This window comes from Astatotilapia calliptera, chromosome 5, assembly GCF_964374335.1.
Source record: "Astatotilapia calliptera chromosome 5, fAstCal68.1, whole genome shotgun sequence".
Lineage (NCBI taxonomy): Eukaryota > Metazoa > Chordata > Actinopteri > Cichliformes > Cichlidae > Astatotilapia > Astatotilapia calliptera.
Genome location: NC_137426.1, coordinates 5,882,648 through 6,026,826, shown reverse-complemented (window position 1 = coordinate 6,026,826; position 144,179 = coordinate 5,882,648). Strand labels below are relative to the sequence as shown.

General features: G+C 39.6%; 6 protein-coding genes across 9 annotated transcripts; 3 read left to right on the top strand and 3 right to left on the bottom strand.

Annotated features, from left to right (window-relative positions):
• The first annotated feature begins 49,902 nt into the window (after window positions 1-49,902).
• LOC113006445 (uncharacterized) lies at window positions 49,903-52,300 on the top strand. 2 transcript variants are annotated; one of them, XM_080301607.1, is made up of 4 exons: window positions 49,903-50,738; window positions 51,019-51,301; window positions 51,467-51,774; window positions 51,880-52,300. In XM_080301607.1, the coding sequence occupies exons 1-4, from the start codon at window positions 50,509-50,511 to the stop codon at window positions 52,133-52,135; spliced, it is 1,077 nt and encodes a 358-aa protein (XP_080157733.1). In that variant the 5' UTR covers window positions 49,903-50,508; the 3' UTR covers window positions 52,136-52,300. The 2 variants fall into 2 exon arrangements, with proteins under 2 accessions (XP_080157733.1, XP_080157732.1); XM_080301606.1 differs by having other exon boundaries at window positions 51,467-52,300.
• A 12,562-nt stretch (window positions 52,301-64,862) lies between these two features.
• Window positions 64,863-79,415, bottom strand: znfx1 (zinc finger, NFX1-type containing 1). Of its 2 annotated transcripts, XM_026166880.2 has the most exons (19): window positions 79,196-79,415; window positions 78,279-78,365; window positions 77,345-78,174; window positions 76,676-76,910; window positions 76,153-76,505; window positions 75,800-75,979; window positions 75,557-75,663; window positions 74,487-74,725; window positions 74,235-74,366; window positions 73,828-73,976; window positions 73,426-73,569; window positions 73,215-73,332; window positions 72,624-72,856; window positions 71,515-71,654; window positions 70,841-70,973; window positions 70,109-70,276; window positions 68,375-68,485; window positions 68,124-68,219; window positions 64,863-67,924 (listed from the first exon to the last, which is right to left on the bottom strand). In XM_026166880.2, the coding sequence occupies exons 2-19, from the start codon at window positions 78,322-78,324 to the stop codon at window positions 65,471-65,473; spliced, it is 5,868 nt and encodes a 1,955-aa protein (XP_026022665.2). In that variant the 5' UTR covers window positions 78,325-78,365; window positions 79,196-79,415; the 3' UTR covers window positions 64,863-65,470. The 2 variants fall into 2 exon arrangements, with proteins under 2 accessions (XP_026022665.2, XP_080157728.1); XM_080301602.1 differs by lacking the exon at window positions 68,375-68,485.
• Window positions 79,416-79,999: 584 nt separating this feature from the next.
• On the top strand, window positions 80,000-90,822 carry tbc1d20 (TBC1 domain family, member 20). The gene is made up of 8 exons (XM_026166883.2): window positions 80,000-80,445; window positions 80,568-80,753; window positions 80,866-80,946; window positions 85,495-85,681; window positions 85,849-85,950; window positions 87,696-87,837; window positions 88,343-88,521; window positions 88,680-90,822. The coding sequence occupies exons 1-8, from the start codon at window positions 80,394-80,396 to the stop codon at window positions 88,942-88,944; spliced, it is 1,194 nt and encodes a 397-aa protein (XP_026022668.1). The 5' UTR covers window positions 80,000-80,393; the 3' UTR covers window positions 88,945-90,822.
• LOC113018919 (uncharacterized) lies at window positions 82,995-85,396 on the bottom strand. 2 transcript variants are annotated; one of them, XM_080301605.1, is made up of 4 exons: window positions 84,557-85,396; window positions 83,994-84,276; window positions 83,521-83,828; window positions 82,995-83,415 (listed from the first exon to the last, which is right to left on the bottom strand). In XM_080301605.1, the coding sequence occupies exons 1-4, from the start codon at window positions 84,784-84,786 to the stop codon at window positions 83,160-83,162; spliced, it is 1,077 nt and encodes a 358-aa protein (XP_080157731.1). In that variant the 5' UTR covers window positions 84,787-85,396; the 3' UTR covers window positions 82,995-83,159. The 2 variants fall into 2 exon arrangements, with proteins under 2 accessions (XP_080157731.1, XP_080157730.1); XM_080301604.1 differs by having other exon boundaries at window positions 82,995-83,828.
• Window positions 90,823-91,388: 566 nt separating the features above from the next.
• Window positions 91,389-99,112, bottom strand: rbck1 (RanBP-type and C3HC4-type zinc finger containing 1). Its single transcript, XM_026166881.2, has 12 exons — window positions 98,445-99,112; window positions 97,927-98,071; window positions 97,507-97,603; window positions 95,690-95,888; window positions 95,412-95,554; window positions 95,131-95,304; window positions 94,495-94,655; window positions 93,650-93,746; window positions 93,279-93,458; window positions 93,090-93,188; window positions 92,244-92,387; window positions 91,389-92,144 (listed from the first exon to the last, which is right to left on the bottom strand). The coding sequence occupies exons 1-12, from the start codon at window positions 98,482-98,484 to the stop codon at window positions 92,064-92,066; spliced, it is 1,560 nt and encodes a 519-aa protein (XP_026022666.2). The 5' UTR covers window positions 98,485-99,112; the 3' UTR covers window positions 91,389-92,063.
• A 223-nt stretch (window positions 99,113-99,335) lies between these two features.
• Window positions 99,336-142,109, top strand: necab3 (N-terminal EF-hand calcium binding protein 3). The gene is made up of 13 exons (XM_026166878.2): window positions 99,336-99,627; window positions 104,055-104,079; window positions 114,676-114,784; window positions 116,423-116,448; window positions 117,846-117,943; window positions 120,585-120,721; window positions 123,820-123,941; window positions 128,152-128,231; window positions 133,790-133,843; window positions 135,781-135,893; window positions 136,267-136,344; window positions 136,898-136,989; window positions 141,025-142,109. Exons 1-13 carry the CDS (start codon window positions 99,505-99,507, stop codon window positions 141,051-141,053), a joined length of 1,086 nt encoding a protein of 361 aa, XP_026022663.1. The 5' UTR covers window positions 99,336-99,504; the 3' UTR covers window positions 141,054-142,109.
• Window positions 142,110-144,179: the final 2,070 nt, after the last annotated feature.

Genomic DNA, 144,179 nt, shown 5'->3' with positions numbered 1-144,179 from the left:
GACACTGAAGAAAGGACGCCGGAGGACTTAAATACACAGAAGGGTAATGATGAAAGTGGAAACACATACACAGCTGACACACATGAACATGACACCACAGGGAAAGCAAAACTAAACACACTGAATATGGAAACATGAGACTGTCAAAATAAAACAGGAAACATAATGAGACGAAGACTGTGACAACAGGAGGTTGACAATATGACATGGAAAATGCAGACATGAAACAGACTGGGGAGACAGGATGATACACAAGGAGAGGAACAGGAAACAGACAAAGGGAAATGTGGCACAGACATAACTGAAAATCAGGCATAGAGCACAAGAGATTTACACAGGAAACAGAAAACGACACATAAACAAGGGAGCATGGATGAAACTTTAACTAAACAAAACCTAACTAAGACATACTAACTAATAACACTAGAACTTACTATTACATCATAAGAAATTAGACAAACAAAAAAAAACTCAAAATGTTGGGTCACAGACCCAGCGCCCTGACACACTGTGGTATGAACTTTTGCATTTTGTGTGACTTGAAATATACGTTAAAGTAAAATGTATGTGTTGTTTATGCTTGGTTTCATGTATATATATATATACCTTCTATGAACTACCGTACGCAATGTGTACAGCACCAAAATCCAATGCAATCCAGAGAAACAGATCAGAAAAAAATCCTTTCGACTGTGAAGTTCCTTTTTTTTTTTTTGTCGGAACCATATCAAAGCAGTTGATTCAACTTTCTAATGAATTGTCAAGCCTACAGGCTGTTGTACTTACTTTAGAATAGAAGTGTGTTCTTTTGTTTTACCCTATAGCACTATACAGTATACAGTATGATTAATCTGTTTCTGGGAGAGTTTCTGAAAAACAACATTAAAGAAAATGCTAACATCACCTATGTCAGGTTTGCCATGTATACTCCACTGGGTCTGAGAATCCCTCTTACGGTTTGGTTTGCAAGATCAAAGGTCCTGCTCTCCACTCCACTTGGAATTCACAGTCACACTGTGTGAGCAGCATTGACTGAACACTTGCAACAAGAAGCAGATTTCTATGTTTAGTCCTGTCTCATTCTGTTATCCAAAAAAATAAAGTATTTTATCCTGTTTGCATCCAGAGAGCATGCATGCTAAATGCATATTACCACTTTGTATACTTCACCTGCATTACTGCAGAGACAAGTGGAATCTTGATTAATTTGGATTTGGGTTTTTATGAAAGAAAAACTGACTGACTGGAGCTCTGACAGTCCACACAACAAGGAGAATATGAAATCTACCACAGTCTTTAATCAAATACCAGCTTTCATTTCAAAAAGCAATAACCATTTTAGGGGTGAAAAAAATCACAGCTCTGCTTCAGTAATTATTATTTTAAAAAGATAATTCACTGAATAACTTTAAAATCAAAAGTCTTAACATGATCCGTTTAATTTAATGTCCAGAAGAAACTGTCACAGCCAGTGTTATTGTTTTGATATAGTATATATTTCATTCTAAATCATCAATGTTTCATGACTATCAAGTAATTTATCAGTTGTGCTTGCTTGATTCTCTAATAAAGCCTGCCGCTAAATTTTAGTTATTCCAATTCACTGTCTATTTTGTGTGCTCAACTGAGTGGAACAGTGGGGAAAATAGTCTGTTTAAATGCATATAGACAGATTTCCTTCAATTCTTTCAATTTCTGAATGTCATTCAGTGTTTCATAACAGACAGCAGAACTATATCACGCCATCATCTGCTAAACACTTCTCCATCCCTTTAAGCTTTAGGCCAACAGGTTATACAGGAAGTGGACAGTGTGAAAGATACCACACTGTACAAAAAAAAGCCTTAATAAAGACCTACCCTCAACCTTCCCTGCAAGCACTTACTCTATTTTCCCCCTACATTCTTTCATCTTCTCTTCAGCAACTCCCCCATCTTCACTTCACATTATGCCAACACCACTGGGGCTGTAATTCCATATGATTTCCCAGAATGTATAATCCCCTTCTTCCTAGGTGACATTCTGGAGCAGCAAGCCAAGAGTGCCAAAAGGAAAAAGAAGCTGTAATCCAATACAGTTTCATGAAAACCTCTGATCTGACACTTCATAATCACAAGGGGCTCTTGTTATCATTGTAACAAGGTGCCACAACAGAGTCGCCTGTTCCCTAGTAACTTTCTTCCCCAATGCCTAGTTGGCCTTTATCAGAGCTTATGAGGTCTATAGAGTAGCTGATGCTGTTTACCCTCACATCCACTGTAAAAGTGCAAAGGTCAGAAGATCCCCAGAGCCAAGTTCCTCTTATCACATGCCCCCTAGAGAAGACGAACTGGAAATAGGACCAAGATGTAAAGTAGTCCCTACTAGCACAATGAGAGATTATACTTTGAGAATGCTGCAATTCTGTCATATCCCACATTCTCTAATCAGCTGAAATCCTGTAAACATAAGCTTTGGGGCTTTGCCTTTTATGCTGTTTTTGGCACAGTTTAAGCTATAGTATTATTCATTGTAATGGAGGGAAACAGAATATCAACCAAAAATCCAGGGAAAAAAACACATTTCATAAACCTTTAAATTAATATGCATTTCACTGAGTGATGCAAGTATTTGATCCTCAAGCAAAACGTAACTTTGGACCTGGTGAAGAAACCCTGGCTGGCAAGCACAGTAGTAATGTTTCTTGTAGGCAGCCACCAGGTTGGCCACCACACATCTCAGGACAGGTTTTGGCTGACTCCACTTTATACTCTTCTTTAGATTTGGCTGCTGCTTGGCAAACTGGGGCTTGAGCTCCCACCTTAGATTTTCTATTGGATTAAGGTCTGGAGATGGGCCATTCCAGGACTTTAATATCCTTTTTTTTTAGCCACTCCCTTCTTGCCTTGGATCTGCTTTATGTTTTGGGCCATTTTCATGATGGAAAACACATGACTCATCTTCAATGTTCTCAAGTTGTTCTGTAGTCTTCCTCCAAACACAGCACCATGAGTTGACACCAAGTAGCTCAAATTTGGTTTTTCAGCAGAGTACAATGTTTTCTCCCAAGCCTTCTCTGAATAAGATATTTAGATGTTCACCGGCAAAAGATTGTAAATGTGCCTTCTTGAGCAGAGGGACCTTACAGGTGCCGAAAGATTTCAATCCACTACCAGTGGTGTTCTTGGTGACTGCAGACTCAACTGCCTTCAGATCATTAACAAGCTCCTCCAACGTAGTTTGGACTGATCCACCACCTTTCTCACGATCTTGCATGGAACTCCAGACCGAGGACAATTGATGCATGTTCAGTTCAGTTCAATTCAATTTAGCTCAATTCTCACAGCAAGGCACTTTATATTGTAAGATAAAGACAACAGAGAAAACTCAAGCAGATGATTGATCTGTCATTTCAGGATAATCACAACAACAATTTTTAACCTCTCATCAAGCTTCTTGGTCATGGTCTTGTGCAGGACTACCATCTTGTCCCTGACATCCTTTTAGAGCTTTTTGATCTTGCCGATGGTTGCAGAGACGTTGAAATAGCAGAAATTTATTCTGTGGTTACGTATGCTTTATACACATAAATTGAGATTAGGAGTATCTGTCATTGACTGACTGATTACATTACTGATTACTGTAATCTTTTAATTTCTTTGTAAGTGAGCAAAATTAGGAATTCAGCAGGGGATCAAACAATTATTTCCCCCATTGTAACAATATTTTTGAGGGCTCTGCTGGATAATGATAAAAATCACAATAGTAACTAATACAAGAAATGTTGATATTCACTGTGTGCATGTAAATATGGAGATTGCATGGGCTTTTTACATTATCCAGCTGCCTAACAGTAAAGTAATTTACACCGGTTGTTTTAAAAGCTGGAAAAAAAAATAGCCCCATGCACTCTTTTTCACAAGCAGATAAATGGTATTAGTTTCTGTTCTTTTGTTTGCATTTTGTCTTAACAAAAGTTCACAACCTTGGAAGACAAGAGTAAACAAAACAACATAACTGTCATCAAAGCCCTTTTCATAATCCTCTGTGCTCACACTGGGGACTTTATTGGAGCAGTGTCTTGCAACATCTGGCACCAGCTTAACCTTCCCCCTCAGCACCCACAAGCCCAGGGGCACACAGCATTTCATACACGCACACACATACATACACAGGCATACCTCTAGGGTGCGATGCACACTGACTACAAAGTGATTTTACACTGTGACTTTGTGCTGTGCCATGTAGTGTGTGTGCCTGTACATCTGCTGATGGTACTCTGTCTGTGTAGTGATGCCAGTAGTCACACAACAGGCCGTCAAAGGCAGTGCTGTGTGCAGGCCTGATAGTCCAGCAGCATCACATCCCTAACGTTCTCCTGTTCACTTCAGTCCAGGAAGCAGAACACAGCCGCTGCTGCACCAGTGCCCACTGGCAGCAGCTCCTGAGAGATCACATAGCCAGGAGTTCAAGGGTGAAAAAATGGCTAACGCTTCAGTTGAACATCCTTTGTCAACATTTCCTTTCGACACTCTGCCACTGTGACCGCTGGCAATGGTAACTGCAATATTTATTTTGTATTTCCTTTCCACTTTTTCCAGATGACTTTTTCTATGTGTCAAGCCATATAGACTGAGACACTTCTGCTTGCTTGCTTGTTGTGTTTCAAAGTTTTATGTTGTACTTTTTCATCCAGTTTGTGCCACCATCAAATTTCTGCACCTGAACATTCCCAGTGACAAGTGTGTGGGAGAAGTCCACCAAAAATCGAAAGGCCGCCCTAAAAAATGCCTTGGGCAGTGAAAAAAATACATCTAAAAATCCCAGAGTCCCTTCGCTGACCTTCTATTCATTCTTAGAAACAGCAGAAATTGAGGACAATAACTGTAAGAGAAAGGGTTACATTTGAACATAATATTCCAGAAAACATTAATATTCCACCGGGGTCTGCATTGCTTTTTGTGCAATGTTTTAAATAGCTATAATTCCCGTGCACAGTGCAGACCAGCAGCGGAGGGTGAGGACTGACATAATTGGTTGTTTTATGCAGCTCACCCTCTGCTCCTTCTCACTGCTGGCACATCTATTTCATCTTGTGGTGCTTTTAAATAATCAATACACCCCACAGTCTGATGCATTTAATATACCTTAAATAGTAAATGACACACGGGACGTGTTTAAGAGTTTGGACATGTGGGGGAACAGGGGAAAGGAAACATTAGCTCACTTTGAAGGCTCTGAACACACAAAGGCCAATTAGAATCATTTGGTTGAACAATTAAAAATTTCTGCTAAGGGGCAGATACTGAAATTCTGAGATGATAATAAGAAAGAAAGAAAAACACTGAATGATAATCAGTGAAGCATCCCATTTCAGTGCTATGAGATTTGTTCTTATTTTCAAAGATACTGGCATTCAAAATGCACACCGAAGCGGTAACCAGGTGAATCGCCACCTTAGGCTGCTGCTTACATATCTTGTGAAGTAATCATCAGGTCTCAGCGGGATATTTTGCTCCCCTTGAACCCCTGTGCATTACACACAACACCAGTAGCTTTGCCATGTTAGGGAAATGGAAAAACTGCTCAAGAAAGACATTTAAGTTTTCTGTTGCTTTATAGCTTGTGAAAAATGAAACTAAAATAACATAAATGGGAAAAAAAGACTATCAATTATGATGATTTGTGAATGTGAGATGAGAAAGAATACATGTTTTGTCACTTTAAAATCTGTTTCATCTGCATCCTATAAAATGTCCTCAAACTACCTTTGGCTTTACCTTTGTGAAAGCTTTTGTGTAAAAAGCCCCACATTCTTTCAGTCTTTCGTTTCTGCGAGACTATTCTAAATGCATAAGATATTCATTAAGGTTATGAATTTCTCAGAATGATAGGTACCTTCCACGTTACGTCTTTTTTCACTGTCTTAAAAGAGAGAGAAAATCTATGTTATTTTATTAATAGTGTATTTGCAATTTCCTTTAAAAGTAAAAGCCTGTAGATTTCCCCCCGTTAGGCAATTGTTTCAATACTTCATGTTGACTGGTGGGTGTAGAGTAATGTGTCCTACATTGAGTAATGTCACACCCAAACTACATTCAAACACACTTCTGTTCCCAGTTATTTTTCAAACTGTGGCTTAAACAGCTTTCATCTGTCCCAACCTGATGAAGTTTAATCGCCCCAACTTGAGCACAGCATGACAGAGTCAACGGATACAAATGTCTCAGTTTAGTATGGCCACTGTTACTCATTGGGAGATTTCTTCCATACAAATTAACCTTACAAAGCTTCATTTGACTCTTATCTCTCTCTCTCTCTCTCTCTCTATCAATCTGTGTCTGTGTCAGTTTGTTCTCCTGCTTGGTAATACATTATCTAGAGGACCAACTGAAGATTCGTATGCAGCAAACAGCTGATATTAGCCTTTTGCTTAAGATCTCCAGATGGATGAACAATGTTTCCCAGACCACTGCTGATAAATAAAGAGGTGATCTTTGACAATGTGAGTGACAATTGGAGATGGTGGGAAGGCAGAACTCCCTTTGAACAGGAAGCAATATCTCACAGAGATATCGCTTCGCTCAGGGAGGAGCTGCAATCTGCTGTGACATGTTTGGCGGGGGGACGGAGTGCATAGAGAAACTAAGGAAGAGAGCAGTCAAACGTTAATGGTATGCAGTAGTGGCATAAAAACACATGAGGCAAGACTAGAGGGGAGTGGAGATGAAAAGCTCAGTGCAACGTGGGAAGTCTCCCAGCAGCCTGTATAAGCAAAACTGTAACAGGGATCATTCAGGGTCACCTGCTCCACAAGCACATCTTAGCTCGGATGACTAACATGACACAAGTTCTCTGTCTATTTTTTATTATTATTTTTGTTTGGGGTTTTTTCTCCTCTAGCTGTGTTTTTCTGCCTTTGTTTCTCTCCCCTGTGCCTCTTGGCCACAAACCACACATCTGCAACAGATAAACTTTTTCCCTCAGTCAGACTGACCCATGCTAGTACCCTTGAATACAGTGAACTTATGATTCAATCAAACAAAAGAGCAAACGGAGGCTGACAAAACTCTGCACAACAGCCTGCCAACTGGCTCCGGGAGGGTGGATGGATTGGTGGTGGTGGAGAGAGCAGGGTTGAGTGTGGAGAGCAGGAGCAGTTTGGGGATTCCCTTGCCTCTGTCAGAGTGCTGCAAAGCCATCCATCAAGTCTGTTTTTATGGGACTAAAGAGCTAAACCACAAGCCTGTGGGGAGGATATTAAGGGCCTGACAATGTGAGCCGAGGCAATTGATCTATTTAAAACAGCAGTGGCAAAGCACTGGTGCGGTACAAGATTTGTGGCGTTTTCATTTACTTCTACGTTTTTCAGCTCTTGATTAGATCAGGATAGCCTGTGGGTAAACATTGTCAGTAGATGCTATTTTCTCCCTCTAAGGGCCAAAATGTGAAGTCGTACAAGGATGTCTGTCTCTAATAGCTATCCAAACTGGCAATCTTGTTTGTCTGTCTTTTTCAGCATTTCAGCCCCTATTAGAGCATGGTAACTCACACAAAGGTTGTGAATATTTAAAATACTGCCAGTCTCATGAATTAGGTTTATTTAACTGTTATGCTCAACGTTGATATCTCGGGGCTTATTTCAGTAACACTCTTTCACTAAGTTTAGATTGTTTTCTTTATTAATGTTTAAGTATGTATATTCATGCTTTCGATGTTTAACCTCGAGGGTTTTATCCTTGAAACTGTGAAAGCAGATAATCAGATGTTTGTAAGATATTTCTTCATAAAAGAGCAGTCTTTTTTTCTGCATTTCATTACTTATTATGTGTGTGTAATGGCAGTTACAGCTGAATACTGGTCATATTAAATATACACAAAATAAACAGTTTGGACTGCTATGCTATATGCAATATATATTATATTTATCACACATTTGCTATAGTGTTGCAGTGTATCAATTAAAACAACAAAACACACATTTATGGTACGCAAAAGCATTTTCGGGAAATTTCCTGTTATGGAGCAGTTAAATGTGTTGAATGTAACCGCTCTACCAAAATAGAATTAAAAAGGTTTCACAGCCTCCTCGCAACAAATGAAAAGTAAACAAAAAATGAATAATATTTAGGCTGCAGGCCAGTCCTGAAAAAAGACGGCTATTACTGAATACCTAGTGTTCTTATTCTGGAAACATACAGTATGGACCAACTGGGCAAAACCATCCATTTCAACAATTTGGCTGTTTCTTAATGAAATAGATGATGAAAATGTGAAATCACCACAGGAAAGGTAGATCTCTCAGCTACCTATCACTTGGGGCTGAAATAAAACTACTCTGAGGACACGTAATGTTCAGTATAGCCAGTCCATCCCATGTCAATTAAACCTCAGAGTGAGCACTTAATCCTACCACTAATGACTTGAAGCAATGCTGCAATACCAAGTTGTACATATGAGATTACCAGCAGCCTCTGGGAAGTACCATTTATCAACTGAAAGTCCACTGGGTATCGTCAGTTGATGGCAATAGCCCCTCCAGGTCCATAAGCCAGCTGAGCAATGGGTATACTGTGTTTCTTTTTTTATCCTTTATTTATCATATTTCTGCTGTCTTTCTTTTTATTAATACAGTAAATATCTTTATAGGCTTCCTCATCATTTTCACAACAAAATCGTGTGGACTGCTAGACTCCTGACTTAGACAATGAAATTAAATATGAGGTAAACAGCACTGGTCAGAAACAAGAAGGCCTTAATTGAGTATGAATACAAACGTTTGCCTCTTTTTTAATTTTCCCAGCAAGTATTGGCCATGTACCCTCTGTTCTGGCTCCCAGATTCTGAAATCGCAACATAGTCATGAACAATGACAGTTTTTGTTTCTGACAATAGTCTTGGAAAGGCGATGTGTGGTACAGGCTGCAAATTACCTTCCATATGAATGACTAGCCTTTTTTTTTTAGAAACCTGGTATGAGTCTTTAGCTTCAGGTATTACAAACTGCAAAGTTATGGTACCAGAAGTAGTCAGGGAACCTATAAAAATATATATGACTTATATATTCTTTGAGATCACACCGTTAAGAATCGATAGGCCAAATTTTGCTTTAAGCAAATGAGTCATTATTCAAGAGATTATAGAGAATTTTAATTGTCACCACTTTCTTTACAATCCTTGTAATGTACATGCTGCACTACAATTTCAAGTTTGACAGGGTGAGCAGCAGTACCTGAGGGAGTAGGGGCTTAGTGCCAGATCAGTTAAAAAAGACTGTCGGGTTTCAATCTCCACCAAGAAGTGAGAAGCGAGGTATGGCTAAAAAAAGTTTGTTTACCGGTGAATCATCATTCAGAAAATGCTGTTGTTAGAATGGTTGAATGGTTTATATTACATGATCTGACTACCTTTAATGATTCCAGAGGCCAATATTTCCTCAGTGATGGCGCCAACATGCTAATCTGTTTGGAAAAGTGCAGAAGCAAAGGATTTCTGGCATGGCTCTGTAGACTTCATGTTCTTTCACTTGGCAGCAATGTGCTCTTCACTGATAACTTTTTAATCAGACCATTTTCTTTTAAAAGTTTAGTAGCTTGCTGGAAGGAGACATACTGTATACCTACAGTGCACTTCTCTGAATCCACATTCCTATGTTGTAGGCTAAACTCTATCATCAAACGCGGAAATTAATGGGCCATATTTAATCATAAATTCTAGGGTTTTTTTCTTTTTTTCATTTGGACAAGAGACCAGCCTCAAAGAAGTCACAAGTGTCACTTCAAACGCTTCTTCTTCTTCTTGATTTTCCTCTGCTGTTTTGCTGTTTCGAGTTAAAAGTGTGTGGTTCAATCTACAGCTCTGTAATCTTCTATCCAACCCTCCATCTCCCCTTCCCACCCCTGGCTCAGTCTGGTTAATGAAGGACTTTTTTGTTGTTCACTCAGAAGATGACAAAAAATCAAAGATTTATCATAAAAAAGGATACACTTCAAGGCATAACCCTGTTCAAGGATTTGGACCTGATTTAGCTGGAAGCTACCATACAGGTAGGAATAATGAGGTACTTTTGCCATGTGATTAAATTGTTATACATTAGCAGCTTCTGATATATATTTTTTTACTTCTTAGATAATGAGTAGGAAATATCTTACCAATCCTGGATACCTTGGGGCAGATACATAAACTGTATAGATTTAGGGTCAAATGAACATTAAAAAGCTAACCTCTAAAAATTTTTAATAGGGCTGTGTGTGTGTGCAGGGAAAAGATAGTGACATAAAATGCAAGATCTGTAAGACCTGTTCTGCTTTATATAACTTTTTGTAACTCTTCACTTTTTTTCACCATATCAGGCCTTATGCATTAAAATTGAGGTATTTTTATTAATAATCATAATTTTGCATTAAGCACTCCTGCACAAAAACACACTGTTCCTATTAAATTTTATGTTTATTTTGTGTTTATCTGTTAAAATATTTCAAGCATTTATGAGTACACATCAATTATGAATCCAGCCCCTGGTATTTCATCAGGGGGTCTAGACAGGTGTTTCAAATCTACCTTTTGAGCCGGATGATTACCAGTATGACATTAAAGACTTTTTATACAAAATGAATTGAGCAGACAAGAAGAGTGCTGCTTCCTTGATTTTTTTTTCTTTTTGCAAAGGAGGTGTCACCTTGAACACAAATGTGGTCTGATGTACAACAGAAGAAAAATGATTGTTAACATGTAGCAATTCATACCTTACAGGTGTGAAACTTGTACCTCTAGTTATGCAGTGAAGTTGTCAAGATCTTAGCCCATGGCAACACTTTGGTAAGAAAATGTTAAAAAATTCTAGTTGGAAAGTTTCTCCTGATTTTTAGTTTGAAATGAAGGCAGACTTTCTCTGCCCCCTAATAAGGCTGAATGCATACTACTTTTAAAGCATCTTTAGTTCATTTAATATTTGCCCCCCAAAGTAAAAAGTTACAGGCATATCACTCTACAGCATAGTGTTGCCCTGAGGCAACAAACCACATTTTCAAGCCTTACACTGGCCCTTCAAAAAAAACCAACACTTTTTTTTTTCAAATAATGCTACCACACACACCTCTTTCCAATAAAATGATGAGTTGAAGATGGTGTGACTTTCATTTTTGGGGGGGAGGACCCCTTTCTGCAAGCTGCACTATATGAGAGACATCTCCATTAAGAGGCAAGATAAAGATCACTATTTTACATGTTTATAGTGAAATAAATGTATATTAAAAAATATTTGTATGTGCATGAATATGTTAAGAAGCATATTTGATTGTTTGTTCTACTTATTTATTTATTTATACAGTAAAACTGTTAATTTTCTTTCGTTGCCTCAAGGCAACACTGCGCAGTTAGCCCAATTTTTTTCAGGCAATATAATGCATTTGCATATGTGTGTAGAGATGTGTTTGTGTGCATTACTTTACAATCTACTCATAATTACAGGACATGGATGTAAATACCTTTTATGAAAGGAAACCAAGGGAATGTGCACTTTCTGTCCTCAGAAAGTGAGGACAGTGAGCTTTCAGGGAGTGACATTGAAGTAGAGTAGTGGATCCCTGAATGGGGTTTGCGGGACACTTAGGAGCTCAGGGGTCAGTTGGTAAAGTAACTGTGTCTGTGTGTGTGTTTGTGCCCACATAGCAAGCAGGTCTGGCCAGGATCTGGTATCAAGTTGGCACTGCTGGCTGACTTCTGGCATGATAAGACGCATGTCATCCAGATATGGGCCAGGCCTGGCATACATGGCACTGTCCATGTGATGGCATGCCATATCTGGCTTGATTGTGGCTTGGTTTATGTGGCCCAGGCCTACAGAAAACAGGTCTGGCCCAGATCTAGCATCAAGCTGGCACTTCTGACAGAGGTAATCCACACATGGGCCAGCACAGGACCACCAGTGTGTCTAAAACTGGCCTTGTGCTGGCCCATGTGTGGGCCACCTCTGGCAAACCAGGTCTGGGCCACCATTCTTTGCGGTCATTCTTTGCGGTATGTGGGCCATGTGTAAGCACATTGTGTGGGCCTGATCCGGGCCATACCAATTTTGCTGTGTGTGTGTGTGGTCGTGTATTACTTATTGTTGTAGGGACACAAATTTGTTTACACACTCACATTGTGAGGTCTCGCCTACTTTATGGGGACAAATTGCAAGGTAAATCATTCAATTTTAGGGTGAATGCTTAAGTCAGGGTTAGGATAAGGTTCAGGCAGGGACTTGTGACGGGTAGAGTCAGGATAATAAGGACAATAAGTTTTATCGTTCTGTGAAATATTTCCATTGTTTATTTGTTGTGTATTTATTTGTTCATCCTTGTTGTACTAATACAACTTATTATAGAAAAAACTTGGCATGTTACTACCATTGTCGCACAGTGTTACCTTGAAGCAATAAACCAATATCTGTTTGGGGGGGGGCAGGGTGTCAAATTTTATGATTGATATATTATTAGGGACCATAAAGCTCCTCCAAAATATGGAGAAATATTTTTTTCCCCAAAAATTTAAAAGCCATGCAGTAGAGGGATATTGCTCAGACGAATGTAATGCGAAGTGTTTTGTTGCTGGCGCATTTGTTGTTTTGCCTCTTTGTTTTTTTCTGCTTACTTCAGTATCCAGTAGCAAAGCAGGAAAACATGTTCTAACCATTTAAACAGATAGATACACAGTTTTCCTCCACACACAGTGTGAGAGCAGATGGCAGATGGATTTTTTTGCCCCACTGATTAGTAGTTGTGCATCTCAGGGGGGACTTTAATTTTCACTGACCAACATTGCAACTGCCCGCTGAAAAGCACTATCTAAGCTAGCTCAGTCATTCTCCTCCCTGACAAGCAATGCAGTCTAACTGAGTATTATGGCATTGTTAAAGTCCATAAATGTACTTGTGAGATTATGGAGCTGCCATTGTAAAGATGTAAATAAATGACTATCTATTCCCGCACAGCCTTCGTAAACTCCTATGAGACTTGTGTTGTTTTCTGTCTTCATAGAGAAGACTCACTTAAAGAAGTGTGTCTTTTTTAGTGTAATCCTGTGGCTTTCATGTTATGAAATGGTATGTGTATTGTGGCTAGTGGAAATTGCTAAAGTAGATTATTGAAACGCTGCTGCTCAGATAGCGATCCACCCAGGATCTGCCTCTTACTGATCCCCAGGCTGTTATTAAGAAATATAAAATTGTCCATAATTTACATATTAACGCATCCTGAAACACACAGAGCCATTTAAAGGCCCTCAGGAGGAGTTTGCCTGGAGTTTATACTTTCATGAATCTTTCTGAAGGGTTTTAACCGGCTCTGCCTGGTTGGATGTGCCAGATAGCTGCAACAGCTGCAGTGTAGCAACTTGAATAAGGAATGTTTAATTTTTTTCAAGGGATACAGTAATAATTACAATATGTTTTGGGGAATAAGGCTATTATTCAGGAATTAAGATAGAGTTGTGCAGACAAATTTGGGGTTAAAATTTATGTTGGTGCCTGGTGTGATTTTTCTCATTGGTAAATGTTTCTTCTAACCTCATATTTTTGCTACAGTAATTGCCAAATTTATATATATGAAACGGTTCTTAATAATATATAATCATAATTATTATTACTATTATATAATAATTTTAACATCATTATTTTAATATGTTACATATATAAAATTAAACGTAACCAATTAATCAGCTAGACCACCACATTTATGCCACAGCTGTCCTACTGGTAATTACCTAAATCATTTTTTATGTTTCTTTGATGGTTACTCAACAAGCAGATATAAGCTTGTTAATCAAACGTATATATTTTTAATGCTAAACATAATTATTGTTGTTTTCCATGAATTTTCAAATTTCCCTTTTTTTAAGTAGTTATTTAATTAAAATGCCAAATTACAGTCATTTACTTACTTTCTGACTAATCGTAGAATTTTTTAATACCAACACCCCAAGATGTGCAGATAAAATGCATAGAGCAATCAAAGACTGTTATAAAAATCTTGAAAGATCCCCAATAAATAATAAGCCTCACTGCAGTTAGTCTATGTCAAAACAGTGCAATGAAATGTCAACAAGTCAGCACTTACTGCTCCACCATGACTCAATTTCTCACCTCATTATTCAATGTTAAAATTAAGTGCAGAGACCAAAGTCATTAGTCTGCTCATCATCTAGAGGGGAGGAGGCAGACAACCCCTGTTGCAAGCCTATACTGTTATTCAATCCCTTATCCCTTCCTTTAAGCAGGACAGTGCTCTGATTAAGCAGCACCTCTCAAAAATGCTTTTGCTATCCCTGTCTCTTAATGTATGACATTTATAAAGAACGTGGCAGTCTTTTATGCTGCAAACCTCTCAAGAAGTCTTCAAAGAGATATGTCTTTTTTTTACAAGTAGTCAGTTTCAAAACGACACCCGGGAATGGTTTTTAAAAACATTACTGCTGAAATGAATTGACGAATGCATTTTTTTTGTCCTCCTGAAGGGGGGTGAATCACCCTTTATCAAAAGGAGAATAAGTTCATTGTTGGTTTAGTATACATGCTGCTGAGGAAAAGGGAGCTGGATGTGTACTTGCAGTTGACAGTACAATGTTGTCCTGATATACAGCATTTAATACAATTTTTTTAAAATCCTAAAAAAATTTTTAAAAAAGCAAATTACTTAGTGCTCACCCATAATTTTTTGGCGGAAAAAACACAAAATAAAAAGTTAATCTAAATATATAAATTGGTGATTTAAATATATAACGCGAAATATATATATATAAAAATTTCGCATTATATTTTTAAATCACCAACATATGAATTGGTGATTTAAATCACCAATTCATATGTTGCGGTGACTCCCAAGCAAGGCGAGTGGCTCCAGCAGATCCCGGGAACAACATTGGAGATCTCTGTCCAGAAGAGCGCAGTCCTGGGAACAGCTAAGATACTGCGCAGGACCCTCAAGCTCCCAGGCCTCTGGTAGAGGACCCGAGCTTGAAGGATAAACCGCCCGCAGGGGCGTGCTGGGTGTTTTTATATATATATATATATATATGAATATATATATATATATATATATATATATATATATATATATATATATATATATATATGAATATATATATATATTCATATATATATATGAATATATATATATATATATATATATATATATATATATATATATATATATATATATATATATATATTCATTTATTTAGTATGGCTCCTAAATTGCAAAGCAAAGGGCAAGAGATAATAAAGAATTTCTACTGGCTCCACCGAAAGGTCTTACTATTCATCCAGTGGGAAATTGGATTGGTATGTACTCGTATGTTGGCCTTGGCAAGATTGCACAAATTTCACATTAACCAGATGCTGAAATGCCAGCTTCAATCACTTTGACCAGTTGCAGGAATGCCTGCACAGATCCAGCTGCTCACGCTGCTGCACCATACCGGTAAATAGTAACATGGTTACTAACAAATCATATCACTGTAAAGGTCTAACTCCTCTATAGGTGTTTCTAATTGTATGAAAGACAGTGCATCAAAAAATTCCAATTGGTTTCCATTGCGAAATTCAAGGATCTTACATATTCACTGTTTATTTCTTAAAATGAAATAGGTCCATATAGTTTTCCTACTCAATTCTACAGGTATTGTTAGCTAAACGCAAATGTTTATTACATCCTCACAGGGTAGAGGGTGAAAAAGCATCTTCATCAGAATGCCATTCTCATTAAGCTGTACTTCTTTCAGGGACACTCAGCCCTGCTCCTCTACAAACATATCAGTTAGTTCTATAAACGGAAATAGTGAATAAACAAAGTCTGTAATAAATTTTACATTTTACACTGAGTTTGTCAGAAATGTCTGCAATAGTTTCTTAGCCTTCATTTCCTAAAAGCTTTCTAATATAAGACAAGATCTTTGTATTGATACAATGCCGAACTGAAACTAGCATATCAGTATCTTCTTAAAAGAGAAATAGTTTACATCTTAATGCCATATGCTCTTTAAAAGGTTCATATTCACCTCTCCCTGAACACATCCACCATCTACCTGCTTCCTAAATCCTGAAAAGAGATTAAAAACAGGACAAGCATGATGATCTTTGCTGCTAAGCTCCCAGTGTTGGCTGTAACATCTAGCCAGGAAGCTAGCATTGTGCTAAAACTTACACATTGATATGCAGACAATAATTATTATAATTATTAACAACACTTGTGATTTAAAAGTCAAACTTTTAATGTTTGTCAATGTGAAATAAGCCAACACATTTTAAAATGGCATTTTGTATTCATATTTGTTGCATGCTGTGATGGAGATTTCTGCTTACAAATGGCAGTGATGGCCCAAAACACATTAGAATACATTCTTATTGTTTAGTTTTTACATAAACAAGATATGAGCCAGTGTTCCATTTACACAGCAAGATTTCTGAGTGGCTTAATGAAACCAAACAGACATGAAAAGAATCCTAAACTATGTTTGAGTTAGCAGACTTCTCGCCTGTGAAGCAAAGGGAAGAGTTAAAAATAGTGCCTAGGACAGTTTACCCCACTGTCATCAAAATGCCAAATAATGAAAATACAGTAGGTGTAAAGCAACACTTAACTTAATGGCACAATTCTGATGCCCTAATTGTGAAAGTAATATCTTAAAAGCTTCAGAAGTTTCTTATTGAAAATCAATATGTGTCTCTTCCAACAATCTCCTTATCTGGACTATTTGCTGGAGTATTTTCAGTACCCAATAAGGACATACTGCTTCCATGAAGCACTGTGTGTCCACGGAGCTACTTTTTTTTTTTAACATTTTATGAATATAATTTTTTATGTCCTTTGTGATGTTTCACAGTGCTAATCATAAAATCAACAGTCTCTAGATAACCGACCTAAAGCATACTCATACTTGAGTGCAAAAAATGCAAAATTACACGTCATACAACTCATATACACTAAGACATATGCGGTGTTTCCTAACTCAACCTTCCACTGGTTTACTGAGAGAAGACACAAAGACTTGAAGAAAAAGCCTAATATAATATACATGGTGTAATTTGTTTTAACTCCTTTAAGTTAACCACCATTTTCTCTCACATCCCAAAATTAATTAACATTTTTAGATATTTTAAGAGCATTAACAGTTTATTACAAATATTCCAAAAGTAAATATGATTAATAATGAATAAGTAGTATCATACTACTTTAATAATATATAAAAATAATATATAAAAATACATCTATAACTTCTTTGTGTAGCATATTTTTTGTTTGTTTGTTTGTTTGTTTGTTTTTAAGCCTGTCCTGTTTGGCAGCTGTTTCACATTTGCTTTCCCAAGACAAGCTCTGTAAATTCTTTATAGGTTCGTGTAGCATGTTTGGACTGGCTAGAAAGAACCTCCCAGCATGTTTGGGAAAAGTGCATTTATAAACATGAGTAACATGTGTTCAGTTTTACCATTAATGTGTCTGAAATGCTGCTCAAGACTCCTGGGCTTTTATATTTTTCATGTTATAATGTGTGAAATGTTTTCAGATCTAGACTGTAGGCAGGCCAGTTTAACACTCAGACTCTTCTACTATAAAACAATACTGTGGTTTAACATTTTCTAAACCTGTATACATCTTGCCCCAAAAAACTGTATATACTCTTACGAATTGATGGTGCCTTTACATATTCGCAAGCTGCCAATTCCATAAGCAGCCATCATAAATGCAGGTTTTTTGAAATTTTTGAACTGAGCACTGATTGAGTATATATTGAGTACACCAGATTGTTCCTTTCTAAAAACAGCTTAAAGGACATCTGCTTAGAAAGACATTTGGGTAATGTTCATGCAATATGTTGCTTTATTTGATATGCTTCCTTTATTTGTTATATTGTTCATTTGATATGCTTTTACATTCTCATGTGAAGCACTTTGTAATAGCTTCTTGTCTTAAAAAGTGCTATATAAATAAATTTTACTTTACTCACTTACTATCCTTTAGTCCAGAGGACATAATATCCATGTTTTCTCAAAAGAATTTAAAATCTTAATTTGTCTGATTACAGAATGGTTTTTCACTTTGTCTCAGTAGAGTTTAAATTCATTTGGTTCACTGAAGGTGACAGTAATTCTGCATCACATTCACGTATGGCTTCTTCACGATAGATCTTTAACCTGAATTTCTGGATGACATGGTCAACTTGTTCAAAGACACTGATTTCTGGAAGTGTCCCTGAGCAATGACAGCTTCATTCAGGTATTCCATATTGATTTTTAGCTTCGCCCCTTGTACAGAGAGATTTTAAAATGAAAATATGAAATACTGAAAAGCTGTGTGCCATTGTTTGTGTGTTTACAGATAAGGATGCATGTTAAAACAACTATGCATCCTTATCTGTTATTTTTGATGGAGTATGAACATGATGTGCACGGTGGTCGTTTTCATTTTTGTTGTCTTATTACATAATTGTAGTCTTGTACACTCCAGCTGTTTTTTTCACCAGCATATTTTTCCCAAAGTATTTTTCCAAATGTCTCTGCACTACAGCGCAAAAACACAACCTCTAAACTTCTCAAAGATACTTTAAAGGGAAAGAGGTATTATTATAAATAACATCCACATAACTCAAATTGCTTTCATAGAAAACAAGAATACACAACAAAGGTAGAACAATCTCTCCACTTGACAGACAGTTAGTAGAGTAGTATGGATGGTCGTGTCAATACAACTGCCTCTTTGTTTTATAGCCATAACATTTCACCATTTATCCTGGATTCTCAGGTTATTGATCACAGACTCTGTATTACATGAATTCTATTTTCGACCTTGACCATGATGCAGAGTAAAGCGCTAGTATTCATTAAATATTTTTTAAAACTCAAGAAAGTCCTACCCATGGGGTTTTTTGTAATATATAGCAGAGAGCCTTCATTGTTACAATTATGTTATGTCTAACATTTGGTTAAAGACATTACTTTTAACAGTATACTGAATATTTTGATCAATTCACTGCTCACTATTTGCAACATAGATTTCATTTAAGATTTAACATAACAACAACAAAAATAGCAACAATAGTAGTAAGAATGATGGTAAAGAAGATTATATAATAATAATCTGTGATCACTTTAATCTGAGCCTTACTCTTTATGCATAATAAATGTTATTTCTGCAAGACCTTGTGATCCAGTAAATCACATTATTACACATAAATCTGACACAATGATTGTGGGGCTTTTAGAAATGGCAGCTGCCCACTGTTTTCCCAATGTTTGAAGTTAATTCAGTCTCTATATCAGTTCTAAACACATTTATAAACATTTTCACATACTTTGTGCCTTCTTCATAGCAACATTATGCAACTATTCTACCTTAAAATTACAGCTTCAAAATCTATTTGATGGAACACTGACTTGTAATAGGGAAAGTGGGGCTCCTTTCCATTCCCACCATCAGATGAAACAATCCTTACTTGTGGATAATATAAAATAATATTTTCAGAGCGAAACATTTATATGACTGCCTATAAAACCGATTCGTGCATATTCCTACTGTGCAGGCTTTTCAAAGATCTTCTAGCCCTCTCTAGCCCTAATATTTTTCCACCATCATCTATGATTCACTGAAGTAAAAAAGAAACCTCTCTCTCTCCTTCTGTCTCTTCTACAGAAAGGTAAATGCACAAAAACCCACCGAACAATCGCTGTATCATTTTTACAGTAAAGAAATATTCCCATTCTCAGATTCCTTATTTCCCTCATTTCTTTCCTGTATCCCTGTTGTAAACACATTGTTATAAAAATCAGTAGCTGGCACTGTAGTACAGTTGCCGATTCAGCAAAAACACACAGCCATTCACCAATAAATCATAACACACAAGACACATTACAGCAACAGCTGAGGCCTACACCTGATGAAAAATGCGCCACTGGAAATACAGGGCCATTATATATACTGCGGTGTATGTGCATACATGCATACCATTAACATCTGCCAGTCTGCCATCTTTAAAAACCAAACAACCAGCAGTTGGAGGCAAACAGATTTCCCCTACATCTGCACGCATCATTGTAATGCCACGCAATGTCGGGCAGCCAGATGGTAGCGAGCTGCAGTTGAACAGAAGAGATCAGGTTTTGAACTGTAGTTCCTTCTTGTCTCGCTCAGAATGGTAACATAGAAGCTCATGGGAAAACGCACAGGCAATAAGGCTAGGCGGGCTTCTCGTGAGGTGAGGAGCAGACCACCTGTGCCAGTGGGGTGAACAGACACAGCGAGAGAGTGTGTGGGTGTGTGTGTGTGTGTGTGTGTGGGCGGGTGCCTTATATGTGTGTTCGCTATGGAAAAGAGAGACAGTGGTGATGAATGAGAAGATCTTACAGTATGCATGAATATAGCCAACAAAATAGGATTTTGTCTGTTTGATTTTTGCTTATTTGTTTTGCTTTTATTTATGCAGAGAACGGCAACAAAGTAATGGGGAATTAAAATAAATTTTTACACTTTGGATGTGCAGCATGTTTTGGGGCATCTCATACGGGTAACACACAAGGGATATCTACTACATTAAGAAATTCTGAATAAATTCCTTGAACAGCAAACTATTTGATGTCGAGTCCAAAGGGCCCTCATGGTTCAGAGACCATGGAGGTTTATAATGTTGTCAAGTGTGCAGGAGGTGTGCCCCTCCTTCATTTTTCGAGTAAGTAAAAAGTAATTTGGCACTACACACACAGGCACACACTCAAACATATCCACATAGAGAATGCTTCATTAAACTGCATCCATCCTCCCAAATGTGCCTCAATAAACCCAGAAGATAGGAATACAGACAGAGATGAAGACCAATGCATTTTTGCAGTAGTGCAGCTTATCTCAGAGATAAGATGGAGACCCTTAAGGGAGATGAGAACAGAGACTGTGAGATGGAGGGAGAGAACTTGAGAGAAGACTCAGTTCAACAGAAAGTGACGGGACAGATGCTGAAAGCGAAAGAAATAGAGACAAGTATGCAAACAGAAATAAATACATTCAGTCTAAATATATAATGAACAGAGACAGAAAGATAGGTATATACATATATACATATATACACTGGACTTCACTGGCTTCAGGTCAGTTTCTTTCTGTGTCTTTGTTCGTTTATTTGGTGGTTATAAATGGGCAGATTAGGGATGTGCTCTGCAAATGTAAATCAGCTGGTGGGGAGATCAAACACTTTTATTTGATTTTGCCCTTCGGTCCTCACACACTTTCTTCCTATCAGAATAAAAATTGCTACAGCTCTCACTCAGTAAACCCTGAGAGAATAAGAAGTAGAGTTCTTGCTGGAGCATCAGCTTAACTTTCTCCCTCTCATCCACAGCAAGACTGTGACCTCAGATTTAAAAGAATACATATTGAGAATGCGCGGGATAAAATCCCTTGTATATTCTTCACTTTTTTTCACTAAAATTATTTTTCAACACAGCTATATTGGAGTATTTGGAGATGTTGAATGTGGAATGGGATGCGTGGCAGAAAGAGTCGATTCTAATTAAGGTTTAATTTTGAGGCAATGATGTGTGTATTTTCATGCTATTCTTGTTAACAGACTTCATCCCTTTGAATCTTCATTAGGGTATGCTGGCATTAGTTAATAACCTCTTGAAACAAAGAAGCAGGTAAAGACTTTGTGTCAAATGTTGTGCTATGGATGGGGCAGACCATATGATGATGACCTCCATATGAACAAAAGAAATGTGAAACAGTTATAATTTGTTTTACAGATATTTGGTCATAAACATATTCTGGCTAATGTACAAAAACAGCTCCCTTTGCTTCAAGGGGTTGTTAAACCCTGACATGCCCCAAAGGTAGCTAGTGTCTCTTGCTGTAATTGACCCAGTCACCTTTTACTTGTCAAGTGAATGTGGTAGCCACTACACCACCAAAGCACTACAAAGGAACACCTTATTATAAATTAGCTCAAAAGTTCCTTAGCAAATTATTGTGGTGTTATCTGTTTAAGTATATCCGGTTTTATGGTGAAAAGGTGTTGGGTACCGGAAGTGACAAATAAAGGTCGAAGTTGTTTGCTCTACAAGGTGTCGTCTCTTTCCCTACCGAAAACCACGACATGGTGTCAGAAGTGGGATGGATGTAAGTGCCTTATCATCGGGGAGTGACAGCAAGCGACTTTGGGAGTGATAAAGAGTTTTCTCGAGACGAAAGATGTCGGACGAAGAAGCGGGAGCTAGCGCAACAGTTACGCGGCCTCGCACGCCACCGCCCCACCAGCGAGCTAACGGCGGCTACAATGCTAACGCCAACCTACCCCCGAATGCCACTTTCACCATCCAGCCCCCCGAGCTGTTCGATTTCTCGAAGCCACAGCATTGGGAAAAATGGATAAGGAGGTTTGAAAGATTTCGACTCGCAAGCAACCTACACCTTAGCTCCGAGGCTAACCAGGTGAACACTCTCATCTACTGCATGGGGGATGAAGCAGATGATATCCTCCGAGGACAAGCGTTATCTGACATACAGAGACAGCAGTATCAAGCAGTAAGAGACACTTTGGAGATGTACTTTGTTCCCAGAAAAAACATTATCTACGAGAGAGCCCGCTTTAATCAGAGAACACAGCAAGCTAATGAAACTGTAGACTCGTTTGTCACTGCACTTTACGCTTTAGCGGAAAACTGCAGTTATGGTGTGCTGCACGATGAGTTAATAAGAGATCGCCTCGTCGTGGGTCTGAAGGACATCAGCCTAGCGGAGAGACTTCAAATGGACAAAGATTTGACGTTAGAGAAAGCGGTTAACCAAGCCAGGCAGTCGGAAGCCATCAAGAAGCAGCAGTCGGACATCAGAGGGGAAAATAAAATGGAAATAGACGCTGTGTCAGCTAAGCACAAGGAACAAAGGCATTCAACGTTCAAACCCCGTGGAGATCGCAAATACACATCAAAGGACAAAACATCTAATGGGAGATCATGCTACAGGTGTGGGAAAACCCCTGCACATGGTAAAGATCAATGCCGAGCGAAAGATGTATTTTGTCACTCATGTGGTAAAAGAGGTCATTTCAGTAAAGTGTGTAAATCTGTTAAATCTGTGCATGTGATAGAAGCCGAAGAAAGCGATGTTACACCCGTGTTTCTTGGTTCTGTAGACGTAGGCTCAGATCCTTGGTATGCAGATCTCACTATCAGAAACCACAAGGTCAGATTTAAGATAGACACAGGAGCTGACGTATCTGTTATCCCTGCCCAGACGTTTTACAGCATAAACCAGAACGAGACAGGGTTATGCAAACCAGATAGACCGTTGTTTGGTCCGAGTGGTTCCCCACTTGACGTGTTGGGTATGAGCAGAGAAACACTTTGCAAAGGTGAACAGGGAATACAGGAAAATGTGTACATTATCAAAGATTTGCACGTAGCACTGTTAAGCAGGCCGGCGAGTGTCAAGCTGAGCCTAGTGTGTAGAGCCGACAGTATTGACATGAATGTGCTGCACGAAAACTACCCGAAACTGTGTCAGGGTTTAGGCTTAATGCAACAACCTTATTCAATTAAGTTGAAGCCTGAGGCTGTGCCTTTTTCCCTGGCCACACCGAGACGGGTCCCCATTCCACTGTTAGGAAAAGTGAAACAGGAACTAGAAAGAATGGAGTCCATGGGAGTAATCAGCAGAGTAGAAGAACCAACGGAGTGGTGCGCAGGAATGGTCCCGGTGCCAGCAAAAAACGACTCAGTACGTATTTGTGTTGACCTCACCCACCTCAACGAAGCAGTGTGCAGAGAAAAGTACATCCTGCCTTCGGTTGAACAGACTCTAGGTTCTCTGGCGGGAGCTAAAGTCTTCAGCAAGTTGGACGCAAACAGAGGCTTCTGGCAGGTTCCATTGTCACCAGAGTCAGCACACTACACGACATTCATTACACCCTTTGGGCGCTTCTACTTCAACAGACTTCCTTTTGGAATAGCGTCTGCCCCAGAACATTTTCAGCGTAGAATGTCAGTAATCCTTAATGGGCTGCCAGGCGTGGTCTGTCACATGGATGATAGTCTCATTTGGGGACAGGATCAGCAGGAGCACAATGCCAGACTGCACACAGTGCTCAGTAAACTTCAAGAGGCCGGCGTCACACTAAACATGCAGAAATGTGAGCTGAGCAAACAGGAAGTGAAGTTTCTTGGACACATCTTGTCTGCGGAAGGAGTGCAGCCTGACCCAGACAAAATTAGAGCAATCTCAGCAGAGGTGGGACCAAGTCATTGTTTTGCAAGTCTCAAGTAAGTCTCAAGTCTTTATCCTCAAGTCTCAAGTCAAGTCTCAAGTAATGTCAGGTAAGTCAGAGTCGAGTCTCAAGTCACTGATGTAAAAGTCCGAGTCAAGTCACAAGTCTGAAATTTTGAATTTCAAGTCCTTTCGAGTCTTTAAAAAAAAAACGAAAAAATAATGTTGCAGTTATGCTAAATGTAAATATTAGACCATGTAATTTTTAAATCTGTGTTTTTCTCAACACATGACAAAATAGTGAACTTAGAAAATATACACAAATTGTGAAATTGCACCTCTTTAAAATGCAGCTCAATTAAACCTAGCTCCAAGAATAATTTTCACCGACATTTCTGAGATAAGCTGCATGTTATTCTTGGATGCGGTTGTAGGACCGGCTTTAAAATCGCATGACAAAAATATCACACACATTAAAAAAAAACTGCATCACCAACGTAGCCTGGAAAACATTTGCTAGTTAGATGAAGTCAGCTATCTCATATTTATATGCATATTTATAAGCATACGGTTCTTGGAGTGAGTGCATACACTCATGAAGTTTAGTAACTTCCGGTCACTGCAACAAGCCCAGGTACAGTTTACCGCCGGATGGGTACAGGACCTTGAAACGCACCGTGTAGAACGAAAGACCATCGTACGTATCATAAGTTTACCAGTCTCACAAATCGTCGTCATAAATACACATTCATTAACCGTTTATTAATAGGACCTTTGAGCTCAACGGTAATTAATTAGTAGTGGAAATAATTTCTGGTACGCATTACAGAAATGTAGCAGTGACAATAATACTGTATGCTGTAATCGTACTGGGCAATTAGTGATACAAAAAACCTGTTTTATCCTGTGAATAAAAGTATATGTTTTTGTCAATGTACCATAATAACAGAAGCGAAACACAATATTGTGTCAGGACAATTCACTATTTATGCACAATAAACAAAGGAGCATAGCGCGACAATTTCTGTTCAGCGCCAGACTTGCTTGTAACCTATATCACTAATTATGTTATGAAAATGACGTATTAACAACAACAGCAGACTGACCTTTGTGGAAATGCTTGGAGCAGACTAACCTGTGAGCTGGAGTGTTCTGGGACGTTATATTTGATCTTTGAATGGCTGCAATCCAGGCCATCCGTCGCCTGTTTGTCACTTCGGAAACATGGCTTGAACAATTTCTCTTAAACGTCGTAATCCGATAACAACCGATCTCTTTACCCGTCGGCTTCCCGTGGCTGTCATGCGACCGGCTATTGCAGTTAATAATACAACAGCTTCTTGACATTTTTGTGTTTCTTTTTATCTCTGTGTAACTGATTTTAATTGAAAGCCTGCGTGCGCTAGTACTTCTTGCCACGAGTTCCCAGAATCCTTTGCGGTTCTACCCGTGAATGACGTCACATTTTCAATCTCTATATAATATGCGTGTTAAATTTTATATTTGGGGTAAAATATCAAGTCTTTTCAAGTAAACCGGTTCAAGTCCAATTCAAGTCCCAAGTCATTGGTGTAAAAGTCCAAGTCAAGTCACAAGTCTTAGAACATTTTTTCAAGTCAAGTCTAAAGTCATAAAATTAATGACTCGAGTCTGACTCGAGTCCAAGTCATGTGACTCGAGTCCACACCTCTGAATCTCAGAAATGAAAGAGCCATCAAACGTCAGTGAAATGCGCAGCTTTCTTGGGATGGTAAACCAATTAGGCAAATTTATCCCAGGACTTGCTGAAAAAGATAAGCCCCTGAGAGACCTGCTCTCGAAGAAAAATCAGTGGGTTTGGAGCTGCGCACAGCAAAAAGCATTCAAGCAGCTGAAAGGCGATCTGACGTCAACTCCCATTCTTGCACTCTATGACCCAAACAAAGAGTTAAAACTGTCTGCAGATGCTTCCTCCTATGGACTGGGAGCAGTCCTATTTCAAAAAGAGGGAGAGCAATGGAGACCTGTTGCATATGCGTCTCGTTCTTTAACGGAAACAGAACAGAGGTATGCACAGGTGGAGAAGGAGGCGCTTGGATTAACATGGGGGTGTGAAAGAGTCAAAGATTTCCTCATCGGGAGACACTTCTCCTTAGAGACTGACCACAAGCCACTCATCAGCCTGTTAGGCCAGCAAGCCCTAACCGAGCTTCCACCCAGGATCCAACGATTCCGCCTAAGGCTTATGAGGTACAGCTACACCATCTCACACACTCCTGGTAAAGCACTCCTCACAGCAGATGCACTGTCACGTGCACCCATTAACCAAGACCCTGATTCAAAAGCTACAGCCGAATTTCTGGAAGACACAAATATTTATGTGGATGAAATTGTCAAATGCATGCCTGCTACCTCGACATACATCACACAGGTAAAAGAACAGTTAAAAACCGACAGCATATGTTCAGAGGTCATGACTTTTTGTCAGAGCTGCTGGCCAGAATATAGCCATCTCATAGGCCCAATTAAAGCATATTGGCCACACAGAGAGACCTTAACTGTACATGACAATCTGCTACTGAAAGGCACCAGACTAGTAATCCCCACTGCTATGCGCCACTCTGTCCTAAGTGCCCTACATGAGGGGCACCAGGGAATGTCTAGATGCAGAGAGAGAGCCAGAGAGGCAGTGTGGTGGCCTGGTCTGAGTGGGCAAATAAATGAACTTGTGAAAAACTGCACCATTTGCATCAAAGAGCGTACTAACCCAGTACAACCTTTAATGCCAAGCCAACTCCCGGAGAGGCCATGGCAAAAAGTTGGTGCAGACCTTTTTACACTCAATGACAGCAACTATGTGCTTTTGGTGGACTACTACTCGAAATTCGTGGAAATAGCCAAACTTACCCCCACCAGATCGGAAGATGTTATAGTACACCTAAAATCTGTCTTTTCCAGACATGGAATTCCAGAGCTTTTCTACACTGACAACGGACCTCAGTTTTCAGGACAACAGTTCAAAGACTTTGCAGCAACCTATGGGTTCAGACATGTAACAAGCAGTCCTAGATTTGCACAGAGCAATGGCGAGGCTGAGCGTCATGTCCAAACTATGAAAAACCTGCTAAAGAAGGCAAAAGACCCATATCTTGCACTTCTAGCTTACAGAGCAACACCATTGGCTAACGGATATAGCCCGGCGCAACTACTGATGGGACGGAGACTGCGCACGCCAGTTCCCCAGCTTCCTTCCCTACTCAATCCCAGCCTGCCCAATAAGAATACAGTGTTGGCAAAAGCGAGAGAGAGAAGGGCGAGGGACAGTGATGCGTACAACAGGAGACATCGGGCGACTGAACTTCCTCCACTCGCACCGGGGCAACCAGTGTGGATTACAGACACTAGGCGTGAAGGGACTGTCATCTCCTCTCACTCCACACCCCGCTCTTATATGGTTGAGACTCCTTCAGGAGCCATCAGGAGAAATAGACGTCACCTCCAGCCATTGCCAGAGTCCACACCAAAGTTACAGACCCCATCTACCCCCGTCAGTCCCAGAGAAAATACCCTGCCAGCTCCCAACCTATCGACGTCTACAACTCTTACTCCCAAGACAGAAGTCCCAGGTCTTGTCAGAACTAGAGCTGGCAGAGTTGTCGTAAAACCACAAAGATTGAACTTGTGAGATTAAATAAAGCAAAGCTTCTCGAGTTAAAAATAGAGTAGCTATGTTTCTGCAATAGGTTCTAAGAAGTAACGAAAGTACAGTTTCCCTTACGCAGGAAATGTTTCAATAAGTTGTTGTTTTCTGAGAAAGGAGGATGTGGTGTTATCTGTTTAAGTATATCCGGTTTTATGGTGAAAAGGTGTTGGGTACCGGAAGTGACAAATAAAGGTCGAAGTTGTTTGCTCTACAAGGTGTCGTCTCTTTCCCTACCGAAAACCACGACAATTATCAATTCTTCTAGCAGTTGTTGCTACATTTTACTGGTGGGATATACAGCTTGACTGGGACTCATCATCAGATAACCTTGATGTCCATACAAAACTCTGCATGAACCCAAAGCTTCGGTCACAGAGGTTTAAAGACCTGAACTATGTGCATTACCTGGCTGGTTACTGAGGAGTTGCTGGAGGTTGCTGTCTGTTGCCAGGTGAAATTGGTTCCAAATCGGATGCTGTACCAAAAACAAACTTGTCTGCTAACATTCACCATCTACTCACCGACCCATAGTGTAACTTGAAAGTAAGACACAAACCATAAAGAGAGAACTTTGCCTTCAAAGAAAATCGTTGCCAACACAACTGATTTTACTGTTGTAACTATTGTGTCTCCAAAGATACAACTTTTACTTTGAAAGTGGATGGTTTCCATTTCTGGTTTGTATTATACTTTTCACAATTTCACTAAGATTCGACAAGCAGTTGGAAAGTTTTTTTCAGATAAGCCAGCATCTCGCTAGTAGGTTGTCACTGACCATGACAACCTGCAAGCAAATAAGATGGTAGCAATGAGCTGAAGCACCGTATACCTCTTTGCAATCTATTCCACCTACTGAGTACCTCCACCAACCACCAACCAGTCAGACAACAAATATCTTTTCCCTAATGACTGGTAGTTGCCAGGGCTCACTGACTGGTCTCTTGGCCTGTGTAGCTCAGACCTAAGAAATGTTTATAGAATCAGAAAATTATTTCATCTAAAAGGAGCAAAAATGGGCACAAAATCATTTCTCAACATATTGCATTGCAAAGTATGCAGTAGTTGCCAGGGTATTGTGACGTAGACCAAAATAGGCTTATTGTTTGTACAATGAACATGTATTGGTTCTCTGCAGAAAAGCAGAATTCTTATTCGACACTACAAGGCTGGAATCTGAATGTGACTATGGATACATTTGAATTTGGATCAGTAATATTGCAATGGTCAGTGGGAATCTGGGGCATACATGCTAAAAAATGCATGCTGTGGGCCATTTCAAATCACAGCATCCATTATATGGCAGATGCTGTGTTACATTTTGTTCAGATCGTCATGCTCTGCTGCTCTAACAGAGACCTGAAGCTGTTCGTTTGAGTAAAAAGATATTGTTAACACTAACGACTTAATGCCTTAAGTAGACAACTGGTCAATGATTTACTTCAACTTATGGAGAGTGTTGATCTTAGTATTGTGAGTGTCAAAAGGACAGATGCAAACGACTAATTGTTTTTGATCTGACAACCTGTTAAAACAAAGTAATTGTGTGGATGTCACCCAGCTACCTACACACCTACATACATTTGTATTTATCTAGTTGAGCTACACCATAGATAGATAGATAGATAGATAGATAGATAGATAGATAGATCAAGTCTACAGGGGGTCATGCCATTAAGAGCATAAAACCCCTTTGAGTAAATAAAAAATAAGATAACAAGGAGTTTTATCTATGTGCACGTGTTTTTGTGTTCCTGAGTAAGGTAGTAATGTTCAGATTTACTCTGTAATGCTCCAGCGTAAAAACCATCTGGGACCCATCACCCGAAGACACTGCAGCTATGACATTTCAAGGACTTTTAATTCAGTAACACCCTAAAGAGTACATGCACTAGAAGGAAAAGATGATGCAAATCACACTGGTGACTTGCGGTTACAATCTTTGTATATGTAAAAGGCACTTTGAAAGTCTCCGATACGCTGGGGGTATCTGACAATGCAATTAACAGTCAGAAAACCTGACAATGCTGTAGCATCCAGTGAATTTTATTTTCAGTAGATTACAGGACTGCTCAACCAGGCACCTCAAACCTGTGAGGCTATACTGTCAGTCTGCCTGTGTAATGAATAAAAGATGTTTCACTCCCAGACAGCCACATTTTTTTATCACTGAAAAAAATGCTCAACACTTACACAGACTATGATGGGTTAGCTGGCACCAAGTGAAGAATTAGTGCCGAATATTTGTGTACCACGTATTAGAAATGTAAATGAAATAGTATATGTGCCATGCATTTCTGGTAGTTTTAGTTATTTAGTTCATATGGGTAACATATACGGTTTTTGTAATTATCTGTATGTATATATATATATATATATTTATAACGTAAAAACAAACTGATTAAAAAAAGTTTTTTGTGGGGCTTTTGGGGTTTTGTTTTGTTTTTGTGTGTATAGGGAAAGTCATGTGCCTCATAGGTTTGAGCTAGTAACCAATTTGTATTACCCTGCCATTGACTGTTATTCATTTACTGCATAAATGAAGAAAAAAAAAGTCTGAAACTGTGTGGACGGTGTGTCTCTGCATGAAGCCAAAGGTTCCAGGCTAACTTTTAATTCCATTCCACCCATTGCAACTTCAAAGAGGAACAAACTTCAGTCAAAGTGGTGCAACTTTGTCTGACACTGAATAATAATACAGATATCTGGGCATCCAGAACCCTTAAAATGTCCCAGAATCCCAATAAATTTCCATAAAACAAGTCAAAAACGAGTGACCTGTATAGGAATTTCTTTTAATCACATTATTTTATTGTATAATGCCTTGGTGCCACTGGATTTTAACAAGTCTCACACTCATACATTAAGACAAATGGTTGGGGTCTAGTAAGGAAGTTGGGGGAAGCAGACAACTCCACAGGAAGTCTTTTGTCTCTTTGAGAACTCTGGGAGGTAGCAAGGGAGTGTGAACCTGTTAGGTGATGGCTGTGTGCGGACTCGCCAGAACCATCAGCAGACACTGGGACGTGCTGGCTGGGTCCTCCCGGACCCTCCAGTGGAGACGGGTGGCTGAACGGGCCCCTCGGACCCTCCAGCGGAGACGGGTGGCTGAACGGGCCCCTCGGACCCTCCAGCGGAGACGGGTGGCTGAACGGGCCCCTCGGACCCTCCAGCGGAGACGGGAGGCTGAACGGGCCCCTCGGACCCTCCAGCGGAGACGGGAGGCTGAACGGGCCCCTCGGATCCTCCAGCAGGAAGAGACGGCTGAAGCGGTGCCTCGGACCCTCCAGCGGAGACAGGTGGCTGAACGGGCCCCTCGGACCCTCCAGCGGAGACAGGTGGCTGAACGGGCCCCTCGGACCCTCCAGCGGAGACAGGTGGCTGAACGGGCCCCTCGGACCCTCCGGAACCAGTTTGCAGAACAGATGAAGTGGGTGTGATGTCAGAATGTCTAGAGTCAGAATGCTCAACAGTTCTGTTGTGGCGGCGGCCAGAACGCCGTTTCCTTCGGGATGAGGAAACAGGAACCGGTGGAGAAAGAGACCTCCTCCTCATCCTCTGACCACATAGCTGCCAGAAAAAAGGTAGGTGAACGAGAACCCAGCTGGTGTGGGGAGGGAGAGGAAGTCCGTGGCAATGTTGAGACAGAAGGAGAGTGTGTGTTGTCCTGGGGTAACGGTGGGGAAGATGTAGAGAGTGAGAGAGCAAGCTCACCAGCCTTGACTTGCTCTCTCCAGGCAGTAATGGTGTCGTCCAACTTAGTGTCCTTAGCAAACTGAAACAGCTGAGGGTTATGGCGAATGATGGCATCCATTGCATTCAGCCCAACTGCCATAGTCCGTAGATCCCGTGACTGGACAATGCGGTCGAGCAGACTCACCATCCGCCTCATCTCGCTGTTGAAGCCCGAGGAAAAGGAGTCTGCAGGGTCCATGTTCCGGTCGCGATCTTCTGTTAGGTGATGGCTGTGTGCGGACAGGGATAGGACCCAAGATGCAGACTCCAAAGACAAACTTAAACCAAAACAGCTTTAATGCTGAACGCAAACATAACATAACTGCAAAAAAAACTCAAATAAACTAACACCGGTGGACTGGCAAAAACACACAGCAAATAAACGGTAGATCGCAACACGGACACAGAGAAACACAGGGCTTAAATACACAGAAGGAGCAATCAGGGAATGAATAACAGGAGGGAAACACAGCTGGAGCAAATCAGAACTGACGAGACAAAAGGAAGCGTAAACTGAACACACTGAGATAAAACAGAGACCTTCAAAGTAAAACAGGAAACACATAACACAGACTCACATGCAGGCACTACAGAGGGAACAGAGACGTGGGACCAGGGCAGACACAAACACTGACTGAACACGGGGATATAGGAACTAAGGATACACAGAGACGCGAACTAGACAAGGGGAGACAGGTGATAGGGGAGACAGAGCAACTAAAGAAGACAGAGACATAAACCATAAGACAGAACTCAAAGAAACCAAAGACTAAAAAGTATAAATAATATAATAAACTCAAATACCCTGGGTCAATGACCCAGGCATCCTAACAGAACCTTAAGGTGTGAAACAGCTGTGTACTGCCTTTTGTTCCTGGAGAAGGTATTTAACTGAGAGCCATGCTAGGGTTAGGCTTTGTCCTACCGGCTGTTGAAGCAAAGGAAATGGAGGAGTCACGGAGCCGTGTGTTTCAGCCACCACCGAGACCATCAACTTTGAGGGGACTCCTACAGATGGGTGAGTTGTAGCTAACTTTGTATACAGTCATGGAGAGTTTTTGTCTGGCCGGGAAAAGGGGGGGGGGAACGCCTGCGGACCCGGAGTTCGAGTCTCCGGAGGGAAAAATCCTGGCGGTTTGAAGCCCCAGGCTTGTGTTGGGTACGGTCCATCACAAGGACATTGGCTCGAGCGCGCTGTTGGGGAGAAGCCGGCCCAGACCTGTGTTCGGTCCAAGTACGTCACAGGGACAGTGGTTCGGGTACACTGTCGGAGTCCATTTCTGCGTACTACAGTGCGCAGAGTGGCGGTGTTCGTTCCTTGGTCTGTAGAAGGCAAGGACCTCACGGGGCACGCCTCGTGTAGTAAAATGGGATATAGATCCAGTAAGGCAGTCAGCTGGATTAGCGGCTCGAGAGGCGGCTGCGGCCAGAGACGAAACTCAGTGCGTGACTGTATGGTAAGAACTGAGTAAATGTGTGGTGTGTAAGATTGCAGAGAATGGTTGTGTGGGAAAAGTTGATGTGTGTGTAAAAACAGTGAAAAATGGGGTTCAACATGTTGAAAATGGGGAACAAAAACAAGGACAAAAAATAAATAAATAAAAAGAGAGGAGTGTAGAAATGTGTGTAAAAGTTGTTTCCAACTAGAGGGAGAGGGTGGTACTGCAGGCCACCAGCTCCCCTAGGGTGGACACACAAAAATTTCTTTTTTAGCAGACTTGTTGATGAAAATACGCAAAAAAAGGAAAAAAAAATGGGAAGAGGGTTTGGTGTTTTTCAATGTAGAACAACTACAATCTTTCTGGGTTTTTAAAAAAGGGGAATTCAAAACCAGAGAGAGGAGATGTGTTGTTTTAAGCAGTGAGAAGAATGATCAAAATGTCTCAGTGTGTCACTTGCAGGTGAAGAGCAGACCTGGATCAATTTTCCACGTGCAGCAGTCAGAAGAAAATTATAGGTTAACATCATTAGAAACACTCAAGCCAAGTTTTGGCTGAATTGTTTTACAACTTAACTTCCATGTGTTTGTCACCCTGAGAACACAAGCTCCAAGAATCTCCCTGAAGACAAGAAATGCAGTTCCAGAACAACGAGATGGATCTCAAGAGCTCACAGCAGTATCCTGAGCAGTGAAGAAAAGGTCCAGCAGCAGCAGCTGTGCAAGACCGCGGCAGCAAGGAGAAAAATCATCATGACTGGATGGATGGATGTGGATTTCCAACAAGCTGCAACTTCACTGTATGTGAATGGACTGTGAAAAGACTGCCTGAGTTGGACATTTGCAACTTTTGGAGCAAAATGGCAAGATGAGACAGTGGAAAACACAGGACAAAGCTGAAAGACAACTGACTCTCACTGGACTGCTGCAAGGGGGGGAGATGAGATGAGACCACAGTGGAAGGAGCAGGGGAGAACATGGAGGAAGGCTTTTTTAGTATGGGAATGAAATTTGGGTTTAGGAAACTGGGAAGAAAAAACAACTGCCTTGCGTGGAGAATTGAAAAGTGTCTGGAGCACCGCAAAGAGGAGAGGTACACAAAAATTACACAGAAAAATGCATTAATCCTACTAACACAAACATGCAATGAAGCTCATGAAGACCAAATAGTATTTTAAGCATGCATTTCTGTTACCATCATCTTGTCCGGTTCACTTAGTAGGTTAAGAAGTGATACATAGACTAGTGAACTAGTATTATTTTGGGCAAAAATGATTGAATCATTGCAGGGATGAACAGAATGCTGCAGGAGGGTCAGATGAGTGGAGACTAATAGATTATTGAGTTTCTTGTTTCTGATGTGTGGGGGAGGTCTTAACATGACACACATCTGGTTACATGGAAAAAACGCATCATCTAATAGAATATTGCTGTTGTGTGAGGTGTGACTGGTGGATGAATGTTTGTGAGATTTACTTGGCTGATGCATTTTCTTTTGGTACCACTTTGAACCTGCCAATTTTTGATCTATCATTCTAACAGAGTATGCTTTGACGACTCCTAAAAAGAGGCCTTCATATTTTTTTTGATTTTTAACAGTGCACTGAGATTTTTTGTTTGGCAATTTTCTCTTTTTCAAGCAGGCCTGCAAGATCAGAATCGAAAGCGCTACACAACATGTTGATCAATCACAAGTGAGTTTCTCCAAAATTAAAATGGGCTCAGGAGAAAGCCACTTATTTGGGACAATCAGAAAACAAGTCCCTGCCAAAAAGGATTCAGCGAGGTAATCCAGTCTAAAAAAAATTTCTTTTTTGAAATGGCGTCATTGCTGGCAGTAGAAACTTATTGCGTCACGAGAGGTTCTACTGTCAGCAAATAAAAAATGGGGGACTGACTGGCTGACCAAAGCTTGACTGACGGCACCTCCACCCAGAGTGACAAAAGGGTGGATGTATGTATGTATGTATGTATGTATGTTTCTTTTTACATGAGCAGAAAGGTGACAGCAACAGGTTGCATGGGCTTTTGGGCCGTGCTGACTTAACCTTTTAATTGCCACTTTCTGTGTCTTTGTGAATTTACCAGGGGTGTGTTATTCATGACCTTGTATTGTTTACAATGCAAATGTCACTGTGAGAAAGTGTGCATACAGATGCGCTGCGCTAACATCTACATCACTTTTTCCACAGCAGAAGGTTAATCGTGGGATCTAATCACATGATTTACAGCAGGACACACCACTGGCTAATTTTTTTTCTTACGACAGGGCCTGGAGTGAAACTACTCCAGGGGAGAAGCCCTGGGAATTTTTAAGAGACAATGCACAACTTTATTGCGCATGTCTATTTGTGCTAAGCTGACATGGGGCAAAAGAGGGTTTTCCGGGGAAGCTTTTATTTTTAAATTGCAGAGACCATGACATGAGATATATAGAAGGATTGGCTGAGGCGCAGAGGCAGACCATGACCAGGAGAGAAGGCTTCAAGAGGAACAGTGAGAAGCAGGAACCATCTCCAGGACAACTGACAAACGACAGCGGGCTGCACCACTGGGCCTTCAAAAGATTGTCATGAGGAGATTTTGAACAACAAAATCTTAAAATAAAGTGAAAGAGTTTCTACGTTGACGTTGAGGAAGACTACAGGAGTGTACGACTTGCTCTGCTCCTAATCTACAGCCGCGTTGGAACAGAAATCGAGGGATGGAGAGAGCGTGCCAAGCTCCAAAGGTGACAGTGCAAGGGGAGATCAGCGTTGGAATTATGACTCTGTAGATGGCACAGACACCAGGACCGTGACTGAGAATGACCACCTAATGCTGCTTCACTTTGCCATGCAAAGTGAAGCAGCTGGAGAAGGCCTTTCCTCTGTATCATTGTTGTTTCCATTTGCATGTGAGAGCTTAGATTGTGGGGATGATTAAAGATGAACAAAGGGTGGTGGGAGAACAGTGAAGTGAGGATACACAGTGTGAAACTCTGTGTACAATAATGTTGATGTGACATACAGAATGTCAGGAAACAAATTCTGGTATTAATGTGATTCTTGATTTAAGAATCAAAGGGTGGGATTGTATAGGAATTTCTTTTACTTATGTATTAATCACATTACTTAATTGTATGATGCCTTGGTGCCACTGGATTTTAACAAGTCTCACACTCATACAGAAAGACAAATGGTTGGGGTCTAGTAAGGAAGTTGGGGGAAGCAGACAACTCCACAGGAAGTCTTTTGTTTCTTTGAGGACTCTGGGAGTTAGCAAGGGAGTGTGAACCTTAAGGTGTGAAACAGCTGTGTACTGCCTTTTGTTCCTGGAGAAGGTATTTAACTGAGAGCCATGCTAAGCTCAGAGAGACTCTGCTAACCGTCTGCCCCACGGTCATGTAGGCTTTCCACAAGCTTGGTTGTCTGTTCTTTGTGTGTTTGATTAAAGAATGTTAGCTACCGCTCGTCTGCAGGCTTTATTTAAATGGAAAACTTCCACAACAGACCCTGTTTGCTTTTCTTTTAAGCTATTCCTTCCTAAGTTCTAAGATACTCTAGTACTCAATTCTAGTGTCAGGTTTCAGTTAACGGACTCAGGCGCAGACCGGGACTCCTTACAGGATTTACAGATTTTATTTACACAACGACACCAGGTGATGCTATTTACAAAGTGCTGGAGGGAGGGGAGGGGGGTCCAGGGTTCCGGGGTATGTGAGGGAAAAGACGGGAATCTGACGTCCTCCAAAGGCTCTCTCTCTTCACTCCCCACACTGGGGAAACACCATCCACTCACTCGTCCACGGGATGACAGGCAGGCAGGGAAAGGTCCGGGATAGATCTGTACACAGAGATTATAGTTAGAGGCGAACAGACGGAACGAACTCACAGATCCTTATTTACAATCTACTGAGCGACTGACGCTGATAACTCAACGATCCAGCGACGAGTGACACAGTGCTGCTGTCTTAAATCGGCCTTGTGATTATCCCGATCGGCAGCAGGTGCGTGGGCCAGGGGCGGGAGCCCATAATGAGCATCGCCCCGGCAGGAGAGAGAGAGAGAGAGAAAACATGTTGCCTAATACAGAATCAGCTGGTGAGGCACAGGGACCATGACAGTACCCCCCCCCCCTCAACGGGAGCCCCCCGGCGACCCACCAGGCTTATCCGGATGCAGACGATGGAACGCCCGCAGCATGCGCCGGTCCAGGATGGCCGCCCGAGGGACCCAGGACCGCTCCTCCAAGCCATAGCCCTCCCAATCCACCAGGTACTGGAAGCCACGCCCCTGCCGCCGAGAATCCATGATACGGGTGATCGAGTAAGCCGGCAGACCGTCCACGAGCCGGGGGGGAGGAGGGGGCCTGGAAGGCGGGCACAGAGGACTGGACCGGAGAGGTTTAACCTGAGACACATTGAAAACATCGTGTATCTTCATGTTGCGAGGCAGCTTGAGCTTAACAGACACAGGGTTAACCAAAGCCGAGATCTCGAACGGGCCGATATAGGCAGGAGAGAGCTTCCTGGATTCCGCCCGGATGGGAACGAAGCGTGTGGAAAGCCATACCTTCTGCCCAACAGTATAGGCGGGAGCGGAGGACCGGCGGCGGTCAGCGAAGCGTTTGTTGCGGTCCTTGGTGCGTAACAACGCAGCCCGGGTGGCCTTCCACACCCGACGACACCTACGCAGATGCGCCCGGACGGATGGCACAGAGTGTTCGCCTTCGATGGAGGGAAAAAGAGGTGGCTGGAACCCCAGAGAAGCTTCGAAAGGGGACCGGCCCGTGGCGGAGGAGGTCATGCTGTTGTGGGCGTACTCGATCCAGGGCAGTTCCTCGCTCCAGACGGCCTGGTTGGAAGAGACGACGCAGCGCAGGGCCGCCTCCAACTCCTGGTTCGCCCGTTCGGACTGGCCATTGCTCTGCGGATGATAACCAGAGGAGAGACTGACCTTAGATCCCAATGAGGTGCAGAACTCCCTCCACACACGGGACGTGAATTGAGGACCCCGGTCAGACACGATGTCATCTGGAATGCCGTGCAGGCGAAAGACATGGGTGGTGAGCAGGCGAGCAGTCTCCAATGCTGTAGGCAGCTTGGGCAGAGCAACAAAGTGAGCCGCCTTAGAAAAGCGGTCAATGATCGTGAGTATGACCGTATTACCTGCAGATGGCGGGAGGCCGGTCACAAAATCCAGAGAAACATGGGACCATGGTCTGGTAGGCGTGGGTAAGGGATGAAGCGGACCCGAGGGTGGCTGGTTTGGGGTCTTGTTTCGAGCGCAGGTTGTACACGCGGAGACGTATTCTTTGGCGTCCCGGCTCAGGGTGGGCCACCAAAAGTAGCCCTGCAGGAAAGTAATTGTGCGGTGTATTCCTGGGTGACAGGAGAAACGGGCTGTGTGTGCCCACTGTAATACCTGAGACCTGACAGGTTGGGGAACGAACAGGCGCCCCGCAGGGCCGCCTCCTGGATCCGGTTCGGCTCTCTGAGCCTCGCGAATGGCCGACTCGATTTCCCAGGAGACAGCCCCCACCACACAGGTGGCCGGGAGGATGGGAGCAGGGTCCGCCGGGTCTTCGGAGGTGGAGAACTGTCGAGACAGGGCGTCCGGCTTGACGTTGCGGGATCCTGGCCTGTAAGTGATTGAAAAGTGGAACCGCGTAAAAAACAGAGCCCACCTTGCTTGTCTGGCGTTAAGCCTCTTTGCGGTTTGCAGATATGCCAGATTCCTATGGTCTGTCCAAACGATGAACGGTTGGGCAGTGCCCTCCAGCCAGTGCCTCCACTCCTCCAAGGCGAGCTTGATGGCAAGAAGTTCCCGATCGCCAATGTCGTAGTTGCATTCTGCGGGGGTGAGACGACGGGAGAAAAAGGCACACGGGTGGAGCTTACCATCCCTCTGTTGCGAGAGGACCGCTCCTACTCCCGTGTCGGATGCGTCCACCTCCACCACAAACTGCAGGGTTAGGTCGGGCTGGACCAGAATGGGTGCTGAGGCGAATCGCTCTTTCAGCTCCAGGAAGGCTGATTGGGCAGCATCGTTCCACTGAAAAGGAACCTTGGGAGAGGTCAATTGTGTTAAAGGCAGAGCTACCTTGCTATAGTCCCGGATGAACCTCCTATAGAAGTTAGCGAAGCCGAGGAACCGCTGCAGCTGCCGTCGGTTGGGGGGTTCAGGCCACTCCACCACGGCTTTCACCTTAGCTGGGTCAGGACGTAGGTCTCCCTGCTCGATGACGTAGCCTAAGAAGGCAACTGTGGACACGTGGAAGACACATTTCTCACCTTTTACGAACAACCGATTTTCCAGCAGGCGTTGCAGGACCTGTCTGACGTGGGTCTCATGCTCTGACAGTGATTTGGAGAAGATCAGGATGTCGTCGAGGTAGACGAAGACCAACCTGTTGATGAAATCCCTCAAAACATCATTAACGAGTGCTTGAAAAACTGCAGGAGCATTAGAGAGGCCGAACGGCATAACCAAGTATTCAAAGTGTCCAAGGTGAGTATTGAAGGCGGTCTTCCACTCGTCGCCCTCTCGGATCCGAACTAAGTGATATGCGCTCCTCAAGTCCAATTTGCTGAAAACTGTCGCCCCCTGGAGCAGCTCAAAAGCGGAGGTCAGAAGTGGGAGTGGATATTTGTTTTTGATGGTTATGTTATTTAATCCACGGTAGTCGATGCACGGGCGGAGAGACTTGTCTTTTTTCTCGACGAAGAAAAACCCTGCTGCTACGGGCGATGAGGATGCGCGGATCAAGCCGGCGGCGAGGGACTCTGAGATGTATGACTCATAGCCTCTCGCTCTGGTAGAGAGATGCTGTAGAGACGGCTAGTAGGCAATGGCGCGCCAGGGAGTAAGTCGATAGCGCAATCGTACGGTCGGTGAGGAGGCAACGACTGGGCCCGGTCCTTGCGAAACACTTCGGCGAGATCATGATAAACAGGGGGCACTCCGGACAAATCGGAGGGCGCGGTCGACTTGGCGAGGGAGGCTGGTGTGTGAGGCGGTGAGGCGGATTTAAGGCAGGTCATATGGCATTCCTCTCCCCACCCCGTAATGCGTCCCGTAAGCCAATTAATGCACGAGTTGTGTTGACGAAGCCAGGGGTGCCCGAGAACGAGCGGCGTCCGAGTGGCCTTAAACACAAAAAAACATATTTCCTCAGTATGGTTGCCAGACAGAGTAAGAATAACGGGCTCAGTGACGTGAGTAATGTCAGGTAGGCGCTGGCCGGACAAAGCAGTGACATGCAAAGTGTGGGGAAGAGGTTCCTGCCCTAGCTGAAGGCGGTCTGCTAACTCAGAGTCAATAAAATTCTGTTCCGCCCCTGAATCTATCAAAACGGAGAGAACATGACCTTTGGTGTTGACCGTGAGCTGGGCAGACAGCATTAACCGTGGAGGAGATTTGTCTTGGCTGAGACCGCCCACCAGCACTCCTACCATCACTGGTGGGCGCGACCTTTTGCTCGAGATGGGCAAGAGGCGACCACATGTCCCTTGTGGCCGCAATAGAGGCACTCACCGGCAGAGATACAGCGCTGGCGTTCCGCGGAGGAGAGATGCGAGCCTCCAATCTGCATGGGTTGCTCTCCTCCGTCTGCGCTCTCTGCCTGCCGGGAAGAGCTGGGCTCCGAGGTGGAGCCAGCCCTCCACTGCCCCGTGGCCTCCTGGGAATTGTAGTGCCGCGGCAGACGACGAGCTCGCAGCCGGTCATCCACCTTGATACATAAAGCCATTAACTCGGTAAGAGAGTCGGGGAGATCTCGCATAATGAGTTCATCTTTCACCTCTTCACGAACATTATTGAGCAGTGCACTCCGTAAGGCCTCCGGGCCCCAGCCTGTCTCTTCGGCCAAAATCCAAAAATCAATAGAATAGTCAGACATGCTCCGCTTCCCTTGTTTGTAGTTCAGCAGACGAAGCGCGGCGACTTCAGCGCCTGAGCCTTTATTGAACACAGTCTGGAATTTAGACAGGAAATCAGCATAGGCAATCCCGGGATCCGAGCTAAGCACGACCTGAGCCCACTTTAAAGCCCGGTCCCGCAGCAACTGGACAAAAAAGGTTATTTTGGCACCGTCGTTGTTATGGAAGCGCCGCTGCTCACGGAACACAAGAGTACATTGAGCCAGAAAACCAGCACACTTGTCCGACTCACCCGTAAAAGGTTCCGGCGTGGGCAGGGGTCCGTCCGAGGGTGGCAGAGGTGCCGGAGGTGTGCTCGCAGAGGCAGGCGCAGGCTCCTGGGGGGCGGGAGCCGCCGGCCGGGGATCACTCTCCAGAGGTGTTAAGCGAGCGACCGCCTGCGTAAGCGCCGCCATTTCGTGGTGGAGCCACTCGAGCATTTGCTCATGTCGAGCCAGAGCAGCTCCCTGAGCGATGAGTGCCTGAGCGACAGGGTCCTGAGCGGCTGGGTCCCGACCTGCTGAGTCCATGATGGCTGGATCGTTCTGTCAGGTTTCAGTTAACGGACTCAGGCGCAGACCGGGACTCCTTACAGGATTTACAGATTTTATTTACACAACGACACCAGGTGATGCTATTTACAAAGTGCTGGAGGGAGGGGAGGGGGGTCCAGGGTTCCGGGGTATGTGAGGGAAAAGACGGGAATCTGACATCCTCCAAAGGCTCTCTCTCTTCACTCCCCACACTGGGGAAACACCATCCACTCACTCGTCCACGGGATGACAGGCAGGCAGGGAAAGGTCCGGGATAGATCTGTACACAGAGATTATAGTTAGAGGCGAACAGACGGAACGAACTCACAGATCCTTATTTACAATCTACTGAGCGACTGACGCTGATAACTCAACGATCCAGCGACGAGTGACACAGTGCTGCTGTCTTAAATCGGCCTTGTGATTATCCCGATCGGCAGCAGGTGCGTGGGCCAGGGGCGGGAGCCCATAATGAGCATCGCCCCGGCAGGAGAGAGAGAGAGAAAACATGTTGCCTAATACAGAATCAGCTGGTGAGGCACAGGGACCATGACATCTAGTCTTTCTAAGTACAAGAGAAAAATGCATAGCAATTGTATTGCAAGCTAACAAGTTGATGTCAAGGAAGTTCAATTCTAATTGTTTTCTGATTATCGACTCACGGACCGGTACCGGTGTGAAATGTATAGTTTTCAGGGTTTTTATCGGTTTTCAGCGTTATTTTGTTATCGTTTTTATCGTTTACTCGGTTTCCCTGGGTCTTTTCATGTGTGTTATGAATAAATCTTCTTTTTTTCGGTACCGGTACTAGTTTTATTTTGTTGTATTTATCCGCGACACCTTAAAGGCCGGTCCATGAAATTATTGTCGGGCATAAACCGGTCCGTGGCGCAAAAAAGGTTGGGGACCGCTGTACTAGAGGTTCCAGGTCACCGTTCACATCTGTTAGTTTGACAATCTGTTTTTATCAGTTTTATCTTACACTCATTACCAGTTGTCCAAATCCCACTTGCCATTTTATTTTTACTCTTCAAACCTTTCACCATAGCTAATGTTTTCCCTTGTGTTTCCAACTGGTCTCCTTGTTTTTGACCTTTTAGGTTGTTTTATGATCTTTGTCTTTTGCCTGCTCCTCACCTGCTTTGTTTGCCACACTATACCCGCCTACCTGTGCATGACCACTGGCTGTTTTGGAATAAATATTTGGATTTTGGACTTTTTCCCAGCTGCCTGTATCCTGCATTTGGGCTGTGATGTGAAACTGTCACATCAGTGATGAAATACTATTGCATTCTTATAGCATTCTTAAAGTATAGGCCGAAAGTGTAGAAAAACCTTTCCATCAACTTCTTAAGACTTTTTCCCCCCACTGTTATGAAATCCAAGTCCTAAATACATTTTATTTAGTTCCCACTCTAATTAATTATATTTCATTTCTATTTGACAAAGTGTTATGTTTGTGCTACATGCACAGGTGCAACACAAAGCTAAACTATTCCTTCTTACAAAGTCATACGGCATCTTTATTTTTTAAGAAGATCCATTGTTGTTAATAAGAGGTTACATTGAAGAAGTTCTCTATATTTTCACACATTATTCTATGTCGTTTATTCTAAACGTAGCATTTTCAGTGGAAGAAACATATAATCACTCATCCAAGTGAATTGTTCTGTCTGGAGCGAGACTTTGAAGAATCAATTCTTTTGGATTTCCTTACCTGGGTGATTGGGCATCAAGACATTATTTCTAGTATTTGTTTATGTGTGTGATACGCGTGTTGTCTGTTCTGTCCTGAAGAGAAGTATATACCTATCATCCAATATCTAGTAATATCTCGTCAACTATTTTCCATTAACATTTAAAAAAGAAGGAAAACACAATCCTTGACTGCAAAAAGTTGGTTCTGCAAAAAGTTTTGTTGAATGGGCTACGTTCAGAAAAGGTTATCTTGATTAAAACGTACCTTTTAGTCAAAGGAAATTGAGAGACACTCGTCAAAAAAATGAATTACCATTTACTCTACATTAGAGATAAGATAAGTTAAACCTTTATTAGTCCCACACGTGGGAAATCTTTTGGTCATATTCATATTATTTAGTTAGAAAAATTATGTATTGAAAGATTATTTGGCTTTTTTAAAACTCAAATTATATTTGTTTTTAAATGATGGCAATAGCCATCTAACCTAATACCACCTTTAAAAACGATTTCAGAATTGATCACTCCGTGCAAAAGTAAAGATGGTAAATATTTTATCACAGTTCTGATTCATTCACATTCAAATTTCAAAACTCAGATATTTATATAAGATACATTTTTGGCTAATTATATTAAACATTCCTTTTTAAAGTTCACAATGATGTTCTTAAATTTCACAGATCAGTCTTTTGTCAGGTGGATCTTTGACAGCCACATTAGCCCAAATGTCTTGCTCCAGATTGAAAATAAAAATGCCTTATGAGAATCCCTACCTTACCCCACCTCTTCAGACATTTCAATAATAAATGATCCCTCCTTCCTGAACCTCTCCCGTGGATCAAGGGCTGATGTATGGGAGCCCAGAGGGGACATATGGATGCATTAGCTGGGCTCAAGTCTGCACAAATAAGAAGTGAGTGATGGCTGAGAATGTTGACATCCTCAGACATCTTAGACAGAGAGAAAACAAGGTATTGGCATTTAGGCCATTGCTAACTGCAGACAGAGTCAATTCATACTGACACAAAAGAGTATCTGCAGGACTAAAATACAGGGCCATGAGATAATTTCTTGCTAAACTCAGGCAAGCAGTTAAATGTTTTTGTAATCACGAATCATCCCTCCTTGGTATTGAATTTCTGTTACAATGTGCCTGCTTTGCATAGTGCAGGCCAATTAATCCAACTTGGCTGCTCCCCTTTGAGTGCTAATGCGATTAATGGGATTGTGACTAAAGCTAGTTGGATGTGGGTGACCATACCCTTGCTAGAGAATAGAAGTAGTGACAGAAAGACATATGTTTAAAGTTGAAAGCTGAAAAAACTAAAGAGATATAAAATCACTTTGTCTAAAACACAAAGGTGGAAAAACCACTGTCATTTTACAGAAGAAATCTATAATCAAGTGCAGGAGGGAGACCATACATTTATGCCTGTGTTGATTAGGCAAACAGAAATAAATCTAATGACTTCATTTTAATTATGTAGATTATGTTGAGTGACTGTGAAGTTGTTCCACGATTCAGTAATTATTTATTTATTTGTTCATTTTTTATCCTGTCAAACAGAAATTAGCAGGCTTTAGATAAGTTTACAAAGCTGGGCGATAGCTATTTGCCGTTTTAGATGTTACTGTGACACATGCCGTGATAAAAGCTTACAGTCACTGGACTGCACCTAAGCTTCTTTAAAAACCTAAAAAAAAAACATAACTCAGTGTTTGTGATGAACAGATAAACTGGAACTTCATCTGTGTGGTCAGTTCAGCTACAAAAAATGGTCCACGGTAAACTCCATCCCACAGAGGCCACTGCCCTCGGAACTGCAAAGCGGCTCAAAGTGTTTCGCAAATCCAGAGACAAAAGGCAAGCAAGAGTGAGCAATTTAGTGCTAGCTGCTTTGTGAAGGGCCTTGCAGCCCACACAGCACCATTCAAGGGACTAAAACACAGGCGAGGATTACGCTTATCAAGCATCAACTGTTTGGTCACACAGACAAAGGCTTATTGCTGTGGGACAACTTTAATGGCCTGTGGCTGAGTGCAAAGAGCGCCTCTTATAACACAGAAAGAGGGTGAGTTGAGGGCGAGAAAGGCAGGGAGCGACAGCAGCACAATCACTACTTTCGATAATGATGAGAGCAAATGAAGGGATGAGCAGTTAGGGTTTGTTGAATGGTATTATCTCTTTGGACCGCAATGAAAAGGAAGCAGCACATGAACCACAGAGTGAGAGACTCAATAATTGCAATCCCTAATTATCCAGAGGTCCGTGTGAGTTTGAGAAGTTACAGTATAAATAGCTGGACGGATGAAAAGTCCACTTGAGGTGCTGAGGAATTCTGATCTTGTCCATAACACATAAGTAGCTGTTGCTGTTCATTTGGCAAAGACTCATAAAATCTGGTACAAGCTTTCATGACCTTGGTCCTTTCTCATCACTCACTAAATGTTGCCATTTTAATCAGTATGTGGCAATATTGTTACAATGAATTTACCTGAGACAAAATATGACAGACAGGTTGTAAACAACCTCGGCGAGGTAGCTGTGGTCAAAAGAAAAATATTGTAGTAATCCAGTAAAACACTGGTCAGGTTGTTCAGTCCGTCAATTTTGTCTGAGCTGCTTTATTTAAAACCCCTTTCAGCTTTCATATGTCCATTGCCTCTTTTAGGCTCTCACTTTTGAAGTGTGTGAGGAAACCATATTTCTGGTTCAACTGATTCTCTTCTATCCCATTCTAAATGACACCACTTCATCTGCACTTTTCTGCCTACAGTACTTTAGCTCATTTCATGTAATACTTTTATCCTGCGTCAACATTACACAGAGCTCACCTACCTATTGCCATAACCACTGATACACTCTCCCAAATCCATCAGATATAGTCTTTTTCCCTGCAAATCCATTCAAAAGTACATTCTATGTAAATCCTGTTCTCCTTTTTTCCCCAACTCCCTGTTATTCTTATTTCTATAATCCTCAGCTCTATCTGTTCTCCATGTCTCTTTTCATATGACTTTCTTACATGGTCTCTCTCACATCCTCGTCGTGTCCTTCCGACTTAAAAATGACAGTCCTCCGATGTGCAGCTACTCAAGGACAATATGTAAACAAGAATAAGCGATTTGGTGTTTCTCAGTGTAATTCATTTCCTTGCACTTCTCCTCTGTCACTTTAGTGCTGCTGATGTAATCAAAAGGTATACAAAACATGGCTGCACGACAAGCTCATCTGATCAGTGATCTACAGTACAAGAATCTATTATATGATGCTAACTGCTGACAAAAAAATGAAACCTACCATTAGATGCTTTTCACCATGCTTTTTGACTGATGTTTGAGCTTGGTATTTTTAATTTATGTATTCATTTGACAGTTAAGCACTGCTAAATTATCATTTGATGGCAAAGCATAACTACTGTCATGGAGATATGTCACAGTGGATCTAATTTAATTAATAAGATGACAGCTAACTGTTTGGGGGATTTCCTGTGATCTCAGGACAGCAGTTGTTCCAATAAGATGCGTGTTTGTGTCTTTGTTAGATAGACCCAGCATTTGAAATGGCAAGCAATGGACCAAAGCCTTCTCTGCCATCTCGAAAACCAGGCCATTACTCTGCCTATTGATATTCCATAAGAGTTCACATTCTAAGGCTTCTCCTCTCTTGCATCCCACTTCTTTGCTCTGATGTGACAATCCTTACTTGCACACAAAAAACAACATAGGGCAACACAACTCAACACAGCGCAACACAACAAGGTTCCACAAAAACGCAGTCAAAGGGAGGGAGGTCGATCAGCCATTCTCCATTTGCGTTTGTTCTCAACGTGACAGACTTTCCTGTGGAGTCTGTGGCAGCTGAATACTAAAGAGAGAGCAAGGCTGTGATGTAGAGAAGGCAAACAGGTCTCAGTCACCTCCCCAGAGACACCAGGTGCTTCAGAGAACAAGGGAAGAAACGGAGACTTGGACTTTATTCATTGATACCGCCCACCAAGCTAAAGAGTTTCAAATGGGTGGAATTACAGGATCAATAGTGTGATTAGCAAAGGCCTTGTAGCTATAGCATGTTGCTGGCAATCCATTGCATCAAGCTAAACTCAGGGGACAGGGGGGTTGTTACTCCTTCCAACCGTGGAGGCGAGGGGCGGAGGAGAAGTGTGTGAAGAAAAGACTCAAACAGGCCTAACTTGTGCCAGATATAGCAAGCATTTCAAACGGTTAAAAGATTTTTGCCAGTGTCACAGCAAGAATGAATGTCACTCGTTTTTATTGAATATTTGAAAACTTAAGCATGTTGAATAACTATTATTATAGTTATAGTTATATTGTAGTTACTGGTGATTTGCCAAGGGTGTGAATGTAAGCATGTCTGTCTGGTTGTCTCTCTAATCATTCTGTGTTAGCGCTGCAACAACTGCCAACTTGTCCAAAGTGTACTGAACCGCTCAGTGTACTGATGGATGGATGGATGACTTGAAATAAATCTACTGCTATCAAGGTTATTCCATTTGATAATAATAATAATAATAATAATAATAATAATAATAATAATAATAATAATAATAATAATATAGGTGAATTCCACTAGTGGAGCTAAGTAGTGTTCACAAATATAACTGCCTCTACTATAAAGCAAAAAAAGACAAACTGAATTTTTTTAAGAAAGAAAAGAAGACAATAGAACTTGTGAGCTTCTGAATAATGCGTACATATTTGTTCTGGCAGTGTGTCAGTTTTGCTCTAGTTTTCTATTTGAAAAGCAAATCTAACTGTAATAACTCAAAAAATTAACCACAAAGGTATTACTCATATACTGTTATGTTCATCAAGAGGCTGGAGACCATCGCTGTTCTGTTTTGCAACCAATATATGTATATAACCCAAACAAATATATAAAAGTTTCACATTTCAAGTTTCAGGTTTGCCTTCAGCTACTAAGACTTGCTATTGTCCTCTACCCATCTGTGTATATCTATTGTTGCTGGAGATATTCTCTGTACTAGCTATTGAAAAATGTAGCTTGTCATGTTGCCTCTGGCCTGGTTGACAGTGCCAGGAAAGTCCTTCAAAACACAGTCAGCACAGTCAAAGCAATGCATTTCAAGTCGGTTTTTGGATTTTCATGAATGGGTAAAATGGATGAGAATTCCAAACACACATTTATTTCAATAAAAGCTATTCACCAGTGCATTCACTGTAAAATCTTCATTTAATCTTTATTTACATTTTACATGGGTGCCAATAAGGCAAGCTCATTAGTGTCCTTTTCTGACTGCGCGTATATGTATGCATAAAAGGCACCAAAACAATAATTTGATATGGTTCTTTTAGACTTAAGTCCAAATGAAATTAAAAAATACATTTTTTTCAGCTGCAGCATGCAGTGTTTTCAGCTGTACATACATATACAGTGCATACACAGTGTGAGCTCTTTATATAATTTCTGTACTTTACTTGAATATAAATTGAAAAATGAAGGCATCACGTTGTTGTTACTGCGCTTTTATTTGGTTATCTTACCTATCTCTGCATTAATGGAAGTGTGCAGGACAATCATTTTTAAATTAAATTTCAGTTTATTCAGTGTTTCACACTGATCTTAATTTTAAAGCATCAGTCTAAATGAGCCATGAGCACTTCCAAAAGTGCAGAAAATCAGAGAAAATCTGGCTCATATCTCATTGAGCTAAGCACAAAATGAATTTGGCCTTGCAACCTCCAGTAATGGACTAAGGAGTGAGTGGTCCAGCTGGTTTTGTTTTTTGGCACCAAAACCATGCCTAAATGTGACTGCCAAAGAAAATCCCTAACAAACGGCTAACTACAACACAAGTTCATGACATTACATAAAAAAAAATAAAATCCCCTGCAGGTCCAAACACAGAGTGGTTTTCTCTCTCAGCAAATTTGCTCCACTGTGTGCCAGCACCTGTTAGAGATGTGATGCACGGTTGCTAACCTTCACTTAAAGTGGTACACCATGCAGCAGTCACTCTGTCCGCTGCCTTTCCTTTGTAGCTCTAGTGTGTCACCAGTTTACTCCTGTTCAGCCCAGTCTTTATCAATTTAAAGCCAACATGCTCTGAATACTGGCTGAATTTCATTATAGCATTCTATTACACTAGCAAGCTGCTGGGGTTGGCCTCAGGATGAGAGGGCCAATCAATACAGTCAGTATCTGCCCCCTCTAATCTCTGTCGCCTGTGTCAGTCGAGCTATCTGTAATAGATCTTAAGGATTAGGGGACCCTTCTTAAAACACTTCTTTTTGCTGAGAAGTGGCCAACGAACAAGACCCATGTGGACCAGACGCCATCACGCTGCTCCAGCATCAGTCACATGGGGAGTGTTGGCAGGACGGTGGGAGCAAAGCACTCAAAAAAAAAAAAAGAGAAGCGGTGGCAAGAAAGGGGTGGGAGACAGAAATAAGGGCATGTCACACAGGAGGGAGGTGAAGCAACAGAGCAGCTATGACATGGAGAGATTGATATAGATGGGCGAGGAAGAAAGAAAAGGACACCACACTGGGAAAAAATGGTGATTATACAGAGAGGAAGACGGAGAAGGTGAGGCAGCGACGAATGAAAAATACAGAGAGCGAGAGAGAGAGATGAGCTGAGAGGGGGATAAGCAGCAGGCCAGGAAAGGCGAGAGCCTATGTAATTTCTCTAATCCTCCTGGCATTTACACTTTCACCAGACAGATACAGTTTTTCTCAGTCGCTTTGGTGCATTTCTCACAACAGAATTAAACATTGCACAACAGTTAGTTCAACCACCACAACATGTAGTCGTTTTGGCACAACCCTGTGGCGGTTTCACGTTCACTGCGTCCAAAGGCAAATGCCTTTGGACATGAAGCAGTTGAGTGAGTACAAATATCTAAAGAATGGTCACGTTTGACTTCCTATTCATCACTATCTCCTTTCTTTCATCATGAATGTCACAATTATTCATACTTGTACCGGCTGAATAGTCATTGTCCTTACAACTAATAGTCTTCATTGCATTGCTTGTGTCAGTGCACTCAAAATTGCTGAACAGCTTGTCAAACGATTCATACACCCATTTTGAAAACCCTATTTTGGAGGAGTTCCCATGAAAATCTCCATAAACTACATGTCTCAGGTGAACCTTATCTCACACTAATGAAAATTGGTGTGTGTCACTCCTACTTGCAACCAATGAAAAGCCTCTCCTACCCAGTCACAGGTGAACCGCAGCACAGCATCCCCCACTCCACAAGTACATATATACTGTAATGTAAACCAACAGACAGGATTGGCATGAGGTGCATACTGAATCTACAAAACAGCAGAACATGGAACGTCAGCCTCGTGGAAGAGGAGTGAGGATCGGTGGAGGACGAGGACAAAACCGGGTGAGAAGAGGCCAACCACATAGACACGTTCCTGACGAAATCAGGGCAACACTTGTGGATCATGTGATAAACCATGGCCTCACAATGGCCGAGGCTGGTCGAAGGGTGCAGCCAAATGTTGGGAGAACTACTGTAAGTTCTATCATCCAGACATTTCGTCGGGAAAACAGGTGAGCACACCGTAATCTAGTTACAGTATGCAGCACAAACTAATTTGCTCTGCACTTTCATAGTCATACAGGAGACTTGCATTAGGACATGACCTTACAGATCCTTACACATAGACGTACTGTAACTGAAGCGCAGACTTGGCCCAGGTGTGGCATAGTGTGCTGTGGTACAATACAGTAATGCTGTAAAGAAAGGAGTTTTGAATGATAGTCCTGTGACAATCACTGTAAGCATGTTTGCGCTTACATGTGTGTGTTTTCCCATCTGCATCTCAAAAAGGACTGCCAGACAACCTAGAGGAGGTGGAAGAGGTCCACTTATGACTCCGCAGCAAGAGGAAAGAATTTGTGCAATGGTGGCTGCAAACAACGCTTTGAGACTGAGAGAAATACAAAGAACTGTCGTAAACGATGACACCATCTTCGGAAATATTCAGTCAATATCAATTTCCACCATAGACAGAGTCCTCAGACGGAATGAAATGTCCATGAAGCAATTGTACAGAGTGCCATTTGAACGGAACAGTGATCGAGTGAAGGAGCTCCGTCACCAGTATGTACAGGTAACACATGTTCGCATATGTACCTCTGTTCACTGTAACAGTTTAGGCCATGTACTCAACCTACATTTATGCATGTTACTGTAATCCTATGTACAATTCCAACTGTACAATCTGTTCTGCCAAATGCACCATTACAGACCTGTCTGATTCTCATCCTTTGTAAAGCATATCCTGGAGTTGGAGGCCAGGGAACCCCTGCACATGTTTGTATATCTTGACGAAGCGGGATTCAATCTCGCAAAAGGCAGACGGCGTGGACGGAATCACATTGGAGAAAGAGCCACCATTGATGTCCCAGGCCAACGAGGAGGGAATATTACAATGTGTGCCGCAATCTCAGAGAATGGTGTTCACACCCATATTCCTCGTATTGGTGCATACAATTCACAACACCTGTTGGCTTTTCTGGATGCTCTTCATAGGGACCTGATCCCACAAAATGGAAGGGATGATCCTGGTGACAATCGGACAATGTATGTAGTGGTTTGGGATAATGTAAGCTTCCATCACTCTGCTGTAGTCAGACAGTGGTTTGCAGCACACGACAGGATGCTTATGGAGTTTCTTCCTCCTTACAGTCCATTCCTGAATCCAATTGAGGAGTTTTTCTCTTCCTGGAGGTGGAAGGTATATGACAGGCATCCACATACCCAAATGACCCTGCTAGCAGCTATGGATGCAGCTTGTGATGACATCACAGCAGAGTCCTGCAGAGGGTGGATTCGACACTCCAGAAGATACTTTCCCCGATGCATCGATAGAGCTGACATACGCTGTGATGTTGATGCAAATATGTGGGCAGACAGACGGGAGCGTCTAGATATCAATGATTGATATGCAGCAGTGTCTGTTTTTCAGTTTGTTTTTTTTGAGTCGTAACTACTGCAGTGAGGTTTACTGTCTAGGTGAGTTTGTTTGCTGTAAAATGTTTGATTTACTGTATTTCCCCAGTTTGCACAATGCTGTGAACAGTTTCAATTAAATATTATCAAGAGTGCATATGGAGTGTCTTGATTGTCCTTTACAATTTATGGTTTTCAACATGCCATGCATGCGGTCCGGACTTGACATGTCATTGGGAAGCACCTACAAAGACATCCGTCACAATGGGAACATGTTCAGACCATGTGATTTTGTGACCAAAGGTGCTGGTCTAATGACTTGTAATTGTGACAGCCCTGACACTTTGTTTGGTATCAGTACTTGCTTTTGATGAATGTATTGTCTGTTTTGCTCAAGGGATTTGTTGTTGATGCATTGACAACTTATTTTGGACACCTGACTTTTCTTTTTGATGGAGTGACTCACTTTTGCAAGTTATCCACCATGTTTTGCAGTTTGCACTAATTGTTTTGAGAAGTGCCTTAGTAGTGGTGGAGAGTTCAATTCTGTTGTGAGAAATGCACCAAAGCGACTGAGAAAAACTGTAATAAAAATGAAAAATAAAATGGAAAACTTTCCCTCTCGGACTGGGCCAAGGTTTTCCTTTTTTTTTTTTTTTAATCTCGGTGTTTCTTTTTTTTCTCCCCATAGCACAACGCCAGGTGGGTGTGTGCTGAGTCAGCAGAATTGTTGTGTTATTACTGAATGTAATGTGACTAAGATGATAGATAGATAGATAGATAGATAGATAGATAGATAGATAGATAGATAGATAGATAGATAGATAGATAGATAGATAGATAGATAGATAGATAGATAGATAGATAGATAGATAGATAGATAGATAGACAGACAGACTGTTGTGACTGGACTGTTGTGAGCAAGGTAGGGGGCGAGAGCCATGTCCAATTGTTTTTAATGTGCTTGGCCTGAGAAAGCAGCTTCTTGTAAAAACACACTTGTAAATAAGGACAGGCAGCAGCCAGCCAATTAGAGACATGTCACTGTTCATAACTTACAATGCATGTTTCCATTGCTTATGCTTGTCAGGAATACAAGACAGGCATGGCAGAAATCAGTGGTCCAGTCATTCCTTTAACATTGTTTTCGACAAAGAGCATGTGGAAGAATCATGTCGACACTTTTAATGTTGTGTATAACACTCCCTGTTACTATTTTGGTTCTGTAGCTTGCTTTTACCAGCCACATCCTTTCAGAGCACATGGCTCCCTGCACAAAGCGCTGAGATAATTACTCAACAAAGCAATGAGGAATTTTATATTTAAACTTCTTGTGAAGATTTAAATTCACTTGGGTGCTTCACCAAAGGATACAAAAGGGCTCCTCCCTCTTGAGTGAAAAATCAAGATGAGAGAAAATTGCAGCACTTTCTAGGAGGTACACAAAGCACTTCACTCTCATCTACAGCTCCTTCTGGGCTCAGGCAAACCTGTCCCTTTTTTCTAAGCACATCACAATTAACTCCAAGTGCAGCCAGGTCAGAACGAAGTCATTTCAGTCATTTTTATTCATTTTTATTCATTTCTACAACTTTGATGATGCCACTGCCCCTAAATCTTCCTGAATACTCACTCTGTGATTAGTTCAGCCAAGACCAGGATTAATGTGTGTGTCTATAGCTGTAGGCAAGCAATTGTAATAGCAAAAAAGAAATGCACTCATTACAACTATAATCCGGTTTTATATCACTTCCGATGTGTGTAATCAAGAAGAAATTGGAAAAACTGTGATATTGTTTATCATTCGATACTTGCAATTTGGAATTGTTTTTGTTTTTTGTTTGGTTAACATTTTTTTTAACCTTCCATTGACAACAAACGCTGCTTGACTGACTTCCTCATTCATCATATAGAAGCAGGAGAAACTCACTGTTAAGAAATAATCTCTTGAAGCTGCCTGAGAATTTTATAAATTCTCACAGACTGTCGAGGTTTTCTTCTGTTTACCAGGTGATTTCTTTGAATTTCACTCCTTTTAACAATCCTAGCAGCCCTTCAACCATCTGTCACAACTCTTTCAGTACCAACTGGACGCTTTTGCAAACAACACCACTGTGACTCCACCTATTAATTCTTCTGTGTTAAATCACAGAGGAAGGCAAGGCATGCTGTGTTTACAAGGCTACCTACTGCTATGAATTTCTCCATTGTGGGTATTTGCCATTCCTTCAATTGCTTCCATGAGAGAGACATATATAATGTGGGATGAACCGCACTCTGTATCCCGGAGAAGCTCATGACCCAGAAAGTGTTGAAATTACATGCATATGAACACATGTAGTGTGTCCATCAGCATGAACATGAACACACTAGATACATGCTAACAAGCAAAAAGGCTACCTACAGTCAATTGCTACTTTCCACAATGGGCTAGGGACAGCTCTCTAATACATACATACCACACACCAAGCCAGACCGTGTGGGTTTGATAAAGAGGGGAACAAATGTAATCTATCAAGTTGGTATATAAGGTTATTATGTTCTTCAGTCTGTGGTAGGCTACACCACAAAACCTGTTGATGTTGTTCTTGAGACATTTCTTCTTTGCTTCTGCAGAAGACATGTGGCATGTACAGCTCATCACGATCAATATCATTTAGACTGATTGTAGTGCAAAGTTTCTTTCATCATTCAGTAAGTGGAAAAAACTTTTCCAGGCATCATCATATGTATGCAATGATTTAACAATTGTTTTCAAAGGCTCCTGTTTGACAGAAGAAGAACAAAATCAAAGTTTCATTAGATGTGTAATGATCTCTACTTATGTAACTTTATTTTTTGCTATTTATTGAGCTCTTTACTTTTTTGGATATTCCATTTTATTGAGCTCCTTTTATATGACTTTTTACGTTCCTGAGCTATTTGGTTTTGTTATACTGCATGTATCCCTTAGTGAGATAGATAGTTCATGTTTTGGCTGCTCTAACACAAAAATCTTCCATCTTCTGGGATAAGTAAAGTGTTTCACACACATTCAACTATTTACACACATGCTCCCACAAATTCAAAAGAAATAAAAGGAAAAACCTCTGTCACCCATTCAAGGACCCACATCGCCCTAGGTTCATAAGGAGCTATTTTTCAGTGAAATAACTATAACCGCAACCACACACACACACACACACACACACACACACACACACGCACAGGAAATTTAGTGAAATGCAATGATACTTATAAACATTTACATAAAACAAAAAGGGCCAGCTACATGAAATTAAAAGAAAAGAAAAGAAACTTTTGAGTGGAGTTCATTCTTCATTTATATGACTTTAAATTATAGTCTGCAACTCCAGAGTAAAACGTTTTTGAACCAAGTCAGTTAAAGTCTGTCGAATCTTACTGTCATCACAAATATTAGCCAGTGTATAAGTGGCTAACAATGGACAATCCTCCATTTTTAATTTTTTTATTCAGTGTTACCCAGAAAGAGTGAGTGAGCCCTTTAACTCATACATTTTCCTTCCTTTTTGTAACCACAGCTATCGCCGTCTGTTGTATTTCAGGCAGAATACAGGTTTAGGTCACTTCCACACATGCTTAATTTTTCCAACCTGGAAGCTACATCCAAATTTTTCACTGTCTGTAGGTACTGCCATCTGCTGGAATCTGGGTCCTCTACTCTGGATTTTCCTCTTAGAAAAACCTCGACTTGCATTAAAAAAAATATGCATTCTCTGTATCCCATGTTGTACAACATTATGCTAGATCAAGACAACACCAACATAAAGTACAGTTTCTTCACATTTTAAAGATAAATATTCTGGCCCTTTGGTCAACTTCCAAAATACTCAAATAATGACAGAACTGGTTTTGACAAAGGATGAGATGGTTAAAAAAAAGTGACATTAAACTGTTTCAGTTGAGCTCATAAGTAAATGCCCAAGATATAAATCATGCATGCATGCCAAATGTGACCATTTAATTTTTCCTTTCTTAATGAGACAACTGCATACATACATATATTTGAAGCTGCAGTGATAATCAGGTAAAGGTCTGGTCACTGTCAGTGTGGGCGCAGTTGTGTCACTAACAGGACAGAGGGAAGGCTTTTCAACGGCTTTTCTCGCGAATCCTGTTTTGCTGTTGCAGTACAATGTGACTATCTCAACCTTGACAGCTATCCAAATTCATTCTCCCTGCTCACACAAAGCTCAAAGCCTAAAACATTTCTTCTCAGTTTTTTTCTACGACATGGAAAGAAAGACACCATAGAATCTTCAAGGTCTATAGCTGAAGTACCAAACCAGAGCCATGGACTTAAATAATTTACTGCTGTAGGCCTCCAAAACATTAGCCACGGCCATTCTTCCACTACAAGGTATGAAAGTAAAGGGAGTTCTGAAACAAATTTTATTCCCCATTTGAGGCTTTGCCTCCATATAAATGTCTTCAAATTGAAGCAACCATTTATCGGTTCACAACTCCTTTACTCCAGTTAATGTCTTCCATATTTCAGACAACTACAGTTAAATCCATTTCACCCTGTGTCCCTACAAACTTTTAAAGCTGATCTGAGTCGTGCATATAACAGTGTCTTTCGTTACTCTTATGTTTCAAAACTGCATATTTCTTTAAAACGTCCTTCGACCTGCAACATTTTCAAAAACTTCAGTTTGGTTCGGATGCCTATAGAGAATCGCTTTTCTACAAGGTTACAAATATGTTCAAAATATGAAAACATCAACGTTTTCATCAGGATACAGTTTTCAACATTTTTATTACAGAGGTACATATTAGGTAGTTGAAAAGATGCAGATAAGTGCTTTAAATGACCATGAATAGCGGAATACGGACATTTAACTGGAGGCTTTCATTAATTTCCCCAGCTCAGTATTTTGAATGCACAGAGGGTGGGAATGACACCATTGCCTCTGTGAATTATTCACGAATGCAACTTTTTTACTTTTGCGCTACAATTTTGGACACAAATCTTGTTTAATTAGGTAAAGGTAACCTGTTGATTTTGTGTTATATAGTATTTAACATTTATTACAATAAGCCCCTCACTGAATAAGGATGGCACAGCAGTACAAACACATCAATGAACCCAGCAAAGCATAAAAGTGTGAACAAGATAATTGTGAACCTTCCCTGCTGGGAAAGGAGCAGAGAGACGGGCTGACGCTTACTGAACGCTGTCAGAAGTAGTCATGTCTGAATCCAAGGGGCTGTAGTTCACATAAACCCAACAAAACCTACTCATGAATTAGAACATGCAAATATAGTCAGAGTTTTTTCTAATGTGCGCTTTATTTGCTTCCTAAGAAGAAGAGCCGGACCTTATTTTTTTTAAGCACAAGGATCATTAAGTAGTGTGAAAATGAATTCAAGTGAATCAGAGTTCTTTAAACCTAGTAGATATCCACCTATTATTTATTTATATATTATCTCATACAAAGCTCATTAATTTGCCAATGCAGAGTTCAGTCTGACACTCATTACCTAAATGTATATTACATCTGTATCTGTTATATATCTGACATGTTGCAGTAACAGTTGGTAGACATACCTACTTAGTTTGCCAAGTACCAAAAGTCTGAATAAAAAATAAAAAGTTTATAATCATAAATTACTCATGAGTTATAAATGAAAGATTAGCTGGGAGGGTGCCACTCCAAAATTAATGTTTCATGTTGAGCTATAGGTATGCCATATAGCTGCAATTGGGGGTTTTTTTTTAAATGGAGAAAAACCCCCACTGACCATTCTGATTACAGGTTCTTACATCACAAAGGATCATTGACAGAGAACAGACAGTGTGTGCAGAGAGCACATTAACCACACAGCAGACCAGTTTACTACCTGCCTGTTATCAACCCGCTCATGGAATTACCTTTAATTAGCACAAGTTGATTTGATCTGCTCCTGGCAATATTTGTCATTTTAAGCAATGAAAGTGGCAGTCCTCACTAGCTAAAGAGGAAAAGCTATTAACCTGAATGTTTTGTATGTTGCTCATTTCTAAGGATAATTAAAGTCAAAGCTTTTGCCAGCCTCAGTATTTGAAGTCATTGTGATTCATTGCTGTGTCCAAATAATTTGTAACATTCACACACAGTGTAAGAAAAATCTCACATCGAATTCTGTGAACACCCAACTCAGAGAAAGAGGAGTCACATGCATCAGAAAATCCTGATAGCTTTAAACTTTTGAATTAATTAATTCAATTATATTAAATTATTTTTAAGTCTTGATTTTCTAAAGAAATTATTTTGTTACTTTTTCTTTGAGGACACAGACTTGGCACCTTGAATTGATGCATCAAAATGTAATATATTCCTACTTCTGTTGTTCATGCCATTCGTGATTGATTGATTGATTTTTTTTCTTAAAGTATCATGTGTTACTAGTGTCTCTGTCGATGACACTCTTTCACGTACAGATTAACATTTGGTTAGTACTAGCCAAGTGAGTCAGCCTACACTGAATGAGGCCACAATCCCATGCTATGGTGCTGTAAAATCTTTAGGCTTACTCCGCTTGGTTAACCCATCCATCTAGCTAGCAGAAACAACTATTTCCTTCAGCCCCAGTACTAAATTACCATGTCATTTAATCTCAGTGAACCAATATTTGCATATGAATGTGCAGAATCCTTAAAAAAGGGCCAAGATTTTTGGTACTGGCAATTGTTTGTTTTTTATTTTGTAGTCTTGTTGTACTGCACAGGTTTTTCTGCGTGCAAGTAAACCGTTAGTGTGGATGGAAAAAGACATTACTGCATTTTTCAAGATGCAACGGTAAAGCCACCAGTGATTATCCAATAATAATTTCAGGTAAAACTTCCTGATCAGCATGCTTTTTCGTGTGTGTGTTCAAAATTACAGGTTACAGGATCATCATTTTGCGAGTCTCAGTGGGAGGAGTCAACAATGATACAGTATATGTTTTTCCAGGTGAGACAAAGACAACTTTGAGGAGATAATTACCTTGTTATTGGGCCTAAAATCTTGCAATTATGTATCTTTTCAATTTGTTGAGTTTTATTATTTTTTCCCACTGTAGCCTTTTTACAAGAACACTGTTAAGCATTAATGCATGATCTAAAATCAAATCAAAATTTCCTATGTTTTTAACATGTATTGTGAGGTTTTTGTCATTTGGTGTTTATTTAATACAGTAAAACATTGTGAGTTAACTTTACTAAATTTAAGAGAAGCAAACTGAAGAGAAGGGGTTCAACAATTTCATCAGATCCAGAAGTCATTAGCTTAGAACAAGCGTTGAAGAAAAAGGGTGGTTACCTTGGCTTAATGAACAACCTGGGAAATGTCTTCTGGGATCACCAAGCTATCTTGTTTCAGTGTTGTGTTTTCTTAGCAAGGTGCAATAAGGAGCATGTGGTTTGTTCAGGGTTAAGGGGTGAGCAAATCCCTCATTGAGCAGACAGGACTTTTTGATTGCTGCTGGATGCATCCACTAGAATTATGCTGAACATTAACGGCCTTTATTTCCCCATGCTCTACATTGTCTGTCTATTTCCACTGTGATACAGACTGAGTTTGAAATAAGAACCCAAGCGATGCAACACATTTAATTCCATGCGTATGCATAAAATACTATTTGTAGCATTTCTGACATTAACTCAGTGTCAGAAATGCTGACATTGAGTTAATGTCAGCATTTCTCATCGTCAGCAGGATGGAGCCTACACCAACTTTCATGGGGCGAGAGGCGGAGTACACCCTGGACAGGTCACTAGTCTAACACAGACAGACAGATAATCATCCACACTCACATTCAGACCAATTTAGAATCACCAAATAATCGAACAAGCATATCTTTATATCATAAACGACATGGGACAAATGGCCAGAAACTACACTGCCTGTGTGTTGGAGTGAATGCACATGCTGATGCTACAGTGTTAAAATATGGACGATATGTGCATTCTGGGGTAAAACTAACAGCTATAAGGTTTATTGTTCTGTTAATGTCCATTCAGTTTAATGTTTCATTCATCCTGACATAAAGAGATGTACTGACAACCACGTTAATCCAGGGCACTAAAAACGAGGAGCTTGCCAACAGTTGTTCTGTACACAAGTGGATCAATGAGATTGGGAGTTCACAAATCACGCAAATACACATTTCCATTAAGTTCTCAGGCAGATTCAGTCATACCGGGGTGCCGAGGGGGATGTGCATCTTTGCTTAATGTTTTCCCTCAATGGTGCAGAAACATAGTTTGTTTTAGTCCTGTCATGGCCTGTTGGGATTTTGCTGGATGGTGAGATTCCCTAATACATATTGATAATAATACACTGATGGTAATGGTAATAAACCACCTTTGTCACAGCACTCAGGCATAGGAGAGTAGAATGGATTAGCCTGGGTTTTATTTTCACTTTCTTGGCCATATTTCACTGCTGCTCTGTGAAACACTAAGCCAAGCTCATTGCATATTCTGCAAAGCACATATGGTCTTGTATTAAAAATTTGGAGGTAAATACGGAGTTATGAAGCAGCTGGAACAACACTTGGAGGCCCAATGCAGCAAAACAACTTAATGTCAGTCGCTAATCTAGTTGCAGGTGTTCAGAAGAGCAGAGCTCAATTAAACCAAATTGGCTTTCATACAGTTATTCAAATTAGTTTAGAATCAAACCCCCACAAACTAAATATGCTTACCTGGGCAGAATTGTCCTCTTCCCTTTAACTCTCTACTTTCCTCCCATAGCAAGACACTGTCAAGATGGGAGGAGCTGAAATAAAAATAAATTTACATTTAAATCAGCCTGGAAGGTGCACAAAAATGTGATCAGGGTCTGCACTTTTCCCACTGCCTTAATCAAAGTTTTGATGTAATGACACACACCCCCATGTGGAGTAGCCTGCCTAGTATCTCAAGAGAGGACTACGGTAATAACTTATTAATGTACTGCCCACGCTGCAATTAAGCATCAATTAAAACCACAGGTTGTGTTTCTGACACATTACTGGGCTCAAAAGCTTTTAAACCTCTCCCAGACTTCTCACTCAGTTCTGAATCGGAGAAAGTCATTTCGTTTCCTGGTTATGGTGCAGAAAATTGAATGGTAGCCATGCCTAGGATTCAAAAAAACTATTAAATAGTACATACAATGACATATTCAAGGTTAAAAAACAACAAGATTTTAAGAGGATAATACAGCTGCTTGGAACATTTTAGCTTTTTACTTGTGTGAAGTGCATTAATCATTTTTTGTAAGATAACAAGTAAACTGGACAAGAATACAGTATTAATATTTGCTGCTGTATTGCCATGCAGCAACAAATATTTTGGTATATATTTTATGACTGGCAGATTATCACGTTTGTGAATGATACATAACATTCTGCTGAATTAGACCCACTGCTTTAAGGCTTTCAGCATTTTTTGTTAGCTGACATTCTTCTAGAATAGAAGCAGGTCTTCACTGCAAGTATGATCATTTTTCTGGTAAGAAAACAATCTGTCTCCTTTGTGGATAACTTTGCAAAATGCTAAGCAAGCTTGTGCATCTCAAAACCCAACATCTGCTTTGTAAATTTTAGTTGCAAGATTTATAATTTTCTCTCAAACTTAATAGAAATTAAGCATGCTGGAGCTGGTTGGTTTAAATGAATCATAGTCATAAAGAGCTGCATTTAGATTTGCCGTAACTGATGAGGTGCTTGGGCGGAAATCTGAATTTAAATGACTTGGCTTTTGCAGCTCTGTATATGTTTCCACAATGAAAATGTACTTCCTGATGGTATTACATTTAAGAGCCTTAAGTCAAGACTGGCAAAGTATAAAGATAGCTTGTCAATCTAGCGCTAAAACAGAAACATTTTTTCATATTTTCTATCCCTTCACCATGTATCCTCGTTTTTTGGTTCCTTTTGTTTATTTTTTCTATTCCTTTCTGTCTGCCTAAATATCTTTCTCCCAATCACATTCACTGGTCCAGTGGAGTGGAGGATCACTCAGAAATAGTCAGCTCCCTTCTTATCAAATCATGCCTATTCTCCCTCCATATCCTCCCGCTTTCTGTCTCTCTCATTTGTGCTCACTGTCTTCTTCCCTATATCAGCAGAGTCTCTGGTGGACTGGAAGCAGATCAGTCAATCAGTCCAGTGCAACCTCATCTAATATCACGTTATTCCTTTTGATTTTTATCTTCATCTGTGCTTCTAATTTCTGTATGAATGTTTATGTAACTTAGTTTCTCTCTTTGTGTGGCTTACTCTCTGGACTTAGATGGATATCATTCAAATCCAGTGGGAAAGGAATAGTTTGTTAACAGAGCCAAAAGACTAAGTCTGTCTACCACTGCAAACTAGAGAAAAAAGGTCTTGTAATCTCTTACTTTTGGTTGCAGATAAATGTTGAAGAAATTAGAGCCAGTGGAAGTGTAGAGGCAAGGAAGGTAAGGCGATATTTAATAAAGTTGTGACTACTGTCTTTTATTTTGCAACAACCTGTGTTGAACCAACTTGTAAGGGCTGGAGGCCAGATGGACTCTGCGGATTATGACCTTCTGCACAAGTCAGAAATAAATTAAATGGAATGTTATTGGACAGAAATCAAAGTGCAGCACTTTTCAAAAAAAATATACAGTGTTACAGAAAACTGCAATTATTTAAAGAAAATGTCTGAGTAATTCCCCGGCTTTGTAAGATATGTGTAATAAATTCCATGAAGAAATATGTCGGAATTATGCAGTGCATTAGCAAAATTAAAAGACAACTTCTTTGGAGGACAAGCATGTAAACAGCCGCTCATTTATTATTTAACACAGAGACATGGTTCACAGCAGATAGAAAAGCTTGGAGGTTAATGCATGACACCAAAGACCAGCATTTTAGTAAATTTGCTTTAGATCTTTAACCAAAGGACTACGTTCGTTGTATACTCTATCTATGACACTTCATCACACACTATTTCTGTCTGGTGGGAACTTTGGACCACAACCTGCTTTACTGATGAAATGCCTGCAAGGGAACATTAATGAGCAATTTTCTGATAATACAAACCCATTACCCTTAGCCAGCATAATACCAACAGTTCATTCTGTGAACGTAAACCTTGTTGCATTTTCTCAGAAGTAGATTAATACCGAGTGTTTTTTTCCTCTCTGTTTGCATTTTAAATGCAAGGAGGTAAAAATGTATACTCACAAGCCAGCCATTTATTTAAAAATAAATATTTATATTTTGTTGAGTTAAGACAAAGGTTGCATATGGAATACAAATACCAGATTCATTTATTCACTTTCTTTACTCTGTTTTTTAACCATTTATCCAATTCAGGGTGGTGGGGTTTGGGGAGCTGAAGTCTATCCAAGCTGTCATGAAAAATGTATCATAGAAAATAATCCAACACAGAAAATAAATAAACTAAAATTACTAAATAAATGAAAAGTGATTTATTTAAAAAGCTGCCGAATGTTTCATATAACATTAAGACTATACAAATGTAATATTATCTTAGGAGAACTTTTCCTTATTTCTCACATGGACTCTTAATTTTTAACTGCTCTTACAAAGACTTCAGACACTCTTTATCTTTGGCCTTGGGGATTCTTTGAAAACCACTATTTAAAATAGCCTTTCTGTATTGAATTTTCCTTGTCATTCAGTATACATTTAAGCTCTTGTTAAAATACACCATGTCAATCACTAATCTTTTACAATGTATTCAACAGTTAATTTTGACCAGATGCTGTGGTCACATCCTTGTCACTGATTTCTTCTGTGTCTAGTTCACATGTTCACAAGTGGCTTTCCAATTTATTCAGGCATTAAAAAAGATGCTATGTCAGTGCCGTCAATCTTGACCCATTCTAGTTCAAGTGCTCAAATTCAAGGCTTTACATGAACTGACACATTATCATTCGTGGCACCTTTGCTGCTTTACCAAGTCGTTAAACTCTGCAGTTTTTTTTCTCTTCTCAGTGATCAAACCACAAATTGTATGTTGGAAGGAGTGGTAGGGAACTCGGTAGTGTCTATTGCATGGGCAGACTACCTGGAACTCTGACAATAACATATTTTAAGGCCACCTGAAATGATAGATGAGGCAGTCCACCCTGTAGGATATTACCATTTTTCTCAGGTGCTGCCTTGCCATCCAGCTCTCTCTCATCCTGATGCTTGAATACTATAAATACGGAAAGAGTGGCAAGCTTTTAAAGTTTGCTCAATTTTAACACTTGTCTTGACAGCAGATTTTTGTTGTTTTTTTCACCCTGCAGACAGCACAGTTTGCATTGGAGCTGTTTTTGTGACAAGGACGCATTCATCATGTAATAAAGTGATGCAAGCTGTTACAAAACATCAAATTGAAACTCAGCAACTGTGAGTCTTGTATAGTAGTGAAAAGGAATTGCAGCTATTTCAGGGTTGTTTTTATCACCTTCGCTGCCAATGATGTCCTGTTATAGACGCAAATGTTTAACGGTTGTATGTTTGTTTTAATGATGAGGAGAAACGTTTTGTTGTTTTCCTTTCATGCATCAGTTAGGTAATAGTTAAATGATATTTTTGCAGGATGGCAACTGAAAGTGACTAAGAACATTTTTTTTCATATATTTTTACTTGAATGTGTCTTTTTATGTAGCATAACAAGTACACTTGTTAATCACATTTGCTGAGCTTATTTCTCTGAGCCTATGGAGACCTATATAAAAATAAAGACAACAAGAACACGCTTGTATTTACAGACATTTTAATCTCATATGAACAAGCATTAACCATAATAACTATCAAGTCACTATTCACTGTTATTTTACAGTGTTTTACTGCCACCTGTTGTTAAGCCATAATGCAACTGGTACTTAATGGAGTCCTGAGCAACCAAAGACTCACCAAGTTTAGCATTATGAACTACCATCTATTATTTAATCTGTAATTTACAAAGCATTTAAAAATAAACTACTACTCATCATGTTTAGAATAGCAATACTGCATGATATATGTTCATAACTGAAGGTGGCAAGACACATGTTGACATACAAGCATAAAATATTTGCCAACATAAAATCTACATTTTCAAGAAAAACGTTTCAAAAGTACAGTTCATGCAAGAAAAATATGGTCTTATTAAAAGCTCTCTGCCTAATCCATCTCGTAGGTGCCATAAAGTAAAACAGTAAAAAGTAAAATTATGCTATTTCCCTTTGCCAAGTTATTTACACTGAGTACACTGACTTTAGTTGAGGCCCTTGTTTAAGTAAATCCACAAACTTTTGTCACTCATACATGTTCCAGCTAAGAGTCAAGGGTGGAAAGAAAACAACAGGCTTTTCTAAAATGGCTTTTAGAAGTCAAGTGGATTAAAGTTTAGAAGGTTATTGGCTTCAGACCAAGCAGGGTGCTGTGCCCCATCCATCTCTGAGGCAACTTGGTTGTCACTTGCAAGTTTATGGCTTTGCCCACCAATAGTAGCATTACAATCAGGACAATGTCTGCTCTCCATAGCCCCTCCACACTCTGTGATAAGATAGACATGGCCATTTGGACATTTGTACCAGTGTCCAGGTCGCATTTTCATGGCTGAGACAATCATCTTTCTTTCCTCGTCACTGATCCCCAAGCCACTGAGTGGAAACATCTCATCTAGTTTCTTCATGGCTTCCTTCACTTTTTGCTCATCTTGCTCAGTGAATTGACCCCACGTTTCCAAAATATCTCTTATTTTTTGTACGTCTGATTGAATTTGATCCGTTTGTCTCCTCTCATTTGCCAAATGGCAACGAACATTCAGTTCAGCCAGGAGATTGAGTCTCTGTAGCTCTCTCTGCAAATCAAAGACCTGCTGGTCTGTGAATTTTTGGTGGTAGCTATTGAGCCAACACACAAACTCTGCAACATTCTTCGAGAACTTGTCGCGATCCATGTCCATCATGTCTTTCTTCTCAATCTTCAGAAGCTTCTGAACTCTTATTAAGAAATCCATCTTGTTTTCCACTACCCATAGATCATTTGCTGTGAGGTAGGGTTTTTTCAGACTTTCTTTGATAAGCATATATTCCTTTTGGTCATCCATTTCATAGGTTCGAAGGTTTTCACGCCACTGAGTTCGAAGTGCTTTCGTCTTTTTTTCAATATCTGACTGCTGTCCATTTATCTTCTCCTTTACCATCTCTATCTCTTCCAGACTGCGGTTGATCTGAGATCCGTAGCGCAGATTATTTCTGATCGGAGTACGACACTTGGGGCATTCCTTTAGTTTTATGGCCACCTGCTCTACTTCATTTGCCTGGTTGTTATCATCCATACCCATGTATATGTCCATAGCTGTGTACTCAATGATGTGTTTACAATCCTCCAGCTGAATGAAGTAAGCGTCTGGCTCATTTTCAGTGCCAAAGAAAATCTCTGTGACGTCATCGTGGTGACAGATGCGGCATTTACTTGGACATTTGTCTCCGCACAGTCCAATGCACGGGTGGCCACAATCTAGGGTCTTGTTGCAGGGTTCAGTGCATGGTGGGCGATCACATGGCTCATAGCAAAGCTTATTGCAGCGATGGTGAGCACACTGCCATGCACAGGGCTCTATACAAGGAGCACATGGCTGCCCACATGGCTTCATGCACTTACTGTGAACACAGCAATTCTCACAAGGTCTCTGACAAGGGGGACAATCACCAGTGCAAGGTTCCTTGCACTGGTGAGAGCAGATGAGGAGACGTTCACATTTGTGATAACAGGCAAAGTGGAAGCGTCCCTGAAAACATTTGCCGCATGTACCACGGCAAGCATGTCCACATTTTAGCTGGTGCTCACATGGGGCCTTACATTCAGCCTTATCGATGCAATCTTTGTAAAAGCATGCATCTTCCTGGGTGTGTCCACACCTAAGTTTTAAGATGACCTTTACCTTGCACTTACTGGTGCATGGTAACCCACAGACTGACTCACATGGATGTTCACAGCTGAGCAACTTCTGGCAAGGCTCCTGGCATGTAAATGTGTTTGGGTCCTGGTGACAAGGAATCATTTGTGTGTGTTGACACTTGGGTATGATCTTCTCAACCTTTACTGGACAGTTCTTTGGGCATTCTATATGGCATAGAAGTGTGCATTTGTGTCCCATATCACATAAAATCTTCTCACACTTTTTGACACACTTATACTTCTTGTGCTCTGGGTCATATGGATGACAGACCCTAGTACAAACGTGGCCACAGTCTAAACGGAACTGGCAAGGCTGGGTGCAGCCTCCCTCGGGTGCTTGGCTGAAATCGTCAGCATTTGATACTTTTACCTCTCGATCTGGATGATTCTGACAGCACAGAGTCAGAGCCTTTCCAACCTGATCCTTCTCTCTCAAGGTGTGGAAGATTTTGCTCCACAGTTTGACTTGGTCCAGCATCACGCTGTTGCCAATACAGTAGAGACCTTTCTTGGCACGTGACAACGCCACACAGACACGATTGGAAATGTTCAAGAAGCCAACTTTAGACTGTCGGTTGCTACGGACAAGCGACAACAATACAATGTCATTCTCTTCTCCCTGGTACTTGTCTACTACATGCACTTTGACACCTGCAAACTCCTTGGCTGGCATATGTTTACGCAGACAGTGGAGTTGGCCAGTATAGGTCGTGAGGATGGTAATTTGCTCTGGTTTGTAGTCTTGCAAGAGAAAGTAGCGACAAAGAGCTACAACAAACATTGCCTCATGACGGTTCTGATGGCTTTTTCCATCTCTGATTTCTTCTTCTAGGTGGTTGTGGTCCACAAAGTACAAATTGGTCTTTAGGCCCTGTAAATAAACATTTAATAAACACATTATTCTTTTATATTCATCGTATTATATTTTTTATCCTGTATTCTAGATATTGTATGCACAGCCTAAATTAGATTTGAGACTTAAGATGCATTTGAAAGTCTAGAGTAGTAAAGTTTTTTTAAAAATCCTTGCATGCAGGAGGCACTGCAGGAGAGCAAACAAAAACATGTACCTTGATGTTTTCGTACTCCAACACAGAAGGATGGTTTTCTAACTCTGTGTAGATGTGTGGGGTCAGAAGACGGGCAATTTCTGGCCTCATACGATGCTTAAGAACAAACAAAAATAAGGACCATAGATGAACAAATCGCATAGAGATATTGAGATATATATCTTACTGTCTTTAACTGCATAAAGATATCTACAATTTAATGACTGATCCTGCAAGAAGATGAGAGAGCTAATATATGCAGAAAAACAAACCTGGTAGTTCAGTCTGACAAAAGGCAGTCCCATGTTCACTAATCTCTCAAACATGGACATCTCCAGGTTGAAGTTCTTAGCGAGTTCATATACTGTGGCACTAGGGCGCAGCTAAAGGAGAGGGAAAAAAAACACTTGTTTATCATATGCATTGAAAGGTAAGTTAACATTAGACATCAGGTAATGCCTATATTTACATGAAACCTGTTAAATACCTGCCTATTTCAAGGCATTGCCTTCTGTTATTCCAAAAATAACATTACGACTTCTTTTTCTAGACTTTAAATGCAATGCACAGAGCAACATCATGCAATCTAAGTGAAGAAAAGAGCACTGAGTTTCCTAGCCATAGGACCAGGAGCATCAGACATAATTACTAATGAACAGCTGTTAACTAGTTCCTAGCCATTTGTAAGCACCATAAATATGGGAAACTATAAATGAATAAAATAAATATTCTTATATGGGTGTGTATTTGGATGGGAGTATAGAATGCATGCAAATGCACTCTAACTTTCTTTTGCTGTCGTTTTAGTTTTTCTTGTATGTATGTATTTGTGTATGTGTGTGTGTACGTATGTGTGCGTGTGTGCAAACCTAATTTAGCTAGAGGACAGAGCGTGATTGTGCATGTATGTGGGAGTGGTGTGGGGGAGGCAAGACAAATTCTAGTATAAATGTGAAGCATTGTGTTCTGCTCGATTCAACACCAAACCTGCGATTAATGACCAGCACAACAATGCCAGGCCTTATTTTACTTGGACAGTGTGATCCATCTACCTTACCTGCACAGATTCAAGTTTATGTTCCACAAATATAATGCTTTAATACTTGCCTCTAGAGTAAAAATAACTGCTATCGACTAACACTAATATGTGTCACCAGGATACCTTATCTAGTTTGTTCATTTGTTCTTTTTCACCACTTACTTAATTTGGTAAATTACAATATGAATAAACTAGAAAATATAACTATACTATAACTACACAAATAATTTTATCCATATACTTTGATCATGTGTAGCACATTAAATACTATTTAATGTGCTACACATGAGGTTCCATACTATTATGTTAATCTGATGTACATGATATAAAGAAGTATAATGATAAGGTGTAAAAACTGCCATTTATTTCCAACTCTGGGTTGCAAGAAGGTCACTCTTTAAGTCAACTTCATTTAAATTCCATTACTAAACTTTTAGTACAACTGCATGGAGCACACGCTTGTTAGCATAGTCAAATGTACACCCTATGTATGTAGATTCATAAATAAACATGAATAAACAGGGACACTAAGCAAATGTTAGTTTTTGGTAGTTGTTGCACAGCAAGAATATACCAGAGCTGAATATTGAGATGTGTGATAGAGTTTTGTGTAGCTGTGATCACATGCTGCAGATTGGTAGACAGGCTGCCTAGCCATATGTCCTTGGCAGGCCCCGACAAGTTGTTGTATAATAGCCTCCTGATGTCCAGGATATCACTGCGTACTCTTCTCTATCTCTTGTAATAGCTAGTTGTTTTTTTTTTGCTACCTTCAAGGCAACACACATAAAGATATAGAAAAGCACAGAGCATCTCATAATATGCTGTCTTTAAATTTTCATGTTACAACTGTGCCTTGTTAAAAACACATATAGTGATCCAAAAATAGTCAAGCAGAGTTAATAAACCTTGCAAGTCTCCTAAGTGCTCAGGAAACATCGCCTTGTTTGTCTGTGTCAGGTCTTACCTGTTGGTGGTCTCCAATCAGAATAAGGTGTTGGCATGCTCTGCTCAATGTGGTGATGGTGTGGGCTTCAAGAACCTCTGCAGCCTCTTCTACAATCACCAGACGTGGACACACTTCCTGCAGGGTTTGACGAAACTTTGCTGCCCCTGTTGTTGTCATGCCAACAACCTGGTGGACGGGATATTTGTTTTTTTTAAAGAGACAAGTTGACCTGAATTTGCTATTTATTTTTGTTGACTGTTAGTGCATAAGGTAGATATCAATCCTATACAAATGTAAAGCTGGAGTCTGTTGGATTAACATAAAGACTGGAAACAGTGGGAAGCAGCTTGTCTGTTTCTGTAGTTGTTTAACACTTGGATTCTTTATCGCCTGTAGCCTCAGTCTGTTCATATGGCCACAGGTGCTATTGGGAAAAGTTTCAAAACTTTGTAACTAACCAATAGGTTACATTACTGTAACATTACTGTCACTTCTTGGATTACCAGGAGAAATTCTGCTCTCTTCTACTATTTTTAAATGGAGGCACAGAAGAAAAAAGTATTTTAATTTGGATAATATACAGTTTTTTTCTCTTGCACAAAGATGCTTGCCACAAAATCTGGGCAAATGAAACCAAAAATAATTTATCTGTTAACGTTAGTTAAAATAATTTATAATAAATCTGATAAATTCTATATAATTTATGGTTAGGATTTTTAAAAGGAATATGCTAATTAATATATTCTGTACCGTGGCTTTTTTGAGGAGACAGAGACTTTCATGCCGTTTTACATCAGCCAATCTGTCCACTGCATTCTGGTACGCTTGTTCAGATAGCAGGGCTTTTTCGCGAAGCTCCGTCCTGTAGCGTGCCACCCACAACCTGAAAACACAAAGCCAATATGAAATAGTAAAACACTGAACTGACTGAAAGAGCCATGCAGAAGCCCTAAGATTATTATTGTTTTAATCTGAAATAACATGGAGCAAGAGCAAAAATATATAGTATGATTGACTAATATCTCTTCATTACTAATACAGCATATTTAAACAATTAAACAATTTAAACAATATACTGTTTGTGTCTTCAATTCCCTGTTTGTTAGTTTAAATGAGAAATAAAACTGTGTACACAGTTCTTTCAGTCCTGATTTTACAGTAATAGAAGACTAGATTTACATCTTGGCTTTCTGCTGTGATAAAATCCTAAGAGATACATTTTCTTAGTGATTACTTGATTTAATTATACACAGTGGGAATATACGAAGGTAGGTCAGGGAATAGAAAGAGTGTAAAATAAAAGGGGAATTAAGAAAGAAGGAAAGAGGACAGAACTGTACAGAGAATGCAACAGAAGGAAAGAGCCAGAAAAAAGGTACATAGTAATAAAAGAAAAGAAACGTTGAACACGGATGCAGACATACCGATAGAGCTTCCATCTGTCTTGCTGACTAAGAGTCCAAACATCAAACACGTTATCTTCCTCTCTTTCAGTCATAGCTGAGGTCTTCCCAAGTTCGTTTCTGATTTTTTTCTTCATCTTTTTCCTCTGGTCTCGTTGGAACTGTATTGATCAGGATGGTAAAAAACATTATAACCTTCTGAACCTCAGTTAACTAAGTGATGAATTCATATTATAAAGTAGATTTTGTATTATTTTTTGTTGTTTTCTTTTTTCTTTTTGTAATAAGTTGTCATAGTGTGCACTAGATACTGGATACTGGAGTTAGAGACATGGTTACATTGACTGACAGATGTTCTGACACAAGCATCTGGAGCTGATTGTTATCTTTTAGACCTCACCTCTTCTAACTACAATCACTGAACTAGATTTCTACACTTAGTTTATGCAGTTGATTGTTCTTGGAGCATTTTAATGTAAGTCTCTGACTAATATTATGGTTTGCTGTTGAGGGCAGACCATCTAAGAAGTTTGTGCTTCAATTTTGGTGAGTGAAATTCTAATGTTTCATTAGTTTGTTGAGCACTAATTAGCTGATGTGCCTGAGCACTGCACATAGGAAATTTAAACTAACTTCCTAGCATTAGGCGATAATTTAGTACTCTAACCTTTCACCTAAACATGGTAACTTCTGCCTCTCCAGAATAACAGCATGCGGGAGACAAAAACACTACCACTGAATCTTGTAAATGCAAGACCCTAAACCAAAAGCCCAAACTGCTGGGTGACTTATAGTAACTATGTCCATCTTTTACAATGCCTGAGAAATCTTTCTCCTGAAGCTTTTGGTTATTACACTTACACAGTATTCACAGCAACATGCCAAGTCCTATACTTATCATCAACAAAGGGAAACCTGAAACTGCCATCTACCAAACATGGATGTAAATAACATATTGTATGCTGTGGACTTAAGATGTAAATATACTTCCATTGGTCAGATGTTGATTTAATGTAAGCATATCCTTACATCAGACTCCACTCAGTCTGCTATGGTTCTACATCAATGTGCTCTTAGAGAAATGATAAACTCATTACGATCACTGCACTAAACCCTTCAATTAAATTTACCTTAAATCCTTCTTCACTCTGCCCAGCCTGTATTTTAACTTTATCCAGGTTCATAGCAAGCATGAGATCCTCGACTTCTCTGACAGCATCCTGCATTTCTTCCTTCTTTCTGGCATCTCTAATGCCTCTGGGACCAAAGTTGTCTTCAATAATCCGCTCTGCCTGGATCAGATCTGCCTCCTCAGCGATTTCAATGAGGTCCTCTTCTTCATCCACCTCCATTGATACTTTTTCTATATGTTACCCATTCAGAGCAACAGAATGGGTCAGAATGACAATTCTTTCAAACACCACAACAAATGCACATATTTCTTTTTTTATTGACACCTCATAAAGTGAAATAATTCTATTTTTAGCATGCTCAGCATATGGTATTTATGCTATTCAACATACTGTATGTGCATGATAAAATGTTTATAATCTTCACTGACAGCAATTGCTGATCTGAAATGACTGTGACAGCAGTTTTAAGTTTAGATTTAATGCTCATGTTGGTGTTTTGGAACCTTAAGTGTTTACATTAGATGAAAGTCAGTTATTAAATAATCTTTCACTTGTTCAGTTGAGCACTGCTTAGAGTAAAAGTCTTACCATCACTTCCATTCGCATTCTCTGTCTCCCTCTGCAGGAAGACAGTGGAACCCAAACCCAACCACTCCATCATCAGGTTGGGCTTCTTCTCATTCCAGGTCTGAAATTCATCCATTGCCTACAAATCATTTCAAACTCATGAGTTTGGACTCATTCTGTCAAGCTCATTTCATATGCATAAAATGTGAATTTCTTATTCAGAATGACTCACAGGGGGGCGATGCAGGCTGTCCCAGTGTTGGCGCAAGATGAACTTATGTAAGAAGATTTCCCTCAATACACCTTTCAAAGAACATTCCAACTTTATACTCTGTTCCTCGATCTCCTTCTCCTCTTCACACAGCTCCCTGTAAACCTGTTAAGCAGGTGAGCAAGCCACACAAAGCAAAAAGAATGATTGTGTGATCATTGACAAAAAAAACGAATAAGCGCAATAGAAAACCTATTAGATAAACAAAAGATGTTTAACAGGAAACAAAAGGCATTTATTTAAACCTGTTTCATCTTTTTATATATTCTGAGTCTTTTTCTTCATCTTTTCTGTGAACAAAAGGAATACACGAGGAGCATTTTAAAATAAGATTCAAACTGCAGTTCACCTGCAAGAGCTCACCTGATTATATGCATTACGCAGATGACCGGGCAGTGTTCGTCTGAAGTTAGGTGAATGGGTCAGCTCCCTCAGATTGAAACGCTTCAGGATCTCACTGTTGCTGCGACCTCCAACTCTCACTATGCCATCTTTTAAAAATTTATGAATACCTGAGATACAGAGTTAAAATATAAATGCATGTCACATCCCAGAACACTGAAAGCTTTTTTTGCATTGCATTGTCCATTCCAGGAAACAGACCAGAAGGATAAATAATTAAATATAACCTGAAGTAGAGGTCTGTGGCCTTTTAGTGAATGTAAATACACTTGACACATAAGATTCTTTGTACCTGAAATTGAAACATCCTCTTCCGTGACAAGTGAGCAAACCAAGCGTGTTATTACGAAGCAGCTGTCGGTGCTTACCCTCAAGGAACTGATCCAGGGCGTGGTTGGTGTAACACACAACCAGCATCGGAGCCATGTCAGGTTGATCTCTCCAGCGTTCCTGGTTGGTCAAGAGTGCCTGAGCAATCTTTAGACCAACGTAGGTTTTTCCTGAGGCCAAAAAACATGTTGATTTTTGCTAGAGAAAACTTAACTTTGCACTTCTTAAAATTCTGTCATTCAACAAATAAAAATGAAAAACTCACTAACAATGGTCTTTCAATTGCTTACCTGTGCCTGGAGGTCCTTGTATGATAGACAGTTCTTTTGTGAGGGCCAGCTGGAAGGCTTTCATCTGAGACTCATCCAGACCCAACTCCTCCATCCTTGGCCAGGCCTCTGCCTTCAGACTGTGAAAGGGCCGTATTCTGGCCTTGTAGTCAGGGTCAGCAACAGATGACAAGTCATAATTATCATTTCTTCGAAGATAAGCTGGCGGTTGGACATCTGTCTTGCATTCCACGATGTACCTGAAAGAATTAAAGATCCTTAGTAATATATTTCTTTAAAGAAAATCTCTCCCTAAACAATTAAATCAGCATTTTAATATTGCAAGGACTTTTGCTTAACTACAGAAACTGTGCTGTTAAAATCAGGTTTCAATGGGAACTTTCAGTTGTCAACGGTAACTTTATTGTCCCCAATGGGAAATTGATTTGCAGTCTGTCCATACACAGAGAGACAAAAACAAGCAAAAAACACCCCAAAAAAGCCCAGACAGAACAGCCCAGATTTTATCATCAACAAAGTGCAGTGTGCAATGGCAACAACCCTTATGGTTTAGTGGTATTAACCATGATAATAGCAGCAGCAAAAGACACTCTATGTCTCTTGGTCTTCACTGCAGGCACTTACATGAGTTTTCCTAGTTTATTTGTCAAACTAGTCAAGTGTGGCAAAACCCTTGACACCCTTTTTATGTTGTAGTTCTGAGAGAAAAGGTTTAATGGAGTTTCATTTAAAGATACTGCTAGGCAACAAATATAAAACAATATTTTTTCAGTATTTGTTAAGGGTACTGAAGGTGATGTCAATATTTGAAGTATTGAAAAGATCCATATGTAAAAGTTTTTGGGGAATTGTGAGATGATATGATAAATTAAAGTGAATGCAGAACTTACTTTGACACTTTTACGCCAAACACCGCTGTCAAACCCTTCTTGCTACTATTTTCTCACTCAAAACTCTTTTAAAAATATTTGTGGTGTTAATTGTTTTGAAATAACTTTTGGATTATATAAAAAAAAACCTTGACAGTAAAATCTGAAAGTCCAGGGCAGCACATTGACACATATCCTTACCTTTGAAAGGGCAAATCATCCTCCCTCTGCTCCTGTAAGCCCTCTAGAACATACCGATAAGCCTCAAAGTAGGCAGTGGTCTCGACCATCAGAAACACTCGATCTTTCTGTGATTTTAAAAAAACACATTTTGTTCTTTGTATTTCTGTTTCAAATGACCACAGATATTTCTTACATTTATGCAAAGAAACTGAATGCATCATGCCCATTTTAACATATGGTGCAAACAATGTATTACTCTACCTCAATTCTTGCCAGCTTTAACCTGCTCTCCTCTGTAAATGTAATCTGGACCTGTCCTTCCTGCAGATGTTCAGGGTCTCGATCTGACACTGTGGCAAACAGGAAGCTCTCGAAGTTATCACTTGACAGGCATACCAGGGAGCCATAAAGCAATCTCTTGGAGTTCTGCCAGCGTACAAACTGTGGGTAAAATGGACAACCTGTTAGTAACATACATGTTTATATATGTCTTTACATTTGCCATTTAAATAGAGAATGACCAGTGTATGTATTAACACATCAGTGACACAGAATATACTTTACTGCATCATTCAAATGCCATTTTACAAAGACATCAACAACCAGAAGCTAACCTTAAGTGGCTGTGCGTCAAACTGGACAATGTAGGCAATGCCAGTGTGTGTGCATTTGGGCACCACTAGCTGTGTGTCAAAATATATTCTGATATCATCAAAGCGCTTTGTCTTTAGTGGGCTGTTGGTCCTTCCGATATCTTTTTGGTTCTGGAGCAATTGCTGAATCCCCTCACGCAGTGGTCGCACAAAGTCCTCTCTGAGCAGCCGGAAGTGTGTATCAAGGTAGAGGTGGGTGTTTGTGTAGCTCTGGGAGGTAATGTTAGGTCTAAGGAAAGGCCTATGCTCCTGTCGGAACTCCTGTGGAGTTGGGTAGATTGGTATGGTCCTGAAATCCTGTTGATCTTCTTCATCTAGGTTAGAAATGTGGAAGTATTAATAACTGTCCCATCTATACTAACATTTCAAAACCTTACAAAAAGATTTTTCTTCTGGCCAACTGCATGGTATTTGCTTCAGGACAGTCTATCCAAATATGTGAAAACAAAGTGATTCAGTAGAAATATCTCCAAGAGCCAGTTACCTGGGTTACCACCACCAGAGGGCAGGAATGCATATGTGTCTCTGTCTGAGCGCAGGGTACCCTCTCTTGCTCTATTCTGGAGGTGTGTGATCAGGTCCTGAAGTTGCTCCACACTTTCCTCAATTTGAGGCTGAAAGTCCACACCTGATGCCCTCAGGCTGTTAATGGAGGCTTGGAGCAGTGTCAGTAACAAACTCACTGTATGAACCGAACTAGCAGGGAAGATGTTAAGCACCTAATAAACATAACAAGGAAAAAAGAATTTAGCTACTTTAAAACTGTTAATAAAAAGCACAGGAAATAAAAACAGAAATGCCTAAATAAGGTTTGTTTACATCTATGTAATCTGATTTTCTCAATAACTGTATCTTTCATTATGCCTTTTTCTCTTTGCACACAGGAAAAATAAAAATAAATGTGATTTATATATTACACTATCATTCCCACTGCACTGTATGTACATATAAAAAAATCTCACTGGTCTGTATTTTAGTGTATGAAGTACATTACAGTATACACACTGTTTGTACATAGTAAAATTACCCTTGTACTTTATTGCTTCATCTATTGAGCAATGTCCTCATATGTTTTTCAGATATAAAATCAATTATCCTTCAGCTGAATTTCCTATGTTTTGTCAAGTTTTCTATGTTTCATCAGTTTATTTACCTGTGAGAGAATCACCAGGATATTTTCCAGATGCTGTGGGTATTGTGCTCTGCGAGCAGGTTTGCTATCTGACACCATCCCCACAAGATAGTGGGGTAGAGAGGTGCAGAAGAACCCTGAATCTTTTATAATGCCAGCCAGGTGCTGCTGAGTGCCTCTGTCTGTCCTTGATTTAAAGGCTTTACTCAGCACCAAGCAAATGAGTTCAATAAGATCCTGCCTTATTTTGGTCTCACTGAGGAGATCTTTCACAGAAGGATGTGAGGACATGGTAATGGCCACTACAGATGGGTCTTTTAGAGAGAGTTCTTCCAGCGCTTTAAAGCCCAGTCCTCGGCCCTGTGGTGGCCTAGCTGTGCTGGCAGAATTTGATCTCCTTCCATTTCTATCTTGCCTGTCTCCCTCAACATCTCTTCTTTCACCCCTCCAACCTTCTCTTCTGTCTCCACGTTCTTCTCTCCCTGCCATCCCTATTCTCGCTCCTTGTCTAACAACTGGACCTGCTTCTGGGTTTCTTCCTACTTCTGATCTCCATCTCGCTGCACCTTCCCATTCATTTCTATCTCTTCCAGCACCTCTTTGTCTGCCTCCCCTTTCTGTATTGCGGCCCACCTCTGTTGCTCCTCTTCTTCTACCTCTCTCTGCACCTCCTCCTGCTCCACCACCTCTTCCCCTTCCTCTCCCACGCAGCTCTTCACTATCTCTTTTCCTTTCCTCCCTTTCACCTTGACTACTCCCATGACTTTGTGCTCTTTTTCTGTCTCCTTGTGCTCCCCTTTGTCTTCTCCTTCCACCTCGACGAGCATTCTCACTTTGGACAGTATCAGTATCTAGGGGAAAAATAACATTTATGTAATGAGACTAAAGTAACTAATTTTAGTTGCCAGATTTTCTCAGTTTGTTATGTGACTGCCATCACATACTGTATAATTACCATTATTAGGTCCGCTTCTCCCAGTCATTAACATCAAGCTTTCCATGGTTGTGCATGTGGTAGATGATGAAGTTAAGACCAGTAACACTGATGATTTAATAGTTAGAGGAAGGAGAAGAACTACATTTAAACACAATGCAACAATACAATGATTTAGAAATTTTGCCACGAGTCTATTAAAATAGAAAACACAACACAGCACTGATTGAGGAACAGTGATTACTTTCACTCTCTATCACTGGGTCATAACTTGTAGTGAGTCAGCCTCAGATAGAAAGGATGTTCTCATTGATTACATCAGTAAAATATGGGGGAATCAAAGCTAATAGAGTTCATGGATGAATGGATATATGTGTGTGTGTGTGTGTGTGTGTGTGTGTGTGTGTGTGTGTGTGTGTGTGTGTGTGTGTGTGTGTGTGTGTGTGCAACACGCGCGCGCGCGTGTTTTGCGACTATATTTCAATGTCCATCGTTGTAGGTTTGTTGGTGTGCGCTATAAACGAAACGTGCCATATTTGTTTTATTCTAATGTTGTCCATTGCACTGTATTCGTATGAAATGCAAATTCTTCCCTCTGCAGGATATTGCCCGACAGGTTTCCTTTTTCAAGAAATGATTCAGAGGTTTACACCGCAAGTCTTAGTCACGGATGTGGCAATAATAACACTCCACAGGCTGGCTGCCCTCCAAACAAGCTATACCATTCATATTGCCTTTTATGTGTCTGTCTGTCTGTCTGTCAATGACTTTACATGTCGTGTGCTATATGACTTGCAATTTTAGCTATCAGTTCGCATCACTGTTCTCAGTGTACACGCTATTATTATTTACTAAATAAGAAAATACAATGAGACAAATAACTCTGTATCCTAAACACTTCCTAGATAAGCGATAGCCTAAGAAAAGAGCGAACTTACCAAGCGTGACATCCGACCAACATGAATATTTTCCTGGTCAAACTTTGTCTAGCCGTCTCTCATTCGGTCTGTGCGCAAGCTCATCGCAGCCTCTTCTCCGGCTGTCGACTTCAGCAACCTGCTATTTAAGTGCTTTGTCATTTTCGTTTTCGTTTCTCCAGAACTAACACCCCACCTAGAAGACAGAATGGATTTGTCCTTTTATCCTTGACTAAAGATAGAGCGAGCATTAAATTAATTGAAAAGCATGACTATCTAGGACCACGTAAAATTTAGGTTTATTTTAATGTGATATTGGACACACATGTTATTATTTTTAAATAAATGAAACAGGAAGCACTGTATTGCATAACTATGGAAGTCTAGCCTAGTTAACAGTAATAACATCCTAAGTAATAAGTAGCTAGAATAGACTGCGGGTTTTTATAGCGTTGTATTTTTTTCATCTTTGATCACATTTAATTCTTATATTTGTTATAAACGCATCCCATTCCAAATTAGGCCTGCTTAAGTTTATCATTTACTTAAAAAAAGATTTTAGACAGCACCACAATCTCTCAGAATTGTTTATAATTTTTATTATTATCATTATAAATTGGTTGTTAAGTCATAATTTTATATCAAGGAAAATACTGTTCCACACAGTTTGCAGACAGTTCTAGTTTATGTATTATATAAACCCGGTAGATAAGTATTGCCTGATGTTTTTTTTTTTTTTTTGTTAGTGTTTTCCTGTTTCTAAAGTTTCGTTTCTTTACAGTAAAAATTGGGTCGACCCTACCCCTCCTCCTCCTCTTCCTGCTTTTCTTTCCTGCTACGTCATCACTCCGTATGAGCGGCTAGGCTAACTGTATCAGCTGTATACTTGGTTGCTTCCGCCAATGTAAACATGTAGCCGGTTTTTCGATTTAATCCAAGTGCTGGTAGGCGGTTGTTAACCTGTTTGTCAGTGGTCCCAGCAATGATGGCTGTGTTCCTAAAAATAGCCGCTATGGAACCAGGGCAGTGTAGCGCGAGCTTAGTAAATAGCTAACACTGAATAGCTAGTTATCTACCAGGCCGTGTTTTCATGGGGCTAGCATCGGTAATTAAACAGTTTTCATTGACAGCCACGCAAGGCTAAATCGGAGTTAGCAAAAACTAGGGAGAATGGAAAGTAGTGCTATCTAACGAGGACGCATCAAGACGTACAGACACCATGAAGAAGTCTAGAAATGTTGGAACATCGTCGCCAGTGAATGGAAAGCAAGGTAACGGTCGCTAACTGTGTCATGTCAACTGTTTGAGTACACTTCGGGGCGCTTTGCTAACAAATAAATAAACAAATGTGGGAGCATAGCTTCTAACAGTGAAACGATGTTGTCTGTTCCAGACTGGGACACCAGACGGAAGAGGAAAATAGCGGATATCACACAGGCACTGAGTGTGAGTCCAGTGGACGTAGCAGCTCTGAGGAGGATGGCTATCAGTGAAGGAGGACTGCTGACCGATGAGATACGGTGCCAGGTCTGGCCTAAGCTCCTCAACGTCCCCCTTGATGTCTTGAATCAAGAGCCAGGTATTATAATTGTTGACGATATGCAGTTGCGCGTCTCGCACCTCCTAATACAAAGGCTAGCAGTCAATGCATCATACAGTAATTGCTGGTGGCAACATTTTCATTTTTTCAGACACTGTAGACCGAGAAAATAACAAAGACTACAACCAGGTGTTGCTGGATGTCCAGCGTTCACTACGGAGGTTCCCACCTGGTGAGTGACCAATCCATGGCCAATTGTGTCTACATACACACACTGTAGACATGATATAGAGTGACTGTGTCATCATTTCTAATACAACTATAAATTCCTCCAGTTTCTTAACTGCTTTCCCAATTCATGGCTTGGGGGGGCTGAAGCATATCCCAGATGTTATGGGAAAACTGAACCGGGTTGGCAAATTCTACTTGCAAATCTTGTATATTTTTAACCTTTGTCTCTGTAAAGCACTTTGAATCACCTTGTTGTTGAATTGTGCTATACAAATAAACTTGCCTTGCCTTGCCTTGCCTTTGCTGACATGGGCACAGGGTCACCATCGTTCTTTATATATTATTGGCCTTGTAGTGGGTTATGGTATAATTGGCTAGAAGTTTTGTTGAGAAATGTTTTAATGTTTTGCCCATACATTGTTGACAAAACACTGTTTCTTCCATTGTAACCTTTTAAATTCGGTAGTTATCCACCTGAAAAATAATCTGCATTTAATATTGTAATTATCAATGCAATATGAAAATGGCTTTGCTGCTACTAGCTGATATAGTGGCCTTTGCTGGTAGCCACTTGGCTTCGTTGCAGCTATATCTATTGCTCTCCACTGCAGGAATCTGTCGTGGTATTTTCTGTAAAAAAGAATGTCTGCAACATGGTCAGAGCTGTGGTCAAGCTATTTTATTACTGCATGAAGGAGAGCCAACACACATCACAGTTCAGTCATTCCAGCTCTGACCTTGGGACATCTCAGCTCCTCTTTTATACCCTCACACACAACTCTGTGTATCTTTTAGTTACAGCAGGTTTCTGTCCCACGGGATGTTACTGGGGAGAGGGCAACTCCCACTATCTTTTCCCAGGAAGCTCCTGGCACTGGTCAGCTAGGGAGTTTTGTCCTTCTACACCCCAACAGTTAGCAGATAACATAGTGAAACATTGTTAAGCAAAGCAAAGCAGTTTTTCACCATGTCATCCTGACACATATACTTCGGCTAAGCCTACAAAGGCTATACAAAAATCATACAGTGAAATTCTAACCACCTACATCTAAATGTAATAATAATAATAATGGATTGCATTTATATAGCGCTTTTCTGGGCATCCAAACCGCTTTACAATTCCACTATTCATTCACTCTCATTCACACACTGGTGGAGGCAAGCTACAGTTGTAGCCACAGCTGCCCTGGGGCAGACTGACAGAAGCGAGGCTGCCATATCGCGCCATCACCCCTCTGGTCATCACCAGTAGGCGGTAGGTGAAGTGTCTTGCCCAAGGACACAACGACCGAGACTGTCCGAGCCGGGGCTCGAACCGGCAACCTTCTGATTACAAGACGAACTGCCAACTCTTGAGCCACGATCGCCCCAATAAATGTGAGGGTTAACTAGATTTTTCCCATTACAAATCCAATTCTCAAACCAAGACAATTGAGAATTCATATGATATACTCAAACGACATGCACTGAAATTGCTTTTCCATCTTTTTCAGCTAAATAAACTTTAGTTGAAAGAGCTACTATGGTGGTTAGCCTAACTCCAAATTTGAATTACATCGTTATTATTTTTTTAGTTGTGGAGACATTTTGAATGCCAATGTAAGCTAACAGCTGTATTTTACAGTTTTTCTCAGTCGCTTTGGTGCATTTCTCACAACAGAATTGAACTCTCCACCACTACTAAGGCACTTCTCAAAACAATTAGTGCAAACTGCAAAACATGGTGGATAACTTGCAAAAGTGAGTCACTCCATCAAAAAGAAAAGTCAGGTGTCCAAAATAAGTTGTCAATGCATCAACAACAAATCCCTTGAGCAAAACAGACAATACATTCATCAAAAGCAAGTACTGATACCAAACAAAGTGTCAGGGCTGTCACAATTACAAGTCATTAGACCAGCACCTTTGGTCACAAAATCACATGGTCTGAACATGTTCCCATTGTGACGGATGTCTTTGTAGGTGCTTCCCAATGACATGTCAAGTCCGGACCGCATGCATGGCATGTTGAAAACCATAAATTGTAAAGGACAATCAAGACACTCCATATGCACTCTTGATAATATTTAATTGAAACTGTTCACAGCATTGTGCAAACTGGGGAAATACAGTAAATCAAACATTTTACAGCAAACAAACTCACCTAGACAGTAAACCTCACTGCAGTAGTTACGACTCAAAAAAAACAAACTGAAAAACAGACACTGCTGCATATCAATCATTGATATCTAGACGCTCCCGTCTGTCTGCCCACATATTTGCATCAACATCACAGCGTATGTCAGCTCTATCGATGCATCGGGGAAAGTATCTTCTGGAGTGTCGAATCCACCCTCTGCAGGACTCTGCTGTGATGTCATCACAAGCTGCATCCATAGCTGCTAGCAGGGTCATTTGGGTATGTGGATGCCTGTCATATACCTTCCACCTCCAGGAAGAGAAAAACTCCTCAATTGGATTCAGGAATGGACTGTAAGGAGGAAGAAACTCCATAAGCATCCTGTCGTGTGCTGCAAACCACTGCCTGACTACAGCAGAGTGATGGAAGCTAACATTATCCCAAACCACTACATACATTGTCCGATTGTCACCAGGATCATCCCTTCCATTTTGTGGGATCAGGTCCCTATGAAGAGCATCCAGAAAAGCCAACAGGTGTTGTGAATTGTATGCACCAATACGAGGAATATGGGTGTGAACACCATTCTCTGAGATTGCGGCACACATTGTAATATTCCCTCCTCGTTGGCCTGGGACATCAATGGTGGCTCTTTCTCCAATGTGATTCCGTCCACGCCGTCTGCCTTTTGCGAGATTGAATCCCGCTTCGTCAAGATATACAAACATGTGCAGGGGTTCCCTGGCCTCCAACTCCAGGATATGCTTTACAAAGGATGAGAATCAGACAGGTCTGTAATGGTGCATTTGGCAGAACAGATTGTACAGTTGGAATTGTACATAGGATTACAGTAACATGCATAAATGTAGGTTGAGTACATGGCCTAAACTGTTACAGTGAACAGAGGTACATATGCGAACATGTGTTACCTGTACATACTGGTGACGGAGCTCCTTCACTCGATCACTGTTCCGTTCAAATGGCACTCTGTACAATTGCTTCATGGACATTTCATTCCGTCTGAGGACTCTGTCTATGGTGGAAATTGATATTGACTGAATATTTCCGAATATGGTGTCATCGTTTACGACAGTTCTTTGTATTTCTCTCAGTCTCAAAGCGTTGTTTGCAGCCACCATTGCACAAATTCTTTCCTCTTGCTGCGGAGTCATAAGTGGACCTCTTCCACCTCCTCTAGGTTGTCTGGCAGTCCTTTTTGAGATGCAGATGGGAAAACACACACATGTAAGCGCAAACATGCTTACAGTGATTGTCACAGGACTATCATTCAAAACTCCTTTCTTTACAGCATTACTGTATTGTACCACAGCACACTATGCCACACCTGGGCCAAGTCTGCGCTTCAGTTACAGTACGTCTATGTGTAAGGATCTGTAAGGTCATGTCCTAATGCAAGTCTCCTGTATGACTATGAAAGTGCAGAGCAAATTAGTTTGTGCTGCATACTGTAACTAGATTACGGTGTGCTCACCTGTTTTCCCGACGAAATGTCTGGATGATAGAACTTACAGTAGTTCTCCCAACATTTGGCTGCACCCTTCGACCAGCCTCGGCCATTGTGAGGCCATGGTTTATCACATGATCCACAAGTGTTGCCCTGATTTCGTCAGGAACGTGTCTATGTGGTTGGCCTCTTCTCACCCGGTTTTGTCCTCGTCCTCCACCGATCCTCACTCCTCTTCCACGAGGCTGACGTTCCATGTTCTGCTGTTTTGTAGATTCAGTATGCACCTCATGCCAATCCTGTCTGTTGGTTTACATTACAGTATATATGTACTTGTGGAGTGGGGGATGCTGTGCCGCGGTTCACCTGTGACTGGGTAGGAGAGGCTTTTCATTGGTTGCAAGTAGGAGTGACACACACCAATTTTCATTAGTGTGAGATAAGGTTCACCTGAGACATGTAGTTTATGGAGATTTTCATGGGAACTCCTCCAAAATAGGGTTTTCAAAATGGGTGTATGAATCGTTTGACAAGCTGTTCAGCAATTTTGAGTGCACTGACACAAGCAATGCAATGAAGACTATTAGTTGTAAGGACAATGACTATTCAGCCGGTACAAGTATGAATAATTGTGACATTCATGATGAAAGAAAGGAGATAGTGATGAATAGGAAGTCAAACGTGACCATTCTTTAGATATTTGTACTCACTCAACTGCTTCATGTCCAAAGGCATTTGCCTTTGGACGCAGTGAACGTGAAACCGCCACAGGGTTGTGCCAAAACGACTACATGTTGTGGTGGTTGAACTAACTGTTGTGCAATGTTTAATTCTGTTGTGAGAAATGCACCAAAGCGACTGAGAAAAACTGTATTTGAAAAATGCTGAACGGGCTGGTCTATTTAATTTTGAGCACTCAATGCACTTTCGATTCATATAGCGCTATTTTGGCTATGCATGCATAGGTATGCCAGATGAGCAGAGAGAGGGTCTCCAGGAAGAGTTAATCGACATCATCCTCAGAGTTCTGCAACGTAATCCCCAGCTGCACTACTACCAAGGATACCATGACATTGTCGTGACCTTTTTATTAGTTGTGGGAGAGCGTCTTGCAACTGCTCTAGTGGAGAAGCTCTCCACACATCACCTCAGGTACTTATCACAGACACAAATGAATCTACAGCAGGTTATTTTCTCTGCTACTTAATCTTCCACTTTTTTTTTTTGTATGCACAGTCTGTCCTTATTGCTTTATGCTTCAATAAAAATCATACTGTGAGGTATTAAAAAAATGCTGTCTGTCTTATTCTCTTTCTCAGGGACTTCATGGATCCCACTATGGACAACACAAAACACATTCTTAACTATCTGATGCCCATCATTGAAAGGGTCAACCCTGAGGTGCATGACTTCATGCAACAGTAAGATTCACTCCTATTCTAGTGAAAGTAGGCCAAATGGGTTTTGTTCTGCATTAGGATACAAGAGGATGTTAAACCTTGCATTTTTATTTTTTAGTGTGTTAAATGACAAGCCTGAGATTGCATACCCAACTTTTAATATTAGCTTCTTAAATTTACAGTAAAGAATAGGGCTGGGTTTTTATAATCGATTCATCGATTAAAATCGATTCTGGCTTGGATAACGTAAAATCGATTCATTAAAATCCTGAATCGATTTTTTAATATAAATTTATTTTGCCCAAAATGCCAGAATCTCAGGTGACATCTCACAAAATTTCAAGAACCACCAAACAGTTAAAATAGTAAATGAGAGCAGGAACACGGATTCTGCACAAAGACTTAAACACACAGTGCGACCCGCGGATCAGAATCAGTTAGATGTCGCTTTTCTCACAGTCGGGGCTGAAAGCCGACAGCTCGCTGACTCTGATCTGTCGGCGGGTCCGCGCTTTGTGTTCACGCCCTTTATGAGCCGATTCTAAAGCTGTTAGTTTGATCTCTCTCCAAACAATATTGACCGAACCAGCAGCAGAAGAAGATCCAACCGCTTCACATAAACATCGTCATGAATTCACTCAGACTTTTACTGTTTTGCTTCCACCGCGATGCACAGCTCTCTCTCTGTACTTCAAGAACAGTTTCCCTTTCTTCATTATTCGCTTGCTTGTTACGCACAAGTCTACTGTTGTTTACAGGCTGTCAGCCGCTGTTTTTTTCCCTTTTACATTCTTCCGAAAAGAAAACCTAATTTCTGCTGTTCAATACTGAAGAAATGTAAACTTTTTAAAATTATTCAAAATGCATAACGCTGTGTCTGTAATAAAACCGCTGTAACTTCAGAGGTGATGTTCATATGTTGATTAATGGTTTTCTTTCGTTTTTGATGTACTGCAGAATATTTTTTATAAAATCCCAGGCCAGGAAAATCACCTTCATGTTTTTCTGTGTTTTATCTTCAGCTACTTTGACACAAAAGCATCTGCTGTGATGCTCACACCTGTGATAAAGTCTTGCGTGTGTCAGCTTCCTTTTTATTGATACAAAAATATGTAAATGTACTGATCTGAATTATAATATTTCTGACTGTCAAAATTTCCCAGATTTAAATCGAATCGAATCAAATTAAATCGAATCGTGGATCGAATCGATTCGGGGCCTTGTGAATCGGAATTGAATCGATTCTAGAAATCAGTGACGATACCCAGCCCTAGTAAAGAATTGTGCATGCAATAGTAATTTTTTTCCTTTAGACAGAAAATCTTTTAGCATCTGTTGTAATGACAGTACATCATCATACTAATGATGATCATTAGTATGACCCTTTACTACTTTGGCATATCTACAGCGGTGTCTCCTTTAAACAGCTAAGGTTAATGTTAAAACAGGTACAACTATAAAATGAAAGCTGTTTTAGGTGAAGGAATGAAGGGTGACTGCTCTTACATCACACTGATCCAATTATGATAGCTCAAGTTTCAGTTGTAAGGCATCCACGTCATTAAGGCTGCAACCAAAGGTTACCATTACAGCTGGCCTTCATGTTTGATTTTCAGTTCCTGATTATATCATAAATATATAAAGTATATAAAGTTGTAGAAATTTCTGGTTGTAGGTGCTATATAGAGTACTTTAAGTGGAGCAGTTGGCAAACTAAATAGTTGTGTGTGTCATTGTAAGCTGATCTCATCACTTGTCATTTTAAGGGCTGAGGTGGGTACAGTCTTTGCTCTCAGTTGGCTCATCACATGGTTTGGCCATGTCCTATCAGACTTCCGCCATGTTGTCCGGTTGTATGACTTCTTCCTGGCCTGCCATCCATTGATGCCCATCTATTTTGCTGCTGTGGTGAGTTTCCTGTTTCCTGGTTTGTCTCTCAGAGACACTCCCCAAACATCAAGTTACTTTAACACTACATGAATTACATATTCTAAATCAGTGTAAGAATAAACCATTTATATAATCTCCATTTGTGCATATGGAAAGCTCATATTTTTTCACTGTGCAAAGGCCATTGTGACAGCTGAAGATATGGATAATGTTGTATTCATGAGGGTTGTGGAAACCAATTTGGTAATGGTTGAGCATTTATTGACATTATATGTGGCTAATCAATCAATCCCTTTATTAGTATTATTATTATTATTAGATCAATGCAGTGATGTCAGATCAGTTCTTCTTTTTAAGTTGCCCCTATTTAGTTTAATTTAGTCGGGTGTGTTATTTTAAATGATTACATCTCTAATGGGAATGGCTTCTTATTTCTGTATGAATGTATCATTGTTTTCCTTGACAAATATGCTGTTTACATCTCTATGTTTATATTGGTATGCAAATTGTATTTATGTTGTAGATCGTGCTGTACAGAGAGGAGGAGGTATTGGAGTGTGAATGTGATATGGCCATGGTTCATCACCTGCTATCCCAGATTCCCCAGGATCTACCCTATGAGACGCTCATCAGCCGAGCAGGAGACCTCTTTGTACAGTTTCCCCCGTCTGAATTGGCTAGAGAGGCTGCTTCACATGAAAGGTAAGTTCTTATAGTTATTTTAGTTGTATGAAACTGTCATCACTGATTTTTCTTATATACTAATACTCACATTTTAGTTTCTTCTACTTCAAAAACTGCAGTTACTCACTTTCAATAAAACCTTTTTCTGTCTCTCTACATGTATCTGTCTCTTTAAGCATGGCAAGCTCTACCTTTAAGGACTTTGAACTTGCATCTGCGCAGCAACGACCAGACTCAGTTCTCCGTCGCAGACGCAGACAAAAGCAGGCTGCACTGGAGAGCTCAGGAGTGAGCTCTGTAGTTGCAGTGGCCCAACCTTCAGCAGCACGGCGGTTTGTTCGACTTGCAGTCATGGGTCTCACAGTGGCTTTAGGGGCAGCAGCTCTTGCTGTGGTCAATACTGCTCTTGAGTGGGCCCCCAAGCTAGACTTATTTCCTTGAACTGCTTTTCTTTTACACCAACACTCCATGTATTCTGTCCTCTACTAAATCAAGCTGGTGGGTCTGCTATCAAGAACCCTTTAATGGTTTAAACCACAAACCGCGGAGTCGGCAACACTGTCTGGGTGCACTCTCTAAAGTCGAGGATGTCTTTCTACTCTGTGTAGGGTTTGTCAAGCCTTTTTGCTTTGTAATTCCTGAATAGGCACCAGTGTAAATGCTGCTGTTGTTCTGAATTGAAGAATATAATGAAGAGACTATGTATAAGAACCATTATTGATGGTCATCACGAAAGCTTATTTATATTTAGTATTAAAATAATTTGAAGGCATTATCCTCACAGGGATTTGCAGAAAACTTGGCAGACTCACTACATTTGAAACTGCTGCCAATTACGAGCGCCTGAGTGAATGTGTGTGTTTGTGTGTGTAGTTGAGTGTGTGCGCAGTCACAAACCATTTGTAATCTATTTGATACCTGGACCAAATAGGGAATTCCTGAATTCTCGCTTTGTAAAATTTACTGTTTGTTAATTTTAAGGTAAGTAACTGTATAGAAACATGACACGCAGGCACTTTAAGGGTCACCATTTCATTATTTTTAGATCATTTTGTGTATTTCATTAGTTATGTTTAACCCTTTCAGTAAGCGTATAAAGGTATCTTCTCTAAAGGACCGAGTATCTTTAACACATCAGCAGCTGTTACCCATGACTTGGTTAAATGAAACTGGTCTTACAAAAGTAAATACATTGTAGCTTACTTGAAGTTTTTGTTTGCCTAAACATATATTTGAGAATATGCCCTCGCAATACAATATAGCTTTCATCGCCCAGGAAAATAGTATAAGAGTAGCTAAGTGATAACTTTTAAGTTATTTAATGCTTGCACACACACACACACACACCTGAAAATGAGTTTGTGTTTTGTGTACCCAAATAACTAGTTTATGTAAAAAAATAAAATAAAAAATTCTAGAGAAGATGGTCATATCCTAATAGTTCCCACAATATGGTCATTCACCAAATGCCTAGTAACCGTAAATATCAGAGGTGGAATAAGTAAAATTAAGTGGATATTGTTGTCTTCTTATTAGCAGTATAGCAGACCTGGCTTGTACTGACTGCATTAGTTTTGTAAAATCACTTTGATTTGATAGTTGCTTTTACTCAGTTTGTTTGGAAGGGTGCTCCTTTTAGAGAAGTGCCTGGGCCTTCATATTAATTCTGTCTAATATTTTAGATTTATACGTGATTTTTTTTTGCTTGATTTGAGCAGATGCTCCTTTGTAAAGTGATTTGAGTGTAGAATTGGTCCACGGTACCAGATTGTTCCAGTCATTGACATTAAAATCACATCCTTAAATAAGAGATTTCATTTTAATAGGGTTTCGTTTATTGTCAGTCATTTGAAAACCCACAGTTCTTGTTTCAAATATCAGCCTTGAGTTCTTGCCCCCTACCGGGACACAGAACTGGTAGTCCTCTAAAAACTTCTTAATTGGGTGAAACTCATCAAAGTGATTTTATTTGATGCTTTTTTTCTATGTGAAGCTGAAGGCTTGATGCTCCAGTGCTGTGCTGTGTTTGATTGGTTTATTGGCCTTGTATTGAGCCTCTCATTCAGCTGGTAAGGGATCTGCAAGCTGACTGAAATGAAGGTGACTGGCACATGTCCAAGGATGCTCTTATGCTCCTAAGAGCTTAGTTGTTGAGCATTGTAATGCAGGACGTATCTGCACTCAGCGGTGTTCATTTATTTTCATTGCACTAAATGATTTATCTGCCTTTTATGTTTATTTTTGTTACTATTGGACTGTCTACTAATGTAAAGTTGTACAAGAGAATGCTAATAAACTAGAGTGAAAAGGTTTTATGCATTTGGATTCAGGCTTACGTTTTTATTCAGAATATTTTCTATGACTATATAGTGTGTTTTTCAGGATTTCTCAAATTCAGGTTTTAGCTGCCCTCTGACGGCTTCTGCTAGACCACATTAGCCTCAATTGTCCTTTGTGACTTCAGTTCCTTAGGCTTCTTAACATATTTAGATTAGTGCTATGGTTCTAATAAGAAATAATAATTAAGGATACAGAAGATGACAAAGTTGAACATCGTCAGATGCTTGAGCTGATCTTAAGCTCATTTTTAAAATCTGTTTAGATATACAGTTACATCATAATGTCCATATTTAAAATACATGGTGCTTCATGACTCAAGACATAGAATGTAAAGCCTAACAACAAGCTTTAATGCAACATCACATATAATTTATGTGTAGTAATTTAGTTCCTGTAATTCTTTAGGAATTAATACAGGAATTAGTTGCAGAGAAAGACATTATACACATGATACTTTATAGCCATTAAGTGCATTAGAGCAATCTGTTTTTCATTATGAGTACATTCATTCAATGTAAACAAAAAGAAAAGTCTGATTTGTCGACTGAACAATCCCATAACCAGCCATTTATTTTAATAACATATCAAACAAAAACAGTAACTTTAAACAGAAAGTGCTGACCATTTATATTGGTAAGACCTTAATAGTACTTATAACCACAACTGCCCTGGTGTTTGATAGATAAAATTCTTAGTTGTAAAATAAATTAATGAAAAATATTGCTATTTATCATCAGACTTTATAGACAAAATAAACAAGAAAGCCCTTATCATGCACCGTCATCTTTGGAGTGCTAATATTATATACTGTATAAGCACAAAGACCTTTTGCATCTTTGTTCAGAAAAGTAAAATGTTACCTCAGTATGCGTGTTCTGATAAATTCTGAGTCGAATCCAAACTCAAGTAAATAGTATCACAATTGGCTCATTGAACTAGAAGAAAGCAATAGCTAGAGATAAGAAGGTATTGTGGCAAAAAAACTCCAAGTATAACTGTTTTCCCCCTCACACTGTACTAACAACAGTTTTTAATACACCTGGATGCATTGCAAGCAAGATAGATGATGAGTTTTGTCCATATACCAGTGAAAGAGAGGGTGAAATAAATCAAACTACCATTAAATCGGAGATCTGAGCACGAGATGTGGTTTGAATTTATCCAGACAGTGTAATCGCTTTCACTGGAGGTTCTAATATGAGTTCATTAGTGTTCTTCCCTCAGTGACAGTTTTGGCAGTTAGGATGACAGGGCTGATTATTGACTCGACATCTACATCCACCAGTTATGTCACCGCTGCCCTGTAAAAAAGAAAAGAAAGAAATGAGAACCATGTCTCAGACACACAATAGAGAAACCTTTCTGAATATGTTTATCTATCTTAATGCATATATATTTACATTTGGGCCCCATCGAGCTTGTTTAGTGACCCAACAGATTTCTGTTTTGCACATCAAGCAGCAGATCCAGTCACATCCATCTTTTTTCTGGACAATGATGTCACACCGTGGGCATTTCATGGCTTCCCCATTCTGCAGCAGGCTCTGTAGTTGAATACAGTGAAACAATGTGAAGTAGCCATAGAGGAAAATGCCTGAGAGGGTGATTTTAAAAAGTACAGAAAAACATCAACATAATACAATTTATCCACTTGACTCAAAATCTGAATATAATATGATCTAACTTTGCTGGATTCCATAAAGTAAAGCCCCGTATCAATCCAATGCCTAAATCCTTGCCATAGCCTGCATATAAAAGATGGACCTAGCCACTGCATGCAACTAAACAGAGCAGATACATTTACAGCATGTGTTGAATACCACAAGGTTATTAGACAGAAGGTGTTAAGAGTGCAACAGATCACCACAGCCCTTGTTTCCGCCACAGAGAAACAAAGGCTTCCCAAAGCTTGCTTCACCCTTAATAATGACACTAGTCTAAGATACACCTGAGGATTTGGAAACTGCCTCCTTAAGCAGCCATTAATGAAAGAACATTTAATTGTAAAAAAAATGACTGATTGTTCTATGATTTATTTTACAGGGTTAAGATTCTACAAAATTGCCTATTTGGTTTATTTCACTCTGGATAAGAGAAAAATTATAGTCCTTGATAAGAGACAATGTATTATTTTGTTTGTAATGTCATTTGTGTTCTGCTTCTTGATCCACATTGCTTTGCTTTGCCAGCATTCATAGATTTTCACTGTTCAGGGTAATTAACAAAGCACTTTAAAGTTGACTTACCTCCAGCATCTGTTTAGTTTTCTGAGCTGCTTCATCATTCTCTGCTCTTACACGCAGGTCATCCTGGTAGTCCTTGCAATTCATGTCTTTGTGGATGGCCTGAAAAATATACGTCCTTTACATCTGGCGCCCTCTCTATTACACGAAATGAAACTTTGTTCAGTTAAGGTATTAACGTAACAAAGGTACCCTGCAGAGAATGCAGTTGGTTTCGTCGCAGAGTTCACAGTGAAATTCATTGACTTCATCCTCATAGATGCACCACCCACGACAGTTGGGAGTCTGACAGTGGAAGCTGTGCTCTGAGCGGCTCTCTGCAATGCTCAGACGCAACTCCAGAAACCGCTGGTGTTCCTCTTCCGTGAGCAGCTGGACCCAGGATTATACCATAAACAATAACAGAGACATATGAAGAGTAAGAGATTACATACTGTGTGGCTGTCAACATATTTGCTTCTCTTAAAGTTATTGTCTGTGTTATTTTTTGGGAAAGGTGATGTATGACTGTCAAACATAGACCATGTGAAGGTTAAGGTTGTGTCCCCGTGGCTTACACTCACCTCTTTGATCTCTCGGTCCAGTAATTTGCTGTCACAGTTGTCAGGACAGGACACCTCAGCATCTTGACTGTTTACTATTGTCCCTTTTAGACACTCCCTGAGTAATCACATACACGTCATTATATACATAAAATATTAAGCACAATGCACATTTTGCATACACTGACTCTTATTATTCAAAACGAGCATACATATGAAACACTGCATATGCATAAAGTTGATATACACAAAAGAAATGACACATGTAGTTAAAATTATAGGAGAAGAAGGTGTTTCGGGTCTAAAACAAGACTTGCACCAAGACATGGTTCAAAAAGATGCTTGAGGGGTACAGAATAAATTAGCTAAAGATTTAAATCCCACTGAAATGTTGTGAGTGAACCAGGCAGTACATGCAAGAAAACTCACCACTGTAGCCCATCTTGCCGAGCTGGCAGCCCATATGAGAAAGACTTGCAGGGGCCTAGTTCTCCCCCAGACCATTTCCTGCATATTTCCCCTCTGACTCATACTACTAAAATGCCAAATCTTTTCTGTTTTGTTTTGTTTTTAAATAAAGGCTCTTTTTCAAAAGTCAGTTGTAAGTCAAGTGTGTCATGTAACTCCACTGTACAGTTAGTAGTAACAGTAGTAAATGCAATGGCTAGATTTGTACAGGCATCAAATTGATGATGACATTAGATGCACTTTGGTAAAGGACGTTATTGCGAAGGTCTAGCAGCAGGGAAGTTGGGATATGGTATGGGTGGTGTAAAGGTCAATGTTAGCTAATCAGAAAGTGACCAAGAAAGCAGACAGAATTTGATAATTTTTCTGTCATGTTACAAAGCTATTTTCTGTCATACCTGCAGAAGGTATGGAGACATTCTCTGAGCACGATGCCCTCTCCTGGCTGCAGATTACTGAAGCAAATTGGACAATCTGCCTCGTTGGCATTTGGGATAAGGTTCTGTTCTTCTGTTGCCAACAAGTGCAAATAGTTCTCTTCTCGTTCCATCCGCTGAGCCTTTATCACAGAGTAGCATGCGCAGCAGAGGTTCAGATAAACTGCATGACTCATTACAAACATAGTAATTTAGCTTTTCCCGAAGATAGAAAGTGAAAGCTGAGAAGTTTTATTGTGGCCCGAAAGTCAGCTCTCATTATTCTTTAATGGTAATGTGTGACAAATCATCTAGGAACAATGCGTAGTTTAAAATGTGGAATTTAAACAAAAAAGTGACACAAAAACAAGATTTAATGAGTTAATTAAACTGATGGTTTTTCTCTTTCTTTCTGTCTGTTTCTTTTATAACAAATATACCGATGTTTTAATATAAACATTAAATTTTTCTTTAAAACCTGTCAAGCACAAATCTTATTTCCTATAATATTTCAGGTTTTCCCATGACCCCAGGTGATTAGGGTTATTTCACACATAAATGTGAGACCGTGTTAAAAGGATTTAATTTTAGCTGTTTTTTAACAAGCAGCACTTTTACCTGTTCGTACTGCATCATGGCAAGTGTTTCCTGCTGGATCCTCTTAATCTCCTCCTCATCTGGCTGGTAGATGTCAGGCACAGTGTATTCTGCTGGCCGTTCCCCTCCGCACATCTCACAGCCAGGACGTGTTGGCTTGTTCAGATATGTACACACTGAACAGGCCCATCCCAACTGCAAGACATACAATATGTTTACACATCTCTAAAACATGCACTACTGTATTTAAACAATTATATGTGCAGGCCCATTGCTAAAGCAGGGTCTAGTTGTGTTCTGACCTGAGGTTTAGGAGCCACAGGAGGCTTGGGTACAGTAGCAGTTTGGTCTCTAGGAGGAAGAGGAGGAGGAACTATCTTCTCACCACCACCTCCATCCAGACCTCTGGGAAACAGCTGCAGTGATTGCATCGACTCCATGATACCTAATAATATATTTTAATTGTATAAAACTTCAGTGTTATTAAACATCAATACGGCATACTTTGCTGTCTGTATTTATCATAGCCAAAGCACTTCTTCTTATCGTTCAAAAGGTAAGACAACTGTTTACTACTTACCATCTATACGTTGTTGCTCCTGGTCCAGGTTGTGCTGATGCCGTGTGAGATGAGCAGCATGGGCAGACCTGATAAACAGGAAAGCCTGGTCTCCACTATTTCGAATCCCATGGCTATATAATGTTTCCTGGTCCTGAGCTAGCCGCTTCCCAATCACCCAGCGCTGCAGCAGTGGGTGGAACCCAAAATCTTGGCTGATCTTTGAATATAAAAGAAAAGAAAAAGTAACTTGTCCACTGGAATTTCAATGTGGCTTAACAAAATGCAGTGAAACTTTAAAGACAATAACATAAGCCAGCTGGTGTACTACCACTTCCTAAAGGGTAATAAACACTTTAATGCATAGAAGACATCAAGAATGGTCAGGAGGGTTTTGATCTCTTGTAGCACTGTGGGGCTGTTTTTGTATGAATCGGTGCACAACTTTGCTACTGTGTGTATGTGGTAAGGTTACTATAGTTAACTAACACCAAACTGAAAACTAAAACTAGATGTGAAAAAACTTTTACTTAACTAACATTTAAAAAAAATAATACATACTAGACTTTGGAAAAATAAAACCAACTGAAATGATTTTGTGAACTTGGAACATGAACTCAAATGAAATAAAAAATAGAAAAGAGGAAACATCCTTAGTTTTAGTATTTATTCGTTTGGTAAAAATGTCACGGCCAGGCGGATCAGCTGATCAGCTGATCAGCTCTCTCTCTCTCTCTCTCTCTCTCTCTCTCTCTCTCGCCGGCGCGAAACTCACTGTGGGTTCACGCCCTTGGCCCAGGCCCTCGACAGATAAGACACCTGGGTCTCATTAAGACGATCAGCAGTTAAACCAGGAGGCGACTGCTGTTCATCGCTGGATCGTTGTCTACCATGCGTTAGTGAAGCCAAGCTACAGCAAGTCTAGTTAAGAGTATTTTCCTTTGTGTGTCGTACTTAACCCTGACTCCCTGCCTACAGAGCTTCCTGGATTTTCCCCTGTGTGATTTCTGTGTGGCAGTGTCGGAGTGTGAGCCTGTGATCGTTTGTGTGGATGATCTGAAGAACGCGTGCTTCCCCCCTGGACTTCCCTGGAGACCCCTTCTTCCCTCACTCAGCTGTATATAGCACCCCCCGCACCTTCTTGTATATACACCAGGTGAATTGTAAATAAATCCTTCTTGTGAGCATCAGAACCGGAGTCCTGCGCTTGAGTCCTCCTCCAAACCGTAACAAAAAATTTGTTATCACAGCTTGGCTGAGGAGACTTTGATGAAGATGTTTATTAAGACTTTGGATATCTACAAGAATGAGTCAACTGTTTGAAAAACGTTTTGTGTTTTTAAGGTAATAGGATACTTACAATCTTTATAATACTTATAATGACTTTCCTAACTTTTACCTTTAGTGTATACGTGCTAGACAATAAAACAGTAAAACTAACAGTGAAACTTCTAAAAACAAGACTAAAATTGAAATGAGCAAACTCACTTTGGACACGAAGTCTGAAATAAAGCTGAATTTAAAATAAAAATAGAAAAGACTGCTTGCTGATAAACACTGATATAAACAATACTGAATTGCATTTAGGGGCAAGGCTTTACTGACAAATGATACACTCCATGATACACTCACTGCATTATTATGAGTGATGCATAAACATTTTTGGTTACAAGAAAACTTCACAAGTAGCCGTTAATAGATCATAGCTCAGCTCCATTTTAGGTTTTATATGTGTAATGTATCATAGGTTGGTAAGAAAATATTTACGTAAAAAAAAATAATAATAAAAGAACAGAAGAAAATTGCCTCTTGTGTTGCGTGTGCTTTCACATCAGTACCTTGTCTTTTAATTGTGCAATTGTCATGCCAGTAGCAACCTCAAGAATCACAGGGATATTGTCTTCTGACTGTCCATCCTCCACTCCAACCTTCAACCTGTAGAACAGGAACAACAGAACATGTCAGCCCTCTACTATTTTCACTTGAACATTCATGTCCATTCATTCGTGTTCTTATTTTGGTATTTCCAGCATGTAACCACAGACAAACAGTCATATATGCATGTTTTGTTTTTTTGGCACTTGGCCTTAATTCTTGTTTACATTGCATGCTTCCAAATTAAAACAGAGCCCATCTAAAAATAAAAAGGGGAACTCTTCCCCCATAAACAGCAGCGTCTGTGGTATTACTGTCATGGAGGCATTTTAAGAAACAGGGAAGTACACACAGGCATATCCCCACACACTGCTGTGTCCCACCTTATGGATTCCTGGGGGTAGATCTGACTGTTGATGTTGACTGACACCCGGACGGAGAGCTGAGTCAGCCTCTGGCACAGTTTAGCTGCTTCTTCAGAGTCCCCGCTGCTGAGGGCTTCAGTCAGAGACCGGGCAAGCTCCTCCGCTTCATCGCGAGCAAAGGAAGAGGGGCGTCACGTGACTTATTGTCAGCATAACTCGTTTGTCTTTAATTCTTCGTATTATCAATTGATTTCTTTCTATCCTCTATGCCAACATACACGTACGTAGCAATGGTAAATGAACATTACGAAATTGATAGTGGCTTGTCTGTTGATTTTGACAATATAAAGCGTTGAGTCTTACCAAAACAACAGTGACACTTTCACAATCTCTACACTAAGAAATCGATAGCAAGCAGTGACACACACAAAACGCTTTCTGTTTTACTAGGACAGCTCTGAGATCTTATAAAACGTAGTTGTCAAGAAGTATTTGGAGTCTTCATAACAAAATCGAAAGTTAATTGAGCTGCTTACCCTCAGTCAGATCGACCCTCGGTGCCACCTCTGAAGCCATTACTACACGGGAGGTAATAAAATTATTAAGCTGCTTGGCAGCTGTAACGAAACACAGCTGCCTTTAAAACTATTTCAGGCAATACTTCCTCAGTCCTCATCCGACAGAGCCTTTCCAAGTTCGGCTTAAGGTTAAGAAAGGCAGCTATAGGGCCAAAGAGAGCCAAGTAGAAGTCAGAAGTACCACTCTAGCGTCGCTTTCTCACTTCTCAGTCCCTGTCAGGTAGAACGGAAAGTGAAACTGACTCACGCCCAGGAAGAGATATTTTTAAAGGATCGCTTTGGAATTTATTTCGCTCCACCCCTCGTTGACACTTTTTTGTTCCTATCTAAATCAGTTAAATGCATTATTGTAAAACTAAAAACCACACGAATAAGTCCAAAAATAAATAACAGCCGATGCATGAAATCTAATTATAAATTCACCCCCTTTAAAAAAACAAACAAAAAATCCCCCATCTGAAATGGTGACTTCTCGCATCCAGCAGATGGCAGTGTATGTCAAAGGCTGAACTCATTTTAACATTCAGGTTTTACAACTTTGGACCTAATATTTAATTCAGATTAATTACATTCGCTGTATATTTAACTTAAGAACAACGGAAGCCCTTTAAAATAAGCCCTTTTTTATCGGTATTAACATCTCTGGCGATGAATGAGCACTCCGAGGGCAAGTTGGTCGTATATTGCAGCTCTAGTTTTAATAGTGTGTCTTTGCGTTCAAACCGGAAAAAAAAAGATATACAAAGGGTTATGGGAAGATAAGAAGCTTTAGTGATGATCAGTTTAATCCAGATGCTGATAAACGAGCCAATCACAGCGGCTCCAGCAGGAGGGGCTGGCGGGTCTGTTCAGCTGCGCACCACAAAGTTGCAGAGCGTCCCCGAGTCCCCGCCTGCCTGCTTGCACTTGTCATCTCTCGCACCTGGAGCCCTAATCTCGTCCATAGCAACATCTTCATTTTACTTTAGCCTTCTAGACTTCAACAGTTTGATTTAGACGTGTTTGGTTGCGGTCGAAGATGCTGGCTTGTACAGAGATGATCACTATGTGCCTGCAGTCGGCCAAACAGAAGCATCTTCGGGCTCAGCAGCAACAGCAGCCGCCGCACAATGCCGGACAGGGGCTTACTATTTTTCATGATGTGAGTGGATCCGCTCTCTTACTCATGTATTAGTGTTACTGATGCAACACATTGTTGACGCTTTTGCTTTTCATTCATTTTTCTTGTATTTTTATATTAACTGTAAATCTAAATATATTCATTGTTCAAATAATATTAGATTGAATGAAAAAAAAAGAAAAAAGAAAAGAAAAGATCTGGTCTGAGTTGATATAGTGCTGCAAATTTAAATGTTTTTTCTCTCTCCCTCTTATTTACTTATTACTTTCTAGAGAATTTAGTGGAAATGAAAACTGCATCGTTACAGTATTGTTTATCAGATGTTGTGTGGTGTGCGCTTCGCCATGTACGCGCGTGTGCGTAGGAAAGTAGGAAAAGCTGCAGCTGCAGCTGCTGTCTCTGCATGATAAATTAAGCCCCCAGTCTGACAGGTTTAGGGACTGCTGGGGGTTCTCCTCTTTTTGTTACGCACAGATGCAAACACTTCTGGGCTTTCAGAGGCAATACGTGCATAACAGTGAACCTATTCAATATATATGTATTAAACAAACAAACAAACAAACTAAGTGATCAACTCAAAAATGGTGCTATGATTTATAATGCGCAGCTTACCCTAAGTTGTGCTCAAAACAGTAACAGCCTTATTAACCTGCAATGCTGCCATAGAAACCACCATCCAGCTTGTCATCTTGTTAGAGGTTAGCAGACCAGTGATGTTTCCAAATCTGAGCTCTCACTAGCTTGAAGCTTTCCATTTCCCTTTGACTACAACCTTGTGTAGACAAGGACATTACTTTTGCAGAAATGTCTATTTAAAAGTGTGCACTGTCCCTGAATGGGGTATGTGATTGAAGTGCTTCTCATATTCAGTCTTCGGCCTTGAGCTTTTCTGTTGACTGAGCACTAACACACAAAAAAGACCATTCAGCTTGACGGTTCTATGCTCAAAATATAATTATGCTTAAATTGTTTAAAACACTGTGTGTAGGAGACAGTACTGAATACAATAATAATCAGTCTCAGTCAGAAACGGACATGCTGTCTTGAATTTAAGTGCCATGTTGCTCTGTGCATTGCATTTTTCTCCTCATTCTTTCTTTTTATTGCTTTCCACCTTTATTTGGTGCAGAAGCACCATGTTCCAAGACTGGAAACATTCCTAGCTGTAGATTGACCAAATATTCCCCTGGGACAGCTGAGAGATTTTAAGAATTTTAATCTTTTGTGTTGGTTTGACATTTCCATTAGTACAGGTTTAAGTCTGCATAAAGATTTTGTGTTCCTAAAGTAAAAGCGAGTAATGTGAACCCTTTGTTATTGCAGTGCTACCTACTGATTTTCAAGTGGTTACGAGACATACACAACAGAATGACAGGGGATTAATGACTAAATGCTAATTGATTCAGAACATTTTGTAATTGTTTGTAACAATTAAACTGATTTATTATAAAAGCACGTTGCTTGGTTTTGCATGCAACATATAAGCTTTAATTTGCAGACAGATCTGCACATCAGTGCATCAATTGCAGGATACTGAGCCAGTCACTAACATTAGAGATGCAAAGATTGCAACAAATCAAAGAAAAAGCAAACCTTTAAAAGTGACTGATTGTGCTAGGGTTGTATGAGGCTGTTTCATCATTTACATTGTTGGCTACTCTTCTTAGAGTCTTTGTTTTGTGAATGCAGCAGGCCTGCTTTTCTTAGGCTTTCTTGATTCCTGGCACTTATTTCTGCTTCTTCTCTTCTTTTGCTGCTACTGAGAAAGAAAAATATGATATTTTGGATTGTCACAGAAAGTAAATCATCTGGCATTTACTAACAACAAAGCATATTTATTAGGGTTGTTTTGGTGATGTTATGTCTTTTTTATTAAGCATTGCACCAAGTGGTGTGAAAGCAGAGCCTGAGATAACCCACCGTCTTAATACCCTCCACCATGACATCAGAACAGCAACACAATGGGAAGCAGGTCTGACCTTTCCTGGGCTTGCTGTAAATGATGCATTATCGTCTCCTGACACCGGAGAGTCAAAAGCCACAGCCAAACAACAAACACATTTAACGCTATACCTGATCTTCCTGGAATAGAGGAGGAGTGGAAAATGTTGGCTAGATGGGTCACAGTGCCAAAGTGAAAAAGAACAAGCTGCTGACTGAGATTGTGCAGTGACAGAACCCTAAAGCCGGTACAACATCAAATTTGTATTCATGTAAGATAAGTAGAGTGTTCTGATTGTCCTTTCTATGTGCAATCCAAGTGCAATGTTGCTTTTAATAGGATGAGGAATCAAAAATAGAGCAGCCAGTGTTTCGTGAAGTGAGTCGTTATGACCCGGCTCTTGTTATAAGTCAGGATTGAAGCAGTGGAGAGACAGATAGACACACTGAGGGCACAAGTGCAAACCTTGAGCTTGTTGACCTATAGCAAATTAAAACGAGGACCAAATTCTGCAGGATTAATAAACTGTAGGTCAAAACCAATGAGCACGGCAGTTGTGCTGCTTAACACTGGACATAAATGTCTCAGGGAGTGAAAGAGAATCAATAAAAGAGAACAAATTACGAATCTGTTGTTTTCATTGCAGATCTTGCATTCAAACTCGCTTAATGAAGCTATTGTTTTCTGCTCACCTGAATGACAACCAAGCTGCATACAGCTATAAATGCACATATATGTTTGTTTGTGTGGCTGCATTAATATTTGTGAAATTCTTATTATAGTGCACAGATTAAACTAAAATTGGTTTAAAAATCTAAGTTTCATGTTCATATTTTCAAGAAACACATCTCAGTGCACAGTAGACTTGAGTTTTATTTGATTGTGTATTCAAACGCTTTGAAAAATATATTTAGCCTTCACAATAGTTACTTTAGTCGCTGTGTTGTGGCTGTGATCTTTAAATCTAGATCTAAAGCCCTGTTTTACCGCTGTTATTTATTGATGGTGTGTTGGTATAGCTTTCTGTTTTGCTTCTATTTTATGTTGTTTGGTGAAGCCAAACAGTCCACTTTCCATTTTCTGGACAATAATGTTTTCACTGAGCTAAAGAAAAAAGAAATGAAACAAGTAGATTTTTACATGTTGACCAAAAAGCAACTCTTTTTCTCAAAGCAGTCGCACAGGCTTTACAGGATCAACCCTGAGCTTTATCCTGTTGTGTGGACATTTGTCTTTTGCGTGTCAGAAAACAAATGGCTTTCCTCAGTTTTAGTGATTTTTCTACTTTTAGTGAATAATCTATACTGTTGATTTTATCTGATGGGTGTTTTTTTCAGCTTGAGAAGTGGGCTTTTTATAAGTTGCCATTACTGGTGGTTCAAAACTCAGCTAAAAACAAGAAGATTCTATCTTTTTTTAAACTCCATAACAATTGCAACAGTAACTACTATCAAACACAGACCAGTTATATATATATATATAAAACAAAATCTGTATTTGTTTTGGTGTTTTTTTGCTGCAGCTGAGTGATGTGGTGTGTGCAGTCATAGTTTTGTCTTCGTATAGTCATCATTGGTGTATTAAATAATACAACTGACGTAAGTGCTCCATCCGCTACTGTTAATTCAAGCCAGTTTTGTACATGAGAGTCCCCCACGGGGAACAGAATGGAGGAAGCCAAATCTATTAAGATTACACAGCATTGTTTATATACAGCGCAGCATCGTTGTGATTAGACTGATAATCCATGAAATGGCTTCAAACGAACATTGTTACCGCGTTATAAAACTGATACGATGGCTATGTTGAAGTAAGCAAAACAGTAAACTAATGCAGGAGCTTTGTTTCTGCTTTTCCTGCTGTCAAATGTTCAGATGCTCATAGTGAAAAAAGGATTTAGTGAAAGGTGGACTTCTGTGTTGTTTGCAGACAAAGCTGCATGCCAGAGAAAATAAGCTGCAAGTGGATCAGATAGTATCTTGTGTTTGGAGTCCCCATTATTTGTGACTTACTGTTACTCTTGCATATTATTGCATACTGTATATTTAACAGAATTGTGTATAATACATATAGCAAATGATTATCCTTCTTACTACCTACCATATTGGCCCTCCTAAGAAATTAATGAAAAAGCATCAGTGAGTCAAACAAATAGACAATAAACATAGTGTGGCGTTACCGTACAATTATCACTTCTGAAGTAAATGACTGTTTACTTTAGAATGATAATTGTTCAACCTATTTTAGAACTGACACTATCAATTTGCTTTCAACCTAACATGACTCACTCATGCAGAGTATAACAGCCTTTGTAAATGTCCTTCTTCTTGTCATCTTTCTAGTCTGTGCACCAGGATAAACGAACCGCAGGCGTTAAACATCCTATTGTGTTTTTGACAAACTGCCATGATTCTTAATAATTTACACCTGCTTATTGCAAGAATCCCTTCAGTGATCCTATGCTAGAAATAAAAACCATCCTCTCCCCCCTCTTTTTGTTTTCCAGATTTTCCGCAGAGCAGACAAAAACGGTGAGTAAACAGTACATAATATGCTTGGTGATGAATAATTTGTCACAATGCATGCTTGTTATTTCTCCACATCCTTCCACTTGTTATTATGCCCCAAACAATCTGGATGGAGAAAAAAAAAAAAGGGGGGGGGGGGGGGGGGAATTTGCATGAATGACTCTTCAAGTGAATCTTCTTTCCTCTGCATGCTTGAATAAGTTTTTCCACCCAATTAAAATTATTCTGAGATTCTGGATTGTAGCCCAAACTTGGAAGAACATGCCACACAAAATAAAGCTTCTTCCTGTCAAACTGCATTGTTTGGGTGCTGCGGGTGCTGTTTACAAATTATTATGAGTCATGTTAACACAGCCGCAGCCAAGATATTTTTTCTAGCAACAAATTTATTGCCAAATGCGTACAGGATAGACTTCGTATTTCAAGAGTTGGACATCTGTACACATACCTATGTCTGTGTCATAATCAGTTGTTTGTTTTACTCATTTTACCTCATGGTAATGGCACAGTCTACCAAGAACTGTGCTACTTCACAATGATACTGTAGCTCCATACTCACTGTCGGTTAGCCGGATCAGTTTGGTCTGAATGCACAGTGAATGCACCTGTAGATGCCTCCTACGTCACACTGTATAGGGCTCTTAAGGGCACCTTGGGTTTGTAAAATTTGGCAGTGAGAAGATATAAGCATTGCAAGCGCTTACTGTAGTTGTTATTTGTGCCAGTAGCCCCGGGAGACTCCAGCATTAATGCATCAATATTATTGGTGCGTGATGTTTAATGCATTCAGCTAATTTTAATGAAATTACTTTTTGTTGTACAGACTTCCCCCTCAGATTGGTTCATTATAGTTTTCATGAGCAATTTTCAGGAAATTAGATTGAAGTGAAGCTGTAGCTTATGCAGTATTTGCTCTGGGATTATTAATAAATTAAGTAAACAGACAAAGATGACTGCAAAAGCGGCTGCCGTGTCTCTTGTATGTGTGTATGTCTCTTGTATTACACCAGAGACTTGTTTTGTTGAGAAAAAAATATTTTGTGATTTTGCTAAACTGATATTTGTCATTGTGTCAGATGCAATTTTCTTTTTTTCATTGAGGCACAAAATGATCCATTTTTATTTTGTGATTGCTTTTGACAGTGCAACAGAAGGCACGCATTTCTTAGTGTGCAAAGAGAGAACGCTTTTAGATTTAAGATTTATTTACAGAAGAAAATACGTAAAAAGACTGGCTCACATCAACATCTACCATACTGGGATGCATCTTGGCATGTATTAAGTGCACAATCGATAATTTTAGGAAAGGCAAAGTTCTGATGGGTCAGCATTTACATTTTTTAGGCCCTAAAAGTGAAAACATAAATAATAAGAAGAAGAAGAAGAAGAACTGTCCTCTTTTTATGCTCCAACAAAGCTTTATTTCTTTTTGTTAAATCATCTTTGTGTTTTTAAATAAACAGAACATTGAGACCAATGGAGTCATCTCAGTAATATATATTTTGTAAATTAGGTCAATCTAGTTATTTCATATCCCTTTCTTAAGCTACTCCCTGATTATTGCCCAATAATCAGGGAGTAGCTTAGAGTTTGGAGTCCAAGCTCTAAATAAATTTGTCATGGATGTTGAGGTAATTTGATGCAGGACCTCCAACAGTCAGCCTTGGTAGAGAAATTAGATAAATATTATAATAACAAACAAATGACTAATTTCCAGCTAAAGATTCTCCTCGAGAGTAAGCATGCTGTTAACCACTGTATCTTGTTTCTCTTGTGTTATTATGAAAGGACCTTTGGCTTCCTATCTTACTTTAATTTTCATGCTTTGCTTTTCAGTTTTTAAAGAGCTCTTTAAAATTATCATGAATTTCTATCTCAGTTGTGACTGAAATGCATTTCTACTTTATGTAGTTTTTTTACATTTAACTTTTTCAAGGGAGTTACTTATTCAAACATTTTTGTTATCAGAAATATGTCTACTTACTAAATGGTTTTGAACATTAAGGACTGCACATTTAGTCTGACCTATAATCAGGTTCAAAAGGTAAACTTTTGCTTGTCTGTTAACATCTCATACTCGGTTTTCTTTTTCTTTACCTCAATTCCAAATATCTTCTTCTGTTTTTGAAATGAAATCAATTGAATAGTCTTGGGTATATATTCATTTTTATTGTATGTATTTTATTGTTTTCAATATAGTACAGTATAGCATAGGATAGGATAGGCTAGGATAATTCCATCCATAATGTAAAATAATACCATTCATCTAACAGAATCAAATGCTTTTTGGCATATAGATTGTCACCAGAGCCCTATGATTGAGGAAAAAAACACATGTACAGCAGGTTCAGCACCCTTACTGCTCTGTAAGAGAGATATATTTATTTCTAACATCAGATGAAATAACATGCCAAAGCAAATCAAGAAGAAGTGCACATCAGTAGGACATTATTGCGTATACAGGGTCTACCTCCACACAACAATTACTTCTCAGCAGCTCTTAACAATCTCCTATGACAGGAATTTGACATTATGAATTGTTCTGTTGCTTCCAGCCAAATGTATTCTCTGTTTCGTTATAATGACAGAAAAACTCAAAGAAAATATTCTCTCCTACAACCCCTGCTAGTTATTTTTCATTAGTAATTGAAATATAAATCCCACTGGAATTAGGCGAAGAATATAATATGATGACACCGTCAGAATGCACTGAATAATAGAAACGTGGTAGTTACTAAGCACGTCCTGTCTTGGTAAAACTTATAAAGTGTTACTATGGTTATAGTAACAATGATGGATAATAAACTTGAGTAAATAGTTATTAGAATGTCTCTGTGTAAATATCTAAAAAATATTAGCAATATTATAATTTATGTTTAGTTTTGTCTTGGATGTATAATAAATGTACAATATTATTCAATAACTTATATATAGTGTCTTGTGTCATAGCTCATATGGTATAACAATTGTATTTCGATCACACCTGCTGATACAACCTTTTATATAGTATATTTTTATATACTATGCGTTATGTATTTGTTTACAGTTGAGGTGTATTTTAACCCACACCATGATCTTTCCTGGAAGTTAAAAACTAGTTTCTGTGCATATGAAGTGAATAATAGAAAATGAGAATAAATGGTTAAAAAGAGCTAAAATGAGACCGAATATTGGGCACGTTTTGGTTAGACAGAAACCAGATTTAATGAAAAACAAAATCCGAAAGTATAGCTCGACATTTCAAGCAGTTACTCCTAGTTAAACAGTATGCTGTAAAGACTTTGAAGCTATATATATAAATAAATAAAACTTTCTCTCCATTACTACTCCGGAAAAGAATAATTTATGGACCTTAATTTGGAATAGCTTAGACAGCTATTCCAAATTAAGGTCCATAAGAGAAAAAAATCTTATAGTTTTTAACTTAAGTTAAAATCATGATTCAAAAGTTTTATACTGCAACTGCATCCTGCTTTTAATGACTACTCTGAGACCAATGTGCATGAAATCCTAAGAATAATTTAAATAACCCCAACTTTTCTTATGAAAAAATGTTATTTCTCCATATTCAGCAGATCACACTTGCAGTGTTATGACTGAAGATGAAACCTCATCTTTCTTCTAACATCTGCTCTGTGGTGGATAAGACCTGTCAGCGTTATGTTATTACTGAAGTGGAGAATCAATAGGTTGTTTGTTCTAAAAGCAACTTAAGTTGGAATATGGAAGATATAGAGCAGCTTTAGACTTTCTCACAGGTGGCCAGGTGGAACACATCCTAAGTAGAGCATTTGTGCTAAGAATACCAGAATCTGTAACGATGCGGGCATTTTAGTGCATAGAAGTTTACCAAAAGGAATCAAGACCCATCTTTCCTCGTAATGCTTGTTGCTATTGAAGTGATGCATTCATGGGGAATTTATAAACCTCTTAGGAGAGTCTGCAATGGGACTAACCTTTGGAAAGATATGAATGTGCCCTACTTTGTGCCCTACTTTACAGGACGTACTCACTTTCATGTTCTTGTTTACTCTTGCCTTGTGAACACTTTGTTATAGTAATCTGACTTTTATAAACTAAAGTAAAGAGAAAATGTTATATATGATCAGGCCGTGTCCCATTAGCTTTTTTTTTTTTTTTTTTAAAAGCAGCACTTTCTTTCTTTGGAAACATGTTTTTTTTTACATCTTGAAACTCCTAAGTGATTTTTCTTTCTAATGAAGAACAATATATGCATATTGCTTTTGCCCCAACCGTCAGCATGATTTAAAGCCGCTTCCTTTTATAATGGAATTTTCTCTACGACGGAGTGTTAAATGGAGGCTTTGGCTATTTAAATTTTGGTTCACTTTAAAGGGTTGTTTTACACGCTCAGCTTCAAATATTCCCCTCCACATCTCTGTTCAACACATTTGTTGTTTTCAAATGAAACAGCTGCACTGACAACTGCTTCGGTGATAAATGGTTAGAGTGTGGGTTCGGGTCGGGTAATGCCCATCCTTTTTACGATTCTCCCTTGTCAGCAAGTTGTAATCCTTGCATAGTTTCCATGTAGTCTTTTTGTCCTTACTTTCTGAACAGAAATGTCTTATTTTAAAAACACCCTGACTACACGAATAAAAAGTTAAAAGTATCATGCCTCATGTAAAATGCATCGAAGGTATTTTGTCTGTTTCAGGCAGCTCGTGTGTTCTTTAAAACCAGGTCAAAAAACACGCAGACAGTGATTCATTTTGCAGACTGTGGTTTCAATTATTCAACATCAAAGTCATTGTTTGTTCTCTGAAAGTTTGTTCTCTGAAAGCGTTTCTGGACTGGCTGCTGTAAAATCGCATTAACTTCACATTATCTGGAAACATGACCATTACAAAGCCTCAGAAGTCATGTTTTTTAGGAAGGGAGATCTGCTTAGACACCGTATATGCCAGTGGGCCATGCGTGATTTATTAATTTAAGGACATCAGCTGATACTTGGTTTGTGAATGTTTAGTAGCTAGAGACTGTAGCTGATCTAGGAACAACCTCCTTCTAAACGTCAGTAAGACAAAGGAGCTGATAGTGGACTTCAGCACTAAGCAGGAGAGGAACTACCAGACCCCCGTCATCAACGAGTGCCCAGTGGAGAGAGTGGACAGCTTCAAATACCTCGGCGTTCACATCACACAGGACCTGTCATGGTCCTGTCACATCAACACTGTGATGAAAAAGGCCCGACAGCGTCTCTACCACCTCAGACGCTTGAGAGACTTCCGACTGAACTCCAAGGTGCTCAGGAACTTTTACTCGTGCACCATAGAGAGCATCCTGACGGGAAACATCTCAACCTGGTTCGGGAACAGCACCATGCAGGACAGACACACCATCACATAGTACTGACCCACACATATGGTTCTTACACACACACTGGACATTCTGGACTTTGTTTACACTAATTCGATTAGATGCGTGGTCATCTAATCGAATCACTTCATCACTAAATCACTTTAAGCATATTTGCACTGCACAAGACGCTTACAAATGTGGATTGCACAACACTGGACATTATATTTCTTCATTTCCATTTAATACTTGTACAGCTGCTGTTATTGTATATATATGTTTATATTTCTTCATACATTCTTATATATTTCTATACTGTGTATTTGTGTATTTTGCTGTACAGTTATTTTATTTTCAACTTTAATTTATATATTTTATCTTATTCTTTCCCAGTTAAATTTACCCTTCATTCTAATCTGTTGTTGTACAGTTATTTCATTTTTAACTTTAATTTTTATATTTTATTTTATTCCTTCCTAGTTAAATTTACCCTTTTTAATTTTCATATTTATTTCCTATCTTATTCATAGCCTTTTTTTTCCTTTAGGTCACGAGCAGTTGTGTAAGCCTTTCACTGCATATCGTACTGTATATGACTGTGTATGTGACAAAAATTTGAATTTGATTTGATTTGATCTAATAGGACTGTAGAGGATGAAAAGAGCAAATGGAAGTCAGTGGCATTTTAGTGCACCCCTTTCTGTTATATAAAACTCAACACTGATTAATGGCTGGAAGACTTCATTCATTTTAGTGGTGATGCTAATTTAAACTAGGTTATACTGTATGTACTCATGTAAAATGCAGTTCACATAGTTTATTCTCCCACGAGGAGGGGAAGAGAAGACATTTCCTTCAATACTTCCTGCTCTTTAAGTGATCTCAAGGCAAACAATGCAACTGTATAATGTATCATAATTGATCAACATCATTTTAGAGTAACACTTGGCTGTACAAGAATTTCCCATTTTAGAAATAAGTGCTCCAGCATCCACTGTTCTCATCTTTACATCCATCAGAGGAGATGGATGTGTCAGATATGAGGATGGAACCAGATGTTTCCTGACGCTTAGACATATTTTTTTAATCTTTTGATGTCTTCTGTCAGGATTATTACGGATTTTTTAATTAATTTAATGCTGCAAACATAGCTGTAATGTAAACATGCAAATCTGCATGTTTTTACAACTTATACTCCTTATGTCTCCTAAGACAGGTCAAAAAGTCAAGGTAGTGCTGTTCCCTGGGTCAGGATGTCATTGACATCAACTCAAAGCCTTTGAAAAATGATGATGTTCAGGCTTGTGTATTTGTCTGGGTTTTTTCCTTTATGATAGAGACATTTAACCCAGAAATGTCAAAATGAACAGAGGAGACTGCTACTTGCTGTCAATTGGCAATCAAATGGAGAAGTGTTGCTGCTGATCCTTGTTGCTGTGTGTCTTGTTTGGCACTCCATGAAGAGGAATCTTTCCGAGTACAGCGCTGTGACATGTGGCAGGATCTACAGTCTCTGGGTCAACATACTGAGCACAGACGGCATTAAATTATAAGGAAATTGCATAAAGTATATATAAGTGGAACAGCACATATGTCTATTAAAATCTATTAAAAGAAGGCCAGCTTTTAATATGTCATGCTTTTTTTCTAACCAAGAAAACATCAATCACTCTTTCAACATGCACATCAACTAAAATGTGATTTTTAATATGAATTAAAAATTGTCCAAGATACTAGTACATGTGTGGTGATCCAAATGATTTATAGTACGTAAGAGTTCTTTGTATTTTGACAGAGAAAACAAAGACAGTGAAAGAGACTGGAAAAAACAAAAGACACTTTTTGTGTGACAAAGAAGATTTGATTTTTATTCGAAAAAAAATGTGGGCCAAAGTGGCGAGAGCAGCTTGTTGTCTGGACCAACACATTACACATTCTGGTCAGAGGTAATGTTGAACAGTGTCAGTATGGGTCCACTTGAACAGATGGTCTTCCAGCTTGCCCTTGAATTGCCAGCTTTGCTGAGCCAACCAAGTGGAATGGCATATTAAACCACTCTCCTTTTGCCTTGTCTTTGCATAGACAGGGTTTGATTACTCAGGGGGTTAGAAGCCAAATTTTAAAAGTGTGAAAGTGTGAGTTTCGTAGCTGCCCTGATTTTGCCCTGATATGACTCTCTGTGCAAAAAACTGTCTATTTGGTGGATTTACCAACCTCATATCCATACTTATTTGTGCATATGACTGTCTTAGCTGTATTTCATCATTCTTTATTGTAATGTTACTCAGTTGCATTGATTAATTATGTCTCCAACTCCTTCGAGTATACTTTTGCTTCCCTTTTTAGGTAAATATGCCTAGTCTATTTATTCAGCTGCACTTAAAAACATCTAGCAGCTTCTTTCTGGCAGGCTAACTGCTGACTGATCTGTGTAATCTGTGCTTGCAGACTGATTTATAATAGGCTCACGAAGGAACACTTCTTCACAGATGACAACCAAGCTATTTATCATCTGCTATTGATTTTCCTGTGCATTGTCACAAAAATCTGTGCTCACTGTTAAATAGTCTGAGCAGAATGAGAAAAAATTCAATGTGCTCACCATCTGTAGTGCTTTTACATTTATATTTTGTGGAACACTTATGCATAGTATTAGAATTTAGTTTTTATCTGTTAGAACATTCATATTTGTTTTGTTTTTTTTGCTTTTTACAGACACGCGTCATATTTACATGTTTAAATAAGTGACAATTCTTTTCAAATATGACTTATTACTTTATCAACAATTCAAGCCATTATATATATATATATATATATATATATATATATATATATATATATATATATATATATATATATATATTAGGGGTGCAACGATACACAAAATTCACGGTTCGGTTCGGTTCGATACTTTGGTGTCACGGTTCGATATTTTTTCGATACAAAAAAATGTTCATGCCTTTTTAATTTGTCATTTATTAAAATTATAAATATATATTTTAACTCAAAAGTACAGTTTTTAAATTTAACCCTAACCCTTGTGCGTGTTTTTTATTTTGACAGCGAATGCGCACCTGCGGACCACTTATGTGCAGCCCTGGTTATTTAGCTCGTCATATTGCTGCCACAGAAATTCTTTTGTCCATGAAACCATAAAGCTGCACTTTCTTTTTGCCTTATAGTCTGATTTGTCATAACTTCTCCGTTTTGTGGTAAGCTCTTCTTTGGCTGTCACTTCTTCACCCTGACCTGTCTTATTTGGCTCAGCAGAACTAAAATATATATCTGTCTGTGAAGGTTCTCAGTCATCCAGGTCATCGTAGTCAAATATAAATCCTGCTGCTTTTACACACACACTCACATAAGCTCAGCGATTCTCTGCGCGATCAACCTCTCACATGTTTAAGCTGCGGGAGATTTCACTTGTCATGTTTGCATAGTAAGCTAACAATTAATAAGACGATGTCAGAGGAATTGGTGCACAAATTATCATCACTCACAGATCAGTGCTGTCGCTCTCTATACACAGTTCGCGCGATTGCAAAGTGAAAGCAAAAAAACAAGCGCAAATTCAAACGCGATTTCAATATGTCACATATTGACAGTGGCTCACCGATGCCAATGACATAATTACCCAGTTACATTTCTGAAAGAATGCAAAAGCATTGACATAAATTTTTCCTTCCTACAATAGCCCGACGGGCAGGGAAGAGATAGATTTTGGTAGCCCGACTGAAAAGATCGCTAGCCCCGGGACGTCGGGCTAGCGATATTGCGAGCCCTGTATCTGATTGAGGAATCACTCATCTTTGGAAAAGAGAGTTTATTACAGAGAAATGTCTCTTTCCAAAATAAAAGCTATACTATCCGCTTCTTCTGGGCTATATTCTCAGCAGCATATTAAACAGCTGTCTAAATGACTCGGCTAAAGTTAGCAGCATGCTTGCTTGTTTTTTTTCTGCTTCCACTTGTCTTTGCACTAGGATGATGTCGGCGTAAATGTGCAGTCATATTCGTTGTGTTCCCACTGGTGCTTTCAGGTTAATCTCGTTGAAATGACCTTAACGCCACAACACAGCAAATCTCCGTTAACGCCCGTGCATGGGGCTAGACGGCCAACACGTTAACGAGCTGACTGCGCTAACACACTAGTTCCCACCCATGTAATTAAGCATTGCATGGCACATCCAACATACTGTTTTACTTTAGTCCATGACTGCTTACCTTCAGGGTCATACGTCACATGAAAACCAAAATAATTCCAAACGCCAGATCTGAATGAGGGTGGGGGAGGTCCATGTTGTAAGGAGAGCTTAACTTCTGTCTCGCTAGCTTGCCCTGCGCTCTTCCTTCTGACGATGCTGTCTGTGTTGAACGCTCAGTGAATCTGCGTTCGACTACTCCGCCTAGGCTGCACTGTCGACCCTAGGCGGAGTAGTCAAACGCAGATTCACTGAGCGCTCAACACAGACAGCATCGTCAGAAGGAAAGTTGATAAAATAAATTACAAATTTTGTATTGTTCGATACATATGCGTACCGAACCGAAAGCACTGTATCGAACGGTTCAATATCGATACGAATATCGTTGCACCCCTAATATAGATAGATAGATAGATAGATAGATAGATAGATAGATAGATAGATAGATAGATAGATAGATAGATAGATAGATAGATAGATAGATAGATAGATAGATAGATAGATAGATATTGAAATATTTTGTCAGTTAATTCCAAGAAAATAAGATGTTTTATTACTTTTTAGTCATTCAGTTCATTTTTTTTGTTTTCTTTATGCATATTATCATTAATATGAAAGGTTGCAGCTGTGGTAGTTACAAAACAATACTGACTTTCCAGCATAGCAGAAAAGCAGAAAAGGGCTACAGAAGCTCTTGAGCCTTTACACTGAGATTAAAAGGGAATTAAATGGAATAGTTTCCAGAACTAAGTACCACATGTGTAATGAGTTATGTAAAAAGTCCAAGCTAAGATAGGTGGTAGTGTCTTATCCAGCATGTAAACACATCCAAGTACGATGCAATCAGGTGGCTCAATTTTCTCTTTAATGTTAGGCAAGATGTTTCTCCTGAGTTTAGTATTACTGAAACTAAGATTTGGTAGAAGCAAGAGCACAGAAACAAGAAATCATTCAAGCAAGAAGAAAAAAAATGTAATATACATGTTATACACGTAACCACTAGTGAGCCTATCATCTTATAACTGTTGATACAAGGCTGCCTGTCGACTTTGTGCAGTAAACTTTCTTTCTGTTTCAGATGATGGCAAGTTGTCATTTGAAGAGTTTAATACTTACTTTGCTGATGGGATCCTGACTACTGAGGAGCTACAGGAGCTTTTCTATTCCATAGATGGCCAACAGAATAAGTGAGTTTTTGACCTAGTGTTATATTTAATAGATTCTCTCTCGTAAACTTTGTGCTTTTACCTTTTAAAGAGGGCAAAATAAAAGCATGCTTAAAGGCAGTGTTAATGTGTTCTTTTCAAGTCACCAGCCACAGATTAAATGTCTCACAGCTGGAGGGAGGTCCTCGGTAAACTCAACTCAAGCAGAATTGATGTTTACCCCCTCCTTTGGACATAAAATACTGTGGGCTAAACCAGCTACTTCAAAACCTAGACTACTTCCCTGAAATTACAATCAAGGAAATCAGCCTCAGGATAGCTGCTGAAATCACCGCACTGCAGTGAACGCTTAACTCTTTTAGCCACAGAGGAAAAGACCATTTCTCCCCTGCCATGTTGTATTTAATGTATCTAAGTCTGATCCTTACCTAAAGCCAGTGTGTTTTATTGCCTTTGGCAGATCAGGTATTTGTATTCATGAGGCATTTTGCAACTTTTCTTCTGTGCCAACACTGAGGCTTAACAAGGTTTCAAAATCTTTGTATAAGCTCAGGTGATATAACAAATTAACCATGATTGGTAAATCACTGAAATGCATCAGTAGGCCCAGTCTCACACACAAAAGCAGACTGGAATAGATGCATATGTGTTTTGGGGGGGGGGGGGGTTTCTTCCTTTTTTGCATCTAACTAGTTTGGCTACAGTAACCACTCTGTATTTATTTTTGTTGTGGTGCCAGTTCTTCCATCACTGTGTGATAAATTGCTTTTGAACATGCTGCTAGGCTAGTATTGCCGCTGTGATGAGAAACAATAGCCTCGAGACCTCTCTAACCACCCTCCAAGCTTTGAGGCAGTTGGCATGAACTGTGCTCTGATGTCTAATTAAAGGTTTTTCTTATTCTCAATATAACAATACAGTTAATGGAGTGGTGATAGGAAGAACGTGTTTTACCTGTATATGCTTGATAATGCTTAAAGTTATGCAGAAAATGCTGGAACTGAAAGCAAAGGGAAAAGAATGATCACATTAGCTATATCTTAATAGCCTAAAAGAGAGATATGTGGGAGCTCATTGTCACCATCCAAATGCAGATTTGTAACAGCAACTGCCAAAAAGGCATTTGTTTTTGTTGTCTGCAGGAGCTGTGTGAGCATTATAATAATGCAGCTATTTACCAGCTTCACTTCCAGTTTGATTCAGTCTTTAAAATGTCATTAAAACAACAGGGGAATTTTTCACATAGTAATGGTAGTAGTAATGGTCTTTATCAAAGAGAATAATTTCTCATCAAATGTAAACCCTTCTGCTACGAAAAGTAAACAAAGACGTATTTATTGCAATGTTTTTACCACTGTGGGAGAAGTAAAACAGACAATGGTCTAACATTTTAAATAATGATAAAATGCAGAAGACATCATTTCTAAGGAGAATAAACATTTCAGGTTAACATGCTGCGCACAAGTGTGATTTATATGGTTTTAACACTTTAACAAGTCTTGTGTATGTCTTTATATGACAACACTGTTATCATATTAACTATATTCACACATAGTCACACCAAACCTCTCAAGCAGAAATGAAGAGCTACATAACTTTGAATTTTCCTAATTAACTCTCAGTATCTTCCCTGCTTCTCTCTTATGTTCTGCTCTGCAGCAATCTGGACACTGACAAGCTATCAGGTTGGTTGGACTGTGCTTACTCTGATTTCTGTATAACTCCTATCATAAAAGTTACTGTCATAAGTGCTTGTGTTACCCTATCCTTAGATTCTTTTTTTAATTATTATTAGTGTTCATGAGTAACTTCATAGCAACAGTTTAAAAACTCTGGGAAATTTGCATTTTCAAATGAAAGCATTGTATAAAGTTAGAGGCAGCAGGTTTTGCTGTGTTTTCTGCGCACGCCAAACAAGCAACACAACTAAATTATATATCAAAAGCATTTGTGATTTAGTTTGATTTGAATGTGTCGTCTGACATGTTTAGGTACTGCTGAGCAAAATCTGGTAAAAAGTCATGTTTCCCTATTGGTAGACTTCTTGTGTGGAAAGTCAACCAGGTGCTGGTTTCTAAAATTTACAGACATACAGTAAGAGTCATATCGATATTGTTATATAGTATACACAGTAGTAGTGATATATATAGTAGTGATCTATTGGCCTATTTTTTTAATCATTTTAAAAAATACATGTGTGTCAGATGACCTGAATAAAGTTAAGAACTAGGACAGAGACCGGTAAATATGACTTGTACCCAGAATAAAACTTCTGCATAATTTATTGAATGGGAATGGCATCTTTTGCATCTGACATCAACAGAAGTTGACTGTTTTTCCATAACAGAATGCTTCTTTTATCTCATATGTAGTTCAGTGAACATCTGTCAGCCACTGCTCTATGTTCTTTAGACCAAATTGTTTCTGATTAACGGTTTAAAATTCAGTAATGCAACATAAATGAATGTAACTGAGGGGAGTGTAAAGGCTGCCACCATTCACCTTGGATCACATTGTTAACTGTGTGTCATGTCACTCGTACTCTTAGCTAGTGTAAAATCAAGTTTTTAATTAAGAATCAAGAGCTAATTACTATTGAGCTTTTTCTTTGCTTTACTCTGGTGAACCTTCCTCGCACAGCCTTTTTACCGTGACACTTTAAATAAGCCTCGGTACACTGCTTTTGCAGTTACGTGAGCTCATTTGTGACATAAACATTAAAATGTGTAGGAGTTTCTTTATAGCAGTCGGTGCTGTCTGGTGTGAAATGAATCTTGACGCTTGCTATCATTAACACTACAAGAGTGAATGAGATATCTTATAACACTGCCTTATTAAAATTAGTAAAGAAAAAACCCTCAATTTCATGAAACGGGGAGCGCTAAGTGTTGCTGACGTATTGTGCATTCATTATATTCTCACTCCTGTAGTCGTCGTCGTCTCTTAATTGGAGTCTGTCATGGCAACATATTAGAGCTTGTCTCCAACTTTTAAACGTTAAAATTAATGTTTGATGACTATTCATGTTCATAGTCCGTGATTGCAATAACACTGACAGGTTTTTTTTGCTATTCCCTGTTAGACTATTTTTCTCAGCACCTTGGAGAGTATCTTAATGTCCTTTCAGCTCTGGAGAGCCTGAATATTGCCATCTTAAAGGCAATGGATAAAACTAAAGAGGTAAGAATTCACCAAAGCACGTGAAGACTCTGAAAGCTATACTATGAACCATTTAGTTTTATGTGAATCTGTCTTAATTTTGGCAGACCACATGGCCACCACTCGCTAGCTCTGAATTCAACAGATTATTGAAATGACTGCACTATTCTCAAATTGGAAGTTGGGCTTCACACAGACTTTGTACTTGAGAGCTGGCAGGTTGGATGTAGTCTCAAATGTAATACATGCACCATGCAGGTAATAGCAAGAAAAACTGAGGGCTGAAAGCAGTTAGTTTTTATCAATTCAGATGATTCACACTGACTTACATCACCTGTGGTCTCGTTATCCTTGGTCCCACTTTGGAAAATACCGCCAAACCCCGAAACACAAAAATGTTGAATGAGTCGGTGAACGGATATTTACCTGTTAACGCTTACCAAATTTTATGTAACAAGGTTAGGACACTTTGACGGGGTTTATCCTATCTCCTATTAAAACCTCAAACTGAGTCTTCACCTTATAATATACTGATTTGCATTATGGGGACATTTCTTTACCTTAAAGGAGGTGGGCCTACATAACGTGAGTATCCAAACCAATCCCCACAATGTAAGTAATACAAGTAGACACAGACACGCTCACCAAGTTAGGTTTTTTTGTGCTATAAATCTCCTGTGTTTAGTTTTGTGCTGATTCTTGTCTATTAGAGGAAGCCCCCGTGTACACAGATGGAGCCACTGCTGCACTAAGTCTCCCAGAAGTGATGAATTAACAAAAGAGGGACAAAAAAAAATATTTCAGGCAGGGATGGGCTGGGAAATAAATCAGATGGGGAGTTTGACCCAAGAATGACTTAATACGTTCTGCACAAAACACAGCAGTGTTGTCTCAATATCCTAACTATAAATGAGTCACAGATATCCTATATAACACAATAATCTACCCGATACTTTGGACACAACTGTGATGCTGTTTCTGTTTATTAACTTGTCTGTCAAAGCTACAGCGTGTACTGCACCAGCATTAACATGTAACTAAAATCGTTGACTTGACTTCCCCTTGTTACTGCTTGCCCTTTTTTTTACTCCAGGGAACTTCTTAACATTTCTGTTCCTGTCCAGCAGCACAGCACTTTTGGTCCTTTTTGCTGCAGCAATTACTGCTCCCACTGCTAAAGCTGCAGATGGAAAAAAACCACTGATTAGTATTTAAGCCAGCAGTCTGCCCACCTATGTACTGCGGGTCCCATGGGCCTTGATTGTGTTCAGTCCAAGCAGAAGAATCAATCCACATAATCAGTCTTATTTTTAACAATTATAGTATGCTTGATTTTAAGAAAGTAGCTTCCTTAAGTGGGATGCACATTCTCTTCCTGAGCATTAAATGAGGAGACTGGTAAATTGTGTGAGTGGTTAATGAGAAACTGCTGCAGGAAGAAGATGTTTTGATGTACCTTAGTGCTTAGACTAGAGCAACAGGAAGAAGGTAGTCTGGTTGTGTGCGATGGTTTTTAGTTTTCTGGTTATACTAGATTAATAAGAGATAGAGACAGAGATAGAGCAGGAAGGCAATTCTCCATGAAGAGGAAGAAGCACAAGCCATGACTTTACTTGAGAGATTTTGTTGTTTTTAATACTTGGCCTGACTGCAGAGATGTTCTGTGTTTATTAGGTAAAACAACCACACATGCCATAATCAGGAATCATGCACAGCACCAGTTTCTTGTAGTGTCACCAAGTGACACTGCAAAATTATGCAAAAAGAAGCTTTGCAAAGTCCTGAGTAGCACCAATGGACTATCAGTGCAGTGCAATCCCATGACCTTAAGTCTTGTTCAGTCTGCAATTTTCAGTCCTAACTGCTACAAATATTCTCTTGATACTCCTGATGTCCCACGGTGTGTGTGTCCCAAAAACCTCATGTAATAATATGTACCGGTTTGGCACAGCCTAGCATTTCTGTACCTGTTTATTATGTTGCTCAACTAGAGCTGACAAAATGTTTTAAAAGTGCTTGAGGATTTTTTGAGGTAACAGCTATGAATCAGGGATTTAAAGTTTAATAGGAGTTGTTAAATGAGAAGAGTGGAGGAAATGTGTTCTGAATAATTATGGAACCTGCCTTAATTAGATCACCTACCTCCTCTATTTGGCCTCTTCTTTAAAGCTGTTGAAGTGGGTAAACCCCTAGAGGATTGTGCAGTCACTGGTTAGCAGCTGTGGTCTGTCAGTGCTTTGGACTGCTAATCCCATGATGCTTTTTCAGTAGAGGCTCGTCATCGCAAGTTTTGACAATGAGCTATGCAATGTTACTTCACTCGCACATTGCGTGACTATGTCTCCTTTGAGAATGCGTAATCACATTTGTGTTTGGGGACATGAGCAGCAATTATGTCTCCTATTAAAGTTCTTCCACCTTGGAATTTGAATACGCACTTCTGAATAATGTATGTGTTCTGAGAATTAATTAGCCCATTTAATTGCAGCTGTCACACATTTCACAAGTGCCTGCAGTTGTTTTGGAGAAGTTATCACATGATCGCTCTCTCTCCTTCTCTGTGTGGTGTGTCTTGTCTCAGAGCTGCTTTTCCTTTCTTTGCGCTTTGGTTTGAGCAGTTTGTCCTTTAACCCTTTGTTCTGTTTGTCGCTCTCTTTCTCAGGAGTACCAAGGTGCCAGCGTGTTGGGTCAGTTTGTCACCAGATTCATGCTAAGGGAGACATCCAGTCAGCTGCTTTCTTTACAGAGGTCCCTGCAGTGTGCCATGGAGGCTGTGGAAGAGCAGAGCAGCCCTGCCCCGTTAGTACACTATGTGATACAGTATTTTGTGTTTTCTGTTATTTGTTACATTTTATTCAACACTGTTTACATACTATTAAAGTCTTAGTCGTAATTTAAGTAGAGAACTTATGAGCAACAGCATTTCTGATGACTGGTGCTGTAATGCTAAACTCAGGTATAAGGATTACCTTGTGGTTTTTTTTCATAGATGCTGTTCTAATGAAAATTTAGAATTTTTAACTCAACTTTACTTTACAACTTTAAAATTCTGCTGCAACACTGCACAGAAAGGGAGTACAGTCATGCTTTTCTATGCTGCATATATTTTAAATGTAATTTCACTGTTGTAAATCTTTAATTCCAGTTAATTAAGGCTTCTGCTTCTACTTTTATATGTAGATTGGAACATGGTCGGTGGTTTAGGTATGACAGAGTTGTCAGAATTAGTCCTCTTTTGTTGCCCACTGGATGGACTTGCAAAGTATGTAGAAACACAGTGCATACTTTCGAGAGTGACACTGTATTTTGTACCAAGTATTTTATTGCAGAGTGGATCACACTATGAGAATTGTTGTCTGAACTGTTAATTACATGTGAGCCAGAAGCCTGAAGCATCATTAGTTATAAAAGCGCATTACTTTTTTCCTCTCACTTACCACAACACATAGAAGCTGCTTCAGCCGAGGGGACGTGCTGATGCTTCTCTTTGATTTTTCAGATTTTAGAATTTGTTGCGCTTGCATCATTCTTATGATGTTCCTCGGCTGTTTTTTAAGAATGATTTTTACACTAAAGGAAAGGAGAACATTTAAAGGTTTTTTTGTTTGTGTTTTGTTTTTCTTAATGCAGTGGTTAAATAAGTTCAGCCCAACTGAGATGTGCAGCAGACAGTCCAAACTAAAATGAATAAAACACATCTAAGAACTCATTCCAGTCTACACAGTGTGGTAATGATGGATCTAACAGAGGAAATGCTGCATATATGTTCATTCTGCTTAGTGAGGTGTGGTATAAGCCAGCGTGTTTGTTAGCTGAAGGAGAAAAATGACTCATGCTGGAGGGATGATTTCTCTGCTAGACTTTGCATTCTGTCGTACCATGATGCTCTGTGTAATTTAATATAATAATCCTATATTTTTATATACAGTGCACCATAATAACTCAGAATGTTTTTCTCTCTTTAATCATTCAACAATGTTTTACTAATATCTCACTTTATAATCTCTCTTTAAAAAATATTCAACCACAGCATTTCAAGACTACTACTGCTAATGCAAACTGCTTCAAGAAATACACACATACTATTTTTTAATTGTGTCAACAGAAAACTTCCATAATTCATTATTAGCACAACCAGGTATGAAAAAAACAGTTAGCATTGGTCTAAGCAATACTTTTAAGCAAGAAATTCACTTAATCAATGCTGTATCATGAAGCTTTCTTTCAAGACATGCCTTTGAGCAGAAAGCTTTGAATTTACTGTATTCTCACAGGCTTTCAAACAGATGCCTCACTAATAGGTAGACTGTTTGAAATTCAGAATTTCTGTCAAAGACCTTAATGCTTTCATTAAATGTAAATGAAGGTCATGGAATAAAAACACAAATAAACTGCTGTCACCAATTAAGAATTTGGCAAACACGATCCATCTAGGCATTTAATGAGTAGAAGTCTGTGTCAGCACAGGTCAAGATTATGACTAATGCTTTGGCAACACTAACTGTTCTCATTTAAAATAATAAGGATACTTTTCTACATTTTTCATGGCTAAATAATTTGGTAGCACTAATCGCAGCCTGGGTTGTCTCTTTTCTTACCTCTGGGTGCCACGCTGGCATTATTGAAGATAATAGAGTGATTATAGCCAGGGTGAATTATTGAGAGTTGACTGGGGGAGGCAGAGCAAGGGAACAAGGCTAAAGGATGATATTGGTAGCAGTGACATATATAGACAGTAATTCACTAAGAGAGAGAAAGCAAAGCAGAAAAAAGAAGTAAATGGATAGCAGAATGATACAGAGAGCCTAAGATGAATTGGAGAAAGGAAAGAAGGCCTGTACAAATGAACATAACACGGAGCTTTTTGGTCAGACACTTTTAATATTGCTCAAGCAGATATAGATTTGGACAGACACAGTGAGTGAGTGTGTGTGAGTGACAGAATTAGAGACATATTGAGTTAAACAACAAACAGCTTATTTCTCTCTCCTTTGCTTCACTGCAGTAGATTTATGGTGGTTGCAGTGGCCTTTGGGCTCCAGGCTGTTCTCAGCATGATAACCTCCTAGCAATGCACTCCCTCTGCGCTGTCAGCATGATCCTGCACACACACACACGTAGACACATACACAGACACACGTATTAACGTGCACACATAACAACACAACAAAAGGAGGGAGACACTGGCTCACACTACCAAGTACAAACAAACGCGCAGAAGCATTTAGACACACAGAGAGCCACACACACATACATAACTAAATCAAAGTCTTCACACACACAGACACACACACACACACACACACACACACACACACACACACACACACACACACACACACCACACACACACAGACACACTATCTCGATTGTCACACCCTCATGACTACAGAGTGCTTAACATCCTGCCCTTGACACTCTGCATTTAGCACAGCAAACACTTTTCCATCTATAACAGAGATATAGATAGTATGTGTGTGTGTGTGTGTGCATATGTGTGATTGAGGAAAGGAGTAAGTGTAAGTGTCTGTCCCCCTTAAATCTTTACCCTGTGGGATAATAAGCTGTTTTCACCTCTATTCTGGATGTCTCTTTGTGTGTCTTTGTGCCATTGATTATGCTGTGTCTCTTGCATCATACATTAACCTATCTCAGTTTCTGATTGGAATCAATTATTAATGTATCATTCTCCACATATTTTTCTTCCTCTCTTTGCATTCTCTGGCCCCTCAATCTCCTCTATTCCTTCCAATGTTTCGTTCTATATATGCTTCATATTTTCCCATGTGACTTCCCCTGTTTGCTATATTTTAAGAGGTTTTTTCCACATTGCTCTGACAGTTGCTGTCTTTCTCTCTGATGTTTGTCTCGCTGGATTTCCACTGCTGTCATGGCAGGAGAGAAGTAAAGGCGCCAGAGCTGACAGCAATACAGAGAAATGGCAGGCGCTGTGGTCGCAGGGTCCATAATAACCTGTGCCTCTCTCCATCAGATCCCTGCACTGGCATCCTGACCATGGGTAAGAGGAACAACAAAGTACAGGGTGGGCCATTTATATGGATACACCGTAATAAAATGGGAATGATTGGTGATATTAAAGTCCTGTTTGTGGCACATTAGTATATGTGAGGGGGCAAACTCCTCAAGATGGGTGGTGACTATGGTGGCCATGTAGAAGTCGGCCATCTTGGATACAACTTTTGTTTTTTCAATAGGAAGATGGGCCATGTGACACATCAAACTTATTGGTAATGTCACAAGAAAAACAATGGTGTGCTTGGTTACAACGTAACTTTATTCTTTCATGAGTTATTTACAAGTTTCTGACCACTTATAAAATGTGTTCAATGTGCTGCCCATTGTGTTGGATTGTCAATGCAACCCTCTTCTCCCACTCTTCACACACTGATAGCAACACCGCAGGAGAAATGCCAGCACAGGCATCCAGTATCCGTAGTTTCAGGTGCTGCACATCTCGTATCTTCACACCATAGACAATTGCCTTCAGATGATCCCAAAGATAAAAGTCTAAGGGGGTCAGATTGTGAGACCTTGGGGGCCATTCAACTGGCCCACGACGACCAATCCACTTTCCAGGAAAGTGTTCATCTAGGAATGCTCGGACCTGGCACCCATAATGTGGTGGTGCACCATCTTGCCAGAAAAACTCAGGGAACGTGCCAGCTTCAGTGCATAAAGAGGGAAACACATCATCATGTAGCAATTTCAAATATCCAGTGGCATTGAGGTTTCCATTGTTGAAGAATGGACCCACTATTGTTGTACCCCATATACCACACCAAACCACTTCTTGGAGGGATCCATCCAATGTAGGTTAGTGTCAGACCAATAGCGGTGGCTTTGTTTGTTAACTTCACCATTCACATAAGTTTGCCTCATCACTGAACAAAATCTTCTGCGTGAACTGAGGGTTCTGTTCCAATTTTTGTTTTGCCCATTCTGCAAATTCTGTGCGCCGATCTGGGTCATCCTCGTTGAGATGCTGCAGTAGCTGGAGTTTGTAAGGGTGCCATTTGTGAGTAGCTAATATCCGCCGAAGGGATGTTCGACTAATGCCACTCTCCAGTGACATGCGGCGAGTGCTACGCTGTGGGCTCTTGCTGAATGAAGCTAACACAGCCACTGATGTTTCTTCATTAGTGACAGTTTTCTTGCGTCCACATTTTGGCAAATCCAACACTGAACCAGTTTCACGAAACTTAGCAAGCAGTTTGCTAACTGTAGCATGGGAGATGGGTGGTCTTGTAGGGTGTCTTGCATTGAAATCTGCTGCAATGACCCGGTTACTGTGTTCACCAGATATCAACACGATTTCAATCCGCTCCATGGCCACCATGGTCACCACCCATCTTGAGGAGTTTGCCCCCTCACATATACTAATGTGCCACAAACAGGACTTTAATATCACCAATCATTCCCATGTTATTACTGTGTATCCATATAAATGGCCCACCCTGTAGACTTAAATTGCTAAAAGTGAAATATGGTCTTTTTAAATTGTTTGTTGTCTGTAGCAAAAGAAGGGAACACCAGACGTCAACTTATTGGCTTCCTTTTTTTCTCAGTCATTTGCCACCAGCGCTTAGGTGCAGTATTTGTAACTTAATAATAATGATAACAATTTCTTATAGAACAAAATCAACAAAGTATTAGGTGATCTTTCAGTGTCAGCTGAAAGATCCGAACAATCTCTTGGACATTTATGTTTCCATAAATGACCAAGAGATGTGGGAATGTAACACAATGTAACCATATTGAAAAAAGGAGACAAAGAGGCAAATTGGCAACAAAATAAATTATTTTATTAATAATTAAACTAAAAGAGACAGACAAGCTTCTTGCACCATCAAAGGAAAGAAAAAATTACAAAACCCAGATGTTGGTAACTAATTAAAGAAGTAAAAAAAAAGGTTAAATGACCAATAACTCTCCTCTTCACAGAACAGAAGCAAGCAGCAGTAATACACAGCTCACAAGCTGCAAAACAAAAAGGCAGACTGTCACTAGAGCTCTCCTCTCTAGTGCCAGCCTTAAGCACTCTGGCCTAATTGCCAAGTAGAATCAGCTACACTCAAGGATGGCACCTAAGGCTGGACAGCAAGGCCCACCCACTGGGGCAATATTACAGCAGGTCCTGCTGGGGTTATAACAATATTGCTCTCATTTATTCTGGTTATGTCTATCAACACAAGGCCAATTTGGTTTTACTTAAAACTGAAACTTGTCATGTATTTGTGGAATTGCTTAAAAAATCAAAAGAACAAAAACCTATAAACTATGTAGTTCCTCAAACAACATGAAATAGTTTCTTTTCTGTCTCTTGGGATCTAGAGAAAGCTTACAATAGGGTGCCACAGAGAGGAACTGTGGTAGGCTACTGCATAAGGAAGTCAGGAGTGACAGAGACGTTTGTGAGGGTGGTGCCAGGAATGTATGAGAACAGCAGGACGGTGGTAAGATGTGCGGTAAGAGTGACAGTTTAGTTCAAGAAGAGTGTGAGATTAGATCAGGGATCAGCTCTGAACCCTTCTTGTTTGCAGTGGTGATGGACAGGATGACAGATGACTACTGGCAGGAGTTTCCATGTGCTATAATGTTTGTAGATGACATTGTGATCTTTATTGAGATTAGGGAGAAGGTAGAAAAGGACCTGAAGAGATGGAGGTATGAACTGGAAAGTCAGATGAGAGTGTGAATGAGAAGAAAATGTGACAATACAAGGAGTAGAAGTATTGAAGGTGGATGAGTTTAAATACCTGTGGTCAGAATACACAAGAGGGCAGGCTGGGTGGATGGAGATGTGACAGAACGATAGCAGTAAGAGTGGAAGGCAAAGTTAGGTAGTTAGACCTGCCATGATGTATGGTTTGGAAAAGGTGACACTAACAAAAACACAGGTGTCAGAACCGCAGATGGCAGAGCTGAAGATGCTAAGATTTTCAAAATGAATATATCAGAGGGTCAGATCAGGTTGAGTGGTTTGGAAACATGGCAAAGATAGTTTGAACATGTACACAGAGGAACAGTAGACACTTTGGATATGGAGCTGCCCGGGAGAAGGAAAAGAGAGAAGACTCGTGGATATAGTCAAGGAGGAGATGCAGAGGGTTGGTGTTACAGAAGTGGATGCGAGGGAGATGAAGACAAATGATCCGCTGTGACGACCACTAATGGGAGCAGCCCCAAAAAGAAGATAATTTGCTACAGATTATTTTCTAATAAACTTGCACAGTAGTTGGAATTTCAGTATTATGACTGATTCAATATAAAGATTTTTCATCACAATACCAAAACACAGAGTGATGTGTTTTAATACTTTTTCGGGGCGGAGGATGGAATATATTGGCAAACGCTGCAAACGGGGTTTAACTGTAACACATTTGTCATCAGGCTGAATTTATGCATATTCACAGGATTTGGAAAAAACAACATCTTGGAAAATATTGTTGTTTTTTTCTTTAATATCTGCTACATGCTGTAAATACATCAAGGTTATCTTGAAATCTGCTAACTCTGCCAGAGTACAGTAATTTAGCAACAGTATAAATGTTATAGTTTTTACAAAAGTTTAACAATAAAGAGGTGCACTTTGTATCGTTTGTACCTGCGGTACATTGTGCTCTGTGTTGTAGAAAAGTATTATCCTCATTACTGCTGTTTGTGTTATGCATAATAAGTGCAGACAGTGAGTATTCCCTCAAGTTTTCACCGACCATGATACTATTAACAAATTCTAGAGGTAAACGCTTTAGGTTTGCCCTCATTTGTTTCTTATTCACTATTATTGATAGACTAAACTTGTGATTCTGAAATGACAGAATGAGATTTAAAATCAGTTTTCAATACTCTGTTTTCAGATACAGTATTTTCAATGTCAGGGGTGTATTATGCCTTCTTTCAAATGTTCTTGCATCCTGAATCCTTCATCCTTTTGAATTTCAATTCAATTTTATATAATTCAATTTTATTTATGAGGTGACAAATTTACAACAACCTTGCCTCAAGGTGCTTTATTTTTGCTTTGACAAGATGTCTTTGTCCTATAGGAATGAAAGGCTTGAACACAGAAAGAATGTTGAATTCTCTATTCTAACCCAATTTTATAGTACAAACAGACCATCCAAATCTGTTTTGATAAATATGTTACTGTATGTAGCTATGCACTTACTCAAAAACCAATCTGATGATTTAGCACTGTGTTTTTCCAGGTGTCAACATGGAAGATGGAGAGAACTGGTGTTCTCAGATCAATAGGCTGCAGCAACTTTTGGATAAACTGGAGTGTCAGGTAGGAGAACTTTCCTTATGTAGGCTATATTTTAGAGTGGACAGCAAAACACTTTTCAAACTTTGAAGTATGTTATTTGCTCCCACAGTGACTAGTTCTAGTTCTTTGCTAAAATCTCAGTAACACAAACTTGAGTTTCTACAATTCTGTGCAATGGATCTTTTGAGCATTTTAATGATTTTCTGCCCTCATGGTTTTCTGCCCTTAAACTATAAGTCTGTATAGCCACAGTCATGTCATTTACTTGTTTAATAACTGTTATTTTAAATCCTCAAATTTGCATTTTCCATTTTAATGAGCTGGATGTGATCACATGGTCAATAAGACTGTAAGGTAACTTGGTTTGCAAGAAAACATTTTAGGAATTCTGTTCATAAAAATGTCTGCACAGCTAACAATAGTTTTATCAGGTTTGATTAAAGCACCACCAGCAACACAGTACAGAGGTCCATTTCAGGAAGTCAGAGAGACCCTGACAACCGCCAGTCACACAAGAAGAACATGTATTCCTTGACCAGTTAGCAAAAGCCTCTTAGTAATTGCTTCATTGCTGCAGTTACTTGTAATTACCATTAAAGATGCCAATTTGGCTGCAAGCACTCACCAACTTCTCTCCGAGTGGGAGTGGAACTGTTAAAGTGTGACTCAAACCAGAAATGAAGACAGTTTGCCTTTAAAGAACAGTTGCACCTTTTGAAATGTGGTTGGCTACAACTCTGTGATCTAAGGAGATCCCAGATATAGAACTGGAAAAAGCTTCTCACATGAGAGGCGAAACGTCTTTGTGAAACTTCCAAATCCAATCGCTTTCCTTTCCAAGCTCTTTAGATTACCATGACCTGGATGACTGAGGACCTACACATACCTACAGCTGTGTGCCACAGCTTTTATTTTGAAGGTGAACCTTCTCTGTTTCCGGTCTGCATCACAATTTGCTAGTTTTGCTAATTAGTTAACATGTAAACTACAGATGACCGTGGCAAACTGTAGTCACAAGGAAGTTTTTGGTGCAGCACCTTATATATCACCTAGCAACAGCCACCAACCTCCAGAAACCATTCACCAACTGGTCAATTTTCCCTTGAGGCCAGTGGTTGTATCGAGTCTATTATAAATTTCTCTCAAGCAGTCATAGCTAACATGGTGGACAATATGCAAATAATGGCACACAAGAAAGTGAATATATCATACATAAAAATATACCGGTGCTATTGTTTCCCTAGGTTTAATAAAGACCAAGGAACGAGACTGTAAGGTACACAGTGATCTGTACTGGACAACAAAATTGAAGAGAAAAACAAAGAACTGTGATACACAGAGTCTAAACAGTGAAGTGTAGGAGACAGGCAGCATGCATGTAGATAATACCACCATAATAAGTCTTTTACTGTCCAAATAATCTCTATAGTTATTTATATTCATTACAAAGTCTTTTAACTTGGACAGCAGCTTATAATTGTTTTAAAAATTACTGTACAAAACAATAACACTTTGTTAGTTATGACAATATATTGATTCTCTGAAGGTTAAACAAATAAGACTAAAACACCTTCATACTGTGCTATGCTGGTCTTGGTGTTCACCGACAGAAGAAATGAATGCATAACCTTCCTGTGAATACAAATATGGAGCAATCATCAGCACTGAATCCATTAACTTTGTTGAACCGGTAATGGAATTAACCAAGAAATAAAATAATATATCAGACAATAAAGCCCTTCCCACTCCTTTTTTTCTGAACATGTTTTATACTAAACAACCGGTGATGAATTATGCAGAGAATGTACAAAATAGAAATCCCTAATGCATTCCTTTTTCAAACATAATTTTGCTTCGAGCCACAGAATATTAGCCCTTATAATGAGAAATAAAACGGCTCTTTAGATTTGTGGTTGTCTCTGTAGCATCATCTATAAAATACTCACAGGACTTTAAAGCCAACATGAAAAACATTATCCAGCCAATGACGTGGAGATCCAGCTTTTTAAAATAAAACCACTCAAATAGATCCTCTAGAAAAGAGTAGAATTCTTGAAGCACAATTCATTGAACAGAATCATATGAACAGCAAAACAGTACATCACAGTATACAGAACAGAACACATAGCAAAGCAAGTAAAGAAAACCACAGAGTACAAAGACACAGACAGAATAAGGTGGAGGGAGGCATATATCTGACCCTTCTTTTATAGGTGACCATAACCCCTCCTCCTGTTGCTGGGTAACTTTTCACTTATTTGGTTTTAAGTTTAAACTATTTGTATTTTCCCAATTTTACAAATATCAATTTAATATGTTTGTCAGTGTTTTTCAACAATCCATATATGTCGATCTTACATATATTTGTTCTCTTTTTGATCGTCAGGACTTGTCTTACATAACTTTCTGGGTTTTCTTCCCAGACCTTTATCATCTATCATTTCAATTAGTCCTTTTGACAGTTTTATGGCCAAAGTGAATTCCAAAAACAACACGTCGAGTGCCAGGTTCAAGGCAGCTGTACACGGTATAGGTATATAGTAGGGGTGCAACAATACTCGTATCGATATTGAACCGTTCGATACAGTGCTTTCGGTTCGGTACGCATATGTATCGAACAATACAAAATTTGTAATTTATTTTATCAACTTTCCTTCTGACTATGCTGTCTGTGTTGAGCGCTCAGTGAATCTGCGTTCGACTACTCCGCCTAGGTTGCACTGTCGAGCGCAGATCCACTGAGCGTTCAACACAGACAGCATAGTCAGAAGGAAGAGCGCAGGGCAAGCTAGCGAGACAGAAGTTAAACTCTCCTTGCAACATGGCAAATTGAACCTCCCCCACCCTCATTCAGATCTGGCGTTTGGAATTATTTTGGTTTTCATGTGACGTATGACCCTGAAGGTAAGCGCGTCATGGACTAAAGTAAAACAGTATGTTGGATGTGCCACGCAATGCTCAATTACATGGGTGGGAACTAGTGTGTTAGCGCAGTTAGCTCGTTAACGTGTTGGCCGTCTAGCCCGTCTAGCCCCACGCACTGGCGATCAAGGGTAGCTCGTTAACGGAGATTTGCCGTGTTGTGGCGTTAACATCATTTCAACGAGATTAACGCTGACAGCACTAGTGGGAACACAACGAATATGACTGCACATTTACGCCGACATCATCCTAGTGCAAAGACAAGTGGAAGCAGACAAAAACAACAACAAGCATGCTACAAACTTTACCCGAGTCATTTAGACAGCCGTTAGCACATAATTCTCCTTATGGGGACCTGATATGTTTAATATTGTGGCGAGCTCAGACAAGGAGGAGACGGAGGTGTCGTTTGGTCTTGCTTCCCGTGAGCTAGCCAGGGAGCACAGCCGTTTATTGACATCTGCAGAAGAACACTGCCGCTAGCTAACTGCTCAGCGCGGCAACCGCACAGCAACAACAACAACAACACACAGGGCGCCCTCTGACCCCGGAAGGACACACCGTCGCAGCGAGAGGGCGTCACCCGTCACTATGGCAAGCATAAACAAAACATAACTGTACAAACAGAACCCCGAACAGCCCTGACCCGCTACATAGCCCCCACCTAAGGGGTCAGTCGTCCCCGACGACCCCATTACCCCACACAAATGCCCAGGTGCCTTCTTTTGGCGCAGCGCGGCAACCGCACAGCAACAACAACAACACACAGGGCGCCCATGTGGAAATGTACATACAATCAATATCAGACTCCACCAACAAAAAGGCTCTCAAAACAATATATGTATGTGAAATTTTGTGTGTATTCCTATAATTGTTACCTTTTTCTTTTACCCTTGGCTTTTTGTGTTCATGTTCTGTTGTTTTGTATACTTCATCTGTTCGTATGTTGTATACTCATTGTTTGTTAAATAAAGTTTAAAAAAAAACAACACACAGGGCGCCCTCTGACCCCGGAAGGACACACCGTCGCAGCGAGAGGGCGTCACCCATCACTATGGCAACATAAACAAAACATAACTGTACAAACAGAACCCCGAACAGCCCTGACCCGCTACAATATGCTGCTGAGAATATAGCCCAGAAGAAGTGTATAGTATTGCTTTTATTTTGGAAAGAGCCATTTCTCTGTATTAAACTCTCTTTTCCAAAGATGAGTGATTCCTCAATCAGATATTAATTTTTTTAATTACTTTTGTTTCAGCAACATTAAATTTAAAAACTGTACTTTTGAGTTAAAATATATATTTATAAGTTTAATAAATGACAAATTAAAAAGGCATGAACATTTTTTTTGTATTGAAAAAATATCGAACCGTGACACCAAAGTATCGAACCGAACCGTGAATTTTGTGTATCGTTGCACCCCTAGTATATGGGTATATACAAGTATAAATGATTTCAGATTATACATATCATCAAAGAAATCCACAACTAGACCATTTAATATTGTTTTTTTTATCAGTATGCAACCAGGTGCAAAAAAACAGTCCAAACATGGAGTATATTTTCAATCAGAAATGTTTCATCTCTGAATTGTTGATTATGATGTTTATTGTACATTTTTATATATTCATTGTGTGTGTGATCAAAAAGAAAATGGTTAGACTCGCAAGATAAAATACTGCTTTTCTAAATGGAATTCTACAATCTTTGTCTGTCAAACACAAAGTCACATCGCTCTCATCATGTGACCCATTCTCACTACATCATCCCAAACCCTTTTTCACGCTCTACTGCCTCATCTTATGCTCCATCTCCTTTCTTCTGTCTGTTCTTTTGTTTATTAACTCCTGCTTTTCACAGTTTCTAATGTTCATCCTTTCACTTGGACCATTTTTCTCTCCTCAGTTTTGTCAACTCAGAGAGACTCAGAGAGCAATATCAAAGCAATTCATAACCTGCAGGATGTACTGAGTGCAATATCCATCCCCACACCTCAGTGCTGCCAGCATCACACACTTCTTCTGTCCATCTCCCTCATATTCACTGCTCTCTCAAATGCAGCAGAATGAGTTTGTGCTTCAAAGGTTATGTTTTATGTGTTCGTAAATGTGCACACACAAGAACCGTAACCTTTATCACAGAGAGCTTGTTGTTCTTTTTCATTTATTATATTTTATTATCAATAACATAATACTCTCATAGACTACATTCATCACTAGGATATGGTTCCAAAAATTGAAAGTGATAGATTTTCTATTCTCTACTTGTTACCTTTATTACCCTGTTTTGGACAAGTAGCTGTTGTGAAAGATTGTGACAAATTACATAAAACCAAAGAAAAATCAGATCGTGCACTGTGGAAAAAAAATAAATGTATCCTATTTATCAGTTCTTAGACACCTGTGCAAATAAATGTGTAAATTAGGTTATTCGGTGTGTTTTTGTTCATTTTATAACTTCTGCATTGTTATATAATTAAAAACTATAACAGTATAATTAAAAATGCCAAAGTAACCTTTAGGAATTTATTGTAAATGCAATATGGGAGTTTAGCTTTGTTTCAAGTATCACTCTGATTTTTTTTTTAAGTTAAACTGATCTTTGATACTGAGAGACATTAACTTCTTCTCTTATCTGTTACCTTCTTCTTTCAGAGTCCCAAGTTGGAGCCACTTAAGGAGGACACACTGGCCAGTACATACAAGTCTGTAAGTCAGCACTGAAGCAGAATTTTTGTATTTTTCTTGTGACCTTCTTATAGGCTGGCACAGGACTTCAAGGTGAAGTTTCACGTTTTTGTCACTAAAAAAACACAAACAATAAAAAAAACAGTTTGCATACTGTTTATGGCCACAAATTCTGAAATATGATATTTTTGTGGCTGAAGCCACTGCAGCTTTACAGGACGACTCTGTCTATACTTACAGTATCTTGATTGACCTTTGCTCATTAAAACAGCTCTAGTTGAATAGCAAATATTTTTTCTCATATGTGCATTACTCAACATAAACACAATACATGGATATACAGAATTGGATCATGTTCTTGTTTTTTTTTCTCTATCTCATCTCATCAAGTTTATAACACTACAATAATTGCTACCAGTCATTCAAATTAATCGTGTATTTTGTTTTGTGTATTTGATAAAATGTTATACAGGAAAAAATTTTAAAAGGCAAGTTGTGATGCTTTGTTTTCTCAACACTTTCTCATTGAATCAAGAATAAGAGAGAGTCATTTCTAAATTGTCTGATTTGAAAAGGTAACATCTGAACAACATCTGTTGTAAGATGTATAATTGGCAGATTTTTGACTTCTTTTAGTGTTGGAGTTTAGATCTTCTGCTTGTAACAAGTTCAAAGAGTCTTAGTCATTAGTCCTAAATCACAAAAGTTTGTCACCCATGTTTTGTAAAACAGATTTTTTTTAGTGTGTTAACTCTTAGAGCTGAATATAATTTTTCACCTGACAATGTAGAGCATTTTTTGCTCTCTGGAACGATGAAAAAATGCAGTAATCGCATTTGGTAGAAAATAATACAGTGAAATTACTTTACAAGGATTCTGTATGCGTCATCCGCTTTTAAATATTACGAGCACTGTAACTTGTATAATAGGCAATACCATCCACCTCCATCTGACTCGGGTAGTGACAAAAAAAACTCCATTGACTGGATGCACATTACATTTCAAATCAAGATATGTCTCAGTGTACATTCATACATTTTATTGAGCTGTAGGATGGACTCACCGTAACTTCAAATTGCTGGGAGAGAAAAGTGGAGAGGATGTTGATTCAGTGCACTGGCAGACCAAATGGTAAACATGGCCTGAGTTCAAGCCCAGAATGATTTGCTGCCATTTGCAGGATTGTTCCCAGGTACATCAATCTCTAAGGAACAAAAATGATTTTTTGTCTTTTTTCTCCTTTCTTATTGAAAGTCGATAGACTGCCATGGAAAGCATTTAAGAAACTTGAGATATGTTTTCAGAATAAAAAGCCTTCAGCTATTGTCGTCAGTATATAAAGAAAGTGGCAAAGTACTGAGAAAATCAAAACTGAGGAGTCATGGCAACATAGGTATTGTAGCCCAGCTCTAGTATCAGTATTCTGTAATCACTTTCTGGTATTTTAAATTGTGAAATGTCTATGAATTTCATTAAAACCAGGATTTCGGTAACATTCACAATCACAACCAAATCTACTGAAGTGAGAGTAATGCTAAGTGAAATAACACTTATCTATTTGAATTTATTTGTCATCTGATGTGATGGATGGTGATATCAGTACATATTTGCTCTGAAAGTATCCATCTTGATGCCATCTATCCTCATGCCTGCATTGACTTTTAATTTTTGTAACCAAATGTATCACATACTGCATAACCTAAACCCCATATCCAAATGCTAACCTACCCTTAACCTAATATAAATGTCTCCTCTAACAATCTATTGTGAACCCCAACGCTAAGTCCTAAGCAAAGAGCTGACCACTTTAAACAAATGTCATCATCCTAAACGTGCAAATCTCAAAAAGATCCTCACAAAGACAGACATACAAGGGCACAAACACACAGAGTGAGATCTTTGGTCATTTAATCTCTTTTTTTTATCCCTTTCTCTGTCTGATGTCTTATTGCCAACAGAATATCCTGCTGGTTCAGAGGCAGATGTCAGTGACTGATGTCAATCTGGACAATTTCCAGAAAGTTCTAAAGAGCTACATTGACGCCACCTCAGCTCACTCTGACAACCTGCAGTGAGTGTCTTGCTAGTTTCCAGGAAAAGCAATGCATGTTTGAATCAAAGCATGGGACTCTGCTGCTGTGAAAACTCCTGGAGTACTGAGCAATTGCCAGTATACGTGGTCCATAACTGTGAGCAGCATAATACAAATTACATCTAAAGTAATAACGATTTACTGGTTCAAAAAGTGACTATATCGCTCACATAACTAAAACAACACTTTGGAACTTGGTTTTGATGTTGTGCTTTTGTCTTGCCTAAATTTAATGACATCCCTCAAAAGATTCAAAGTTTTCATGTACTTTATCCCTGCTGAGTGCAAACTCTGTTTCACTTTGTATCCTCTTCTTGCCCCACTCTACTTTTCTTCTCGATCTTGCTGTCAGTGTGTCCGTTCAGAAGCTCCCAGGAAAGTCGTGTTACATAATGCATGAGTTCTGGCAAGACCGCCTCTCCTGGATGAGGTCAGTATGGTGTGTTTGTGTGTGCATGCGTGTGCGTTTGTGTGTTAGATATTGGCAGACGGTTTGGCACTCTTAACTTTTTGATGGAAATGTTCCCCACCACTGAAGATGAGCAGATGGCCGAGCTCTCAGTTCGCATACTCAAACACAGACGCACAGACGCACTAAAACATACACACACACAAGAAAGCAGCTTAAATGCTTTAAAGGGTATCTGTGCTGCACACATATCAATGAATATATTAATTTATCAGTTGGAACATTGCAAGAAAAAAATCCAAAAGACTTTTGGTAATAAGGGATTTTTTTCTGAGCACATATAACTTTGTACGTGCTCATATTTATTCAGTTTTTGAAACCTTTAAAACATGATGTCGCAGAGAAAATCAATAAACTGTTGTTTTATTTGCTGCTAATATGTACATGATGTACAAGATTTTTTTTTTTAAATTATATTTTAAATAATATCAAGTCTGCTACGATGTATTTCAACAAAATCAACAGCTGATTGACACACAGGTCTGTTTTGTTCTGTTGTTGTCTGTGTCCACAGCTATCTTCAGTCTAACAGCAGTAAAGACTTCCAACGCTGCATTATTGATATGTTGGAGGATGCTGAAGTAGTATCCACTATGTTGCTCCCAGGTTTGTATATGTGTGACTGGGAGAGCAGGATTTGTAGTGTATGTGAAACTAAAATGATACTATTCTAGAAAATCTGCAATCTCTGCTTAATGTGCAATCAGTGCATGAAAAATGTGGCCAAACCTCCAAAATTGTGAAAATATTTGTATGAAAGCCACATATATTTATGCTGTCAGTTTAAATCTGATTTATATGTGTGCTTGTCCCTAGAAAAATACCCTGAAGATATTTATAGTCTACATACATCAAGATATGTTTGAGCTGCTTGATGATGATGTCCATTTATGACTCATAAGTCCATTTTTGGCATCGAAGCAGATGCATTTTAGACTTTTTCCAACTGAGAGAGTGCTAGCTGCTCTTGCTTTTCTTTATATCCATTTGCTCACTGGTTCTATGATCTGTCATTCTTCTGATGATTTCATGGCAGTTGTTTGGCCAGGTTACTCAAACAGTTTCCCTATTTCCCCTTTTTTTTAGTGATTTCTTTAGAAAAATAACCTGCCTGGATATGAGAAATGTAAATCATATATTGTGCTCCTAGTATCGCTGAATTTATTTGCATATAGCGACCAATTACAAGTAATTGTGGCGACTAACTGGTTGCTTGGACATTGATTGTGCAACACCATTGATCACTAGGACACAATTTTCAGGGAGGCAGGACCTGATGGGAGTCTTTAAACAGCTGCAGGCCAGCTTGGACAGACTGCTATCACTTTCAGAGAGATTGGCTTAGAAATAATTTACAATTGCCTCCAGAGTGCACGCTGCAGGCAATCTGTGTTAGTCTGCACCAACAACACACCTAGGATGAGTCTCTTTGCACTTGGGGACTCATCTCAACTGGTTGTATTCTTGTTATATTCATATATAAAAGCGAGGTTGCTGAGCTTCTATGTCAATTTGCAGTTCAATTGTTGTCCTGCAGCAGCTATGTCAATGTTTGTGAAGGAGGTTATAGCTAGACTCTGAATCTAAATAGTTAATATTAATTGATGTTTAATGTGGATTTATGTGTATGTAGAAGGCAACAAATAAGCAGCAGACAGCAACATATATGTGATTTTTTTTATTAACCATTTCAAAGGCCAGTGTGATTGGAGCTTAATAGTGTTTGGAGTAATGGAGCCTTTTCCCTCAAAACTCAAATAGTTGCTACTGGTGTTGTGTTTATCAGAAGTGAACCTACATTTTATTTATGATTTTCACTGTGCTAGCGCTACTGTTGTGCGCAAACAGACGATACTAACTAATAAAAATATTTTTTCGAGGTGCACATACTAGATAACTATTCACCCCTGTATCTGGTATCCCTGTAACTAGTACTGTGGTCATTTAACATTAGCTGAAAGTAAGTTTAGTTACTGTGTTAATCACTCTAAAGGTGTTTACTAAGTTAATACATTAGGTTTAGATGTGTTAAGGTGCACTAAAGTGTCAAACTATGCATATGTGAGCACATTCATAATTCCAGGCAATAATTCATTTACAGTGCAAAATAATGGATTGAATAATGGAAAATAATGGATTTCTCTAACTAGCCTAAAGGAGATACAAACACTAGATAACATGTTTGCAAGTCACAGAAATCAGGGTAAGGTAAGTGCAAGATATATATGGGTGACCGTGGTTCAGGGGGCTGGGAAGCTCATCTTGTAACTGAAAGATTGCTGGTTCGATCCCCAGCTCTGTGTTGTGTCTTTGGGCAAGACACTTCGGCTACCGGTGAAGTGCCGATGGCACGATATGGCAGCCTCACTTCTGTCAGTCTGCCCCAGGACAGCTGTGGCTACAACTGTAGCTTACCTCCACCAGTGTGTGAGAGTGAATAAATAGTGGAATTGTGAAGCGCTATATAAATGCAATCCATTATTATCATACGCCTGTTTTCTTTCAGACACATGCATAAATATTTTTTAAAAAGTCAATTATGAACACATTTAGAAAAGCGATTTTCTGTGTGACGCACATATTTACTTTGTTCGTCATCACATCGCTGACTCCTCAACACATGGAAAAGTCCAGCAGAGGCTGCAGTGGGTCTCATCTCATTTCTCTCGTCTTCACATTTGAATAACTAGCTACAGGAAACAAATAAAAATTCTTCAGAAGCCATCAAGCCAATGCTGTTAATATTTATTTTTGCCTCTTAGCTCCATTGCAGTGCTGATTTAACTGTGTGGGATGTATGGGTTGTGCTTGTTACTAGGTTACCGTACACAGTTGTTTACATCCACATCTCTGACTGGTATGTCACGTAAGCTTGCTGACTATTATAGGCATACGGTACTGATCAAATATCTTGAGCCACCCCTCATTTCTTTGAATTTTTCTAGGAAAAAGAAAAGTAGGTTCAGCGGTTTATTGAAATGTGCAAATGTACATGGAAATACCAAACATGAGGGAAAAACAGAGTGATTCTAACAAGCTTAAAAGTCAGTATTTGGTATAAAGTGTGTGAACTCTCTTAGGTAAGCTTTCTGGCAATGTCTTAAAGTAGTCTTCAGGAACAGTTCGCCAGACTTCTAGAAGGACATTCAAAGCTCTTTTTTGCATGTGGGCTGCCTTTTGTTCTGCTCTCTGTCAAGATGATTTCACGCTGCTTCAATAATGTTGAGGTCCAGGCTCTGGGGAGGTCTGTCAATGAGTCCTAGCGTTCCATTGTGTGTTTTTCAGGTATTATTTAATTGGCTTGTCAGTAAGTTTATGATCACTGTCATGTTAAAAAATTTCTTAAGGACATGATGTTCAGTAACTGTTCATCTGCTGTAGATATTTTCTCTTTTTTTTTAGGCCTGCCACTTTTTCTTCTGCACACCATGTTGAGATATGCCAGCTTTTTGGCTAAAGCTCGTTGGGAATCTCCTATTGGTGCAAAAGTATTATTTTATGCCTCTCAAACTGTGTGATGATTTTTAGGTTAGTGTTAAGAAAAAAAACACTCCTCTGTAAATGGTAAAAGAACTGGACTGAAAATGAGTGAAAAAAGCAGCCAATGTCCAAAGAAAAACTTTCAACGACCTTCAGAGAGCCTGAAGAACTGTAGCTCAAGACCAGTTTTAAAATGACACTGCTCGGAAGCATGGGTTCGAATTTAAGGTTCACAACCGTAAAGAAACTGTTGTGGCCCCTGAGTCAGTTGTCATGGGGAAGGAGGTAGAGTACACATCTACAGGTTGTTAGGGCAACCTGGTGGGTAAGCATCACAGGGGGCTTAAGCTCCCCGTAGCTGGTGAATTTGAACCCAGGGCCTTCCTGCTTTGAGGTGACAGTACAAATACTGTGTTATGCCTTGAGGCTAGAGCAGAGGTTTGGAAACAGGTAAAATCCTTTACACTGAAAATGGTTCAGATGAAGAGAAGTAAGAGGCCATTGGGAAATGTGTCTTCACACGTTAGCAATAAGATTGTATTTAATACGTGTATAACTGCACTTTATTAAACTCTTTTACTTAACTTTTCTTTACTGTTGTTTCATTACTTTTGAGAAAAAGAAATTGTTTCATATGTAACTCTATGCGAAGAGGTGCGTTTGGGTTAAGAAAAGTATTTTTATTCAAGTAGCTGTTAGCTGCTTCTAAGGTGTTGGTTGCTGGGGGATTCTTGTGAGGGCAGATGGCAATGATAAGAGGAAGAGAGAGGATAGTTTATAAAATGTAAGAAGAGGAGGAAGGGATCGACCTAGGAATCAATAAAGTTAAAAATATATAAAACAAAACAATCTGCTGACCCTAAAAGCTGTTTTTTTTTCTCTGCACTTTTCTTTCTTCTTCTTTTTCTTTGGTCAGTTGTCTGAAAGCCAGACTTTATTGATTTACAACTAGGTATCTATTTACATCTTAAGTAGTTATAGACTTAAAAGCTCACCAGGTGAAACATAAAATCAGTGGACAGTTTGAAACAGCAACACAGCCTTTGCGCACACACAAAAATTGGAGTAGACTGTTTGATTGTTGAACACTGTTGACCTTTCATTGTATATCATTTTGGTGTGAGTTGGCCAAACTTTCTCGATTTATGTGTGTTTCTCCAGCTTCCTGGTGGATTATGACTAACAACTAGCAACTAAATCCAGAATGTCACATCTACTGCCTACACTGTCACACGGACAAAGGCACGCTGGCGCATCAACCCACCCACCCACATGTACTCTTGCACGCATACAAACACACAAACACACACACACACATACAGAACATTTCAAAAGACATCCACGTGTTTGAAATCAACAGGAGACCGAGACAGTGGCGTCATCCAGCATTCTCCAGCAGCATCTTTTCATGTTCCTGTCTTGGACTGCTCATTATTGTGCCGCTTTATGAAAAGGGATAGTTGCACACACTAGCTACTATTGACCTGAAAGTAACTGATTCTCTGCAACGCAAAACCCGTTCTATGAATTTTCTCCCCCTTGTCTCAATTGTGGTATGGCCTCCCTTTTTTTGCAGTGTTTGTCTGATATTATGCCAATGGATGGAAACCAAAAAGACACTAATGTAGGCTACTAGAGCACACGCAAATTGGAATGAGATTACAGTACCAGTAGGGTTTTGTGTATTTTGATGAGTTGTTTACTGTTGAGTACAATTGATAAGGATGAAAAAGCGGAGAGGATGAGGAGATGAAAGGTTACTGTAGCCTAAACATGCATGTTGATGTGGCCGCATCCTGGCTGTACATGCTGTATTATAGTGTAGCAGTGTATTTTTTTTTTCATTTTGCTATCCTACTATTATGTGCACAGAATGCCAAAAATGCTATTAAAATGACCACACCTGCCCTGACATTTCTCTATTGCTAGATACAGTGTACTAGTGGTCTGCTATTAGTTGCAGTGCATCTCTTCAGTCTGAGACACATTATCAGTCTCAAATGTAAAAATATCTTAAAACATGCATATTTAAAATAAATAATACTTTGTGAGAAGATTTCATTGTATCACTAAGTTATAAAAGAAAAAAATGTATTTAATGCATCATGTATTTATTTTGATGATGGTGGAGTTTATACCATCTGTACATATAGAAATTACATATATTCATATTTATGTTGTGCTTTGGTTTGGCAATGTACACAGCTAAATGACTGAAAAGCAACTTTAATAAAAATGAAAGATAACAACTGCTTTTTTTCATTAATTCTCAAATGGCTGGATCATAGATCTGCAGAGGAAAGAGGGGGGGGGGGGAATGTAAGTGCCAGACCAAAAATAAATAAGCAAAAACAATATGAAAGGTCTTTAAACTGGCTTAACAGTGGAAAGAAGCCTATAGGGAATATATTGAACAAGCTAAAGAGCAGTATGTATATATATCCATCAGGAGTTGATGTTGGCTGAAAGAGTGGAAAAAATGAGTGAAAAATGACTACATGAACTTTCATGACATTGATTTCTGATGATGTGGTATTTTAGGTTCACCAGCTTATAGCAGCCAGCAAGATGACAAGAACACAACACACGCTGACATGTTAGCAAACTTATTGAACACACAAAACTTTGCTTACTCTAAAGAAAAGGTCAGTGGCTTAATTGGCTAAGAAATTCTCTGTGATTGTATCTGTGTCTGAATTGATTGCAGACAACAGATAGGGATATGTCTGAACATAACTGGGGTGAATTCAAATAACCCATATGGTAATCTGACAAGAAGGGGGGCAAATTGTGAGGCTTACAAATAGGGAGCATCCAAACTTCTCCCTCTACCTCTGGCAATAATTTTACTATCAGTGTTCCCTGAACCGTGAACTTCCCGCAGTGATTTGAAATAAGGGCAGAACTTGAAATTTAAACTTGCCCGACCCGGTTCATCCAAACGTGAAACGTCTAAGCTACAAAATTCACTCCAGTGGTTTCCAACTACATGTGGTTGTAACTTCATCACAGCTTGCATCACACTGTGTTTAATCAAGGTGTGAACAGCAATGCACTTTTACATGTGAAAAATGGTCAAAGTATTTTAAATCTACACAGAACACACAGAAAGTTTAAAAGAAATGTAGTGTGTGTGCTTCCTTTTCCTTTGTAATTAGATTATTATAAGCTCTAAATCAAAATCAAAGTCCAGAACCTTCCTTTCAGCCAGTGTCTTTTTACAACACAAATGTGTAACTGTGGAAAATGTTTGTGCCATACTTGTAAGTGAACACAAATGTGTTCAAAGGTTCCATGCATTGATTGCTGGGCTGTAATATTTGATTGCAAGACTGATGCTGGCAAACTGAAGCCCTATCTCATCCCAAGCCTCCTCTCAGGCAGGCTGTCTGCTGTTAAGGCAGAATGAATATGTAGGCTCAGAGGATACGCACCCCCACCCCCTATTCCACTTCAGCTTTTCAAAATGCTGAGGGGTGAGTGTCACCACTACATCCACTGTTATTATGGTAGCAACTAGCAAGCGAAGGGTGTGTTTTTAAAAATTGCTGTTATGACAGAAAACAAAGCAAGTTGATGTTTGAAGTGAAACATTTCCATCTTCCCAGTGTCAGCCCAAACAAAATACACGTTTTTTTTACATATAGTGAAAGATAATCTGCAAATATTATTTTTTCCTTGTTTTAAATTCTCCCACAAAAACTGCAGCCTCTGTATGCATCTTTAATAGAACTGTTATAAAATGCTGTGCTGTATCTTTTCTTCAGGTGTTAAGAAAATGATATAGCATGGGCAAAGAGTAATTGGAATGACTGAAGTGGTACCAACGTATTTTATATTCATGGACTGCTGGCCTATCAGCTTATTTAACATTCTTTGATTCTGGTATCACTCAGTTCTCAGTAATTTCAAGTAAACTTTTTTCTGTGTTGTATTTATATGATGAAACTAGTCAGGGTAATTTTTATACTGGTAAAAAATAATTGAAATAAACACACACACACAACCCCGTTCAGCTATCTTAGTGAGGACCTTCATTGACATAATGGTTTCCCTAGCCCCTTACCCTAACCCTAACCATTAAAAATTAACGCCTAACCCTAACCCTTACCCTAACCATAACCTAATTGTAACCCTGACACTAAAACCGCATTTTGAGCCTCAAAAAGGCCTTCAAACTTGTGAGGACCGGTGTGTGTGTCCTCACAAGTGACTGTTGGTTCTCACAAGTATAGTAGAATGCAGATTTCGGTCCTCACAAAGATAGCGAGAGAGTGACACACACACACACACAGATCTTCCTAGCATGTTGTGGG

Coding starts and splice junctions, on each gene's coding strand:
- znfx1 (XM_026166880.2), bottom strand. CDS start 78,324: ATGGAAAGCTTGATGTTAATGACTGGGAGAAGCGGACCTAATAATG. Junction 76,506..76,675: donor CTCTGGTGGTGGTAACCCAG/GTAACTGGCTCT, acceptor TTTCTAACCTAG/ATGAAGAAGATCAACAGGAT. Junction 74,367..74,486: donor ACAAGGACCTCCAGGCACAG/GTAAGCAATTGA, acceptor TTTTGGCCTCAG/GAAAAACCTACGTTGGTCTA.
- LOC113018919 (XM_080301604.1), bottom strand. CDS start 84,786: ATGGAACGTCAGCCTCGTGGAAGAGGAGTGAGGATCGGTGGAGGACGA. Junction 84,277..84,556: donor ACATTTCGTCGGGAAAACAG/GTGAGCACACCG, acceptor CATCTCAAAAAG/GACTGCCAGACAACCTAGAG. Junction 83,829..83,993: donor TCCGTCACCAGTATGTACAG/GTAACACATGTT, acceptor TCCTTTGTAAAG/CATATCCTGGAGTTGGAGGC.
- rbck1 (XM_026166881.2), bottom strand. CDS start 98,484: ATGGCTTCAGAGGTGGCACCGAGGGTCGATCTGACTGAGG. Junction 93,747..94,494: donor TGTCTCCATACCTTCTGCAG/GTATGACAGAAA, acceptor GTGATTACTCAG/GGAGTGTCTAAAAGGGACAA. Junction 93,189..93,278: donor CCAACTGCATTCTCTGCAGG/GTACCTTTGTTA, acceptor TATATTTTTCAG/GCCATCCACAAAGACATGAA.
- necab3 (XM_026166878.2), top strand. CDS start 99,505: ATGCTGGCTTGTACAGAGATGATCACTATGTGCCTGCAGTCGGCCAAA. Junction 99,628..104,054: donor GGCTTACTATTTTTCATGAT/GTGAGTGGATCC, acceptor TTTGTTTTCCAG/ATTTTCCGCAGAGCAGACAA. Junction 133,844..135,780: donor TGGCCAGTACATACAAGTCT/GTAAGTCAGCAC, acceptor TATTGCCAACAG/AATATCCTGCTGGTTCAGAG.
- LOC113006445 (XM_080301606.1), top strand. CDS start 50,509: ATGGAACGTCAGCCTCGTGGAAGAGGAGTGAGGATCGGTGGAGGACGA. Junction 50,739..51,018: donor ACATTTCGTCGGGAAAACAG/GTGAGCACACCG, acceptor CATCTCAAAAAG/GACTGCCAGACAACCTAGAG. Junction 51,302..51,466: donor TCCGTCACCAGTATGTACAG/GTAACACATGTT, acceptor TCCTTTGTAAAG/CATATCCTGGAGTTGGAGGC.
- tbc1d20 (XM_026166883.2), top strand. CDS start 80,394: ATGAAGAAGTCTAGAAATGTTGGAACATCGTCGCCAGTGAATGGAAAG. Junction 80,446..80,567: donor GCCAGTGAATGGAAAGCAAG/GTAACGGTCGCT, acceptor TGTCTGTTCCAG/ACTGGGACACCAGACGGAAG. Junction 85,682..85,848: donor CTCTCCACACATCACCTCAG/GTACTTATCACA, acceptor TCTCTTTCTCAG/GGACTTCATGGATCCCACTA.